At 38.1% G+C, this 144,179-nt stretch overlaps 7 protein-coding genes across 18 annotated transcripts in view; 5 read left to right on the top strand and 2 right to left on the bottom strand.

The window, feature by feature from the left end:
- slit1a (slit homolog 1a (Drosophila)) overlaps positions 1 to 22,684 on the top strand; it is a 106,389-nt gene extending 83,705 nt beyond the window's left edge. The window contains exons 22-37 of one of the 3 annotated variants that reach the window (XM_053618854.1): positions 803 to 871; positions 1,013 to 1,084; positions 1,276 to 1,347; positions 5,897 to 5,968; positions 7,173 to 7,336; positions 9,095 to 9,219; positions 12,581 to 12,675; positions 13,502 to 13,641; positions 14,464 to 14,557; positions 14,890 to 15,027; positions 15,851 to 16,079; positions 17,275 to 17,405; positions 18,071 to 18,261; positions 19,598 to 19,889; positions 20,676 to 20,887; positions 22,250 to 22,684. In XM_053618854.1, the coding sequence (XP_053474829.1) occupies positions 803 to 871; positions 1,013 to 1,084; positions 1,276 to 1,347; positions 5,897 to 5,968; positions 7,173 to 7,336; positions 9,095 to 9,219; positions 12,581 to 12,675; positions 13,502 to 13,641; positions 14,464 to 14,557; positions 14,890 to 15,027; positions 15,851 to 16,079; positions 17,275 to 17,405; positions 18,071 to 18,261; positions 19,598 to 19,889; positions 20,676 to 20,887; positions 22,250 to 22,488 (2,335 nt within the window). In that variant the 3' untranslated portion in view covers positions 22,489 to 22,684. Of the gene's footprint in view, positions 1 to 802; positions 872 to 1,012; positions 1,085 to 1,275; positions 1,348 to 5,896; positions 5,969 to 7,172; positions 7,337 to 9,094; positions 9,220 to 12,580; positions 12,676 to 13,501; positions 13,642 to 14,463; positions 14,558 to 14,889; positions 15,028 to 15,850; positions 16,080 to 17,274; positions 17,406 to 18,070; positions 18,262 to 18,686; positions 18,722 to 19,597; positions 19,890 to 20,675; positions 20,888 to 22,249 lie in introns of those variants that run through there. The other 2 variants (XM_053618855.1, XM_053618856.1) reach the window with 2 other exon arrangements.
- Positions 22,685 to 27,442: 4,758 nt separating this feature from the next.
- si:ch211-63p21.8 (kelch-like protein 33) lies at positions 27,443 to 34,375 on the top strand. The gene is made up of 4 exons (XM_053619679.1): positions 27,443 to 28,830; positions 30,396 to 31,344; positions 32,302 to 32,472; positions 32,873 to 34,375. The coding sequence occupies exons 1-4, from the start codon at positions 28,083 to 28,085 to the stop codon at positions 33,411 to 33,413; spliced, it is 2,409 nt and encodes an 802-aa protein (XP_053475654.1). The 5' UTR covers positions 27,443 to 28,082; the 3' UTR covers positions 33,414 to 34,375.
- Positions 34,376 to 36,683: 2,308 nt separating this feature from the next.
- On the bottom strand, positions 36,684 to 44,358 carry LOC128604493 (kelch-like protein 33). Its single transcript, XM_053619661.1, has 4 exons — positions 43,829 to 44,358; positions 37,754 to 38,693; positions 37,500 to 37,670; positions 36,684 to 37,393 (listed from the first exon to the last, which is right to left on the bottom strand). Exons 1-4 carry the CDS (start codon positions 44,304 to 44,306, stop codon positions 36,874 to 36,876), a joined length of 2,109 nt encoding a protein of 702 aa, XP_053475636.1. The 5' UTR covers positions 44,307 to 44,358; the 3' UTR covers positions 36,684 to 36,873.
- A 6,070-nt stretch (positions 44,359 to 50,428) lies between these two features.
- On the bottom strand, positions 50,429 to 60,846 carry si:ch211-63p21.1 (uncharacterized). Of its 2 annotated transcripts, none has more exons than XM_053619467.1 (6): positions 60,573 to 60,846; positions 59,906 to 59,998; positions 57,650 to 57,727; positions 57,488 to 57,558; positions 54,146 to 54,317; positions 50,429 to 51,633 (listed from the first exon to the last, which is right to left on the bottom strand). In XM_053619467.1, exons 2-6 carry the CDS (start codon positions 59,969 to 59,971, stop codon positions 51,415 to 51,417), a joined length of 606 nt encoding a protein of 201 aa, XP_053475442.1. In that variant the 5' UTR covers positions 59,972 to 59,998; positions 60,573 to 60,846; the 3' UTR covers positions 50,429 to 51,414. The 2 variants fall into 2 exon arrangements, with proteins under 2 accessions (XP_053475442.1, XP_053475443.1); XM_053619468.1 differs by having other exon boundaries at positions 59,898 to 59,998; positions 60,573 to 60,845.
- A 5,934-nt stretch (positions 60,847 to 66,780) lies between these two features.
- On the top strand, positions 66,781 to 77,539 carry si:ch211-63p21.2 (FH1/FH2 domain-containing protein 1). 3 transcript variants are annotated; one of them, XM_053619532.1, is made up of 9 exons: positions 66,781 to 68,103; positions 68,307 to 68,450; positions 69,222 to 69,404; positions 71,416 to 71,535; positions 73,562 to 73,723; positions 74,158 to 74,396; positions 74,945 to 75,179; positions 77,104 to 77,212; positions 77,308 to 77,539. In XM_053619532.1, the coding sequence occupies exons 1-9, from the start codon at positions 67,636 to 67,638 to the stop codon at positions 77,421 to 77,423; spliced, it is 1,776 nt and encodes a 591-aa protein (XP_053475507.1). In that variant the 5' UTR covers positions 66,781 to 67,635; the 3' UTR covers positions 77,424 to 77,539. The 3 variants fall into 3 exon arrangements, with proteins under 3 accessions (XP_053475507.1, XP_053475509.1, XP_053475508.1); XM_053619534.1 differs by having other exon boundaries at positions 66,782 to 68,103; positions 77,321 to 77,538; XM_053619533.1 differs by having other exon boundaries at positions 66,782 to 68,103; positions 68,310 to 68,450; positions 77,308 to 77,538.
- Positions 77,540 to 81,181: 3,642 nt separating this feature from the next.
- Positions 81,182 to 99,631, top strand: LOC128604254 (heterogeneous nuclear ribonucleoprotein C). Of its 6 annotated transcripts, none has more exons than XM_053619245.1 (10): positions 81,182 to 81,589; positions 85,372 to 85,393; positions 89,843 to 89,885; positions 94,644 to 94,909; positions 95,412 to 95,484; positions 95,589 to 95,636; positions 97,048 to 97,199; positions 97,376 to 97,489; positions 98,710 to 98,825; positions 98,943 to 99,631. In XM_053619245.1, exons 3-10 carry the CDS (start codon positions 89,881 to 89,883, stop codon positions 99,039 to 99,041), a joined length of 873 nt encoding a protein of 290 aa, XP_053475220.1. In that variant the 5' UTR covers positions 81,182 to 81,589; positions 85,372 to 85,393; positions 89,843 to 89,880; the 3' UTR covers positions 99,042 to 99,631. The 6 variants fall into 6 exon arrangements, with proteins under 6 accessions (XP_053475220.1, XP_053475221.1, XP_053475217.1 ...); XM_053619243.1 differs by having other exon boundaries at positions 81,190 to 81,295; XM_053619246.1 differs by lacking the exon at positions 85,372 to 85,393.
- A 9,745-nt stretch (positions 99,632 to 109,376) lies between these two features.
- ndrg2 (NDRG family member 2) overlaps positions 109,377 to 144,179 on the top strand; it is a 43,656-nt gene continuing 8,853 nt past the window's right edge. Inside the window, exons 1-15 of one of the 2 annotated variants that reach the window (XM_053618969.1) lie at positions 109,377 to 109,505; positions 136,569 to 136,662; positions 138,002 to 138,043; positions 138,224 to 138,329; positions 138,886 to 139,006; positions 139,817 to 139,879; positions 140,854 to 140,914; positions 141,777 to 141,863; positions 142,004 to 142,060; positions 142,174 to 142,277; positions 142,356 to 142,394; positions 142,503 to 142,554; positions 143,758 to 143,805; positions 143,961 to 143,996; positions 144,091 to 144,142. In XM_053618969.1, the coding sequence (XP_053474944.1) occupies positions 136,588 to 136,662; positions 138,002 to 138,043; positions 138,224 to 138,329; positions 138,886 to 139,006; positions 139,817 to 139,879; positions 140,854 to 140,914; positions 141,777 to 141,863; positions 142,004 to 142,060; positions 142,174 to 142,277; positions 142,356 to 142,394; positions 142,503 to 142,554; positions 143,758 to 143,805; positions 143,961 to 143,996; positions 144,091 to 144,142 (943 nt within the window). In that variant the 5' untranslated portion in view covers positions 109,377 to 109,505; positions 136,569 to 136,587. Of the gene's footprint in view, positions 109,506 to 113,096; positions 113,874 to 136,568; positions 136,663 to 138,001; positions 138,044 to 138,223; positions 138,330 to 138,885; positions 139,007 to 139,816; positions 139,880 to 140,853; positions 140,915 to 141,776; positions 141,864 to 142,003; positions 142,061 to 142,173; positions 142,278 to 142,355; positions 142,395 to 142,502; positions 142,555 to 143,757; positions 143,806 to 143,960; positions 143,997 to 144,090; positions 144,143 to 144,179 lie in introns of those variants that run through there. The other variant, XM_053618968.1, reaches the window with a different exon arrangement.

The following is a 144,179-nucleotide window of genomic DNA, read 5'->3' on the forward strand; positions in this document are numbered from 1 at the left end:
AGAAAGCAGTATATTACGTAAGAGACACTTTTCAGACAAAAAAAACATCAGGAAGGCTGCTGGGATTAGCTGCAAAAGTAAGAAGCACATGCGACAGTCAAAGTCTCCAGAAGAACCGTGGCAGCTTCTGCAAGATGCTCAATAAAACTTTCATCTCATTACCTTATAAAACTACACTAATTGTACTGCAGACTACTATTTTTATTTTTGTTTTGTTTTTTGTCACACCAAATATTAACTTCGTTTCATTTACTACTAGTTCCTGCTCTTTACTGTTTTTTTTTTGTTTTGTTTTTTTTAAATGTAGAAACATTTAATCTCATTATTTTTGAAGGTATCTTTGTTCTATGGCATTTCTGCATGTGCCTAAAACTTTTGCACAGTGCGTGTGTGTGAATATATATATATATATATATATATATATATATATATATATATATATATATATATATATATATTACACATGCACCATATATGCCAAATATGTATGAAAAAAATGAAATATGAAAATCTCCCAATTAAAAAAAAAAAAATTAGTACTCAACCCACTTTAAATAGTAATTTTAATATACAAAATGTTCTATGTAAATAAAGTTATTATTGTCATTATAATTATTAATACACACCCCTACTGTATCTCTTCGGCACAGGCCAAGCACCAGTTGCCAAAAAGGCGGCCTATTATAACACACCGCGGGTGACAGACTTTCTGAGAGTCTTTTGTTCTGGAAGAGAGAGATATTTTCTCGCTGACGATATGGGAAGAGAAATAGCATTTAACCGTGACTGCCTCTCTCCGCAGGTACCTGGACGGCAACCAGTTTAGTGTTGTGCCAAAAGACCTTGCCACCTTCAAGTATCTGCAGCTAGTGTAAGTGTTTCGCATGCCTCATTCTCCCCTCATTTCTTCCTTCATTTGAAATTAAATGACAAAAGTAGTGCCATCTAGGAAGTGTGTGATATTTGGAACTAATGGTCAGTTATGTTGTGGTCTTATTTGTTCTCCTCTTAGTGATCTGAGCAACAATAAAATCAACGCCTTGACAAACTCCTCCTTTGCAAACATGAGCCAGCTCACCACCTTGTACGTTTTCATCATTCACAAGAAATCGCTTCATTACTCAAAAGAACAGTTTGTGTATAGAAGCTAGCAGTACCATTCTGATTAATGTTAAAAATTATTCCATATCTACTTTTTCATTTGTGAGACCTCCTAATACCAGACATACAACAAATCCAAAGCCTAATTTGACACTGTCTCTTCTATCTAAACAGGATCCTGAGTTACAACGCACTCCGCTGCATTCCGACACTTGCTTTTGCAGGTCTTCGGTCTCTCCGTCTGCTGTACGTCTCCTTTCTTTTCCTCACACAAGCACTCATTTTAGCTTTGATTGATTAGCGTCAACCTATTGCCAGTTTCCATGCAACTTCATTAGGATACAGAAGTCCTGACAAGGGCCCCAGCGAGGAAATGGTTTTATCTGATCTATTATGAAATCTTTCTCAAGCTACGTTGTATCACTTTACAGTAATTTAAATTCAATTCAATTAATTGAACAATAATTATAACATAAGAAAAGATATAACTTTATTAATCCCCTGTAGTTGAAATTTAGGTCAACATAGCAGCACAAAGGAATATAAAAGAACAGAACATATGCCGTATTGTATAAGTATTCACACACTATTTACACTATACAATCAATAATAATTATTTACAACCAGATAATGTCTCAGATATAATCAGGCTTAAATCTATCTATTCAGCTTTAATAAAAAACAGCAAAAATAAGTAGACAATGATAATAATAATAACAACAACCTAGTCTAGATCATCATTTAACACTATATAGTGTGCTAATCTGGAAGTTTTACTATTTTGGAGACCAGAAGCATAGGGGTGAATATGCAGTGCTATGATAAAATCTCACAATGGACAGAAATAACTTAGTGACTGCACAAAGTACCATAAAACAGGGTTCTCAGACTTCTTGTATCCAAGAACTATTTTAACTGTAACTTTAACTGAATCAATTCTCCGGTCCTCCTCAGTACAAAATTATTTCATGAACATTATTTAAATGTGTACAATGGTATTTATTAGTGCAATGGAGCTTTTCGTTCCTGAACACATTACATCAAAGATGACATTACTTTACATTACTTGTTTACCACTCAAATAGGTTAATAACTACAGTGCTCTCCACTAATATTGGCACCCTTAGTAAATGAGAGTTTGGCCTATGTGTTACCTCATATTTATACCATTGTGAAACAGGAATTCATGGTTGAACAATTTCCTGTTCCTAGTCATCCAGGTGCATTAAAAACATGTAAAATATCAATGTGAATATACTTCAAATATATTTTTCACATATGAGTTCATAGGACTGCCAATAATTGTTGCACACATGGTTAACAAATATTTTTTTGATAAACCTGTGTTGTTTGCAATTGTTTGATATCCATTAGCGCAGAGTATTTTTGTGAATTTTTTTTAACAAAAGATTAAACAGTAAAGACAATTTTTCACAGCCTTCTTTGCTCATATTTACCAAGGGTGCCAATATTAGTGGAGGTCACTGCATAACAACTTAGCAATACATGTAATAACTTTGATAACAGTGAGGTGTGATTTCCGCCACTCTAACTAGATCACAGACTTGCTTCATGGACCGCAGGGCTTCTCAGATCCCACTTTGAGAGCCAATTATCTAAAGCATACAAAATATCCTTAACACGCTTTAATATTTGTATGGAATTTAGAGAGTACATTGTAATTTCAGATAGGTGCATCCGTGTGCAAAATAGAATTTTTGCAGCAGTTTAAAACAAAATGAAGCCAATTTATTTAAATTATCATTCAAATAGAGTTGTTTTCTCTCCGTTTTTAAATAGGGTGTTCTTGAATAATAGATGCTACCCAAGTAAACTTTTTTTGAGGCCAAAATCTACATAGTAGCCCGTTATAGGCCTAAACTGAATTCATCCTGACCATTCACCAGCAGGAAGGTGGCAGAACCTGTAAAGAAGTTTTAACAGCACAGTTTGTATTCCAGAGCATTTGCAAAGTAAAAATGCAGATGTGGGATCCTTTCTTTCCTTTTATAGCCTACTGGGTACAGTTACACTGCCTGAAAGGATCTGATCCTAGATCAGTGTTCCTACTGAAGTGTGTGACAGGGTGTCAGGAGAATTGAAATCAGTCATGGCCCACTTTTTTTGACTGCCAGGGGCATGATTTCCACTTTCAGAAGGTGGCCTGCATATGATCTTATATGCATTTCAAGCAGACCCGAGAGTTATGGAAAGGAAACTAAGCAGAGATTGTGCCAAATTGTGTTTTGAAGACTCCCTTTACTCAGGAGGGGAAAAAGCAAAAAGCCATCTGTGTGTGGGGACTGGGAGAAAGCGAGGGCACTTTGACAGATGGAAGTGTGTGTGTGTGTGTGTGTGTCTGTGGGTGTGTGTGGCGCTAGAGGGGCATGTTTCTAGAATCTTTATATCTCAGCTCCTGATGCTTGTGTGTGGTGGGAAAGGGGGGAGGTTGCGTTAGCAGCAGATTTGTGACATGTGGCCCTCCAGACATGCAGTTTACGGCCCGCAACAAAGCCATGAACATCCCCCCGCTCTTTAACAGCTAAATGATGCCAAAATCCGATGATCATTAGCAAATACGGTCTTTTGCTGCCCTGCCCCGGTTTCTTTGATGTTTATAAATCTGGATCGGCGGTTGCCCTGTCTGCTGTTCTTTAACGTCGGCCTCATTTGCAGCGTATCCCTACAAAGATCTCTTAAAACTGCATCCCCCCTCACAGCCGCCGTAGTCTGGACCACCCTATTGTCTCAATCACCGTTTAGCTCTAGCAGAAGCAATCACAGTCACGGCAGAACTTTTGATCTCTTTATTGCTAGTCTGATTCTTCAAAGACTTTCCATAAAATATGAATTGCCAACCCCCCCCCCCCCCCCCCCCCCCAAGTTATTTTGCTTAAATAACTTGTCGCGACATAGCTGTTTAACAGTTCGCTTACAGACTCGAAAGGGCTCAGTGGTTCAAAGCCGCCAGGCATGAAAGACCGAGGTAGCCATCACAAAACCAGCACGTAGGTGCTAAAGTGATCATAAAGCATCACCTTTAACTTGTTTTTACTGGGATTGGGAAGAGAGCAAAAATAATTGTGCAGGCCTGCAGGTTCTTGGATCTGGCTTGAATGTGGTTTTGATTTGGTATTAACTGGCTGTTAATTGGCTTTTCGGGGAAGTGAAGATGAGGTTTGTGCTGGGTCCAGAGAAAGAAATGAGACGTGGATGTGAGGCAGTGAAGAAAAAAAGAGAAAGGGACAGAAACGAATGAGACCCAGCCAAGGACAGTCATGGGTCTTTTTAGCAGCACATGGTAATGACCTGATGGATTAAGATCTCCATATTGTTTTACAACCATTAAGCCCTTTATCGTCTTGTCACCTAATCGCCCTGCTGAGAGACGAGGAACTCTCGCTCTCACTCACTCTCACTCCAGCCAGACGAGTGCGGTCCATCCATCGTAACCCAACACCCAGCACCACTAAATTCCATACAAGCTTGCTGCCAATACCGCAGCGCCAAAATATAGCTCCGGCTTCCGCCATAGCACCAGCGACAGGTGTCAAAAAAGTAACAGAGGGAAAAGAAAAACAAACTTGCAAGAATGGTCAAGGCTGTGGCTGCAGTCAGGGCTTACAGTAACTACACTTGATTTGACCACTGGGAAAGCTACAGTATATGTACAGACAAAATGAGGATTTTCATGATAAAGAACTAGTCTGAAGGGGAAAAAAGGCAATCTTTTGCATTATTCATTCCATGAAATAGAAGCTGTCAGTTCAAACCTCAAGGCCAAAGAAGTAGAACGCACATTTTACACACTCAGCAACACATTTTAAAGATAACAGGAAAAGAAAATCACTTCTTTTTGTAATGTGAAGCATAAAACGGGATAATTGGACAGGAAATAAAGTCTCTCTAGTAATCCATTTGATTATATATGATTTTATTATAAACACTGGGATTTAAAGTGAACATAATGTTAGGTTCAGATGATAAGACCTGACAATATGGGAGTGGGAGGGGAAATACAGTATGACATGGCAATATTGGTTAATATTAATTCTCCCTGCCGTCTGTCAATGGTGGTGTGGTTAAAAAACACAAGACATTTAGAGGAGACAAAAATCAGTGCAGGTGGCATTCATTGCTGCCTCACAGCTCCTAGATCACCGGTTCAATCCTGAGCGCTGTTTACTGCCTGTGTGGAGTTTTGCATGTCCTCACCGTGTTTGCATAGGTTTCCATCAGGTTCTCCAGTTTCCTCACACCTCCCGAAAACATGCTGGTAAGTGGATTGGCAACACCAAATTGTCCCAATGTGTGAATGAGAGTGTGTTATGGGTGATCTACTGTGACCCCAGACCAGGATAAAGTGGTTACTGAAGATGAATGAAAAATCAGTACATTGCAAAAGAAGAATTTTTTTTAACTGATTAATACAAATAAACCGTGCACAATATGACTAAGGACATGATTTCAGGTTGTCATATTATATTCTTTTAAAAACATAAGAATGCTCCCAAATGAGTTTGCACCGGTGCATTCGTACTGACCATTTAAGTCAGAATCAATAACTCTTTAATCTCCCAATATACAGGGTCCAAACCAGTGCGAGAATTTTATTTTTTTTTTTTGCATGCTACAGTACAAATAATGTCACATATACTGTATGTCACATACATATTATAGTAAATGTATAATAGTCTAACTTAATGATGGTTCAGTGCTGAACAGGAGAGATCTGGCTTTTGTGAAAGTGCACAATGTACTGTAGTGTGATCGTGTTTCATTTCCCTTCTCTCAGGTCCCTGCACGGTAATGACATCTCCCAGTTTCCTGATGGGATCTTCAGTGACGCAGTGTCTCTGTCTCACTTGTAAGTATTGCTACAGTGTAAAGATCACAGAAACACATACACACAAACTGGGCAAAGCTCTCATATGAGCTATAGCCTTCAGTTGGTCTGCTTTGTGTTAATCTGAGAATACACACACACACACACACTCTCACACACTCTCACACACTCATACACACAGAGCACTTTAACTGTCAGTTGATCATAGCCGCTTCACATGGTGCAGGCATTCTGTGGTCTGCGGCTTCTGTACACAGCTCGGGCCGCAGTGTGTCCTGCCTGTAACAACTCCCACACGCTGCTAGCATGTGTTTTTGTCAATTCTGAAAGTGTAGTCTGCACTGGCTGTGTGCATGTGGCCCTGCACATCTGCATGTTTGTCTATGCACCCAAAGTTTGTGCTTTTTAATCTACTGTTATTATTATTATTATTATTATTATTATTATTATTATTATTATTATTATACACTGGCATTTTTTTACAGGAAATTATTAATACACATAGATATTTTATAGTATATTATGACACTCTTACTTGTTTGTAGACTCATAAAGCTATTTAATTGAAAAAGAAGTAAATCCAGAGGGAGAAATTAATTGCCGATACTGGTGCTGAAATCAAATGTAGTAGGATATTTTTTTTTATAGAAATGGAACTAGTTAGTCTTTAGATAGTTAGTCAAATTAGATTTTGTGGCATTTTATTAGCTGTTTAACAATAGTAGTTATTTTTTTAATATTTTATTATTTTATCAACACCTTCATCTATCTATCTATCTGTCTATCTATCTATCCATTTATCTATCTATCTATCTATCTGAGAGAGAGATAGACCAGACCTGACTCTCGTATTAAAACAGTCAGCCCATTTATCAATTTTTTTTTAATTGGCCTTCATTGTTTAATGGTTTTACTTTTTCAGACAGTCTGCTGTCATTTTTTATTATTTTTTTTACACCACAAGACTTTCAATGCAAATTTGATTAAGTATCATGAACAGTCCTAGAGCGCCATCTACTGCAACCTACAAAAGTGCATGTATTTAACTTGGCTACTTTTTCTCCCCCTTTTGATTGATGGCTGGAATATGAGATAAAAATCATACAGACCCTCGTTCAGTGCATGGAGAATGTCTGTTTATAAGAACCAGCTGGAAAGGCAATTACATTTTTTAAAATATATATTCTTGGAAAGTCATTTTTAAGTGAAAGGTGTCATTTTTCAGGGCCATCGGTGCGAACCCGCTGTACTGTGACTGCCGCTTGCGCTGGCTCTCAGACTGGGTAAAGACGGGCTATAAGGAGCCAGGCATTGCTCGCTGCACTGGGCCACCTGAAATGGAGGGCAAGCTGCTTCTCACCACACCAGCCAAGAAGTTTGAGTGCCATGGTATGTTTTGCTTTAATATTATGTCCCTTAAGCTATACAACTTTTTTTTTTTTTTTTTTTTTTTAACAAAGTAGCCGGCCTTTATTTATTGCTTTGATACACTACTGTTACTCAATAATTTGGGACATAAGAGACATGATCTGGGACACAATTCTCCAGTATCACTGTATCACATTTCACCATTGTTAATGTATATGGGTATTACTGTATATGTACAGTACTGTGCAAAAGTCTTAGACACCCTCATTTTTTAGTACAAACTTTATTATAGATTTCTATTTTATGACTTCTACATTACTGAGTCAGTACAAAAACATATATTTCCAATCATTTGTTTTCCAGCACAAAATTAAATGTTACAGAATTTTTTTTTATTATTTCAGTTAAAAAAAAGCAGCATATTATATAAGAGACACTTTTCAGACAAAAAAAAAAAAATTCTTAATGAAGGCTGCTGGGTTTTGCTGAAAAAATAAGAAGCAAGTGCGACAGTCAACGTCTAGAGATGAACTGTGGCTGGTTCTACAAGATGCTCATTAAAATTTACAGCTCATTTGTTTATAAAACTGCAAAAAGTGTACCTGAGATTACTCTTCTTCTTTTTTTGTTTTTTTAACCAAATGGTCGTCAAACTAAATAGTGACTTTGTTTCATTTATTTCTGTTTATCACTGCACTTTATACTATTTTTTTTTTTATGTAGAAACATTTCATTTCTTTATTTTTGAAGGCATCTTTGCTGTACAGCATTTCTTTACATGTGCCTAAGACTTTTCACAGTACTGTACACAAATGTATTTTCTATCCAGAGACTCAATGGCTTTCTTTTCTGAAAATATGTAACTTCAAGGCAAGGTTTATGCTTAAAGAGGTCCAAAGCTCAGATATGACTCAAGCAGAAGAATAACTGAACAGATCAAAGTACATTATACCACAGCATTGTTGTGTGTATTGATTAATTTTTTATCACATCAGCTCTGACAGTAGTACTGACTGGAAGGCAAATCACAGGTTTATATTAATGTGCTTGTTCTAATACATACCTCACATGATCTAAGACTAACAATATAACAACAGATTAAAAAACGTATTGCTATTTAACAAAAACTTTTTGATATTATGAAACTGTAAGGAGACGGTTATTTTACATTTATAGAAGGAGTCTCCAGTGTCAGCATGTTGTAAAGGTCAGTTTGTAAAGTTTTCCACCACAATCATGCCATGAATCACGTCATTCATCAATAAATAAAAAATTGTAATTATTGACAAGTTGATGTGGTATAAGAGGAATAAAACACTTTGGGACATGCTGTTGTAATTAATGAACTTTAGGTTGGTACAGGTAACTTTGCTTTGCATCAAGTTGCCTCACACCTCTCCATTGTTGATCATTTTCCTATAACAGCACAGCCTTAAAACCTGAGAAATCCAACTATTAGGGAATAATTGGATTAGGGAAATTAGGGAAACCCAAATACAAGCAACAGTTAGAATAACAGACTAGTAAACATAAATATACAGGCATGACTTGCAGAGTGATGGCAATATACACTGACTTCGGGTATATCCTCTGATCCTGAGTTAAAACACTGGGATTGTTAGTTCATCATCATTGTTATTGTTCAGTATTCAGATGACTGTGACCTCTGGTGGTGTGGCATGGAATTTTGTATAGGAATTTTCTTGGAAGTTACCTTTATGTGCTGTTCTATTACTAATGAAGGGTGTATTTGTGTGTTCATGTGTATGTGTATTGCAGGTGAAGCTGACCCATCTGTCCTGGCTAAGTGTAACCCGTGTCTGTCCAATCCCTGTATGAACCACGGCACATGCCAGACAGATTCACCAGATCTGTATAAGTGCACATGTGTAGAAGGCTTCAAGGTGAGAGGCACAGATAATGTGGTTATAGTTCTGCATTGTGTAACCAGGAAAATTCATTATAGTTTTTACATGAAGTCTGTTCTGTTGAACTTATCCACTGTTCACTGATGGAGACTTGAGTGCAAAACTCTTTGTGTTCATTGCAGTCCTAAAACTATCAGAGCAATTGTAGTCCTAGCCATCATAGCATAACTGTTCATATGAATTAAGGTCCAAAACCATCTTGTAGTTTTTAAGTAGTACCATCCTCAGTAATGTCAATGATCTTTAGACTGCACCATGTAGGACCATCCTCAGCAGCAGCATGTGATTTCTAGTTGATGAGAACTCCAACCAAAAGTAGGGCATCAGGATGGATCAGGCAGGTCCGGAGAGCAGAAGGGGTCAGTATCCCTGTTATTTCAGGAGTATCATGTGTAGCTCGACAGAAATTGACAGGGAGAGAGTATTAGGTATGCTTAATGGCCTGTTAAGGATGAGTACAAGCAGGGACTCTGGCAAAACTAGCTATGACTTAGCTATAAAAGTGAGAACCAGAAGGTAACAGGCATGAGGGTGCCCTGGGACATAAGGTGGCCAGCCACTTCACCATCAACAGACCTGGGAGTACGCGTGAAAAGGAGTGGGTGCGCGGGCATGCGGGGGTGGACAGTTGACAACATCCAAACATCCCAGTTCACCACAACACTCTATGCCTGTGAGCCCTCTAGATCTGCTCCTTTACCTAAGAAAAAAAAACTATTCACAAAAAGCTTGAGTAAAAACAATATGTTTTCAGCCTGGACTTAAACACTGTGTCTGTGGGGCTTTGTAAGAGAAAGCTTTCTCCCTGCTGTTGCCTTCACTATTTGAGGTACCAACAAATAGCCTGCACCTTTTGATTGAAGTAGGTGTGGCAGATCATAAAAGACCAAAAGTTTGCTCAGGTACTGTGGCGCGAGAACATTTAGTGTTTTATTGGTCAATAGTAGTATTTTATAATCAATGCGAGATTTCACTGCGAGTCAATGCAGTGTGGATAAGATCGGGGTGATGTGGTCATATTTTCTGGTTTTAGTAAGGACTCTTGCAGCTGCATTCTGGACTAACTGGAGTTTGTTTATGCTCCTACTGGAACTTCCAGACAGTGAGGCATTACAATAATCCAACCTAGATGTGACAAAAGCATGAACTAATATTTCTGCATCATGTAGTGATGTTATGTATCTCATCTTAGCAATCTTTGCTGAAACATATAGCTGTGTATCATCAGCATAACAATGGAAGCTAATTCCATGTTTACATTTAAATTTTCGAGTGGTCTGTTTTAAAGTGTGTGTGTGATCATTATACCAGGGTGCTAGCTTTTTCTCTCTAATTATTTTTCTTTTAAGTGGAGCTACCTTATCAACCATGTAGCCTTAACTCTAAGCTTTCAGTTCACTGATCAAGTTCTTTGAGATCAGGCAGTGATCCAATCATAGTTGATATCTCTGGGAGGTTATTGATAAAACTCTGTGTTGTAGCTGACACGAATGTATGTTTGACGCCTTAATGTGGCAAGGTGCAAATATTATTATCAATGCGAATTTTAAAGGAGTTAATGTTCTGAGATAGCTTCAGACTGCGGAAATATGACTATATTTCCTATATTTAATCGGTATGTTAGTATAAGGTCGTGTGTGACTTATGAGTGGGTCCTATTACATTCTTATTGGCCCCTCACTGAATCTAGAATGGACACAACCACTGTTCTCAGAGGGTCTTCCGGGTTATCAAAATGAATATTAAAGTCACCAACAATTAATGCTTTGTTTACAGAAACAACCAGGTTTGAGATAAAATGATTGTGCCAAAATCATTCTTTGAAAATCTTCTTTCATAAAACATTATAAATAATCAAAAGCTAATTTGTTAAAAAAAAAAAAAAAAAAAAAAAAAAACAATGAAAGGAAACATTTTTATTTAGCATTTTAAATGAATTCAGAAATATATTTTATTATATCAAGCGATTGCATATCAACCGCTCACCTTCCGACATTAAGTCTGTCACGGACATAGTCACATGACCAAAATGGATCAAGGAGGGAAGCGTTCTGGGGCGCAGAACAGAAAATGAAAAAGCAAAAATGAAAAACAGTGCACTAAAATGAGGACAGCAATGTCCAAGTGGATAAACAGAGATTGGTAAGCTTAACCTATAATTTTTATCAAGGTCTATCTTGAAGTTAATCAAAATTTAACGTTGTTGCCTGAGAGGGAAAAGTGGTTAACGTTAATATCAATTCATTTCCGAGTATCTCTGTCAATCAAAAAATAAAAAGTCACGTTATGTTTGTGAATGGGCATTCGATTTACATTCGAGAGAAACTGAGGAGATTTAAATATGTTAAATTTGAGCCTCTCCACCAAACACAACCTAGTTTTGGGCTTTTCGCCTCATCCACGTTATGTCTTGCAGTGCACAGTCAAACACCCTATCAGAAACCATTGTTAAATTATCTCATCCGGATGTAATTTAATAATTCCAGAGGCTAATTCATTGACTTGCTTGTGATGGAGAGGTTGCTTAGAACACATTTGGAATAATTAAGCATTTTTTTCAGCTTCTGTTTCTATTGAAAATAATGGTAAATATTAAAAAAGATAAAATTAAAATATAATTTACTGTTTTAGCAAGTAAAACACATTTATTGCTTTGCACATGCCTGTTCATAAAAAAAAAGTGTCTTAAAGACCTGATCTACCATATCTTTTAATTTTTAATACTTTTTAGCACTTAAAAAAATTGGTAGTTTTTAACCACTCTTTCATAATATATTTGAAAGTAGCTTCATACTGAAAGTTAACATATAGTTAGTATGTACAACATACAGCATTATCTTAGTGTTGTACATACAGTTAGTATGTACAACACTAAGATAATGGTCCGTTTACTCAGCCATGAAGATGGAGAGGTCAACGAAGAGATGATAGAAAATGACACAAAGCAGGTGAAGAGAAAAGGTAGGAACGGGCCACACAGGATAGCCTTAGGGGATAGAATATACAGTGGCAAGAAAAAGCATGTGAACCATTTGGAATCAACTGGTTTTCTACATTAATTGGTCATCATTCATTTCATTTCATCACAAGTATAGACAAACACAATGTCCTTAAGATAACAACACACAAACAATTATAATCTTTCATGCTTTTACTGAACACATCCCATTAAACATTCACAGTGCTGTGGAAAAAGTCAGTGGAAAGTTTACACCCCCCCCCCCTTGATGCATCATGTTGCCTTCAGCATTGACCTTGCAGTACAGTTACGCCCCTGGTTTTAGCCATGTTTGAGTTGGAATTTTTCCCGTAAAAGCTCATTTGTTTTACTACACAGGGAAAGAACTGCGAGACTGCCATCAATGCCTGCATCAGTAACCCTTGTGCTAATGGTGGAACATGCCAAGTGACCGAAGAAGAAGATAGCTACATGTATGTGTTTGTGTTTTTATACACACACACACACACACACACACACACACACACATATATATATATATATATATATAAAACACCTCACAAAGTGGTTTATTGCCTTATACCACAGCTATTTGCAACACTGTTTTTTATATTTATTATTAATTGTAATTTAATTTGATAATTTTTATCCATTTATAGTTATATTTAATGTTGTGGAACATCTAGGAAACGAGTTAACTCTTGTTATTATTTACATTATAACAGTTTTCCTCACCAGTCTCTCTTTTTTTCTCTCTCCTGAAGTTAATAAGACAAAGAGATATACAGTCATGAGAAGCTGTCCCACCAGAAAGCATAAATTTACCTTTACCTCTAACTGTTTCAAAGTGCTGACACTGGAGACTCTTCTGCAAAAATGCTGAATAAATGTCTCATTACAGAAAATGTCACCATCAGCAATTACCTATAGATTTTTTACAATCTCTTTCTGTGTAGTGTCCATCGCACAAGTGTCGCAAGTATATACTATAGAAACTATGATGTGTTGGAAGCCAAAATACTATCTGAGCCATGCTTGTATAGAAAATTAATCAACACCACCTGACCAATCAGAGTCAAGAAACTGGTATAAGCTGCAGTATAAAATACTACAGTGCATTGCACCGAGTGTTGCAATTTTTTTTTTAATCTTGGATCCTATTCACCCATCAAAGATAGTGTGAACAATTTGAAAGATAAGACACATTCATATCATGTCTAGCAGCCCACATTGCCCAAAATAAGTATATAAAATGCTCTAATTGTAGCTTCAATCACTAATTCATGTTTCCTCCCTTAGTTGTTCATGTCCTCTGGGATTCGAAGGCCAAAGATGTGAACTCAACACTGATGACTGTGAGGACAATGACTGCGAGAATGGAGCAACCTGCAAAGACGGTGTGAACAACTACACATGCTTGTGTCCACCTTATTACACAGGTACCCAATTTTCATCCCCAACTTTTCTGGTCAACATTAAACTGAATTAAGATAAAGGTTTTCTTGTATATTGAGTTGTGTTGCACCATTTAATTGTGACCAAGTAAATCAAATAAAACCTTAATCTCTGATTAAAATCTTTAATTTTGGATTAATTCTGAGTGTCCACCATTATGGATTCATGAGTCTACATAAGTTAATAGCAACAATGTTAGTCATGAATTCAGTCTCTTGCTACATTTCTTTAAGTATAAACACTGTCCTTTAAGGAACGCTGCTGTTTTCCACAATCTCTGTAACATACTCTAGTTTAAATTTCAAATATTTAAACCACCTAAATTTCAATATTAAAATCGATTGCTATCCAAAATTTAAAGTGGAGCTAGAGGGTTAAAAATAATCAGAATTTTATGTAAAAACTCCAACAAGGATACAATTTAGGTTTTAAGTGTAATTTTTTTTTAAACATTGTTTAAAATTGTCAGAACTAGATTCATGTATAGATATACATTTATCTATACATTTAATACAGGTTAAAAATTTTGTTGGTCCTTGTCACCTTTTTTAAAAAAAAAAAATTATTATTTATTTTTTGCATACTTCTAAAATCAACAATAAAAATCGGAATGGAAACCAAAAAATGTTAAAAGGCTTTATTAAAATGTGTATGTCTGTCAGATGTGGAAATGTTGGCATATGAATAAAGGAAGGGTGCAATAATATTATTAGAAACAGACTGTTCAAACAGATTGTGTGTGTGTGAGTTTGTGTGTGGTCTCTGCATAACTTTCCGTGTGTGTGTGTGTGTGTGTGTGTGTGTAGGAGAGATGTGTGAAGAGCTGGAAGACTTGTGCTCTCCTGAACGCAGCCCCTGCAAGCACCAATCAACCTGTCTTATTACAGCAGCTGGCCCAAAGTAATGACATTTCATATAAAATGTCCTAAAGCAGAAGCCTATTACTAAAGTTATATTACATAGTCACCTGTAAATATTCTGATGGGTGACAAATTTGTGTATTTTGGTTATAAATTGCTTAATTATAACACCAGTACACCTGTTCAGATGCATCTGCACTCTTTCTCCATTCATGTATTTGGTTCTGTATGTAATACGCATTATAAAATAAATACAATATAATATAAATACAGGACACATTTACAAGTATAAAGGAACATATTTCAAGTTATGGATTTAATATTTTCCATTGTTTTTCATTGCGAAACGCTTTGTATGTGTGTTTCTGATAGGTGTGTGTGTATGCCTGGGTATGTGGGAGATGACTGCAGTGTGGACTATGACGACTGTCAGGAACACAAGTGCCAGAACAATGCAGAATGTCTGGATGAGATCAACGGTTACTCCTGTGCTTGCACCCGAGGCTACAGGTCAGTCCCAGTTCTTTTTCATATTACATAAATCCTTCATACAAACAACATGTGCCTTCTTACACTCAGTAGGTGTAGAAATGATTTCTTCACCTGTGTGTTCTAGCAAGCCATGTTAAAATAATTCAACTGTATTACCTCAAACTGCTGGTTGAAAATGCCTGGTGCATTGAATATTAAGAGTTAAGAACAAGTCCATTAAAAAAATTTTTAGCAGCTTCCTCTAAACAAATATTTGAATACATAGCTGCTGTATTATTAAATGTGAGTAAATGTTATCCTGTCCAAAAATCTGAACTAGGGATGCGTCGATACTCATACTGGTATCAGTCCGATATCATGCTTGTGTTCACATATGCTGTGTGACGTTGTCTTGTGATTGAACAGACAAAACGAAATGACAGGTCGCCACTGCAACCCTGCTCAATCCAAGTTATAGCCAATTAATGCACTTCATGTAAAGTCAACTAGCTAATGTTATAAAGAACAGGTCTAGTAGCATAAATGCAGGAACAGGCATTTTCAGATCTGCTATTTAAACTGGGGAATAAAGATAAATAACACGTTTTCCATAATGTCCCTGATTAATTAATACTTAATACTAATATTAATACTTATTTCAGTATCAGCATTGGTGAATACCAAAAAAAAAAAAAAAAACACTCGTACATGTACTCTTTCTGAAACAAATGTAATCAATGCATCCCTACTCTAAACTATAATATGGTTATAAATGGTTTGTCTGGTTATAATGCCAGGAATTTTCTATACCATATTTAGAATTCTGAATCCACAGGTAATAAATAAAATCTCTCATTTTTAGTGGGCAGCTGTGCGAGGTGCTGCCTGTAACACGTTCCCCCTGCCAGCTGGCTGACTGCCAAAACGATGCCCCGTGCGTGGAGCGAGCAGGCCGGGCACTGTGCCAGTGTCTGCCCGGCTTCGGCGGCCCACGCTGTGAGAAGCTGGTCAGTGTCAATTTTGTGGACCGGGACTCATATCTGCTGCTGAGCGACTTGAAGAACTGGCCTCAGGCCAACATCACCTTGCAGGTAAAGCTGGTCTGATAGCTTGATTGCGTGTTTCTCAGTTTGTATGAATTCCACAAGTCCTCAGAAAGTCCATAGTAAAAGCAACACTGTGTTTCATTGTAAGGTGTTGTACTACGCACTGATTCGTAACAACCTCAAATATAATAAAGATATATGGACTCAAATACATACCCTCAAAAGTTTCTCAGTAGGTTCGGTGCACCAAAGTAGTTTTATAATTGCAATCCAAGAGGGATGGGTTACTATTGGCTAAAACCTAAAGCCAGCTAGGTAGCATTAGCAATAAGGATTAAGAATCTCATTAAAATCTTAGCTAGCTTCTATTAGCAGTGAAGATTAGTAATATTTTTTTTAATATGACTCAAAATCCTCACAGGTCAGGTTACTTCTCATGTTAGCAAGCTAGGTAGTATTAGCAGTAAAGTATATGAACATTTATGAATATGACTTCAAATCCTCCCAGAATACTGTCACATTAACTCCTTTTAGCTAATTTGCTTGTAATATCGGCCAAGATTCTAAAAACATATTGATATGTCTTAGTCATATTCAGTGAGATTATCTCATGTTAGTTACTGTAGCTAGCTTATAATATCAGAGATGGTTAAGAACATGAATGGATATGAGTTAAAAATAAAATCCATAATAGGCATGCCACACCCAGGGGTGTAATAGTACAAGCTATCCTCTTGTTAAGTGTGACATCACATGTGACATAAAGCCATTTCCAGGTCCAAATGCTCATTCAGATCCCAAACGCGAATAGCAACAGTTGACATCTAAAGATGGTATGCCATGTTTTGGCTGATATATTTCTAAAAAACAAATGTACAGGACTGCTATAACTTGGGATGAAACAAAGATGAAAAACTAAACATATACCACCCAGGTTTTGGAGGGATAGTGAAGTTAGGCTAGTTGAGATATAATGATCTGCCACACCCAGGCTAGCTATAGACGTACCGTTGGGCTAACATCAACACAGCACTGGCGATGTCTTTTAGAAATGTTAGGGTGAAATTTAAATTGTTTTGACTATAGGTGCATGTTGATGGTCAGTCAGTGAGGTACAGCATTTTTTATTAAAATTGTTTTAACTCATAAATGCTAGGCAAGTAGTCATTTTAAATACCAAATATAAAACTGAAGAGAAATCTGCTTTGTCACATACTAATGTGGTTTGTGTCTCCTTAAGGTGTCCACTGCAGAGGACAATGGCATCCTCCTGTATAATGGAGACAATGACCACATTGCTGTGGAACTTTTCGAAGGTCACGTCAAGGTCAGCTATGACCCTGGCAGTCAACCCAGCCATGCCATTTACAGGTATGCCAGAAGATACACCTATAGAGCCCAGGGTTATGACATGCAATATATGATTTTGCCATTTTTGCTGTCTTTGTAAAGACGAGCTGCTCAGAGATCGCTTTTAACCAATTACTTATAACCAATTACTGCTGTTTTTTTTCCTTTAATCTGTCTCTCATCTGTATATAAACAATAATACTTCCTATACCCAATGCTTCATACCACCTGTAAAGGTATCATTATTATTCAGTGAAATCTTCATCATCATAAATACTGTGTGAGGGGAAATGTGTGTGTGTGTGTGTGTATGTATATATATATATATATATATATATATATATATATATATATATATATATATATATATATATATATACATATATATATACATATATATATATATATATATATATATATATATATATATATATATATATATATATATATATATGTGTGTGTGTGTGTGTGTGTGTGTGTGTGTGTGTGTGTACATAAAAATGTATTTCATTCTCAGATCCTGATTCATTCAGCTACTGATACCTAAAAGGGGAAGGGGAAAAAAACCATAAATGAGTGAATCAGTCTTATGAGTCAAGCTGTCTTATGTAACTTGAAAAGCCAAAAATATCTAGACTCTAATGTTGCCTTTGTCATCTCTCATTTGCTTTCCATCTCTCCATCAGCACGGAGACCATTAATGATGGTCAGTTCCACACAGTGGAATTGGTGACCTTTGACCAGATGGTGAACCTCTCGATTGATGGCGGTGTGCCCACCACCATGGGCAGCGTGGGAACAGTGAGGCCCCTCAATGGAGACGCTCCGCTATACGTGGGGGGTAGGGGCCCAGCGCAGATACCTCGCTCCACTGCAGGCACTCGCAATTAACACTACTGTTAATCATCCCTACCCTAAACACCCCTCTTACCATTTCCCTAGACTGTGTTTGCTATGGTCCACTTTGAACTGGTTCTGTGTCATTAGATGCACATAGATCTTAACTAGCTCATTAGACAACTTTTGTTCTTATTTTAAGTCCCTATCAGATACAGTCTACACTTTCCAAAAAAAAAAAAAAAGAACAAACGACAAAAGTGACGTGTGTGTTTTTCATTGTTGTACTTGGAACCATTTTTCACTTTCATGGCTACTCTTGAGACCATAACATTGCAGTCGAAGTACTGAAACTATTGGAAAACAATGGATGCTAATTGCAAGGTGATGATCTCAAGGATAGCTACTTGTGTTCTTATGTGTGCCTTTTATATTGTGCTTTGCTGTTTATTGTTGCTTGCCTAGGCTGCAGGAATGATTTTGCACATCCCCCTATCTTGGTACTACTATAAAGATGCCGAGTCCCACATAACTTAATCCAGCTTGATCACATCCCATATTTATTTAATAGAAAATCTAATACACTTTGAATGAAGTTGTTGTTTCAAAATTGATTTTATCTTAAATGAATTACAGTCAAAATAGCTGTAGGGCCTCAGACTCACAATTGAGAAGCAAGATAAACTATGGTAGCACTTCCAATGAATAAATATTATTTCATAAGTTCACAAGTATTTACAGTTAAAGCCAGAAAACATGAAAAATATAGCATCCTTAATACCTTATGGTGCCTGGTATATGTCTGTAGAAATGTTAGACATATCATCAGAAGTTGTTATAGTTCATGCATAACTGTTTATAAAGCATGAGTATATGATTTCACGTAATAGTCTGTAAAGTGATTTTATCGTGCTTTGTAGAGTAATGAAATCCAATATACATTTTGAAAGATGTGTAATAAAGATCACTTCTTTAAAGCCTATAAACCTAACATGCATAACACTCTAACTATAACTATGTTATATGATGTATGTTGTAATGCATTATAACTTGCAGTACCGATGAAATACCAGATTCTGTGTTAGGTGCATTACAACATTTGTGATTACAATGTTTTCAATTAACATATGTTGCAAAATATTATGTAACTTAACATTATGAAGTCATATACCCATACTGTATAACCTGTGTGCTTATTATCATAAGGATCTTTATAAGGTGAAAGTTCAGGTGTGGAACACGGCTCTTTAAAATATTCCTCCCCCACTTTGCCACGCTCCATCTTTCATTTATTAAATGTGTAATTTTCCCACCTTGCTACCTCTCCACCCAGCACTTAATCATTCTCCCCTGTTTCCTTCCTTTTTGAATGCTAGGCATGCCCGTTGATGTGCACTCATCTATAGCTCCACGCGCATGGCACATTCAGAATGGTTCCAGTTTCCATGGCTGCATCCAGAACCTGTACATCAACAACGAGCTGCAGGATTTCACCAAGACCCAGATGAAGCCTGGCGTGGTGCCCGGCTGTGAGCCATGTCGAAAGATTTACTGTCTGCATGGAATCTGTGAACCAGATGCCGCTCTTGGCCCCATTTGCCATTGTCAGCCTGGCTGGAGCGGCCAGCACTGCGATCAGCCCTCTTCCAACCCATGCCAGGGCAACAAGTAAGTACACTTCTCAAAAAAAAAAAAACACAATTGTGTTTGATCCTGAGGTAATGGTATCATAGTATAAGTCTAACAATTATTTGGCTGTGCCTAGAAGTTTTATACTTCCCATAAACAAGGTTATGTCCAAGACTCACCCTTGCATTGGAGGATAATCTCACCTGGACACTGATCTGCTGATGTAATCATAAAGACTTTCCTGTGCTTATTCTGGGACTATTCACAATATGCTCAGACTGAACACATGTTTTCAATGCATTTAGTACTGTTTTACTTCATAGTAGAGGTCCCTCTCAAGGTTTTTTTCCTCGTGTTGTCTCGGGGAGATTGTCCCTGACACTTGCCACTCGCACTGGTTTGCTTATTAGGGATCTAAATCTACATCCCCAAGCTGTTTTGTGACCATGTCTATTGTTAAAGGTGCTGTACAAATAAACTTGAATTAATTCTAATTGAATAGTTCCATAATCCCTGATCTCTATGCTACTGGTCAGAAGATCAAGCTCCAGTACCTCTAAGCCAAGGCCTTTAACCCCTTCTGTTCTAGGGATATCTACCATGACCCTGCATTCTAACTCAGGCTTCATAACAAGAATTCTATAGAATTGCACTGTACTGTATGTGTTTCCTGCCATTGCCAATAATTCCATGGTACATTAATAGCCACTTATTTTATCACCCAAATTCTATATCAATTGGACCCTAATGCACCGACCATTCTTACAGTTACACATATTTCCTGAATCACTGTTGCTCACTGAAGACCTTTTCATCTTCCTGCAGGTGTGTGCATGGAAAATGCATCCCGCTGGACATGCAGTCCTACCGCTGTGAATGCCAAGAAGGTTACCGCGGTGCTCTGTGTAACCAGCAGGGAGAACTCTTTAACCCATGCAGAAGGTTACAGTGCAAACATGGCCGGTGCCAGATTTCAGACACGGGTGATGCATACTGCCACTGCGAGAATGGATACACTGGGGAATTGTGTGATCAAGGTGAGAAATGAATGTTGGGGACATCATTAATCAAGAAAACTGAACCCAGTAATCCTGAACGTTGTTTCACATATTATTGTGTTACATGCCGCAAAAAATTGAGAATAGTGCATATTAGTGTGCAAGTGTGCTCCTATGCACTATTCCCTAAAGTCATAGTAGTACATCATATTCTATAATGACATGATTCCAAATGTCAGGGTACCATGGATGTGTCATAAACCACACACTATACACCAATGGTCACCAACCCTGTTCCTGGTGATCTACCTTCCTGCAGTTTTCATCTTCAACCAAAATCTAACACCTGGTTTAGTTTATCAAGAACTTCTCAAGGCAATAATTAGATGGTCAGGTGGGCACAATTATGGTTGGAGCGAAAGTCTTCAGGAAGGTAGATCTCCAGGAACAGGCTTGGTGACCACTACTATACACTATATAGTCGGCTATATGTTAGGGAGTTAGGAAACCAAATTAATACCTCACATCCAGAAGGAAAAGGTAAAAGAAAAAGGCAGTAAGGAGAAGCTCGGATTCAATTTTGACTCCGGTGGATTGCTATTTACAAGATGACAAGCATGATGGCATTGGCGGCTGTGTTAATATTAAAGTTGAAGCTTTGGAAGCTGATCTAAGTGCATAGATGAGAAGTTGAGAGCGGTATATAGACTACATCAGCTACATCAGTCTCTTTAAAAGGATAGTTCACCCAAAAATGAAAATTCTGTCATCAGTTACTCACCCTCATGTCGTTCCAAACCCATAACACTTTTGTTCATCTTCGGAACACAAATGAAGACATTTTAATGAAACCTGGGAAATTTCTGTCCCTCCGTTTACAGTCCAAGTAACTAAAACTTTCAAGCTCCAAAAAAGTTCATAAAGGCATTGTAAAAGTAAGCCATGTGACTCCAGTGGTTTAATCCCAATTTTATAAAGCAATACAAATGCTTTTTGTGTGGAAAAATAAAAACTCAAATTAAGTCGTTATTCACAAAATATCTTCACTTCCGCGTAGATCTCCGACACGCGTTCACAAGAGAACCGCAATGCATAAGTGTTGTGTTAACATGAGACTGTACAAAAAATTACTTCCGAAGATAAACAAAAGTGTTATGGGTTTAGAACAACATGAGGGTGAGTAATTGATGACAGATAGCCCAAAAATGAAAATTGTATTACTTTAAGTAGAGATGAAGTAATTGAATGTTATTGAAAATGACATATTAATTATAAAGATTGAGATGGAAGTTGTTCACGGTGGATTTTTCCTTTTAAGTTTAAAGCACATGCAGCATTAACACATAAATCTATGTTGTATCTATCTACATATCTGTTCTATTCTCATGTATATCTGTTTAGAGTCGGAGTGTCGTGGTGAACCGGTGCGGGACTTCTACCAGGTGCAGCGTGGCTATGCAATCTGCCAGACGACGCGCATGCTCTCGTGGGTGGAATGCAGTGGAGCATGCCAGCCAGGAGCCTGCTGTGCCAGCCAGAGGACCAAGCGCCGCAAATACACATTTGAGTGCAGCGATGGCACCTCATTCAGCGAAGAGGTGGAGAAGAGCATCAAGTGCGGCTGTGTGGGCTGCATGTAGTGCAGAGAAGGGAGGCAGAGAGAGAAAGAGAGAGAGAGAAAGAGAGATGTCACGAGTCAGAGAGTATACAGAAATATATAATAAAACTATATATTATGGACAACGACGTTTGTAAAATAGAGGACTTTTTTTCTCCCTCCGTGAACTCCCAAAGGATGTACGGCATAGGACAGAGCCAAAAAAAAAAAAAAACAAACATAAAAACAAACAAAAAATATGTTGTATCTGTGAAACGTTGTCAGAAAAACAAACAAAAAAAAACGGTTGCTGAGAAGTCATGAGGTGTCGCACGATTTCCATTTGATTCCTTCTTTCCATCCATTCGCTAGCCTCAGACAGCCTCAGAGCAACTAGCAGAGAGGTTAAGGCTTTCTCTTGTAGAGCGCTAGAGGAGCAGTGGACGAAGAAACAAGGCTTTTTTTCTGCAGAAGCAGCACAGGGGCTGTCCTCTTTGTAAATGAGTGTGTCAGTAACACCAATGACGTACAGTCCCACCACTGTCAATAACACTGAACTTTTCTATTAAGTACCTCTACATCTATACACACACCTACAGACATAATCTATATTATAGACGATGTATACTGACTAACCGACCTTACCGGACCATGTCCAAGCAAGTACTGTACAGCATTAGCTATAATGCTACAGGCATGTTGGGCTTACAAGTGAGCAGCTTTGAGAAGCTAGCAAAATCATCCAGTGAGTGCAGGACAAGAGATAATATGTTAGAAAATGTCACAAGGGACATGTGTGTGTGCTCCTAACTTACAAGCTAAACAAAGCTAGCTACCTGTTGTGCTTAGTCTCCCATTAACGGTATTGAGAGCACAAGCTTCTGGTGCCATTACCTTGTACATCAACTTACAGAGAGAGGGTTTACCAACATTCAGAAACTTCCACAGAATGTCTTGTGAAGCTTTGGGCCCTTGACCTCTTTATTTGTCCACGCTCGTACGTGGATGATAGTTTTCTTGTCTATTTTTTGTCAGTTTCTTTCTTGCACTGTCATTTGTATTGCAGTTTAAATGGAGCATATATTCAGATGATAGTGCTGAATTTTGAAGTTTTCATTTCTTTCTTTTTTTTCTATTTTATTTGATAAATTGTGTTGTCCAAAACACATCACATGAGGACTGTAGTTATTAAGACCCCAGTATAGCCAGTTGCATTGCCTTTTTAGTTCATATCAATGAATTCTGGTAGGTGTGTTTAATAAAGAGCCCCTTTTCTCAGTTTTGCAGGATTATATTTGTCTCCCTATGCGACACTGTATTTGTAGAGCTGAGTGGTGTTACCATCTCGCACACTATACACACCAGCCAATAGTGTCCCGTGGCACCGTTCACCCAGCATGCATTGCGTTTCCCATTCCCTCAATGTGAGCAGGAGGAATCTTATTTTCTCCTCTCGATGCCTGCAGTATTACTTGTGCAAATTTTCTGCATGTTTGAAAGACTTGCAATTTGATATCTAAGCATCGTTATTACTCGTTTTTGTGTCCTAATTTCAATGCTTTTTTTGCATTGCTTTCTTTGACATTTTGTTTCCCGATGTAACCTAACTCATTTAGCCCTCTCTTTATACAGAAATGCCTAACAGATTCTAATATATATTTGTATTTCATTTTTTTGGTATAGTATTTTTATATGTTAAAGAGTTAATCTGTGATTTTTCGGAGGTTACTATTGGATAAAGGCAGAATGACATTTGGTGGACTTCATTGGAATATAATTGTTTCAATTTTAACCCAACTACTCATAGCATGCTAAAAACTAAACTAGTATGTAATTGGCCAAAATTTATAAAGGAAACAAAAAAAACAAAAACCAAACCCAATGGCCTCGTTCTAATAGGAGCCAGTATTAATTTAGGGGAAATTTTAATATTGTATATGTTGTCTTCCATGTGTATATTACATCTAATACAGTGTGCTTTTTTTTTCTTCATTTTATTTATTTTTATCTAAAGGCTTCCTGATCTAGAAGTGGCAGAATAATGTTACAGATTTTAAATAACAAAATTTCTTTCTTTTTTTTCCCAAATGAAAATAAAAGTAAAAATCCAAAACTTTCTTTAAAATCTGTATGGTATTTATGATATCATTGTTAAAGCTAGAAAGGGCTGCCTAACACATTCCGGTTTTTCCCAAGCCAGAGAGTTGAGAGGCCTAAACACAACTGCGAGCAGAAAAGATTGTACCTCTAATTTTATTTTGTTTGTTCATTTTTTATTTTTTATATATTTTAACTGGTGTTATTACTTTAATTTCAGAAAAAAATGCCTACACCGAATGCATATATAGGGTTACTCCTCACTAATTGCTTGCTCTGTCAGCATCACCCAAGCATAGGTGCCAACATCATAGACTTTTTGATAGATATTTAAAAAGTCATACTCTTTAGTAAAGTGGTATCTTTTAGGAGTAACTTAATGTGTCTAATGTTCACTCTGCTATCTGAAAGTCATTCCTTTTTTTTGTGAATGGCAACAAACTTCATCCTGTATTTTTCTGCTGCTGTGGATGCTAAAGCACTCATTTTTATAACCCCGTTCAAGCCTTGTCTTCTTATAGTTCTTCTTCGTCACTGAACAGCACAGCTGTTAGATGGAGGTGAAATGTTAATCCATGAAGGTGTGTTGCATGGTTCCAATGCATTTTCCATGCTTTCCGTGTCGCTCTCCAGTCATTTTCCCCTCAAGACTTTAAGATCTCAAACTGTTCCTGTCATAAACCCTCTATTTTTCCTAAGCTATTCTCCTGAACATGTATTGTGAACAATGCAGTGTCTCTGTTGTATTGATTTTTTTTAAGTGCTGCAAGAGCTCTTAAATGTTTGCTAACTATCAAATGTGCTTCTGTTGCTTTTTGTGCATCTCTGGGATTCGATGGTTAAAATTGATCATTGCAGTAAATCTGAATGTAAGTAGTGCCACCGACAAAATGTTTACTGAAAACTCCACCCTTTTCATTCATTAAAATGTGTGTGCTTTTATTATGTAATACCGTGTGTGCTGCTTCTTTTCAATATTACTGTAGGCATATAATAATGATTCTTTCTTTATCACATATACCTATGCACAGTGAAATTCTTTTTTTCACATTCCCCAGCATGTCAGGAAGCTGGGGTCAGAGCACAGGGTCAGCCATGATAGAGTGCCTGTGGTGCAGAGAGGGTTAAGGGCCTTGCTCAAGAGCCCAACAGTGGCAGCTTAGCAGTGCTGGTGCTTGAACCCCCAACCTTCCGATCAGTAACCCAGAGCCTTAACCGCCAAGCCACCACTGCATCGTTTGAGATATATACTATGATGTCAATTTTGAGCAAAGCAACAAAACAAAACAGGCAACCTTATACATTAAATTATTTCTTGAGAGCAGAAACCTCTTGTTACCTATTTTATTATGATGTTATGAAAAAAAATCAGAGTTTTAAGCTGAAGAATTTATAGATCAGAAAAAATGGTCAGAATTGTTTGTCTGAAAAAGTCAAATGGAACACAAAATTTAAGTGATTTTTTTGATAAAGATAAAAAATACAACATAATGAGGTTCATATTTACAAAGGTTCAATCTAGAACCTAAAGTGTTTTAAACTTTGTCCCCCTTAAATCTGCCGTTCTTAAACTGGGGTTCACGTGAAAATTCTCAAAAGTTACATTTCTACTTTGTCATTCTTTATTTATTTTGTGAGTGTATTAAGTCTGATTTAGCCAAATCTAAAAGAGTGGTATGTGTGTCAATATAGTAGACATTATTAAGCATTATTAAAATATAATGTATGTCAATCACAATTCACTGCCATTATGTGGCCTTAATGAGATTGCTATATTGATATTACAACTACACCATGATTCATGTATGTACAGGCTAAGGATATGGAGAGGGGCCTGGGCGGTGTTCGGGTTGTGAGGTGGGGTGGGGGGTACTAGAACTATTTGTAATCGTACTAGTGCAGTATGTCAGCAGAGTGAAAAAATCTAAAAGAGCATCTATTCACTCTTAATTTTAATATGGCTTGTTTGAATGTGAATCCCAGAAACATTTAAAAAATAATAGCAAACAGCGATTTTCATTATATTGATTTATAAAATAAATGAATAAAACAAAAGAGGAGATTGTGAGAATCTATTACAACCCATTTTTAAATCAAGTGGCCCCACATGGAGTCAGGACCCCTAGTTTGGGAACCCCTCTGCCTTAAAGCTTTTCTGTAATGTTCTATACCATATTATAACCACTTTAGCAGTTAAGAAGTAATTGTAAAAAAGTATGGTACCAAAATACATTTCAGCTGCATTACAAGCACTGTCAGAGCCTGTGGTGAGGGGACAGACACAGTCCATAAGGTCAAAATCAAGGCAGATATGATCAAAAGCAACTACAAACTGACCTAGAAGGACAATGAAAACTGAAATTAAGAGGTTTAGAATCACAGTATGTACAGTGCACAGATACGCCCCCAAACAAATTAGTTTTTATACAGCAATGCCCTGATTTACTAAGATTCCAAATAACAAGTTCTGATTATAATTATTAATTCCAGACTCAGTTAGCTGGTGTGTTGGGCGTGATTTACAAAGAAGAACCGCATGAATGGTCTCGTGGAAAGCAAGAGGACGAAACAGTATATAAAGTCAATGGCCACTAATTAAAGGCAAACAGTCAACAAACTGTTCAAACTTATGCTATGAACATAAATTAAAATAAAAGAGCATAGACATGAGTGTGTGTGTTCTGTTTATGAGGAAGCCTTTTCAAGGGCCGTTTTAAATGCAGTTGGCAACAGACATGAGAGCCTGTGGAGAATAAATAATATGAAACTTTACCACAGTAATAAGTCATCTTCACATCAAGAGAATTTCTAATTATTTTATTAAGGCATGATTTAGGTAAACTCGGTCATCATTAAGGCTTAGTAAATGGTTTTATTTTGTCTTCAAGTGGTGTAAAGGGGCTTCTGCAAATTTAACACCTGCCTTTCAGTCATATTAATTTGCATATGTAATTGCCATTTTCAACTGAATTTTAGTTAGTTATAGTTATAGGTAGTTGTGCGTGCATAATTGTATATGTTGTGCATGCATAATTAATCACTTTGCAGTGGCACCACCCTGTATTTTGTATATTTAGGTAGAAACTATCCAAATTCTATATTCATTAAGGGAAACATGCAAAATAAATAAATAAATAAATCACACATCCTCTGTAGACCCTGTTTGTATCATGACAGCATGACCCTGTCAGCTTACATGTTTTTGCTGGTGTTATCAATTTGTCAAGAAGACACTAGGGAGAGAAAGTTTTGTGATTGTGGGTCACTGTTTAATATTACTGAAGAATGATCTAATCTTGCCTGAAAATGTTCTTGGTAGTGGACTTTTGGCCCCTACTGTCTCCCACTTGCTAAGACTGCAAAGGCTCAACAAGGTCTAAGGACATTCGATCTACTGAAGCAAAGTCTAAAATTAGAATGCTGTTTACCTCAGGAATTAATCATGGTGGCACTGTATAAACAGATTGCTGAAAACAGAGAGGAAAACTAACAATACAGACCTGCATTTGCTCACTGTCGTGCAGCAGTTCATCAACAAGCATGGAGTTCACAAGGCGCTATCTGCCTATGGAATGGGAGGAGCGGTGGAGAAGAGAGAAAGAGCAAAGGAAAAAGGCGATGGAGGAAGGAGGGGAAGAGTTTGAAAGGGAGAGCAGGAGGTTGACATGGATTAGGACCTACAATGACAGCAGAATGGGGATGAATGAAAGGGATGACATAAAAAATGAGAGAACAATTCAGGGGATGATGAACAAGTGGAATGACAAACAAGAAACACAGAAGTACACTAAAGCCACGTACCCAACTGAGATCCTCCAAGCAATGGAGGAGCTGAGGTGTTGCTCTGTCCTTACTGACCTGACTCTTAGTGTTGAACATGGACTTACTGTCCATGCCCACTCTTTGGTCCTGGCTGCTGTAAGTTCCCTCATCCATCAGATGCTCCAACAGCGGAATGGAAAGAACAAGAACGAGATATTATTAAGTGTTGGTCCAGAAGTATCTGATTTGGGGTTATCTGCAGTGTTGGAATTTGCCTACTCTGGAAACATAGCTGGTCTGAACAGCCAATCTTTAGCTCAGATTCAGTCTGCTGCCCTCTATCTGGGAGTTCCCAGAGTTCTGGAACTGTGCCAAGAAGAAGAGGAGAGGGAAAATGCTGAGAAGAATATGAGAAAAATCGTTGGTGAAGAGCACGGACAGGACAATCTTCAGTCCATCAGGCACCTGTGGGAAGAGAGAGTGGGCTGTGATGTGGAGCTGGAGGCTGAAGGAAGAATATTTCATGGTAAAGATATGCCACACTATTAATCATATGCTATAGATTTGTTCAATTTATATTCATTAGAGGTGTTGAACCAGGTACATCAAGAACATTAATGTATAGGAAAAATGGTAGCTGAAGGGGATAAAAGCACAATTCAGGGGTTCCAAATGCATTTGAAGTAACAGGCCACATTATAACTAGTTCCAAGTTAGGTGCAAAGAACAACAAAATAAATAAATATCAGTTTATTAGACCTCTAACACACATATAATTCCTCTTAAATGTGTTAATTTCTCACTTTATCTGAATTGTATATGCTCAGTGCACAGATGGATTGAACATAAGTACAGTCTGGTCCGAAAGCAAATCCAATTCTTTTGTTTTTGCTATATACCAAAGACATTTGGGTTTGAGATCAAAAGATGAATATGAGACAATAGATCAGAATGTCAGCTTCAAATTCCTGAAGACATATCTAGATTTCCATCTAGATATGTTATACAACTTAGGCACCTTTACTGGCAGACCATCCAATCTTTCAGTGAGCAAAAGTAAATTAAAGTAAATAACATTTAATATTTGGTTGCATATCCCTTGGGTGCAATAACTGCATCAAGACTGTGACCCACTGACATCACCAAACTGTTGCATTCTTTTTTTGTGATGCTTTTCATTTCTAAAGTGATCAAAAATATTGGAACATGTGACATAGACCAGGAAATATCAAGAAATGAAAGCTGAAATTCAGATCTAATGTCTCATATTCATCTTTTAATCTCAAACCCAAATGTCTTCGGTGTACAGCAAAAACAAAAGAATTAGCCTCGCCCTTCCAATATTTTTGGAGGTGACTGTATATCTTCCACACAACTGATGTGCAGACTGCAGTTCATTACCAAAAATGAATTGAATGAATGAAAATTGTGATTGCATAAGTGTTTGCCCTTGTTGCTGTGAAAGCCCCACATGAGTTATTTTGGAAAGAGACATGGTTGCAGAGTCAAATTATTAGCTTAGCTAATGAAGAATTACATTTTATTAACACTTTTTGTCAGTAGCTGAGTTCACTTCAATTTATTCTATTTTGCCACCTAGTGGAATAACAGAGATTAGCTCTTTTTAATATTTAAATTTGGTTATGGTCCACAAGACATACAGTATATTTGATACCCCTGACATACACTCTTAAAATGTAATGTGAACGTAATGATCTAGAACCCTTGTTTGGTTTGTCCTTTTGGGGTAGTGTGAAGGTCAGTAGTAGCTCAGTGGTTAGGCTGTTGGGCTCCTGCTCATATGGTCATGAGTTCAAATCCCACTACTGCTGGGCTTTTAACTCTCAACTGCTCCACTGTATTAATAAGATAAATGTACATTGCTCTTTATATGGGCATCTGCCAAATGCTGTAAAGGATATACTACAACAGGGTGTTTTGCTATCAGGGCAGGTTTCAAGTCTAACCCAGCTAGGAAGCTGTCATTTTTAAAAGAATACCAAAACAAATTTTAAAAAAAAACACACTAAGTATAGCATACAGGATACTGCTATTACAATGACCTTGATTTACTTTTTTTTCCATTTCTAGCACATAGGGTCATCCTGAGTGCCAGCAGTGACTACTTTCGTGCAATGTTTAGCAGCGGTATGAAGGAGACCCACCAGAACTCAGTCTCCCTGCTGTTGATGGGGGCACCTGAGCTAGAAGCCCTTCTTCACTGCTGCTACAGTGGAGATCTTTTTCTTGATTGGGGTTGCATTTTCGAGCTCACCTCCACTGCTCTTCAGTTCCAATTCCAACCTGCTCTCTCACTCTGCCTCAACTACCTGAAAGAACAAATGGATGTCCACAGCTGTCTGGATGTGGCTTCTTTTGCTGAGGCTTATATGCTTAGTGACTTGTTTGAAACAGCTGAAGACTTCATCCTCGTGCACTTCCAGGAAGTTATGGCTACCCCAAAGTTCCTGGAGCTGCCAGCTGAAAAGCTGTTGGACCTTCTGAGACATGATGCCTTGTGCGTTCCATCTGAGCTGGCCGTTTTCCGAGCGGTGGTGGCATGGATCGAAGCAGATCCATCCCAAAGGTTGTCTCAAGCCCAGGAAGTAATGACAGGAGTGCGCTTTCCACTAATGACCTTCCGTGAGTTTCGTGAGGTCCGAGCCGTTAACCTGCAGATGGAGTGTAGTGGTGATGATGATGTGTATCTGTATGGCACAGCACTAAAAGAATTTGGATTCGGAGACTGCAGACCAGTAGTTCAGCATCGCATACGTTACCCCAGAGATGTTATTGTAGTTGTTGGAGGAGATCAACTAAATCCAGATGAAGGTCAACGGCTTCCAAGCAAGCAGCTGTGGTTTGTTAACTCCCTGCGTAGTGGTACAGGATTGGTCAAGGATATAGAGTGGAGGATTTTGGGTGAAATGCCAGAGCGGGCCAGGTTCAGGCATGGAATCAGTATACTCAACAAAAAGCTCTATGTGGCAGGAGGCTGCTATTACTATTCTAAGGCAGACACAATGAAATCTGCATACAGGTATTATATAGTTAAAATATGATTATAATCTTATGTTTCTTATCATGACTTCCAAAACTTACAGATTTACCAAAAAAATGTTCATAGACTATTTTTACACAAATAGTGCATGTTTTTTTTTTTCCATTTGTCACACCATTTATTTTTCATATAATTAACAATTCATTTTTTTTATATTAATTTTTCCACATGTAGTTAAATTTTTCAGATGTAATTTTCCCACTAGTAATTATTTTGTCACACGCAGTTTTATCACATGATGAATTCATTTTTGCATATTTTTCACATGTATGGTATGTGGTTACATTTTTCAGATGTGATAAAAAAAAATTTCACATGATTCATTTACTGTATTTTCACTTTTTTTTTTTTTTTGGCCAAAATGCTTAATATATTTTCATGTGATTTTTCACACGATTCATTAACTTTATAATTTGTGGTAAATTTTTGATTTGACATGATTTTGATATGATTGATTTGGGTGTCACAGTGGCTTAGTGGTTAGCATGTTTGCCTCACACCTCCAGGGTTAGGTGTTCAATTCCTGCCTCTCTGCCCTGTGTCTGTGGAATTGGTCAAGTTCTCCCTGTCCTTCTGGGGTGTCCTCCCCCAGTCCAAAGACATGCTTTGTAGGCTGATTGGTATTTCCAAATTGTCCATAGTGTGTGATTGTGCCCTGTGACGGGTTGGCACCCTGTCCATGATTGATGAGCAATGTCAGAAAGTCACATTAAATATTAATGTGTTTTCACATGTGCTCAGTCACACATCCTTCACATAATCACAAACTGATCATCACATGTGATTTTTCTGCAATGCACTCTTTTGTTTTGTATTTGTTTCTGTTCTGTCCTAATCTCCTTTTCTCTTACATTATGCACACACACCCACACCCACACACCCACACCCACACACACACATACACACACACACACACACATACACACACTGGCACAGGTATGACCCTTTAAATAACTCATGGGAAAGACTGTCAGATATGCAGGAGCATAGGAGTAACTTTACCATGGTGGTGAGGGGGGACAGTCTGTATGCTGTTGGAGGAGACAGGGACATCAGCACTAATTTGGACAGTGTGGAAAAATACTGTGTAGAAACGAACACATGGAGGTAAGAGACTGTAAGAAGCTTTGCTTAACATATGTAAGAGTACACAAGTTCCATTTTTAAACATAATAAAATCATCATGGCAACCAACTGACAGCAAGAGAAATGTGCTATGTTATAAAAGTATAGGTGCATATGTTACATAAGTATAGAATATGCAATACGTCCTGCCATTCCATATATGTAGCTCACATATACGGTATATGTAAAACCACCAATGTTTAAAATATGCTTACACTGAATGAATTGAATGAAGCAACACTAGTGGCTACAGGCTAAACTTCTTAAATTTAGGAATCAAGACTTGATTTGAAGAAAAATTATTTAAACAGATCATAGTGTAGGTAATATATTGCTAAATTGTATATAGTGAACAACAAATAGCTTGTCTGTTTCATTTTAGCTCCACACATTCGCTGGACCAGCCTCTGAGTGGCCATGCAGCTGTTGTCTGGGAAGGAGAGATTTTTATCGCAGGAGGTTTTAATTTAAAGTACCAGTGCCTGGTGTCCACATTCCTCTATCATCCGGAACAAGGTACGACATATCTGGCAGACATGGCCCACGACCGAGCTCAGCACTGCATGGAAAGCTTGGCCAAGCGCTTCTACGTAGCTGGAGGAGTGTGTAACTTGCGAGAGTTCTACACTGATCAGTTATCCTGTGAAAGCTATGACCCTATAAGTGATGCGTGGACCGCATTCACACCTCTTCCTCTCTGCCATGTTGGAGCTGCCTCAGCTGTCCTGGAGGGGAAGTTGTATGTGCTGGGTGGTTATTCTCAAGAAGATTACAGTGAGGCTAGATTGGTGCATCGCTATGACCCTGGAACTCAGAGATGGGAGAATATGGGCAAGATGGCCGGCCCTGTCACAGACATTCGGGCTTGTTTACTCAATTTACCTGCTCATCTGAGAAGGTCAGAGGGACAGAAAGATCTGTAAAATCCATATTCCATCCCATTGATTTTAAAGCAATACAGTTTTTACAATTATTGTGAATTACAGAACATACACCAATCAGCCATAACATTAAAACCACCTACCTAATGGTATCCCCCTTGTGCTGCCAAAACAGCTCTGAAACATCGAGGCATGGACTCCACAAGACCTCTGAAGGTGTGCTGTGGTATCTGGCACCAAGACTTTAGCAGCAGATCCGTTAAGTCCTTTAATCAATGTTATTCACTTCACCTGTCAGTGGTTTTAATATTATGGCTTATATATTTTCTTTTTGTAAGCTATCATTAATATAAAACAACAGCTTCCCCAGCACATGGAAGTTGTGACATGTTACAGAGACTAAAATGAGTTTAAGATAAATATAAAAATAAAAATAAAAACATTTCATTAAATGCACTGAAGCATGCGCATGATTAATGTTGGAAATATTTTTGTAAGGTCTCACTTTTAAAATGTAAAGTGATAATTTTGTGATTTTTGAGCTTTGAACATGAAACTGAAAAAAACATTAAGTGGAATCGGAAAAAAGCATGACACATTTTGCGTTATTGATAATAAACACTGCATTGCAATTCAATAGATCGAAATTATATTTCACTTACAGTATAGTGTAGACTCAATGAAGAATGAATGTTTCCCTATATCATAGAATGTTGCATTGTAAAGTGTATTTTAATTTATTAAATTATTTTTTTTATCACCATATTTTTAGTCCAGTATGATGATTCATGTTTACTGTATTAAATGTTTAGAACATAAGACAGTACGATCAGTGGAACTGCTGTAAAACTGCCTGATATAACTGTTCTGTAAATCTATTATACGAAGTGAGTTATGAATTGCTTAATGAGTTAAAATGCAAATAAATGTTTTAAATGTCTTTTTTATAATTGTTGGCCTTGCTTGTTAAACCTTTATGCTGATATCTAATATTCAGAAGCTGCAGACCAACAGAAGATGAACACTAAATACAAATTAATCCCTGTTTTTCCTGCTTCAACACACCTGATCTAAGATCTAGGCTTAGCATAACAAATTTTGGTGTAGTACATAATTACATAAAAACAAAGACATTAGAGTAAAAAGAATTCACACAATATGCTGTATTATATTGCACATGGTATTCTTCTATTATGAATGATTGCTTATTTAATCTATTATATTGCAGTATACTACAGAGATACTTAAACCTGTGTGTAACTAGAAATTTATACTTTACTCTTATTCAGTTTACTTATGATATTTATCCTTTGACCATTCCTTACTCATTACAAAACCAAAGCTCATAACCAATAAGATCATTGGTAGTCATAACAGACTACCAATTCAGTTAATCATGTTTCTGTGCATTTTAACTTCATTTATTAACTTTATTTATATCACATGCCTTAATATTTAGGACACAGTGTTTGAATAAATCAGTATTTGAAATAGATCTAAACATTCAATCGAAACTGAGACATTGCTGAAACATTGCTGAGGCATATCAGTTGCACTGACTCATTCAGTCCTGTACACCATATGTTTTCCTATATTTCTGGCCCTTGAATTACTTTGAACTAATTATCCATCATACTTTACAGATGAATAAGCAACAGTTGGTCATGTCCAGTGTTGGGTAAGTTACTCAAAAAAAGTAATCCACTACAGATGACTAATTACTACTTTAAAATTGCAATTTGATTACATTAATGATTACTACATGTAAAAAGTATCTTCAAGTTACTTCCAAAACCTATGAAACTTACAAAAATTCACTACAAAAAAGTTGGATTTTTCATAAAACGTGCCTTGGGTGTTGTCACTGTTTGTAGAACTACCAGGCCAATGGAATATAAAACTTTTTTTAACTAGTTTGGTTTTTTTAACTAGCTTTTTTGGCTAGTTTGGTGTCGCTAGCCAAGGGGAGGCACAAGTAAGCTATGGGTTTAGCTGCTACAGTGCCGTGCAAAGTACATTATCTTTCCTTACGCTCTGCTCATATCATGTTCACATAAACTGGAACTCATATAGACATTTACACACCTTGTTTTCCTGCTCAGCATGAGAGGATGTTACTATTTCAGTTACAACCCCTTTGCTGGTTTTAAAAAAAAAATCTACGTATATCCATTTCTCTTCACATAGACTATATGAGCTAGCATTTGGCAGAATTGAGATCTGTCAGCCAATACGACATGAGTGTTTCCATGTATTTTTCTGTAAACCCTGTCTGATTGGACTCGCCTCCGTTCACTGAAGATATAAAATTATTACACAGCTGTCTTCTTTTACTGATGTTCAGACAAACCGTAGTGTGGAGAATTATTCAGGGCTAAAGAAAAAAATTTGGGGGGGCTACAACATTTTACTTAATATTGTTTTCTTTACAATAAATTTGTAATGCAAATAATGTAATTTTATTGACATCAGTAACTGTAATCAAATTGTAGAAATTTAAAATGTAATGAGTTACATTGCTGTGTTATCAAAAAAAGTCATTAGAATACAGTAACGTGTTACTTTGAAACGTGTTACACCCAACTCATGACATCATTGTCATTATATTTTAAAAAATGCAACAAACATTTTCTGTGGTTAAAAAAAATGTTTCCAGAAATAGTAATGGGAATAATAAGACAGTTTCACAGGTGGTTTGATCTTGAACTTAGGTGACTGTTTGGTGTAGATTTTTGCATATTCTCCCTGTCTTCATGTGGCTTTCCGCTGGGTTCTGTGGTTTCCTCTCACTGTCCAAAAACATGACAGTAGGTAGACTGGCTATACTAAATTGCAAATGAATGTCCCATCCAGAATGTATTTCCACCACATACCCAGTGTTCCCAGCATAGACTCGAGATCCACTACAACCCTAAACAGGATTAAGCAGTTACTGAAGATGGAAAAAAAAAAAAGAAGAATTAAGTTTTACTGGTTTTCCATGTAACGGTGCTCAACGAAGACTTGTGTGATATATTAAGGCTCCGCTAATAAGACACGAAAGGTTAAAACATGTCCAGTGGCCTACACTGAACACTGTGTATGCTCTGTACACAGGGGTGCCAGCATCTCACACCAGTCCACAATATGTGACAAACAGCTTAGTCACTCAACATCACAACACAGTATTTGTGTAAATGAACCACAATTAGTCACCATACATCTTCAGAACTCTTAAAATATGCAGTTAGAAGACCAAAAGAGATGTGTCATGAAGTATATAACTTTATTGTGAAAAGAAAATATGAAAGCAGTTGTTGTCTGACTAAAGCACTGTTAATTTTTTTATATTTTGTGGTGTTTAACATATTTAATTATATAAAGTGTATTTACAGGTATGGTAATGCATCAGAAAATATTACATTAAAGAAATTATACTCAAGTGTGTGATTGGAGATTATATGACAGTTTACAATTAGCTTTATTTCTAACTAAATTTTAGAGCTGGATAAACCAAAAGTCTTTATTGTCTAAGGTGATGAGGTAAAGCCAGTACACAAGCAGCAATATATGTGTTAGAGCCAGGGGTTCCACACAAGTTCTCCCAGTGCTGTGTTGCAGGATCAAACCTATGGACCACTTTTGTGTCGCTGTAATCTTCATGGCAATAGCCACCAATGATATAAATCTTTCCTTCCAACATTGCAGATGCTGCACTGACATGAGGCAAAGACATGGGCATAATGGTATACCAGTAACCATTAATTGGATCAAAGAACTCACAGGCTAGCTGGTCAAATAACTGTCCATCCACACCTGAGACTCCACCAGCTACGTATATGCAGTCTTTCAAGCTCTCCATGCAGTGCAGAGCCCGGCTCTGGGACATATCTACAAGGTTTGTGGTGCCTTTCTCTGGGTGGTAGAGCAGCATGGATGCCAGGCACTGGTATCTACTGTCAAAGCCTCCTGAGATGAAAATCTCTCCATTCAATACACTGGCAGCATGACCACTTAAGGATTGATCCAAAGGGTGAACAAAGCTGGAGAAGTTAACAAAAAAACTTGAGTTATAGTAAAGTGTCTGTTGTCAAAATTCTTGATAAAATCACAAATTGAGTTCACTGTTTCAGTGTTCATCATGCTTACCTCCAATAATCTGTAATAGGACTGTAGACCTCTACACTTCCTATGCTGACCTCTGAATCGTTGTCTCCACCTATGGCAAACATTTTTCCATCCAAAACTACAAGAGCAAAGTTGCACCTTCTCTCATTCATATCAGCCAACTTTTGCCAACTGTTTTGGATTGGATTATACCTGTAGAAGAGGGTGAATATCACAAATGGACCGGAAACTTTAAAAGATCTAGCCGCAATTTGAGTATAGTCTTGGTACTTTACCTATAGGTGCATTTCATAGTGTCCTCCTTTCCGTAATAATGTCGACCACCAACTACATATAGTTCCCCGCTTATTACTCCAACACTATGACAGAATCTTGGTTTCTCTGGTAATTCGCCCAGTTTTCTCCATTCAACTCTTTTCATTCGGCCAACATAGTTACGGAAGGAGTTGCTGAACCATATTTCCCTACAGGGTATGCGTTTATCAAGGTTTTCAGTGATCCTTTCACCACCAACTAGGACCAAAGTTTCTTTAGGAAGGTAGGTCCTAAAGCCTAAATGGGAATTAAAGGTACTGGTACAGAACTCTTCAAACAGAGACTCATAAAGGTCCCTATTGCTGACTTGTGGCCATGACATTATAACCTTCACTTCTCTGAATTCTGTAAAGGTCATGAGAGGAAATAGGACAGCTCTCATTAGATCACTGGCTTCTTTCACCCTAGTCTTTGGATCAGCTTCAATCCAAGATACGACTGCTCTGAACACAGACAGCTCTGATGTTACACAGAGGCAGTTGCTACTCAGATATTTCTTCAGCTTCTCCACTGGCAGGTCCTGAAACTTCAGAGTGGCTGCTACATCCTCAAAATGCCTAAGCATAAAGTCTTCTGCCATTTCTTGCAAGTCACCCATTTCATAAGCCTCGGCAAAAGCAACTACATCCAGACATCTATGAGCATCCATTTCCTGCTGCATGAAATTGAGGCAAAGTGACAGAGCCGGTTGGAATTGGAACTGAAGAGCAGTGGAGGTGAGCTTGAAAATGCAGCCCCAATCAAGAAACAGATGTCCGCTGTAGCAGCAGTGAAGAAGGGATTCTAGTTCAGGTGCCCCCATCAACAGCAGGGACACTGAGGTCTGGTGGGTCTCCTTCATACCGCTGCTGAACATTGCACGAAAGTAGTCACTGCTGGCACTCAGAATGACCCTGTGTGCTGTAAATGACCAAAAAAAAACACACAAAAAATCTGTTTGGTCTTGATTGGTTTCGCTGAAATGTTCACGTGTAATTTTCAGTACACTTCACTATAACGTCCACAAATAAGCATCTATTACTATACTGTATGTACTACTGCTTTCATAATGATTTCATATCAGGAAATAATGAAGCATATGCATTAACACTCACTTAGTCAAATATACAGTACTGTGAAAAAGTATCTTGATTTCTTCTGTTTTTGTGTATATCTCATACTAAATTCTTTCAGAAATTTAACCAAAATCTAACATAAAACAAAAGCAACCTGAGTAAACACAAAATACAGTTTTTAAATGATAATGTTATTTATTGAAGCAAAAGATGTATCCAATATCAGCTAGGCCTGTGTGAAAATTTATTTGTCCCTGTAGTTACTAATTCTCCAAATCTATGTAACTGCATTCATAATGGGGTTCAGATGGACTAGACACAACCAGGCCTGATTACTGCAAACCCTGTTCAATCAAATCAACACTTAAATAGAACTTTTTCAACAGCATGAAGTAGGTTAAAAGGTCTTACCCAGAAACACACTATGCCAAAGTTGAATGAAATTCCAGAAATTATGAGGAAGAAGGGTTGGAGGTCTGAGAAGGGTTACAAAGGTATAACAAAGGCTCTGGAACTTCAAAGGACCACAGTGAGAGCCATTATCCCCAAATGGAAAAACTCGGCACAGTAGTGAACCTTCCCAGAAGTGGCTGACCTTCCAAAATTCCTCCAAGAGCACAGCAACGAATCCAGGAAGACACAAAGAGCCAAGGACAACATCAAAGGAACTACAGGACTCTCTTGCATCAGTAGTCACTGTTTATGAGTTCACTATCAGAAAGACACTTGGCAAAATGGCATCCATGGAAGAGTGGTGAGGCAAAAACCACTGCTTACCCAGAAGAACATTAAGGGTCATCTGAATTTTGCTAAAACAGACCTTGATGATCCTCAAACCTTTTGGGAGAATGTTCTGTGGATTGATGGTCAAAAGTGGAACTGTTTGTCAGAGAGAGGTCCTGTTACATCTGGCATAAAGTAAACACAAAATGGGGATGCTTTGCTGCTTCAGGGCCTGGGCAACTTGCAATAATTGAGGGAAACATGAACTCTGCTCTCTACCAGAAAATCCTAATGGAGAACGTCCAGTCTTTAGTCCGTAAGTTGAAACTCAAGCGCAACTGGATTATGCAGCAAGACAATGATCCACAGCATAGGAGTAACTCCTACTCCTAGAAGTAAGTGAAAGACTGATCTCCAGTTATCAGAAGTGTTTGGTTGCAGTTACTGCTGCTAAAGGTGGCACAACCAGATTTTAAGTTTAAGGAGGCAATTCGTTTTTCACATGGGTGATAGATGTTGGATAAGATCACTTTTTTGCTTGATTAAAAAAAAAAAAACTGTATTGTGTGTTTACTCAGGTTGCCTTTGATTTATGTTGTATTTCGTTTGAAGATCTAAAACTATTTGATATGTGATATACATAAAACCAGAAGAAATCAGGATGGGGCAATTTGTCACAGCACTGTAAATAATCACTGGTGGAAAAAGTACAAAACACATATACTTGAGTAGTAATACTGTAGTAATAATTGAATTTAATTATCTACAATTGGGGGGCATGGTGGCTTAGTGGTTTGCGCGTTTGGCTCACACCTCCAGGGTTCAGCTCTCGATTCCCACCACAGCCCTGCATGTGCAGAGCTTGCATGTTGTTCCCGTGCTTTGGGGGTTTCCTCCGGGTACTCTGGTTTCCTCCCGCAGTCTAAAGACATGCATTGTAGGCATGTCCAAAATTTTCCATAGTGTATGAATGTGTGTGTGATTGTGCCCTGCGATGGAGTGACACCCCGTCCAGGGTGTACCCCACCTTGTGCCCCGTGCCCCCTGGGATATGCACCAGGTTCCCCACAACATAGTAAAGATAGGTACAGAAAAATGGATGGATGCCTACAATTAACACAAGAAATTAAAAAGTTCTGTACCTCAGAAATGCATTTTTAAACAATTCTGTAAACTAATCAAGTGCTAAAGTAAACACCACCTCCATTATCAACAGTATGCAATGAGGTGATGCAGGATGCAAATGCAGTTAAGCTCTTTATTAAGAGGCAGGCAGACAAAACCAAAATGTGTATCACAAGTATCATCGTAGTGAAAACAAGCAAAAGGTCAGGCAAACAGCAAACAGGATAGACTAGGCAAAACCAGAATCAATAAACAGGAGGACAACAACAGGATCAAAAACCATGAAACAAGAAATGAGGTTTAAAAGCTTAGTACGGGTCTGGCGGAAATCACAGAAACACACAATACTTGAACCAAGCACTGAACCAAGACACATGAGGGGTTTAAATAATTAACATAATCAAAGGTAAAACATAAACTACTGTGAATAATGATGTCATGTGAGGGAGACAACCAATAACATAACAAGGGCGGAGACAGGACAGAAACCAAAACAAAACACATGTCAAAAGTAAACGGTGTCACTGACAACCCGGAAGTACGTGCTGTTATGCTTCGGGCAGTTCATGCATGCTGAATGCTTCGGCACACAGCGCAAGAGGAAAGGCACCAGGCTCCCCCCAAGGGCACTTCTGCCGTGGGCACTTCTGCCGTGGTGGTCTGGAAGCAGATGGTGGGTCAGCGGCAAATTTGCTGGAGTCAGATGGCTGGGCTAGGACATGATTGCTAGGGTTCTTCTTAGGCAGAAACCAGGCTTCAGAGGCTGCATCTCCGGACTCTGACGTGAGCATGTTGTGGGAAGCTGTGACTGCATTCTCTGGTGTGAGCATGTCGTGGGAAGCTGTGACGGTAGTCTCTGGTGTGAGGAGGACATGCGAGGCCATGCCATTGGCCTCAGGTGTGAGCAGAGCTTGGTGGGCTGTCTTGTCGGCCTTAGGCATGTACAGCGCTTGGTTGGCCATCTCGTTGGCCTCTGACTGGAACTGAACCTGGGAGATCTTGTTGTCGGCCTCAGGCATGAGCTACACTTGGTAGGCCATGTAGTCAGCCTCAGGCGTGAGCAGAGCATGGTGGGCCAATTCATCAGCCTCAGGTGTGAGCAGTGTAGTTGGCCGTCTCGTTGGCCTCCGACTGGAATATGGCTTGGTAGGCCGTCTTGATGGCCTCCGACTGGAACATGACTTGGTTTGCCATTCCGTTTCAATCTAGCAGGAACACGGCTGGATAGACCACTTCATAGGTCTCACACTGGGGCTCAGGAGATGAGCCCGCCACGTTGACCTCAGCCTGGAGCTCGGCAGGGGAGACAACCTTGTTGGTCTCAGCATGGAACTCTGGGGATGAGGTCACCACGTTGACCTCCAGCTGGAACTTGGCAGAGGAGACCACCTTGTAGGTCTCAGGCCAGAGCTCTGGAGATGAGGTCGCCACGTTAACCTCTGGCTGGAGCTCTACAGGCGAGACCACCTCGTGGGTCTCTGGCTGGAGTTCTGGAGTTGAGGTTGCCATGTTGACCTCTGGTTGGAGCTCTTCCCACCTCGTGGATCTCTGGCTGGAGTTGGGCTGCGGAGGTCACCCTGTCAGCATCCTCAACTCCATCCCTCTTCTCCTCGTAGAAGATGCTGAATGGTCGACTGGGTTTGTCTGACAGGCTGGCCATCCCCAAAAAAATTTCCAGGTTGAATTTAAAGTCTGCTTTATCATAAATCGCCCTCATTAGGCAAATGAACTTAGGCCAAGGTTACCTGTGGTGATTAAGAGCTGAGTGAGAGAGCCAGGACAGCAGGAATATGAGCCATTGTCTCTCTTCAGTTTTGGGGTTTATAAAATAGATTTGGCTTTGAAGAAAGAATCCTTTCCAGAGGATCCTCAGAGCCATTGAAGGTGTTTGGTGGATACATGAAGGTCCACTGTGGGAAGTGAACAGAATCAAACACTGGCATGGTGATCCTGGTGTAGCTCCCCTCTTGCTTCCCTGCTGCATCCATAGTATAGGCGAAGTATTCTGTCAGGTATGCAAGGAGGTGATGCAGGATGCAAATGCAGTTAAGATCTTTATTAAGAGGCAGACAGACAAATCCAAAATATGTATCACAATCTTAGTCAAAACAAGCAAAAGGTCAGGCAAATGGCAAACAGGATAGACTAGGCCAATCCAGAATCAATAAACAGGAGAATGAAAACAGGATCAAAAACCATGAAACGAGAAATGAGGTTTAAAGGTTTAGTACGGGTCTGGTGGAAAACACAGAAACACACAATACTTCACACCAAACCAAGACAAATGCAGGATTTAACAAATTAACGTAATCAAAGGTAAAACATAAACAGCTGTGAATAATGATGGCGCGTGAGGGAGACAACCAATAACAGAACAAGTGTGGAGACAGGACAGAAACCAAAACAAAACACGTGTCAAAAGTAAACACTGAGTCACTGACAACATGAAAGTGCGCGCTGTTGCGCTTCGGGCAGTTCATGCATGCTTCGACACACAGCGCGAGGGGAAATCATTGGCAGATATATAGTACGTGATATAAATTAAATATGCATATTGTTTCAAATTCCACCTGTGTTATGAAACACAAGTTTATAATGCTGTGGATCTTACTGTGTGCTTGAACTGATCAAATTCCTGCAAGATCATCAACCATTTTTATAACCTCATACCAATACAGCTGGCTGGTTTGAGTTGGTTTGTTATATTTCACATATTGTTGATCTCAGGGTTTTCCTGTACAAGAGTTTATACAAAATAATGTGTCAAATAAAAAAAACATCCAGCAAGCACCTTGTTGATGAGAGAGGTCAGAGGAGAATGCTTCAAGCTGACAGGAAGGCGATGGCAACTCATATAAGCACACTTTACAACCATGGTGAGCAGAAAAGCATCTCAGAATGTACATCACATCAATGGACTACAACAGCAGAAGACGACATAGGGTTCTGCTCCAGTCAGCTAAGAACAGGGCTTGCAGTTGAAGAAACATTGCCTGGTCTTTGTCCAATCTTCAACTGTTCAATTTCAAAGCATATACTGTATATAATATGCTTATTTGTGGACGTTATAGTAATTTTCTTTACTATAGACCATAAATCTCCAAATAAAAATTTTTTTTTATTTCTCCATACCACAAAATATTCTTCCATCAGCCTCCACCTCCACATCACAGCCCACTCTTTCATCCCACAGCTGCCTGATGGACTGCAAGCTGACCGTCTTCTGTTCTGCAGCAGTGATTCTACTATTTTTCTCCTCCATCTTCTTATCACCATCATTCTTTCCCTCTCTTTCTTCTTCTTCTTTGCAGAGCTTCAAAACCCTGGGAACTCCCAGATAGAGAGCTGCAGCCTGAATTTCAGCTAAAGATCCTCTGTTCAAATCAGAAATGGTTCCAGTGTAGGCGAACTCCAACACTGTAGATATGCCCAAATCAGATACTTCTGGACCAACACACAAAAAAATATCTCTCTCATTCTTTTCATTCACTTGTTGGAGCATCTCCTGGACAAGGGAGCTCATGGCAGCCAGAACCAAAGAGTGAGCATGGAAATGAACATCACTTTGAGTTCTTAGGGTGAGATCAGTGAGGAAAGACAATCGTTTCATTTCTTCCAAAGCTTGAAAAACTCTGTTTGGGTAGGCTGGGTAGTAGTATAGCTTTTCTGGATATTCTTCATATTCCTCACTGGTTTCACTGTCAGTAGCATCTTCATCATTATCATTATCAAAGGATGTCTTGTCAAACTGTCGCTTGTCGTCATCATCATCATTATCACTAGTAGGAAAAAGCACATTATGACTGTCACTATTTTCCATTTGCTTCTCACTTCCCTGTAATAGCTTCAACTGTCTTGCCACCTTGTTGTCTTCTTCAGGGTTTTTGTCTTCCATGGTGTCATTCATGTCTGTTCAGCCGCTTTCTTGAATTTTTTTTTTTGCTTATGTCTCTTTTTCCTTCCTTGTCTTCTCTCTCTGTTTTCAAGGATGCTGGTAAGTCACATAAAGGACAAAGCTGAGACAAAGCCATGACTAGCCTTCACCTCTTTTTGGAACTCACTTTCTCCTCATTCTGTATTCCTCCAGTAAAAACTGTTGTATAACCGATACCTGTCAAGTACTTGGTAAAAAATTAACCCACTCCAGTCAGTATGTTCACAGTGTTTCTGTTCTCTTCTGCCTACTTTTCTAATACTACACAAGTCTCTGTGACTGGAGCTCTTATGTAGCCCCTCACACACCAAGCAGTATGCTATTTTTACCTTATCTCAGAGGAGTCTTCATATTATAGCCAGCTTTTGAGCTACATTCTAAAGTCATCTTAAGTCATCGGATGTGTTTTACTTTTTCATTTGCTGCTGATCAACACGAGATTTAACATCATGGTGATTTATGCACAAATTGAGCCCTGAACACTCATCAGCCCCATTTTCCTTAGTCATTTCCTTAGTAGTGCTCCAGACATTACTAATAATACTTAATGTTGCTAAAGCTTTAGCAATTCCCTAGTCTCCACTCAAAACTTTCATATTTTGAGGATGAACTTTGAAACTGGTTGCAGCTCAGTGTAAATGTTGTTTACTGTAACAGTAACTGTTTCCTCATCTTGACCTTGGCTGTATAAGAAAGCTTGGGCACAAGGCTGAGGGAGCATGTGACAGCCTGAGGGATTAAATCAGAGGCATAAAATTCTTACTTAGGCCGTTGGAATCAAGTTGCTCCTCCACAGCCAGAGAATGATATCTGGGTCAAGTCGTAGGAGGCAAGGTAGCCACAAGCCTTTAGTAAATAAACAGCCAGAAGTCATTCTTGCTCGATATCTGAATTAAGTACCAACTAATCTGGTTTCAATGGCACTGCTTTCTATTATTGTTGTAAAGAATACTCATAACAATTTATTTAAGAACTCAGAGATTTATTTCTATTTAGTAGTGTATTTAACAGGGACAATGAGCGGTCCATGACTGCCCCAGAATTAACTACAAAGCTAAATTTAATCTCTAGTCCCTTAGATAAACTTTAAGGGGAACATGGAAATTAATGCCCCTATATGAATGCAGTCAAATCCAGACTTAATGCCCAACAGCAAAATATCTAATGAATAACCCATGCATTAAGTGACACATAACACACTGTGTATCCACTTCTTTCTGCAAAATGCTGTGTTCAAAATAACCTGCACCCCACAATTAATATTTGATGAAGCCCAGCAGTGAACCTCTCCATCTAATGTCTAATTTTCAAAACTGTTTTTTTATTTTTTATTTACTTACACCACAGGTTTCCCATAGGCTTCAATTCCAGAGACTGATATGGGCTTTGCGAAACAATTTTTGGTTCTGCAGTCATTTCTGTGTTGATTTGGATTTATGTTTGGGATCATCTTCCATCCATCCATTTTCCATACCACATATCTTACATAAGGTCATGGGGGAGCCTGGAGGCTATCCCAGGGAACTCAGGACACCAGACGGGGGACAACCTGGACGGAGTGCCAACCCATCACAGGCCACAATCACACACCCATTCACACACTATGGATAATTTGGAATGCCAATCAGCCTACAATGCATGTCATTGGATTGGGAAGGAAACTGGAGTACCCAGAGGAAACCCCAGATGCACAGAGAGAACATGCAAACTCTGCACACACAGGGCAGAGCAGGGATTCAAACCTCTGAGGTGTGAGGCAAATGTGTTAACCACTAAGGCCCTGTTTACACTAGTGCATTTTTATTTTTAAAACGGTGTTTTAAAATGAAAATGATCCTCGTCCAAACTGGCGTTTCTGCTGTGTTTCAGAAACGATCTCTGTCCACACTACATGACCGAAGATGCATGTCACATGACCATTCATGGACACTGGGCAAGCGCATACAAGTGTAAACAGGAAGTTGGTTGCTAGTCCAAACCGGCATTCCATGTAGGGCTGACGCCGCTTGAAATGAGATTTTTTGGCCGATTGCTCTAATCATAGCTTGCCTCTTGCGCATGTAGGCAGCTGCAGTATTATAAAATACAGAATTTAATTGCACAATGGCTGCTAAGAATGACAGCAAAACTAGCAAAACTTGTGGTTCAGTCTCCGTGTTGTTGTGTATACGATCAAGGTAGTGTAACGGTCATATGGTAGGGGCTTGACGAATCAGGGCAGGATACACAATGATCCAGAAGACCCAATTATGGGGTGAATGTGGGCGAAACCATGCCTTCGTTTTCAAAAGTCTTCATTTTGGTCTGTTTACACTGAAACGCGAGCCCGGAGTTTTCAAACTAGGGTCTTCATCGTTTCCAAAAGTCTCCGTTTTCGACGGTCGAAAACTCCGGAGTAGTGTAGACGACAGGCGTAACTGTAGCAAAAATGATACATTTTAAAACAAAAACGCACTAGTGTAAACAGGGCCTAAGTCACTGTGCCCATCAACATCTTGTAAAATAGTATTATTAAACCTAAAAAAAATCCAGATATGCCAATTCTTAACCTCCTAGCAGAAGTAACCATAGGATTAGGTTATTTACAAAGCCTCTTCGGTACATGCAATTTCTTTGGTCCTTTTGCTGAGTTATTTCATATTAGGTAGTAAACATAACATAACAATAGGGTTGCTATTAGAACCCAGCATTTGCTTTAATTCTTCTGCTGCAACTCAGCCTTTGAGTCGGTTTTACAGCTGGATAGAACATCACTGGACAGAACATAAAGCTGTTATGAATTCTTAACTGATAGGCTAGAGGCAACGTGAAGGGCTGAGAGAAAATCACTAAGTACCTTGTTTCTCACTTTATCCACAGATTTAATGTGTGGCATAACTTGGTCCTGAAAATAGGTAAGCTTAGCTGACCAAATCAGCTAACTAATGTAAGCCTTTTTTCGGGTTAGGACTGTTAGTCAGGTTACTTGTTTTCTGACTCCATATAGCAATGAGTATTGATTTTGTAATTTATTGTCAGGTTTGTCTCCCCATGCTTTGGGGGTTTCCTCCGGGTACTCCGGTTTCCTCCCCCAGTCCAAAGATATGCATTGTAGACTGATTGGTATTTCCAAGTTGTCTGTTGTGTGTGCATGTATGTGCAGTTGTGACCTGTGATGGGTTGGCACCCTGTCCAGGGTGTTCCCCGCCTTGTGCACCAAGTCCCCTGGATAAACTCCAGGCTTCCCTGTGACCCTGTGTAGGATAAGCAGTATGGAAAATGGATAGAAGGATGTTAGGTTTGTTGATGGTGGAATGGCTGGCCACTTTATGTCCCACGGTGCCCTCATGTCTGCAGGGCCGGCGCTACCTATAGGCAGAGTAGGCAATTGCCTAGGGCCTCGGGCTTGGAAGTGGGGTCTCCATAACCATAGCATCCCTATACACTAGTTGACCAATCGAGACGGGCAGCAAAAGACTAGGCTCTTTGTCCATTGGATGTAGATGAATTGTCACTCACCTGTAGTGAAGCCAATTAATATTACCATTTCAAAGTGGGTCCAAACAAAGGCATGCAAACAAAGTGCAGCTCATGATGCAGGTATGTGATTTGTCATCATCTATTTTGGAGTGATTGGAGTGTATTCTCAAAATAATCTGGGCCTTGTTCTGTCAATCAGCGTCATTTCGGGATAGATAATTTGCTGGTTTATTCTGAGTTCAAAAGAGCGTGAGAGCTGTTGACGCATGGAGACTGTCAGACACTTTACATTCACGCATACAATGAAAGTATCAAAATACTAAAGTAAAAGTAAAGAAGCTTGTAATCAAAGTCAAAGAGCAAACACACTAGAGTATTTTTAATGTTTCAAAAAAAGTACCTCACCTGTGTGTATATCTTCTAAATTCTGCAGATGTTTACATTACTGCTCCAACATAAAACTTCATTTTAATTTTCAAATCATAAATACTGTTGTTATATTCATTGACAAATAAGCATACAATTTTATGAAGAAATTAACTATTCTTTCTGCTTAGTAGTTTGTCTATTTGAAGTCAAGTGGCTTTTATTATCATTTCAACCATATACTGCTGGTACAGTACACAGTCAAACGATACAGTGTTCCTCCAGAACCATGTTGCTACATAAAACAACACACTACCTACGTGAGACGACACATTCTACATAAAGTGCATGTGTAAACATGTGCAAACAACACAAGACAATACAGTACTACTAAGACAGGACAATAGTCACAGTAAGTGACAATGTAGCACTGACCAGTACACAGTTCAAGTATGGAAGTGTCAGATATAACAGGTGGTGCAAAAAGATAGGGTTAGAATAACAATATAATAATAAAAAAAATCACTTCCACTAGCAGTTGATTTGTGTAAAGAGTGCATATATAAGGTATTGCACTGCAATACATAATATGACTATATCTATAGTCTATATTTGTTCAGTGCGAGGGGGAAACCCTGTCCAGAAGAGTGCCTCTGTAGGTGGCCATGGCCATGATAACGTCCTTTACAAAGGAATAAGAGATGGTCCAGATGACCTTTCATTCTTTAATACTTTTTTTTTTAGTGTTTACTTTAGTTAAAGTTTAATTAATATTGACATATAAGTAAAAATATACAAATATAAATACAGATGTTGTATAAATAAAAAGGTTAAGAATCATATTTGTTTCAAGTGCTTTTAATTTATTCTGAAAGGAGGAGGGGAGGAGGGGTGCAGGAGGCCTCCAACATAAATTGTGCTTAGGGCCTCCAAATGTCAAGAACCAGCCCTGCATGTCTGTTACTTTCTAGTTCCCCCTTTTAGGTATGCTGTCATAGCTAATCTTGCTGGAGTCCCTGCTTACACTTTGCACACAGTGTACATTGTCTTTAACCATTACAGGACAAGAGCATACCTAATAATGTGTTCTCTCTCTCGTCCCCCCCTCTCTCTCTTTTTCTCCTCTCATCCCCCCAGACCGAAAAAATCTAAATTGAATTATTTTGCAATACAAATTATTATCTTAATTCAGTATTTCACCAACAGTGCAGATGTTTATGAATTGAATTAGCCAAAATTAGAGATTATGCCCAAATATGCCATCACTATTATTAAATGCTATCAACAAAAAATGTAGTTGGGTAGTTTTACAGGGTAGCCAAACGAAGCTACATAGAAAGGTACACAGAAAGGTAGATTGCAATCTACCTTTAGATAGGTTAATAGTAGATGGTAATCTACTACTGAAATATTTTCACATATTTGTATTGCATTCATATACCAATTTTCATGTGAATTGTCACATTTCATAGCAGTTATTCTCATAAACCTCTCAACTTAAGTAGATATGTTTTAGTCATACTCTGTAACACGATACTGATAATCTCAAAAGATGAGCAATCCTTTATCAGCAGATGGTTATTATGGAAATTAGCTTCATGAAAGGGAACATAGCACTCCAAATAGAGCAGCACGAACTCCTCTTCCCTTAAATGCTGTTTTTACAATCATTTTCATCAGCTGATAGGGCTGGCATTCTACTTCAATCCCAGAGTGTCTGCGTCAACTTGTTTCCACCTCATCCAGAATTTGTCCTGGGTCATGACTATGTCACAGCATTGTTAGGTAAGTGGCACTTAGACATTTGCTATGCTAGAAAACGCATCTCTTCACATGCTAAAATGTTGTGTTCAACAAAAACCTTCGTAAAAATTAAAAAGTAAACAGGTAACACGAATATTTTCTTCTACTTTTAAATGAAAGTGAATATACTTTGAGTGCTGAGATCTTTTCATATAACACAATAAGCCATCTGTTTTCAAACCAATTTTTTTTATTTATGTTCAAATGGACCCAAAATGTTCACAAACATACACCTCATTTTCATTTTAAAGCTTAAGAGGAAAAGCATGAGACTGTGACAAGGACAGAAATGTGCTGGAGCTGGTGGAGCTATAAAAGCACAAAATTAATAGCATTAAACATAATACTGAATAAGAATTCCAGAGCAATCGCATCAGGGCTGTTATTAAGATGTAACTTTAAAAAAAAAAAAAAAACAGTATAGAGGAAAAGAAAATGACATTAAATATACTTCTCACTTAAACATAACTAGCACTTAAATCTTTAATGCTAACACTGATGTGAAACTTAATCGAACTAAGTAATAAGCTCTGCCACTTATCATAGATTTGATGCATCAGTTGAGGTTTGCTTAATATCACTTCAGCCATGCATTCACAAAATAAAAAAAAGTGTATTTTCTATCATAAACAAATCCTAAAAGACTTGTCTGTACATTGCATAGTAATTCGTTTCCGTTTTCAATCTTTCTACGCACGCATCGTTACATACACAGACACACACTGGTGGAGTAAGAAATAACATCTGAGCTCAAAACGATCATGGTGACATTTAAGAACAAGTTGTAATAAATAGCAAATTAATCATCTAATTAAGGTTTTTGCTTTTTTTAAAAAAAATAACTATTAATAAATGCAATACGATGGATTATTGTGGGTGATTAAACACTGACAATTAAGTCAAGATAAGAGAAAGGAATAAGGATTGAATTACAGCATTCTGTCTGACAAAGAAACCTATTCGTGATTTTCAAGGATTTACTAAAATTGCAGACATTTTAAACTCTTACATAAGGATTCAAATAATTAATGCGACTAATATCCTCTAGCTAACATGTATCAGACATTACACTTTCATTTCAAGGCCAATTTTGTGCTTCTCATAGTACACATATCAACAAAAACATGATTCCTTGAGGTATCTGTTGCAGGGGGTGTCAGGTATTAGTAAGTGGGTATAGGAATGAAAAGAACACAATTATGATGGAAATGAAGAGGGGGAGAAGAAAGAGGAAGAAGAAAAGAGGTAAAGAGAGAGAGAAAGGCCATATGTTCATCGACCATTTTCCTTTTTCGGGTTGGTTGGCTGAAGCAGCCGGGGTATCTGCTGGATTACAGTGACAAATCACCAGTGGCCTGACCTGAGAAACACTTTCCTGTAGGACAGAGTAGAACAGAGAAAGGGAGGAAGAGAGAAAGTACATGAAGGAGGAAAAATATACAGCTTATGTATGTTGTAAACCATTAAAAGCCATGTAGGTCTGCCTCAACCAATCAACAAAATCAATCAAATATTTTATAATAAAAATCCTTGGAAAAGAATTTCATTATTAATTGGCTAGTACGTTATAAAGCATGCTGTGGCATGCACTGTCATTTCACTTCAATGATTTGAATCAATTTGTAAATATTAAAGTACGTTTTTGTCCGTTTAATGTTGATCAATACTGTATATTTTAGATAAACAATATGTTTTGTCAAGTCATCATCAAGTCGCATCAAAGTTGCTGGGAGTCAATCCCAAAAACCAGTTGATTCCCTGATTCCAGGTATTGAAAACTAAGAATAAACCCCAAAGCTTGGGGGTCGATTGCACACAGAAAAGGATTCGTCCCACACAAACAAAATTAGTTCAGCTTCTGAGTGTTTCAGTTAGTGAGACAGTCGGTGGATACTGGGCTTTATTTTGAATTTGACTTGTCAGAATTGAACAAATAGGAACTTGGATTGCAAAGATTGAATGCACTGGTCCATTGCTAACATATACAGTGGATATAAAAAGTCTACACACCCCTGTTAAAATTGCAGGCTTTTGTGAAGTAAAAAAAATGACACCAAGATAAATCATGTCAGAACTTTACCCACCTATAATGTGAAATTGCAGAGTATACAAGTGAAAACCAATCTTCAAAAGATCTTCAATCTTTAAAAAAAAAATGTAGGGGAAAAAAGAAAAAAAAACTGATAATAACCGTTATCCTTAAGTGTGCACACCCCTAAACTAATACTTTTTGGGTAAGAGTCTATCAACTGGGAACATTTTGACTTGGCAATACTTTCTCACTCTTCCTTGCAAAAATATTCTAGATCCATCAATTTTAGAGGGCATCTCCTGTGCACAGCCCGCATCAGGTCACCCCACAGATTTTTGGTTGGCTTCAGGTCTGGGCTCTGGCTAGGTCATTCAAAAACATTTATCTTCTTTTGGTTCCTTTGCCGTTCCGTTGTTGATTTGGATGTCTGCTTTGGGTCATTGTCATGCTGAAAGGTGAAATTCCTTTTTATCTTCAGCTCATTAGCACACATTTAAAGGTTTTGTACTAAAATTGACTGGTATTTGTAGCTATTCATGATTCCTTCCATCTTGACAAAAGCCCCCAGTGCTGGCTGAAAAAAGGCAGCCCTAAAGCATGATGCTGCCACAATCATGCTTCACAGTGGGCATGGTGTTCTTTTGGTGATGTGCTTTTTTTGCACCAAACATACCTTTTGGAATTATGGAATTATTATATTTTTGGAATTGGTCTTATCAGACCATAACACATTTAACACATAGTTTGTGGGTGATTTAATTCAGCTTGGATGTTTTTTGTGAGAAAGAGCTTCTGTCTAGCCACCCTACATCACAGCCCAGACATGTGAAGCATATGAGAGATTGTTGTCACATGCAGAGAGTAATCAGTACTTAGTCAGATATTCCTGCAGCTACTTTAATCTTGCAGTAAATTTCTTGGCAGCCTCCCTGATAAGTTTTTGTAATTTTGGAGGGACGTCTTGTTCTTCGTGATGTCACTGTGGTGCACCATTTTGTTGATGATGGTGTTCCATGGTACATCAAATGTTTTGGAAATTTTTTATATGCCTCTCCTGATAGATACAGAACTTATCGACAAGTGAGATACTGTACATGCTTTCTAAGCTATTTGAAAACCATGGCTTCAGCAGTCGGATGAAACCAGGAAGACTTTAAGAAAATCATACAGAAACAGCTGGTCTTTATTTGGGGATATTATCAGATAATATTTATATTATCCGAATAATTTCATTGATGACAGCTGTATAATAATTACATTTGAACATGAGATTGATTGTGATTGGTTCATTCTGAACATAGCTACATCCCAAATTATAAAAGGGTGTGTAACTTATGCAACCAGGTTATTGTAACTTTTTTTTATTTTTCCTATTAAAATGTTTCTGATTGTTTTTCACTTAATGTTTATATGTTGTAGTTTCATCATTCTGAAGATTTATCTTAATTACATTTTTTACATCATAAAAACCTGCCATTTTAACAGGGTTGTGTAAACTTTTTATATTCATTGTATTCCAGATGAAATTATAGTTGCAAAATGTGTACAGAATCAATAAAGAAAATGTAAGGAATGGGAAGGCGTATGATTTGAAAAAAGTGGTCAACATAAAGCACTTCATAATATTCTCATCAGTTGTAAATAATTTCTTTATCATTACAGATTATCTGATAAATGTCAGTAATATTGTATTGTAGTCAGTTACCCTGTATTTAATTAATCCTACTGACAAGGTAGGTGATGATTATTATTCCCAAAATAATCATTAGTGCTGCCCTAATTACAGTAATATATGATTATAGAGTTGTGATGATAGAGTTTTATAATAACAATAATAATAACAATAATAATAAACCTCTAGTATGGTTCTATTAGGTGAGCGATGGGGACTCAATCTCAGACTCCAGCGGTGGTTCCTGTGGCTTTGCCCCCCATCATCCTCGCTCTCCGTGGTGTCTTGCCGGGTTACTCGCTGACGCCTTCGCTTCCGAGAGCTGATTCGCTGGAGAGAGCCCACGACCTGTAGTCTGGCCCAATAGGAATATAATAAATTAATAGTACATGGTTATGTATGCTCAACATCAATGGTGCATTCAGTCGTGTTGATATTAAATACTGGTTCTGCAAACTCTTCAGTACTGTTTTAACAGCTAACTTTGTGAAATGGAAATCATAAATGACATATTATATGAATAAAACACAAAGGTACATGCTGTTATATTAAAATAATCAATGACCCGGCCATGACATGAAGCAAAGTTAAGTTGATTATTTTTCAATAACAGCACATCCTGAACTGTTCTATTCTTATAGCAGAGCAATTTGCCAATGAAATTATATGTATTTATATATATATTTTTTAAACACTGTACATTTTAGCGATTTATTATATTTACATTTAATGTCTGTAAGACAACTGAGTTCTTGTTATCACTTATGTTTAGCAGGGTTATTTTGTCTCACTTAATAAGTGAATTTAATAAAATTGAAATCACAGCTTTTCATGTTACAAAACCCAGAAAGTTCTCTAACCTGAAGACTTTCCCATAGAAAACTTACTGTTAACAACTGCTGACACCTTGGCACTGAAATTGATAATGTTTAAATCTGATGTGCTGATAAATACCTGCCTCTGCTTTCAGTACCAGTTCTTCCTCATGCACATTTTCACTCCTTGCTGTTTTTCCAAACTTGGCTTAAAGGGGCAATAATCGATATTTTTTTTTAAATGAAAAGAACATGCGAAAATGCGAGTTTTCCTGGAAAATGCGAGTAATTTTTAAAAATAATGGTTTAACCCATGGACAAGTGTATTATGTGACTGAAAAAAAAAACAAATTCACGTCACATGACATGTCAGTCATTTTGTAGACACTCCCTATGGGCCCTTCACTCCGCCCCCCACCACAACTTGCTGGGAGAAAAAAATATGGCTGAAGCCTGTAAGCTCCTACTGATAGTTTTAGCTGAAAATCGCTGAGAACTTGTTATAAATTAATGATATGGCAGCAGAGGCACTGCAAACCATCCTCATAAATCAGTATGAGTCAAATGTCACTTATTTCTAGTGTTATAACTTGTCTGGCTGAATGGCAGAGTAGGCAAATGCTAACATCAGACAGCTTTTAAACAGAGCTCCACTGCAACAAGCACAGCTCTTCAATAATAAATGAGCAAAATAAAACTGTGATAAATTATGATGAGCTGAATTTAGTGTGTTTTAGTGCTGTGACTTGGATTTCAAGCACTTGAATGTCTGAATGGGCAAAAGCTAAATGCTAAAATGTTAGCCACGGAGGAACAGAGCTAGCTATTATAACAAGCAGAATACCTGGATAATATTGTCACTCAGGATAAGAAAAATATAATTATCATTAATCATAATAACCTGTATATATCTGTATTTGTGTGCTTCAGTGATATAATTTTTAAGTTATATATGAAGCGTGTTTTCGGAACAGAAGTAACATAGTGAGTAAATGTGTCCTGTGTTGTGTGCAGACCAACTAATAGATAATGAGTTTCATTGACAACGATTTTCATAATCAATTATTATCGATTTTATTGATTAGTTGTTGCAACTGTAGAAGCAAGATAACAGTATAAGGTCAATCAGGATAAATCACTCCACTCAGGGGTCACTCCTTATGCTTGCCCATTTTTCCAACTTCCAACACTTCAACTTTGAGAACTGACTGTTCACTTGCTGGCTAATATATCCTACTCCTTGACAGGCATCATCGTAACGAGTTAATTAATGTTATTCACTTCACATATCTTTGGTTTTAATGTTATGGCTGATCGGTGTATATAAATGTATATGTTAATTATAAATATTCAGTTAAAGTTCTCTGTTGTTTAGAGAGAGCTCCACAGCTCCTTATTATTGTGTCTAATCATTATAATACTAATCCTTATGATTGGTAATTGGTTACTCTAGCTGAACTACATTCTACCAGCCACCATAGGTCCTGGGGGTGGAGCTTTGTAAACATGGGCAGGAATTTGGGCGGACTCAATGAGTGAAAACATAATAATAATTCAAATGTTGAACCCACCCACTTAACTATCAACTAACTTAATTTTGGAGAAAAAAAAAGACAAATCTTTCCTAGTGCACCTTTAAAAGCACGTACATCTAACAAGGCCAATTTTGTTTGCTTGGTGCAAACCACTCATCAGCAGTAAGAACTGGAAGGCCAGATTGGAATTGGAACCAGCAAAGAAATACAGAGATGAGCCACAAAAGTTCTGGAACCAAGATTAACCTCTACCAAAGTCATGGAAAGGCCAAAGTGTGGGGAAAGAAAGGATCTGCTCATGAGCCAAAACATACAAGCTCATCTGTGAATCATGGTGGTGGTAGTGTCACGGCTTGGGTTTGCATCCTCACTAATCTTTATTGATGATATAACTCATGATGCAGCAGCAGGATGAATTCAGAGATTACAGGAACATTTTGTCTGCCAGTTTACAGAGAAATGCATCCAAATAAATCAGCAGGAACTTCATCATGAAACAAGACAATGATCCAAAACACACAGCCAACTCAACAAAGCACTTGCTCAGGGGGAAATCACCAGCCCTTAACTCAATTGAGCAGTATTTCACCTCCTGAAGAGGAGACTAAGTGAGTGTCAGTGAGCCACAGGCTTGATGAAGTTATTGCAAGCAAGGGATATGGAACCAAATATTAAGTGTTATTAACATTAATTTACATAAAAATTTAACTGTTCCTATACTTTTGCTAACCTAAAAATTGGGTGGTCTGATACAAATGTTTCTGTGTTTGATGTTGTTTAACCCATCTAGATGTAAATACCAGGAAATAAAAGCTGAAATCCTAAACTCTCGTTTCATATTCATCTTTTGATCTCAAATACAAATATCTTTGCTGTGTAGCACAAATAATTGTACTGGCCTTGTCGTTCCAATAGTTTCGGAGGGGACTGTATAGTCCAACATGATCAGGACTATAGCGTGAACAACAAGATTTTATTGATCTTTTCTTTAATAATCAGCTGGTTATAACAAAATTGCCAACAGATACCTATTCAAGCTATAAAAGCTTGAAAGACTGATATCATTTATGGTTAGTGTGGGAGAAAATAACTACCTGCAGAAGAGACTTTTTAATAACTTTGGTATTCTGAGTCCATGGAGAGCATATTTAATGACTAGAGTGTGAGTCATTTACCTAGTGTCTGCATCCTCTATGTCTGCATCTGCATCGCTCTCTCGCTGAGGATCGGACTGGACGCACTCCTCCTGCAACATGAGTCATAGGCATGAGCAAACACATCACTTCTACAACTCCACTCAAAATATCACTCTTTCTCACAAACACACACCTACCTACCTCAGTGCCATAGCCCTCTGAGTATCTGGCCATTATTGCCCTGTTTTTCCCACATTCGTTACACTTCGTGCTGCTTTCCTAGAACAATGAGAGAACATTGTTGTGACGCCATTTACTGCATGCTCCTTAAACACAGTGTTAATTATGGCCTCTTTAAGAAAATGTCCACCCTGAAACTAATTAAATAGGTTCATATATTGGTGTGTGCAAATTTGTTGGTCAGTGCTGTATTTTCATTATTCCTGGGAGAAGTTAGTGGTTGTGTGACACTATGACATCACAGGGGGACATTTCTAGCTCAGTTACAATGGCATTTCATAAGACCAGCAACCATCTCGCCTCAGCTTGATAGCAATCTATGGCATGGCATTGATGGAGGTATTAACATCAAAAGTGAATATTTAGACCCCGAACTGTTGAGCAGAGTGTACAGATGAGGAGATGAGAGAGTTGGACAGACTAAAGGACTAAAGCACTGCTGGATCAATCTCTTTAGGTAGAGATGAAGCAAGGACTACATCCGACTGGAGCCACCAGCAGGTAGGCAAATGTGGCATGGTGGGTAACGTAGGACCCATTAAACAAAGTGAAAATAGACCCACGTAATAAAAATAATTAATTATAAAACATTATTAATTATAAATATCAATGAGTCAGGGTAAAGGTTATAACCCATACCAAAACTGACCCAAATAAATTTAATATTGACTCAGTAAACCCTTCCAGTAATGCTGGATTCAGGTCAGTTGGGAATTACCACAGTTTACAATGCCAAACTTAGAGTGGTGATTCCTAGTGGGAAATTTGGGAACACTGAAATTTTTCTGACAGCACCAAATGGTTCTTAGGGAACCATCTTTCAGAGATGCCATTTTACACAGCTATCAACATGCAATCACAGGTTTCACGTACCACTGACATACTCTGCCCTCCCTCATCTCAAACCCCATTATCCCATACCTTTCACTCCACAGCCCTTCAAGCCATGACCTCTTGTCCCATACCTCCCCGTTCTGTGTTCCTCTTCTGTCGTCCCTTCATCCCATGAGCCTTCATTCCATGTACCCTCATCCCCCTCATCCAACATCACTTCATTCCAAGGCCCCCTATACCCATGTCACATCATTCTATGCCCCCTCATTCCATCACCTTATTCCACACCTCCTCATCCAACAACCCCTTATCCCATGTACCATCATCCCATCACCTCATTCCACACCTCATCATCCAACTTCACCTCATCCAACACCCCCTTATCCCATGTACCATCATCCCACATCCCCTCATCCAGCAACCACTCATCCCATGCTCCCTCATCCAACGTCACATATTCCCAGACCTCCTCATCCAGCGTCACATCATTCCATGCCCCCTCACCCAAGGTCACCTCATGCTCATTCCACATCACATCATCCCACGCCACCTCATATTATGTTCCCTCATCCCATGTCCCCTCATCCCATATTCTTTTATTCCACTCCTGCTAATCCCATGTCCCATCATTCCATGCCACATCATTCTACACCCCCCATAGCACAGCATCTCAATCTTGTTGCCTCATTATATGACCCACAGCCTTTCAACCAACGGCTACGTCCTCTCATCCCACACCTCCCATCCAATGTGACCTCATCCCACAACCCCTTATCCCATGTACCATTATCCCACGACCCCTCATCAAACAACCACTCATCCCACGCCCTCTCATCCAACATCACCTAATCACACACCCCCTCATCCAAGGTCACCTCATCCAACATCCCCTCATCCTCATTCCACACCACATCATCCCAAGCCACCTCATATTATGTTCCCTCACCCCATGTTCTATTATTCCTTTAGTGCTAATTCCATATTCCATGCCACATCATTTTATACCACCCATTCAACCTACATCCTCTCATCCCACACCCCCTCATTCCACGCCTTCTCATCCCATGCCCCCGCATCCCTTCCACACCACATACCACAGTTCCACACCATCTCATTTTTGTCGCCTCATTCTATGACCTATTATTCCATGCCTCTTCAACCCACGTCAGCTCATCCCATGTCCCTTAATCCCACCCCCGATTCCAAGCCGCATCATTCAACAAACCCCTCTTTCTCAGCATTCTATTACCCTGACCCCTGACTAATTTCTGACTGCAGTTTGTATGCATTCATCAAGTGGCCATCACTGGTGGAAAAAGTATGTGTCAATCACACACACACACCCCACCCCAGACACACAGCCACAAACACACACCTCTGTACCTCACAGTCATGGTCCGAGTTGTCAGAGAACTGGCCACTGGAGTCTCTTCGCCTTGTCACCTCCATTTCTGTCTTCGTCGCTCTAACATAGACCTAAATATGATGCAGCCACATTAAAAGAGTCATTATTATTTGTTAATAATAGGTTTATTACTGTTTAAAGAGCCACACAGCTTCTTATAACATGTTTCAGCATGCCATGGCAACCTGGCTAAAGTAACTATGAACACCAACCCTTAGTGGAGAACCTCAACTTTTTGTTTAGCACTAAATAAACCCAGATGTGTTTACATGTTTACTTCTTCAGTGATGAATTCAGCAGCTGGGCTGCGTTCCAAACCGCACACTACCGTACTAAGTAGTATGTATATATATAATACGCCAGAGCTAGTGGCGTCTGTACTAGTTAGTAAGGTAGTATGCGGTTTGATACGTAGCCCTGGTCATTACGTAATCCAGCCGCTTCGAGACAGATTCATTCTAGCGGCAGATACAGCCTTCAAACTAAACAGTGTAATAATTATACATAAATAAAACGAGCTAAACTTACACAAAGGAGAAATATATAGCGAGAAATGTCTCGTAACTCGACGCTACTCTCTCAGCAGCGACTGAACGCACAGTACGCTGTTTATGTAAACTTCAACGTTAGGTTGTTTGCTCATACCTTAGCTTGGTTTATTGTGAAGACATCATCACTTTAACGCACAAATATCACTTCAGGTGGAGTCAGTTCGGGTAAAAAAAAAAACAAACGAATAAATAAACAAATAAATCACGACGGATCTTCTGTCCTTGGGGTGAAAACGGAAGCTCGCGAGACTCCTAAAAGGCTTGACATTGTAGTCGGTGACAGCGTTATAGAGCCAGGGAGCACGTCGAGAGCGCGCGTGCCATAAATAAAATTCCCAAAACAGGGAACATAATCGCGCGAGGCTGTGTGGGCGGAGACAGACTGCGGACACACTGAGCCGCCAATCAGCATCGATTTAGCGCGGGGACACGCAATGCGCATGCGCAGTTAAAGCCTACTAGTGTGCTAAATAGTATGTCACAAAATAGTATGTGTACTATTGTGTACCTGGTATTTAGTAGAGTAGTATGAGGTACGAAAGGAAATCAGTTTCTAAGAAGGGGTTGTTGATGGGTTTATGATGTTTCTTTCTTGTGAAAGGATGTACTTTTTGTTTTTTGTTTTTTGACGACGACCAGTCCAAAGAAAAACCTAAATAATAATAATAACAATAATAATAATAATAATAATAATAATAATAATAATAATAATTCCACAAGTGAAATCTCACCAAATCTAAACTAGTGGTTCTCAAGCCTGTGGAACCTATAGGGTCTGACCAAAGTTTCCATCCATCTATTTTCTATACCTCACATCCTACACAGGGATCCTGGAGCCTATCTCAGGGAACTCAGGGCACAAAGTGGGAGACAACCCATTGCAGGGCACAACTGCACACACATTCACAGAATACTGACAGTTTGGAAATACAAATACAGCCTACAACGTATGTCTTTGGACTGGGGAGGAAACTGGAGTACTGGAGGAAACCCCCGAAATACAGGGAGAACATACAAATTTTTCACACACAGGGCGGAGGCAGGATTCGAACCTCCAAGGCAAGGCAAACGTGCTAACCACTAAACCACCATGATATGTACTTCAGTTTGGAAAAGCACCTAAACCTCTTAAGAGCATGATGGTGCATGTTCTAGGCAGGTGCGAGGAAGGAAAATCAGCTTGGGAAATTGCTTTAAATCGTCATGAAACACTAAACTACATTTTCTGAGATTTTAACAGAGGTGTTCTTATCACACATCATAAAAGACAATCTTAGCATCTGTTAATTTTAATTGTAGGAGAAAACTGGTTAATTTTGAGCTTTTTTCCGCTATTTTTGTCTTCCTGGTTTAAAATCTTGGTCACAGGCAGTGACGTGGCAATGTACTATAGTACTTCGATGACTTGTCAGGGTCTCATAATTATTCATGAGCCTGCGTGTTCTTATCCTATGAGAAGATGCTGTCTCTTAATTATTCATGACAGCACGTGGTGCTTTCCTACAGATGTAGTAGATGAGAGAGGCGTTCAAAAGGCAAGTGTTTGTTTCAGTGGTGTAAGAGTTCGAGTGTGTTTATTCGGGAGAGCTATGAGAATTGGAGCAAGGTGGACTTCAGACTTGCTCATGAAAACAGTTTGCGTCTACACAGTGATGTGGTACTCAGTCGTGAGGACTTTTCTATCCCTTCAAATGAGGTATGTGTCTAATTTTAACCATGACCATTTTACTTGCTTTTTGAGCTAAGTAAAGCTCTGCAGGCCATCGCGTGCCAAACTATACAACGAGAGACTGTGTTGAAGGGAAGATCTTTTGCATTTTTATTCGTGAAAAGCTCTAGCCTATTAGCTAACTACCATTCAGACACTGCCTCCGGCTGGAGGAAAACAATATAATAAAATATATTATAAAAACTGTACATACAATATATAATATAATATTATATATAATATTAAAGCTCCACGGGCCATCGCATGCAAAAGTATACAACGAGGGTCTGTGTTGAAGGGAATAACCTTCGCCTTTTATTCGTGAAAAGCTCAAGTCTATTAACTAACTAGCATTCCAACACTCCCTCCGAGCAGGCACTGCCTCCGGTTTTATTTGATGTTTTCCTCCATAGTCATGCCAGGGGCTAATGGTTCAAATAGATAGGGCAGAGGACCTGCACTGCTATCTATTCTGTCTCCATGTAGCCCTGGGGATTCAAGAGGAGAGTCCTCTGACTCATCAGCAAACTTTTTCTCACTATCCATCTTTTTTTTGAGTGTTCTGAAGGCCCCCCACCCGTCCCTGCCACGCCCACTCCCACTCCCTTCTTCAATCAGCCATTCACGCCCATTCAAGCTGCATTTTTCAAAAACATTGAGAGGTAGACTTGAGCTGAAAGAGGGAGGTTTCATGACCCTTTAAATTTGACCTCTACATTTGAACAAAATGACATAAATGAAAGTGCATAGTGTTGTTTGAAAAGCTTACTCGTTTACTAAGAAACTAAAGCAATGCTAAAATTGTTTTTTTTTTTTTTTTTTAAATCTATTCAGCTCATTTTAGTATATTTCTGTCGTTTCTTTACTAAAGCATTGATCTTGCTTGGTAAACCATTTTTGCTGCTAAATTATTTTAATGCAAAATTTGGATTCTGGCACGTAGCACTGGTGCTCCCATTTCTTTAAGCTAGAAGCAGTAGCACTAACATAAATTCAGCACCCATCAAATTGTTTGGAGCACCAATATACAGTAAATTAGTGTTGTCGGCCACACGTAACAGAATGAAACCATGGGGGTGAAATGTTACCTAGCTCGCTAATATTAAGCTTGGTTGTTCACTGTAGTATCAAAGGACAATCACACAGAGACTAATTTCACTAGCAAGCCATCTCTCACCAGCCAACATTACACTTTAAGTTGTTAAGTACATTTTCTGAGAGACTGCAGGATTCTAGCACAATACAAAGTAGTTCTAAATGAAGGCTGCTTATCATTGCTTAGCTTTATTTAGCTTGCTAGACTATGCCTCTGTAGTACCTGCTTTCTCAGAGACACTCTCATCATTTCAGTCACTAGCAGCCAGTGTTTATTTTTGAACAGTTTGCTACTTTTGACAGTACAGCTTCTATTTTCTCATGCTTTCTCTCCACTGATGTGTAGTGTATATCCATCCACAAATACAGGAAATTCATAATCAAAACGTAAAGGACTGAACCAATCACAAATAGGGTTTTTGAGTGGTAGCTAGAATCCACACAGAGGAAAATGGATCGACTCACCAGGAAAATTCCTGACCTTCAGTCAGTGGAGTTGGAGGTACTGGGTATTGTGGCATTGTAGAGTTTGATGGCTGATGGCATGAAAGAGCCCCCACAGTTTTTTCAGTTTTGAGGCATGTGGCTGGATGAGTCTGTGGCTGAACATGCTCCTGAGCATCCTCAGCTTAGCATAGAGAGGATGAGAAGGATTGTCCATGATTACTTTCAGCCTTCCTCTCATCCTCTTCTCTGTCACTGCCTTAACACTGTCCAGTTCCATCCCCACCACAGAGCTGGCCTTCCTCACCAGCTTGCTCAGTTTGTTGGCACATGCCACCTCCCCAGTACACCACAGTAAAGAGGATAACACTGGCCACCACAGACTGGTAAAACTACCATAAAATAACATTAACAGCCCATATGACCTGCCTTTAGTCACTGTTGTGAGCCTGTTGATACGAAGCCTGTCTAAACACCGGTCTAAACCATCTAATTTGGTCATCTTATAGAAACCTGAAGATTGGAAAAATGTCACTAGATCTTTGTCCAGTCTTCAACTGTCCAGTTTTGGTGAACCTGTGCCTACTGTAGCCTCAGATTCCTGTTCTTGGTTGACAGGATTGGAACCTGAGTTGACCTTCTGTTGTGCATCCTGATATGTTTTTCCACTCACCACAGTTGTAAAAAGTAGTTATTTCAGGGAGTTGGGGGACATTTCTTGTCCTGTCTATCAGAGGGCATGGTTTAGAGACCTGATCAGAGATCTTGTTTCCATTTGACCTCCTGCTCTAGACGCTGACGTTGGTGCCACTGGATAATTATGCATCATTATGTGCAATTATGGGGCAGAGCTGTATGAGTGATTTCTATCACCTCCCATGGGTTTTCAAGCAAACTTGAATGTCTTTGACAGCTACATGAAAAAGGAGTTGCAGTGACTAAGTGGCTAAAATAGAATATATATATATATATATATCTGTGTGTGTGTGTGTGTGTGTGTGTGTGTGTAAAATATGTATAAAAAAAAAGATCAGAATCAGAAATACATTAATTAATCACTGGACAACTAGAAATTTAGCAAATTCAACAGAATAACTTTCAATATCTATACCAGCACATCCAACATATGACCTACACACTTATATACTGTATCATATGCTTACATTTATGCTGAACGAAGAGTGCAATCTAACAGTAGCACTAAAGTTTATATCACATGGTATACCATGGCTGGATTTGAGTGGGCATAACAACATTTGTATATAATAAAGGACAAAAGTCTATTTCTGTGTATCAATGATATATCACTATATCCATCTCAATATATTAATTCCATCCACATTTGAGATTAACTTGATAAATTTGTGAACACTAAATTTTTGTTTATAATACTGGATGGTTGCCTTAATGTCTGACTGTACTATGTTGCATTTGTTATGTTATTACATTGTTATGCTGGCTAGCTGACCAACTAGATATCTAACTTTTTAATGTGGATTTTGCTGCATATAATTGTTGAGAAATTGGTTTTATATTTATATTTTATTTAAAAAAAAAAACATAAGTTAATGTAAAAATGAACACTGCATTTTCTGAATTGTTTAGTGGAAGGTAGACTACTGTAATGAAATAAATTTAAAAATAAATAAATTACAAAAATGAAAAAGTACAGGAAAAATAAAGTGCTTAGAATTAATTCTATATGAACAAAATGACAAAATTGATAAATGTAAAACAACAACAACAACAACAACAACAACTATGAAACAATAAACATATAAAACCCATAAGCCAAGGTGAAAATATTATAAACCAACCACTGGCTAAAACTACACAAGTCAGTCACTTGGATGTGGCTATGTGTTAAACTTTTCTAATATGTATGGCTTGAATGAGCAGCATCTAGCTGAATGAATTGCATTTACATTCTGGTCTCAAATGTATTTTCCAACTGAGTGAGATTTGCAGATTGTAAGCCTATTAGACCCAGTTAATTGATTACACAGTGTCTCCATGAAATACTCCTGCGTCACACAAACTACTCTAATACACGAATATCTTTAAAGAAGGAATTAGTGAAATGTTTTTGTTGCACTTCATTTGGATGAAATAGTACGTGAAGGTGAAAAGATTTGGAATGTAAAATGAAATACAGTATATGAATGAATAGTAGTGGTGTTGGACAAGCAAGCATTGTAGGCCATAATAAATAATCTGTGTTTCTAACAGCCCCCATTTCCTCCTATGTTATTACTTGCTCCTCTTTACTTTTCTTTTTTTTTCCAAATTAGACACCCCCCCCCCCCCCCCACACACACACACACACTGCAACGTCACTAGTTTTCCTCAATTGGTCTCATGTTTTATTTGGTGCCTGATATAATGTTGGGTTTCAAATAAATAAAGTCATGTATAAATAGTTGAGGACACCCCCATGTATTTAAAGATTACTTTATGTCGAGCAATCTGTGAAAGCACTGAATCACGACTCTCTTCAGTGTTGACTTCCAGTCAGAAGGTGTTGATTAAGTAGTGCCTGGGTGGGCTTATATTAATGCACTCATTCTTAAATATTATCATTTCTATAGTAACAGCTGATTAACTTTTTTTTCTTATTAAATTCAAGTGACGTTAATTCGAGAGGCTGGTGAGGGACTGATTGATTATAGCTGCTATAATGTACAGTAAGTGATAACAGGAACTAGCAATGTAACAAGGTGTCATTCATTGATCAATTAAACTTGCAATCATTGGAAAATTACTGTGGTATAAGAAGAATGGAACACTACAGGTTTGCAGAACATGAAGGAATAGGAATATTATTATTTAGTGGTCAGATTATTTTCCATTATAGGAAAACAGTCTTACCACCAAATTCAGGGTGTTAACAGTACCTCCATTCTACATGTGTCAGGCCACATCATACCACCCCATCATGGAATATTTTCCTACAACAGCAGTGTTTTATTCCTTATTTAATGTATTGCCAATATTTGAGTGTAATTAAATCATGACAGTTTGATTGGGTTTTTAGTTTAGGCCAGTGTAGTCTGATGAAAAAATAACCTGATTTATAATTAAATGTCCAAATTATGCTCTCACTCCAAAAGAGAAGGCTTGTACTGTACCAGCTCAGAGGCTTGTGTTATTAATGTTGTGGAATACAAAACCAAATGTATTATTGGAGTTATAGTACATGACCAGAGAGAGAAAGGACACAGAGGATCTTGGTTAGGGTGAGAAAGAGGGTGGAGATGTACAGAAAACGATAGCACAGTTGTGTATACTCATGGAGCAATATAAACAGGAGATGCTGGTGTGATAAGGAAATTAAGGAAAAGGGCGCAACTCAAATAAACACAGACTGATGCCCACATAGACTGTTGGCTTAGAAAGCTACTCAAACACAGCTACTGAAGAGTGGAGGACACACATGCTGGTGACTAGGGTTAGCTAAGAGGTTCAAAGCTATGCAACAGTCTGGAGAACATTTAAGAAAAGACTTAAAACAAGAAGATCATCCTTGCTACTATAAACAGCCTGGACTGGACATCTGATTAAGCAGATCTGATTTACAGAACATTGTGTTTGGATCAAGATTTCTCCAAAAACGGCCAGAAGTGGGTCAGGGTTTAAGGTTTGGATGGACACTTTAAAGTGATTTTTGGATTTTGTCTAGAAAAATTAAGCTAATGTGTGAAACTCAGTTTGAAGATGTCTCAAGATCAAGTGTCACAAATTGAAGGCATAATTACAGCATAGTTCAAAGTAGCTTTTGAAAACTTCAACAATGGAATTTGAGAAAATAAATGTTTACACCTCTGGAATCTGAATTAATTTAAACATAAGCCTGAAAGCAACGCTGGCTTCTATTGAATCTAGATGATTTAAACCTTGCCAAAACATACCAATGAAACAGTTCAAATACTCCAATTCTGAGCAATCCTGGCCTTCTTTTGTTAATCAAACCCCTCGACTACAGCTCAACACTTTAGATTTTTCTGACTTGTGGGATGAAGAAGATCTAGACTTGGGCATTGCTGATGATGACCCTTTCCAAAGTAATGTACTGCCCAGGCTAAATCCAGGACACCGTTTGAATCCTCCAGCACCTCCACCAGCTCCACCATTGGCTCCCCCTCCTCCACCTTCTCCTCAGGTTAATCCGGTGGCTTTGGGATCAGGCCGTCGAACTCTGAAGCTCCACTGGAAGGAATTGTTGAGTTTGCAGCCCCTGCCGAGAGTCAGCCGTTTTGGGTCGCAGTGCATTTGGGCTGCTTTGGAACCGGTCCATCTGGACACCAACAGACTAGAATATCTGTTTGAAAGCAAGAGTAGCAGTAATAAGGCTCTTTCTGCTCTGAAGGGTGGAACACAGGTGAGCAATTCTAGTTAGAGAATATGAAAATAAGAAAAAAATGTATATGCATATTACAATTACATTTTATACAAACAAGAAGATGGGCTTTTGATCATGCATTGCTAAGTAGTGAGCAGCACATTAGGATTAAATACACTATTGTCTACTAAATTACAACTGAATAAATCTCTCTATCTATGTGTTCCATTCCGTATGTCTAGCAGAATCCGCTATGTGTGTCTGTATTGGGTGTGAAGCGGAGTAACATCATTACTATAGCCCTGAGCAGCCTGCCTCCTCCCCACTTGCTCCCTCCAGCTATCTACAACATGGACTCCAGTGTTCTGGACAGGGAGGATGTACAGGTAGGATCCCCAATGCTTCACAATCTGCAATCATTCACAAGACCCAAAATATCCATAAGCTATACCCAGATTACAGCTCCACCATTTCACCAAGGGCAAGAAATGGTTCTTTGACGACCAGCATCACACTTCTTCACACAGAGATATTTGAAAATTCTTCACTAATTGGTACCTAAATTCCATGGTGGTGCCTCGTAATAACATTATGAATGATGACGGAAGGTGTCATTTTCCTTGTACCTCAACATTGAATCCTATACTTCTGTCCAAATTCCATATCTAATCCATATCTGCATATCTGCAAATAAGGTTTTCAGAGATACACATTTTTAATCCAAAGATGGGTAGGGGTTTTTGTGATCATCTGAATTATCTGAAATACATTGCTGATTTTAGTGACCTTTCATGGTATTTCAATGTAGAATAACTCATAGGAAAGACAAAAAACTATTGGCTAATTAATAGACCGACATTTTTCAGTTGTATTAAGCTAAACCAGGCTTCTGTATTGTACAATGATAATGTGTTTAAAGCACATAATGAAAGATATTGACATTTTCTGTATATCTCAATGAAGAAACTATGCCCTTTACACAAATTCTACCTTAAATCTTTCAGTAGATGCACACTTTACTTTAACTTCTATTATTATACGAAGAAAGCTTAAATAGTAATGATAGTAATGATGTTTTAAAGCACAAAGATAGTGACATTTTCTCTGTATCCCAATTATTGACAATTTCATATAGACATTAATAATTTTTTATGCAGAGGCTTCAGTCTCTGGTCCCATCTGAGGAAGAGTTGAAATTGATTAAGGAGGCAAAAGCCCAGGCACCACGTTGTCCTCTAGCCCTTGCTGAGCAATGTCTCCTCACCCTGGGCAGCATCACACACCTGAGCTCCAGGCTTCAACTCTGGGCTTTTGCACTAGACTACGATACACTAGAGAAGGTAAGATTTCAATTTATGTTTATTCTTTTAGTAGATACTTTTATCCAAAGCACTTTACAGTAAGCAAGAACACAGTCCAAGTATATGGTTGTGTAGTTGAGTGTTGTGGACTGAAAAGTAGGCACCCTTATAAGTCCCTATTCTCATATCTCAATTAAAACCATCTTTTGATTTTAACAAATTCTTAACTGCTATCAATTACAAAAAAGACTGGGCAAAACTGTGTTATTTACCATTTGATATCGCTATCAAATATTGGTAATTCAGTCACAGAATGGAAGATTTATGATGCAATCTACGAGTTCTCTTTCTCCTCTATTGCATAACATATTGAGATATGTGTTATGGCACATTATGTAGTATTCATTATTTTTATTCTACATGATTTTGTGAGCATTATTTTAAAATGCTATTGGATACCTTAGCAACCACTAGCCTTTAGTTGTTTTTTTTATCATAAGAGGTAGAGGTGTCCAATTTGGGGGTTTTGTTGTTTCAGTCATACCTAGACCACTGCCTTAAATACAAGCACTTGCCTTAAATCAGAAGATTTTTTGTTGTTGTTGTAATTTTCTCATAACCATCTGAATAGTGTATGCATCTGTAGTCTGTAGAAGGTCTGAATACTGATTTGAACAATTTTGGTATTAAATCTCCAAGTATGCATGCTTAACTCAACTCTGAATGCACTTTTTATTGCACAGCTTACTAAATGGTAGCGGATTAGCTGATGACGAAATTCGGTATCCCCACCAATGTCGCTCATGACTGCTAGATTTGGCCCTCAGACTGAATCGTCAACTGAAGACTGTGATCTAGCAAACACCTCTGAATACAAGAGGCCATAGTACATAGGCCATGTATGCCTTTAAGAGGAAATTGTTCTAAAAAATATATTCATCTTATTCGCTAGACCCTTTGCATTGTCCATCTTCTATTATATTGACCTTTCTTCAGGGATCGCTGAACAACAGCAAATTTCCATCTACCCTGAAGGTTTATTTGGCAGCTATCACAGCAACACAACAACATGTTTTAATAATAATTAAGACAACAAAAAGCCAGAAATCTTGAGTGTGCATAAGTATTCACCTAATGATGGGATGATGGGAAGTGTTGGGTTTGTGCCACATAGCACTCCCCAAAATGGCCAAAAAGTTCTCATCTGACCAGAGAACCTTCTTCTACGTTCTTGGGAAGTTTGCCACATGCTGTTTGGCGAACTCCAAATGTGTTTTCTTTTTTTGTTTAACAATGCCTTTTTCACTCTTCCATAAAGCCCTGCTCTGTGGAGTGGTTTAAAGTGGTCGTATGGACAGACACTTCCATCTCTGCTGTGGATCTCTGCAGCTCATTTAGTGCTATCTTTGGTGTCTTTGTTAAATCTCTGATTAATGCCCTCCTTGCCCGGTCTATGAGTCTTGGTGTTCAGCCTTTTCTTGTCAGGTAATGGAATATAATGGAATTAATTTGATTGCAATTATATTGTTCAGGCTTGGAGGTATGATGAACAATTTAAAATTTAGGGTTACCCTGCATCATAAAACATATCCATGTCTGAAGATATATCTTGTCACGTCTGAACATATCCATACTGAAGATGTAATTTGCTATCGAATTTTAACACTTTATTTGAATGTTGAATTGAATTGGCCCTTTGTGAAACATTCTATAAAGGCATTGTATACAAATTTCATAACCCAATGCTGGTTTATTTATGAATGTCTTAATTAATATGTATCATTAACTAGTATGTGTGTGCTCTGGTGTTGTATGCTGTGTAAAAAAATAAAAAATAAAAAATAAAAAAATGACATTTGTACAAAATAGGATCTCTAATTACAGCTTCTACAGTGCTCAGTTTAAAGCTTACATGTCTAAAATAAAAAAGTTTTTTTTTTTTTTAAATGGTTTTCCTACTTGCTTTTCTTGTTTATAAAGTGTGGCTGCTATCAGGGTTTGTTTTTATGCCAAATTGTTTCATGCTTTACTTGAATGTTCTTGTAAACAGGAAATTGCAGAGCCTCTCTTTCATCTCAAGCTTGCAATGGAGCAGCTGGCAACCAATCAGACATTCCACTATATACTTGCAACTGTACTCGCCATTGGTAACTGTCTGAATGGCTGCAAGGTGAGATATTATTATATTTTACATTTTTATATTTCCAGTCAAAGGTTTCTTATTACAGTTTAATCTATATTATTGCCACAGACAATTGAAGTGATGCAGAATAGCAATTAAATATGGAAACCTAAATCATACATTTACATTTTCAGCATTTGGCAGATGTGCTTGTCTAGTCCTGTGTAGTGTCCATCAAAAACATATCCTCATACTAGTACACTTTTGGAACTGTGTGGAACTGTATCATTAACTGTGGAACATGTGGTTAGATGAGGCAGGAGGCAGTCTGGGTGTCCCATGTGTGTTTTATTAAGGGCAAACCAAGAAACTTTATCAAATTCCATTGCCGAGTTCAAACCACAGGCAGACAGGGTCAAAATCTATCATCATAAACAGTAACTCAGGAAAGGTAACCATGGAAAACCAGAAGACAAGGCTTGGACCGAATTATTCTGTCATGGCCCACAGGGACAATTCCAACTTTGGCCACTAGAGGGCACCCTGATTGCCTTTGCCTGTTGTCTCATTCCATTTCTTGTCTTAACCATTCTCGTGTTTTCATTTTCCTGATTGATTGGCGCTCTATTTAAGTTGCCCGCTTTTCCTCCTCAGTTGCTAGAGCATTGATTCAAGTCAGGTCATGTTTATGTTGGGCTGCTCATGGTTAAGTGTGTTTTTATGCACTATATTTTGATTATTTATCACTTTTTCTTAGGGTTTATTTTTTTGTAGTTTTCCAATAACGCTGGTTCCTAGTGTGTCTTCCCTCATGTTTGCTTTCTTGAGCCTGTTTCATTGAGTCCATTCCCAGTGTCTGTTAATAAATCAAGAAGTTCTGCAGTTGCATCTACCTCCATGGACTCGCATCATGACCAATACAAAAAGCAACATATGACTGCAACAAAACAAAGTAACAGCAGGGTACAAACTAATCAGGGGCTAACCTAAAACAGGTCAACACAATGATTAACAGATCAATCAGGGGCAGGGCCAAGACCATAAAATAAATCAAAACAAAATGGGTACTGCCTTGTGAAGGGAGAATCCATTGCTGCATCTCAATTTGCCTACTTATATTGTGCACTAAAAGTATGTAGTCTTTTTGTGAACAGAAATTATATACTTTTCAGTATGTTGCAAAAGAGAATGCAAGTACTGGAACATAATACAACAGAAGAGAACGTTGTTGCCTAGTTACACACACTGTCACCATAAACAAACTCCTTGTTGTGTTTCAGCATTTCTTCATTCATTATTCCTTATATAATTTAATGTACAATTCTACCGATTTATTTTTCCAGATTACTCTCTAAATGCGCTCTGGAATTCAGCAAGCAAACCACCACAAAACTCCTCCTCCCTTGTGTAAAGAGTTGTGGGCAATATTAGCTGAAAAAGTGTCCATGGATCCACACTTTAAAAATCTACCAGAAGTAGTAGATCATGTGGGTACCTTTGGAATACTCATTTCAATATATTACGATTTGTGACAGACTAATTCTAGTCTCAGATACTGTTTAGGATGGATAGTAGGCGAATTGAGATGCAGCACATGACACAGTGCTCGCTCTTAGATCCTAATGAGACTCATAATTAGTGCTTTATTAAAGGCGGGTGCACTTGGAGGGTAAACCTGTTAAGCCTATAGATAAAACACTGCTAGTGTTAAGTGTACAGTAAAATATAAATATGTGGTTTGCGTAATTGTGCGTACTTTAGGGGGTTCAACTTTTTCCAATATAGATTAGCTTTACATTTTTCCCCAATAAAATAGTCATTTATAACATTACTCAGTTCACTAAACATTTATTGATCCATTTTTACATTTACATTGATTATTTAAAAGTATATCATTTAAGCAAAACATTCAAATGTAAGGTATTCCAAAACCATTGAAGTGTATGTTAAATTACACACACACACACACACACACACACACATACACACACACACACACACACACACACACATTCAGGATACACTATGGGATTATACTATGCGCTTGTGTCATTTGCATATTCTGCTTTTTCAGGCTCGAGGGTTTGAATTGAGCTACCTGGGGAAGCTCTCACAAGTAAGGGACACACATAGCCGGCAGCCCCTGCTACATCATGTATGCGTGTTACTCCTCCAACTTTACCCACAATCCTCGGACTTGTACTCTAACATCACTGCTGTCACCCGGGCCAGTAAGGTAGATGTGTGTGCATAGAGAATAAGTGTGTGCGTTTCGATTCCATGTCACACAACTTTATACTGTACAGAAATAGAAAACTGGCAAATGTGTTCATAATTTTTTTTAATTATTCTATGCTATGCACATTTATATGCATATATCTGTATCTATGTATAATTATACACTCTGAGATTGCAAAAAGTCTATAATTATATATGTCTTTTTTTAAGAAATTAGATGCTTTGGATAGAAGTCCTTCAGCTGTTTCACTTTCCTTTTTTTATTATGTATATACAGGAAGCATTAAGACACAAATTGAATAAATATACATAATAGATATAACAGAAATAGAGGACACTTTATGCATGTTATACCTACAGTAAGCACCTAATGACTATTATACCTATTTACCATCATTACTATTAAATAATTAGCATACTATGGTCTGTTAGTGTGATTACTTGCAAGTTCAGTCCAGTCTCTCTGCACTGGAGTCCCTTTGCAAAGCATCATGGGAGCAGCTGCATATGCTGAATAAAGAAGGCACGAAGAAGGGAGCAGGACGAGGAGAAGGGGATGAGCAGAGAGGCATTAGCGAGGCATGCCTCTACCAGAGACTGCCACAATTCCTGAAGGAGTGCAATGAAAGGCTGAAAGTGCTTAGAGCTGTCCATCGTCGAGTCGTCAACAGGTAGACCTAAAGATACAAAAAATATATTTGACACATGATTTAAAAAAAAATTGGCTCAATTTCTCTAGATAATTTAAGGAATGTTTATTTATTTATTTATTTTTTAAAAAAATCATATTTATTAAAATATGTCATCCCATCTGCTATGAAGAAATCCTCATCTACACATTGTGTATGTTTTCATAATCTTATATTTAAAGGAGTCATGACATGTTTTTTTAATTATCTTCCCTGAGGTGTAATTATATTTGTAAAGTTTTTTGCACAAAAAACATACAATGTATGTAACCACCCATTGCTATGATTGGCTAACATATTTGCCTATGAATTTATTATCATTTATTAGCTTTATATTTATTAGCTATGAAACTTGCAGGACGTTTTAATGGTACCTGTTATATGTCAAAAGATTAAGGAAATTTGATTTCTCATTAAGATGAAGATACATTGGGTATTTTGAAATAAATCAGTTGTACAACTCTAATGGATAAGATCAAAATAAACCTACCTGGGTCTATTGCTAAAATCATTCTCTCTCTCCCTGTCAGATTTCACTCATTCCTCTTGTACCTGGGCTACTCACGCTCCATGGTGAGGGAGACAAATGCAGATGCGTTCTGCAAAACCGTCAGTGACTTTGCTCTGGAGTATAGAACTGCTCATCATGCCATTCTACAGCAGAGAGAGAGGGATCGAGAACGGGAGGAAAGAGAGAAAGAAGAAAAAATGCGAAAAACATCCGCTTCCACAGCCAAAGCTAAGGCTATTGAAAGCCCGGCTCCAGTGAGAAGGAGTTCTGTTTTATCCCTCCTTACAACTAGAGGCAATGAGAATACCTTCTTGTCCTTGTGTGCCAGCAACCTTTCAGCAAAGTCACATAGTGACATATGATGCAGTAGCAACACTGCGCTCATACAAGTTTTGTAATATTTGTGTACTTTTTACATGTCATGAATTCTGTGTTCGAGGTGAAGTTACATCTTGTAATTCTTCGCCTACAAATGGCAAACGTCACCGAAAACACTGCCTCGACTTACAGTTTCAACTCATCAGCTTGCCATAGTGTCTTCTCAACAACCACGCACATAGTCTTCTCCTTCCCTGTTTATGGAGTGACTTCAAATCAACATGGCTTTGCACACTGTGAACTGTGAAAAGTTCCCCTTCTCTACTTTTAAATTAGTTTATAGCAGCATTGGCTTTATGTCAGTTCATATACAGATGCAGTACTTGGTTAAATCTATAACACTAACCATATTAATAGCTGTTTTGAAAAGCTACAAGCTTGTTGCTAAGCTACTTGCTATTGTATGCTGTTGTTGCTGTGCTGCAATTTCAGTCCAAAATGTTGCATGAACTCAGGCCTGTATGTGTAAGAGTGCAGTTAAAGAAGCTTACTATGAGCTTTATGTGCTCTTACAGAGCAAACAAAAGACATGCTTTCGGGGAGGAATCAAAGTTCCACTTCCACTTTGCATGTTGAATGTGCTGAGGTAGGAAATGATGTTATAATTAAAATTTGCAAGGCACCATGAATTCAATCATCCTCCTCGCTCATTATTGCACGTGTCCAAGCATGCTATGACTACTGATGGGTCCAGAAGATACTTCCAAGCTGATACTGATCTAGTAGTAGTGCTCAATTCTGAAATTTGGTCTGGGTCAGTCCCTGCTAGCTCACCGGTGCCACTAATAGGTTGTAAATTAGCTTTGGTGGCCACTCTTAAAACGGTGGTGGGTCGAGTTAGGTGGTGCTAGGCAACCCACAGCACTTTTGCACTATTGCCATAGTGTCTAGAAGTAAAGACAAGTATTTTATTGTGAGGTTTAAAGGTGGATTTGGACAGACAGCTTACCTGCCCCTGAAATACATGGTTTGTGTTCTAGTTAACATGATGGATCATGAGCATGTTGATCTACACCACTTGCTTGCTGATTAAGTTTCAGCCTCACAAAACCAGCATGGCCAAGTGGCTCACTATGCAGTTCAACCCAACCCAGTTCTGTGTCAAAGGTGACTAGGAGGGTTAAAAACTAGAACTCTAGTTACGGCTGTATGAACCACAGATAACCACCAGGGTTTCTTGTCATTTAGAACCGGCACTGACCTGGAAAGAATGTTTCAGGGAAAACGGCTGGTATAATAGCGGTATTATTGGAAACAATGCGTTACTACGTGACTTTACTGGATGGCCAGAGCATGCATGTCAACATGCACAAGAAGGTACCCTGATGAAAAAACAAAACAATAGAAACTCTTATAGAATTTGTAATGATTTTAATGGTTATAATGGTAATTGAATTGGTTGTAATGGAACCTGTAATGGTCCCTGTGGGTCTCTACTAGTAATTTGTTGCTTTCTATTGGTGAGATGTTATGTCTAGTGGATAACATTAAGGTAATAATGGTAATGGTTTTAATGGTTAGCTGATGGTTTATAATAGTTTTTGTAGTGGAAAGCATTAGAATTTCTGTGATGGTTTCTTTTGTTTTTGTTTTTCAGCAGGGTGTCCTGTTTATTCTCACTGTCTCTTGTGGTAACAAGTGGAATTTAAGTTCCTAATTTGATTTAATTTCAAACATTCAAAGTTACTGTAGTCTACTTTCAAACTGTTAGGCATTTATAGTATTTAAAACTAAACTATTGATGGAAACTTGAAACTGAAGTCTTTCTTATAGGCAACAACTAACACTCTCTCTTTTTAGAATTGCATGGAGCAGTCAATGCTAGAGGAGGTGCTGAACACACCCACATCACCCTCATGTTTTGACCTTAGTCTCCCACGTCACCGCAGCAGGACACCAAACACCAGAGGTATTACCTACACACACTTACACACAGAGACAAAGACAGTCACTCATTTCTGTGTATCCAGTGGAATCGGAAAAAAAAGTCAGTAACATTTACAGGTCTTTTTTGCAGGTTGCTTTCCACGAAGATTGAAGTTGTAAAAGAAATTGTTCAACATGCTACTGATAACACACAGCCAATGTCTATGTTGTCTAATGAACTTCAGACTAGTTAAAACAAACCTGCTGAGAAATACTTGAAATTCATGCATTTGTTCATTCACAGTTAAGCTACGTATTTTTGTTCCATTTGTATGTATCTGCTCAAATATAAATAAATGTTTTCATCAGTGAACTGTCCATCTTCCATCTTCAGTTTGATCAGAATCAGAATTAAACACAGATACTTGCGAAGTGCAAAGTGTATGGGGAACTTCTGTTAGAGCCGGTGTCAACATATTGCATTCAAAATTCAAATGAAAATATAATATTTCTAGATTTGAAATTACATTTCCAATGCATAAATATCTCACAAAAGTGAGTACACCCCTCACATTTTTGTAAATATTTGATTATATCTTTTCATGTGACAACACTGAAGAAATGATACTTTGCTACAATGTAAAGTAGTGAGTGTACAGCTTGTGTAACAGTGTAAATTTGCTGTCCCTTCAAAATAACTCAACACACAGCCATTAATGTCTAAACCGCTGGCAACAAAAGTGAGTACACCCCTAAGTGAAAATGTCCAAATTGGGCCCAAAGTGTCAATATTTTGTGTGGCCACCATTATTTTCCAGCACTGTCTTAACCCTCTTGGGCATGGAGTTCACCAGAGCTTCACAGGTTGCCACTGGAGTCCTCTTCCACTCCTCCATAACGACATCACGGAGCTGGTGGATGTTAGAGACCTTGTGCTCCTCCACCTTCCGTTTGAGGATTCCACACAGATGCTCAATAGGGTTTAGGTCTGGAGACATGCTTGGCCAGTCCATCACCTTCACCCTCAGCTTCTTTAGCAAGGCAGTGGTCATCTTGGAGGTGTGTTTGGGGTCGTTATCATGCTGGAATACTGCATACTGATCATGCTCTGCTTCAGTATGTCACAGTACATGTTGGCATTCGTGGTTCCCTCAATGAACTGTAGCTCCCCAGTGCCGGCAGCACTCATGCAGCCCCAGACCATGACACTCCCACCACCATGCTTGACTGTAGGCAAGACACACTTGTCTTTGTACTCCTCACCTGGTTGCCACCACACACGCTTGACACCATCTGAACCAAATAAGTTTATCTTGGTCTCATCAGACCACAGGACATGGTTCCAGTAATCCATGTCCTTAGTCTGCTTGTCTTCAGGAAACTGTTTGCGGGCTTTCTTGTGCATCATCTTTAGAAGAGGCTTCCTTCTGGGATGACAGCCATGCAGACCAATTTGATGCAGTGTGCGGCGTATGGTCTGAGCACTGACAGGCTGACCCCCCACCCCTTCAACCTCTGCAGCAATGCTGGCAGCACTCATATGTCTATTTCCCAAAGACAACCTCTGGATATGAAGCTGAGCACGTGCACTCAACTTCTTTGGTCGACCATGGCGAGGCCTGTTCTGAGTGGAACCTGTCCTGTTAAACCGCTGTATGGTCTTGGCCACCGTGCTGTAGCTCAGTGTCAGGGTCTTGGCAATCTTCTTATAGCCTAGGCCATCTTTATGTAGAGCAACAATTCTTTTTTTCAGATCCTCAGAGAGTTCTTTGCCATGAGGTGCCATGTTGAACTTCCAGTGACCAGTATGAGGGAGTGTGACACCAAATTTAACACACCTGCTCCCCATTCACACCTGAGACCTTGTAACACTAACAAGTCACATGACACCGGGGAGGGAAAATGGCTAATTGGGCCCAATTTGGACATTTTCACTTAGGGGTGTACTCACTTTTGTTGTCAGCGGTTTAGACATTAATGGCTGTGTGTTGAGTTATTTTGAGGGGACAGCAAATTTACAATGTTACACAAGCTGTACACTCACTACTTTACATTGTAGCAAAGTATTATTTCTTCAGTGTTGTCACATGAAAAGATATAATCCAATATTTACAAAAATGTGAGGGGTGTACTCACTTTTGTGAGATACTGTATGTGACTCACAATAAACTTTCAACACAATAATGACATTTGCATTTATGATTTTGTACACCATAACTGGCATTTCATTTACACATGACCTTGAATGTTGACAAATAGATTTATTTAAAATTACAGAGTATAGGGCTTTTGGTTAAACAAAACAAAACAAAAACATGATTATTGAATCAGGGGACAATAAATACTCTATAATATGATGTACGTGAGTGCTGTGAGTTGCCCTGTAAATCCTGTAATGGTGATTTACAGTCATCACTGTGTCAGTGGGGTTGAGGTGAAATTTGCAGGAAACTCATACGCCTACATCATACGCCAGCTCAGTAAATGAGTAAAATGTCATCACACCCCAATATTAGCAGAGGTGTTAAAATTCTAGCAGGGAGAAGGGGAAAAAAAACAGAACTTTACCACAAAAACCCATAGTGTGTGTCAGTGGATGGAACGGCTCAATGCTAACAGCAATGATAAAATATGTACGTTGTTTTACTGATATTAACCTGCAAACTGCTGATCAAAAATGTAAAGTTCTGATTCATAAGCATCCAAGCGCACACTGGTGTACAGACCTTAGACACAACTAAAGACTTATGTGCTATTCAGGTTGTCTGAGAGTTATACACATGAGGTGGCGTTTAAGTAATACAGATGCGTGTCACAGTTGATACACGCCGATGTTTTTTTCAATTCTTGAAACAGCAAGTCAGAGTAACAGCATATTGAAAATGCTGGACTCATTTGCACAATAACCAATAAAGTTTGAGTTACACCACTATCTAAACAATCTTGACAGTAGCTAGTGAACTAGATAAATATGAAGAGTTTAGTGAGAGCCTTTTTTCAGCTGTGTAGGATTATTACCCCTGATAACAATTTTTGAAAGATTTTCCTAGATATACTATGGTATTAGTGTGCATAACAATAAGGAGCAAGTACAAAATGCTATGAAACATTCATTTTGACTTCACAGGCACCCAGTGTCTTTGCACAATATCGGCTCAAGAAAGAAGCCATATTAAATTCAACACCACTGGCTGACAGTTTGATATGTCACACTGAAATGTATGTTTTAGGATGTAAATACACTGAAAATACTATGAAATGCCAATTGAGGCCAATAGTAGATGCAGACGTTCACACATACAGTGACTTGCAGCGACAAAGCGACTAGAGACCATTCAGTTTCAATGAGAGGTGGATGGATGGACTTCCGGCAACATGAGCGACACCATCCTTTGGCGGCTAGATATGGGCGTGTCTAGTGACGCAACAAAATTGAGAAAAGTTTAACTTTATGCAAATTTGGAGCGACTTGGTGCAACGACTACCAGTGAGCACAGAGTAGTAGCACGTGATCTGTGATCCGCCATGCTGCCTGCAAGTCCAAATTGTTTTGTTGTCCCAGATAGAAGGCCGAAATGGCAAAGAGGACACCCTGCTTCTCCTTCGTGTTGTAGCATACAATGCATATTTACACATGCTCTCCCTCGAGAATGTTTAGTTTTAGCGACAGGAAAACTGTTTTGTTGTCAAAAGTGAAATACTAGTTGCTCCACCCACTGATAAATGTTACTATGGCAGCGCCTACTGGCAACTTACTACAGGCACTGGAGCAATAAAATCGCTTTATGTGTGAGTGTGGCTTGATATGTCACACTGAAAGTTATGTTTTGGTATGTAAATACACTGAAAAATATTATGACATGCCAACTGAAGCATTTGGGATGTATAAATATGACACAATTAATTAACAGTACCGTTCTGCGCTAGAGATTGGGTAATATTTGGTAATATTCTAACGCACTGCGCCCCCTGGAGGCTGCACAATCTAAATGCGCTTCGTGTTTGCGCATGCGCACGGCGCCATTTCGTGCCCTGGTGTGTTGTTGCAGTGTGAGCGAGCAGACACCCACTCTGTCTTCAAACAATACTGCGTCGAATTTTAATCATTTTTAATCTTAAGCTCCCGGTGAGTATTTTGATTCGAGAGATTTTTGTGACTTTTTTATTTTTTTTGCCTGACTATGAACTTATCTTTGGAGCATATTTTTATTTTTATTTTTTAGCATTTTTCTGGCTGGTTTGGTGGCGTACATTTTGTGATGCAGAGGTAGAACAGCCTGCGAAAGAATTGCTTTGACATGGCGACTTTTTTTTTTTTTTTTTGGTTTTGTTTTTCGATATTTTTTCACAGAGTAACTTTTTCGCAAGACTACTTCCCCATAGCTCAGATGTGTTTGTGACGGATCGGGTATTTTTGAAGGTGAATGTAGGCTAAGCATGAACGGGCTCGGTTGTGTTTTCCAAGATGGTCGTTTTCCTCCTCCATGTCTGGAATTAAGAGTCTTAAAAGCGATTTTTTTTAAAAGCTCGAACTTTAAATATTTTTCACCCCTGACATAGCCTACGTAGTTTGTTTTTAATTTGGACATGTCCCGGTGCGATTTGTTTTTATTATATTGCTAATTTTTGGAGGCTCATTGGTGCACTTCTATCCGTTTGGATTTACGTTACTGTGCAATTAAGTCTTTTTTTTTTTTTGAGTCACTGATTTTTGAAGAGATATTTGTGGGACGAATGATTTTTAAAATGGACTTCAGGAGAATAACTTTGTGTTTGCACGGACATGTTAAATTCAGTGATCACGCGTTTCTCCATTGTTGAAATCAATACCTGCTGCGTTGATAATTAAAACCAAATAAACGAGAATTGTCTGAATATCGAGGGAGGTTTCTTATTGCTTTCAGTCAATGAAAATATTGAGGGGTTAAAATGACGCTTGTCTTCATGGATTCTTGCACATTTTGCTATTCAGTGAGTTTTATAGCCTATAATTAGTCCTGTGTTCAATGCTGTTTTAAAACACTCCCATTGAATTCCCTCACTGTTTTGAAGTGGCCACCGATGACGTCACGACTGAGCGCCTCCAAAATGGCGAAGGATGGCGTACAGCTGGCTAACAAGCCATGGGGGGGGGCACTTTCTAGTAGAACTATGGTTATCATTAACTATTAGAATAATTAGATGTAAATTGGAAAAATTGCTAATGGAAACTATTAAGCCAAATAGGAAGCCCCCTCAGTGGGATTAGTTAAAAACAGCATTTGAGCACAGTCGAGATTTCACAAATCATAATAAAGTCGACACCACAAAATGAAATGTCATTTGATGTATTTAAGGTGTTTAGAGTCCCAGGTTTTCAGACTTAACAGGTTTTTTCCCGCAATATTTCCAAAAACAGTTTCGTTTTTCTCAGCACAGGAAACTACTTCACTCTGGTGTGCACACATTTGTTTTGCCTTTTAATCATCCCATTTCCCCCCTCTCTCAATCTTTGCAGTATATCTCACAACAGAAATACACTCCTGGGCAAAATATTAAGCTTTTAATTGTCTTAACTAAGCATTGGTCAGTAAATCAGAATAAGTAGATAAAGTAAGTTAGTATGGAATTACTTGTCCCTTTTAGGTCATCAAATATTTAAGCCTTGTGGGTAAACTTGCAGACCGCTTCTTTTTAAATAATATTTTTTTTACTTTGTTTAAATTTTCTAAGCCGAGACACGTTAGTTTTACATTAAACGTTTTAATCATTATCATGATTTTACCTTTGCGTACAAGAAGACTATTATATAAGTGACTAGCATTTCTAGCTTTTTCCCCACACAGGTCACTGCAGCAAAAGTAAATGAGCTAATGGTGGCACAGGAAGTCTCAGAAGTGCGTTTGCTTAATTCTTGCTAATTTTCTGACCAATGATTTGTTGTTAAGAACACTAAAAGATTAATGTTGTACCATTTGGGACTTGGCCCATTTTATTTGGCCCAGGAATGTATGTCTGTAAATTGTAGCCACGCAGCTTTCACTTACTTTCTTTGTTTCCCATGGCCTATGGTTGAGGGATTATAGCCTAGTCAAATGAATTAGGAATTATAGATTTAATTGTGAATATTTGGATAAAACAAGATCTAGCTACAGACAAATTTTTAAACTAGCCAAAAAAAATGTCAAAAAAGTAAAGGATTCACATTGGGCACATCACGTCAAAAGTCACATGAATGTAGTAGTAAATTGTTTAACGTTTAATAATTAAATAAATAAGCCTAATTCGAGAGATCCACGCCCCTCTCTCGTCCTAGCTGATCAAACTGTCCCATTTACTAATTACTCGCCTGTGGCTCATTACCTTCACAGTTTCCTGTAAATGTTCCTCCTGTTTGTAATTCATACTGCTGCACGGGATTATATAATAGATTATAAAAACATGACAAGGAAATCTGCTCCATACGCCGCCATAGTAGGTGCACAGCTATTTAAACATATTTGCCAAACTCATGAGGGCATTAATAATACGGGCTGGATGTAAAGTGGCCAAAAAGCAAAAGAATGTGACCTTGCATTGCTTCGTCTTTTTTGTGCTCGAGGCTTCACTACTAAAGCTGTTTGGTCCGTAGTGATCTGCCAGCTGTAATTACAAACCTGTGATTTGAAATAAAGTTCACAGCGTACAGAAAATGTAGTTTTGTGATTCGGGTGGATTTTTATGGAGTCTATGCTTCATGTATGCGAGCAAGAGGGGGTAAAATAGACACAATGTAAAACAAGGGCAGGCGTGAGTTTGACACACCTCTGACACACCTTTAATGCCTGTGAATTAGCTGGTCTGTTGTGAATGAGCCTTTACTCATCCTACAGCTCTTGTCAATCCAGTTCTATAACTAGTTTCTTACTAATAGTTGTAGCTTTTGTGGCAAATTTGCTATAGACTACAAGCGAATATTGGACTTCTGAATTTCTCTTTTTCTGCCATTTTATTCTGAATGGTTTGAGTCTGGCTGGTCAATATTTGAAATAGTTGATGTTGGGACAGCCTTGGTACCAGTTTGAATTTGGTTACATAAAGGTTACTCTCCTAACCTTTACCCAAACTGCTTAGCCTGTTTTCCAAATTAGCATTTTATATACACCGTTGTAGTGTAGTAGTCTATCGTTGGTGAATAGTTCTACCTCACTTTTTTGTTAAATTTCAAATAATGATGATTGTAGAGTGGCTGCACAACTAATGGTTGTACTTACCATACCAATTGTAACTTTTTTTTTTTTCTTATTTTTGTCTTTACAGTTATAGTGGTTTGAAGCTCTTTTATGAAAAAATGTATTACAAATTACCCATACTCAAATGCAACATGACAGCGCAAAATACTAAACACTGAAATAAAGTAGAGAATGTGATTATTATTGTGGTATCCCAATCAATTCCTCCAGGAGTTTGTAATTTTTCGATTGTGGAAATCAACACAAAATTAAGGAAAATCCACAGTATTCGGAGGAGCTTCAAATTTTTCAAAATTACAGCAGATTTGGGCCAAGACGCGTTGTGTGACATCATCACAGAGCACATTTTACCAAAGCCCTTTTCAAATCACATGCATTGAACATGAGTACAGTGAAAAGGTCTCATTTACCAACAAACATCACTGTGAAAGACTGTGCACAACAATTTTGTGCAGTTGCGATTTTGTCAATTCAAGTAGTTTTCCGCAAAACTCGCCGCAAATTGCATCAAAAAATTTGAAAAAAGCCGCAGCAAAATCTAGTATTTTTGGCTGCAACAACCACAACAAAAAACTCAGCTAAATTTTGTATGGATTGCCCAATTACCCCATAGTGTAATGCTACTTATAATCATAGGCTCATAATATTGAAATACTGACTTTTTACACATCGCATGTTAAACACCACAAATACATCACAACAAAGTAGTTGTTAACTTCTTCAAAATTTAGTTCTTCAGCATTTAGTACTTGGCAATAAAATGAACGCTCCAACACAGAGCTGTCATATCAAACTAATGAATGTCTAGATTTTCTTCATTAACCATGAACTATCAATTAATAATTAGACTGAATCAGAGGATTAGGATGAACAGAATTTACCCCATGTATATTCATACTCAGACCTTCAGAGCATCCAATTATGACCTATAGTCAATTGTCCCCCATCTGATTCTCTTGTGTTTTGTTTCTCCCCCTTATCACTGATGCAGGTCTCTTACACAGCTTCAGTTTGTAAGTTTTTATTTCTGTTCACCTTATGCAATTACAAATTACTACTTGTTTCCTCTTGTTTGTCTGTGAGCTTCTTCCTGTCGTACATTTCAATAGGCTGTGCTGTGATCCTAAACACCCATAGTCCCCACCTTCCCATTAATGAACCCAAGGTTGTAGAAAAATAGTTATTTGAAAACAATTAATGCCACATAATATTGAATCTTAGAGATGTTAAAATTAGAAAAATTATTCAACATTCAAGCAAAAAAAATTAATGATTCAAATATTTAACTTGTTGAGCTTTGTATCAACTATTAACAATGTTTTTATTTTAAAATTTTTTATTGAACTTTTTTACATGATGCACAGTAAGCCAGATTAAAGTAATAGCTTTTTTTTCCATGTATAATGTCATTTTTTGAAGTAAATATAAGAACTGAACAAGGTAGGCTATGTGTCCTGAAAGTAACGTAAGTAGATTCCAGTTTGCAGTAACTACTTTTCCCCCATGTGGCTAAATTTCGAATAATGTTATTGGGTGCGCATTGCATCTATGTAGTTAATACAACGCCATTATTCCTTATGTAGTGATTAGGAAGCCTAATGTTGTTCCCAGACAGCATAACAAATGACATTTAGGTATCCTATCAGCAACAGGAAAACATTACTTTGAGTAAATGAATAAAAAACATCTGAAACATTGATATTTTTTTCTCTCTCCGTATAGCAGTAAGTGTTCTGGTTAAATTTTATCACAGTATATTTTAAAATGATCATGGAATGATGTCCCTTCAGTTTCACAAGAACCATATTTACAGTGGTGCTTGAAAGTTTGCGAACCCTTTAGAATTTTCTGTAGTGCTAAAAGTAGACAAAGAGAACCCAATTAAAAAGGTGTGAAAAAATATTATACTTGGGCATTTATTTATTGAGGAAAATGAGCCAATATCACATATCTGTGAGAGGTGGAAGAATGTGAACCTCTAGGTTTAGCAGTTAATTTAAAGGTGAATTTAGAGTCAGGGATGACAGTTGGGTGAGAGTGAGCGTCCTGTTTTATTTAAAGAACAGGGATCTATCAAAGTCTGATCTTCACAACACGTGTTTGTGGAAGTTTATCATGGTATGAGAAAAGGAGCTTTCTGAGAACCTCTGAAAAAGAGTTGTTGATGCTCATCAGGCTGGAAAAGATTACAAAACCATCTCCAAAATGTTTGACTTCACCAATTCACAGTCAGACATGTTGTTTACAACTGGAGGAAATTCAAGACCATTATTACCCTCTCCAGGAGTAATCTGCAAATAAATATCACTCCAAGAGCGAGATTTGTGAAACATGGTGGTGGTAGTGTCATGGTTTGGGTCTGTTTTGTTGCATCTGGGCCAGGACTGCTTACCATCATTTATGGAACAATGAATTCTGAATTATACCAGTGAATTTTAACAAACTGTCAGGACATCTGTCTATGTACTGAATCTCAAAAGAAAGTGGGTCATGCTGCAAGACAATAACCCTAAGCACAGAAGTCATTCTACCAAAGAATGGTTAAAAAAGAATAAAGTTAATGTTTTGGAATGGCCAAGTCAAAGTCCTGACCTTAATCCAGTAGAAATGTTCTGGAAGGACTTGACGCAAGCAGTTCATGTGAGGAAACCCACCAACATCCCAGAGTTGAAGCTGTTCTGTACTGAGGAATGGGCTAAAAGTAATCCAAGCCGATGTGCAGCACTGATCAACAGTTACCGGAAAAGTTTAGTTGCAGTTAGGCTTGCTGCAATGGTGTTTCCACTAGTGTTTCGGTGTTCCCAGTGTTACATGGTGTTCGGTCACACACCGATTGCATCACTTAACCACCGCAGCAATGCCCCTACTGTCGCTTTGCTTTTTTATAGTAATAAAAATAATTTAGTTCAGGTAGAGAACGGATGCTACAATTTAAAAGTGAACGTGTCTGTTCAATTCAGCTTGAGCTGAATGAGTTAGTCGCAGCACAGATCACATTTCATTTATCATATTACAAGAGTGAGGCGAGCTGACTGACAAGACGATGGTGGAAAATTTGGTTTTTAAAGTTCTATGTTTAATATAAGCGAGTTTGTCTTTGTACTGTTTTGTTGTTGTGTTTTTCATTAAGAATAATAATTAACCCACCATTCAAACAACTGATTGAACCCGAATTGCCGCTAATTTGAAAGCGAAAGTAAGGGGATTCATAAGCGATTTTAAGGCCAGGGGGAAAAGAGGGGAACGACAGTGCCCCACACCCCCGTGATACCAGTATTACCAGTGTTGTCACATGTCGGTTAACTGGTGGGAAAATGTCGTCACAGTCATATCCCTAGTTACAGTTATTGCTGCACAAGGGGGTCACACCAGATACTGAAAGCAAAGTTTCACATACTTTTGCCACTCACAGATGTGTAATATTGGATCAGTTTCCTCAATAAATACCAGTGACCAATTATATTTTTTTCTCTCATTTGTTTAATTGGGTTCTCTTTATCTACTTTTAGCTAAATCTGATTGTTTTAGGTCGGAGTTATGTAGGATATAGAAAATTCTATAGGGTTCACAAACTTTCAAGCACCACTGTATTGGCAGACGAAAATAAATAGGTACATTTCTGAACACTGCATTTTAAAAATTAGACTGACTGTATACTATAATATTCAATATTATAAAAATATAGCTTTTAAAAAATAGTTCAAAAAATATAAATGTATAAAATTAGTGTGTTGCATTTTTTTCCAACAAACAATAACACGACAACTAAAAACACAAAAGTCAAAAACAAAAGTTAAATAAAATTCCTTTTTAAAAAAACAAAACTATGTATTAATTTTTTGCAAAGATCCGGATAAGCAACTAGCATGACTTTGTGGCAACAAGTTACATTTTAATGCTTAACCATAGTGGTGATAATTTGTGTTGTATTTGCACACAAATACACATTACCACTATTGGCATAGTTCTCTGTCCAAGCAGCTTTAAACATTGCTTTTGTAGTCAACTTTTTTTTTTTTAAACATGAGATGGTAAATAAAATAAAAATGTATGAAAGTGTGAAAACTCTCCCTGTTCTGACCTGACGTCTCTAGTCCTGTAGCTAGTCTCTCAATCGATGAGCTACGTTTAGCTAAACGATTTACATAAGTGTGCATGATTGAAGCCAAAACAGAGGATCTGCTACAGAAGCCAATCTGGTTTGTGTTTAGAAATTAGAGTCGTTGAAATGTGGCCAGTTTAAAAAATAATAATAATTTTAAGTTAATTGGCCTTGCTACAGTGTTTTGTAAGTGCTTGTTACTTTGCTGGGCCTGCATATAGACTGCGGTCTGCTAGTTGATGACGACAACTCATTTCTTTGTTGGATATTTAAATGTTTTATATATTTTTTGCAATACAAATGCATAGTGCATCACCACGCAATGTTTTTTTTTTTTTTTTTTTGGTCTATTGTAGTATATCATTCTAGACTTACAGTAAGTCTTATGTAATTACAACTCAAATGCCAGTATACATGGAGATGGCCTGTAATTTCTGTTTTTCATCAGAGATGTTTGCTTCTATGCTTTTTATTTATTAAAAAATGTCTAAGCATATGTAAAAGTCTGAATGTTTTGTCCATTGATGGGGAATCTTTGAAGAGACAACCGTGATGCGTCTAAGAATAGATTATTTTTCCCATCTTTGATATTTAGTGTGTGGTTGCATCATATATTGTGTTGCTTTTATCCCAGCTGATCAACTGCTATAATTATCAGCACATGACTATTTACAAAATAGTCTAAAGCATTTGGCCTAAAATTTCAGACCGCTTGACAGTGAAGAAACAGTGCCAGTGAATATCTAAAGGCAGGTAGCTGTTTTGGAGAAACAGCACCATATATGATGCACCGTGTGTACTACAATTGGGTGACTTGGCTGTTCTGTTTTAATTTGACTCCGATTATATTTAGGATGTTCACACTGTGTTCCAGTGTTGCTTTTAATATACCCTCGATGATGTTGCTTTATGACTGTTATGCATCACCATACATCACGTAGAGGAGGCAGAATGCACTTTGTCTTGAGCAAGCACAATGGCTTCAGAGAATTCTTTGCCAATTTATAGTATTTTTAATATAGTTGTATCTCTAACCAGCTAGCGTTTACATAGCGAGGGCATGTCAAAAGCACTGTTGGTACACAGCCAGAGAAGATCTACAGTAGCCTAAACTCATCAATTTTCTGTCTCTTTTTCATTTATACAACAGTAGTCATTGCTTCATTCTGCCACTGGGTGGTGGTAGTGCTTCCTGTGTCTGGGTTGTTGGTGTGACCTTGCAAAGGGGGAGGGGGGTGGTGTTAACATGTCACTGCCACTCAATGCGTGAAGGTGAACACACACCTCCCTTTTACCCTGAATGCACTGCTGAGCAACAGCTCACCAGTGGACCAATAATGACCCCTCTTTTCTCCAACAGAATCAGGCAGACAGACGACTCGACCCGAGTAACACAGAATGGAGTGAGTGACTATTCCCCCCTCCCCCTCTGTATACTGAATTGCATACAAATATTGTATATAAAACCCTAAATGCATTCTAATGTATAGAACATCCCACACACTCCCTGTAGATCATTTAAGGATCATTTACAATTTATTCACACACACAAAGAACTGCAATGCTTGTATTCTAATGCTGTTCATTCACAATGTAAAGTGTATTGACCGGGAAGAAAAAAAAAAACAAAAAAAACTGGCCATGCTGTTATATGAAAATAATCATCAGCCAGGTGATGAGGCCCAACATGATTTGTGGTATTTTCCAATAACCAATAAAGCGTGTCCCAAAGTGTTTTATTTCTCTTATACCACAGCATTTCTGCCAACATTTAAATAATTACATCTTACATTTAATCTGTTTATGATTATAATCATGTTGTGAAAACAAGTTACTAGGTAATTTACTGTTGTCACATTTTAACAGCTATAAACGAAAGTAATAAGAAAACGAAAGTTTTCTCTTAAAAGTAATAAGACAAAAACAAAGCGTGTTGCCGAGTACGCATTGTTCTCTATCCCTACTATCCTGCAAGAGGAAATGTTACAGAGCTGACACTGGAGACTCCTTCCGATAATGTTCAATAAACATCTCCTCACAGAAAACCTCACCATATCAATGTTTATATGTTTTTCTTTGTTAAATACCTTCGCAATTTTAATTAATTTACTGTTAGACATAGATGGTTCAGCCCAACCCTGTGAGATATTGTTAAGTATTGAGTCAATGACGTATTAGAACGAGCATGTTGATGTAAAGCTGTGGTTCTGAATTACAGCCAGCACTACTGTCAGAGCTGCTGTTGTAGAAAATTAACCAACACTTTCTGATCAATCATATTTGAGAATTCAGCTGCACTGTGGTATAAGCAAAAATATTTACACTGGCTTATATAAATATATAAAGATAAAATATACTTTTCTGACTGGTTCAATTGTTGACAATTGGTGACAAGGAACTAATCTTAGTATTTAAAAAATATATATATATTTCTACCGAATGTCATAGAAATTCAATAAAAGTTGTCATTAATCTCTATAGTGTTTCACTGTTTTAGTTGCCATGTGGCATTTTTTGCTGGTGCTTTATTAGCAACCCTAAACACGGTCCCTCCAGGATTTTGCAATCGCAGAACTTAACCCAAAATCAAGAAAACTCTGCAATATTCGCAAGAGCTTGCGATTTATTTATTTATTTTTTCAAAATTACTGCAGATTTTCCGTGGATTTGGGCCAAGACACCATGCCATGTGACATCACAATATGCATTCAGCCAAAGCCCCCTCCGATTCAAGTGTGTCGAACATGAATACAGCTAAAAGGTCTCATTTTCTAACAAACATCACTGCAAAAGACAATTCAAAACAGTTTCATGCAATTGCAATTTTGCCAATTCAGGTAGTTTTCCCACAAAAAAGGCACAAAAAACTTTTGGAAAAATTGCATCACAAATTTTGACAAAAGCTGCAGCAAAATCAAGCATTTTTGACTGCAACAGTCACAAAAAACTCTTAAACTGTTAAATCCTGTACAGACTGCATAAATACTGTTATTAAAGGGGTATACATTTTTTTTTTTGTTTCATATTTCCTTTCCCTTATACAAAGACATTGGTTGCTTTAAAACATGCCTGATGTGATGAAGTGCTTCCAAGTACCAAACAAATCACTAAAATTCAATAAAATGTGTCCATTATTTAAATTTGAAATTATTAAAAAGTTTACTCTTCACACACATCTCAGGCCTGATTTTACCAAATGTTTATGTGTAAAAACTTGTTTAAAAAAAAAATGTTTATATGTAAACTTGTAATTACCAACCAAAAATGTCCAAGCTCACTTACCAGCAGGGTCTACAGAGGATTGTATCTTTTAAGGAGTTACCCAAATAACTTACAGTCCCCTCTGAAACTATTGGAACAGTAAGGCCAATTCATTTGTTTGCGCTACACACCAAAGACATTCAGATTTGAGATCAAAAGATGGATATGAGATGAGAGTTTAGGATTTTGGCTTTTATTTCCTGGTATTTACATCTATTCTGTTAAACAATATAAAACATAGAACCTTTTGTACCAGACCACCCAATTATTAGGTGAGCAAAAGTATAGGAACATAAATCTTTAATTAAAGTAAATAACACGTAATATTTTGTTGCATATCCCTTGCTTGCAATAACTGCCAAATCACCAAAGTCCTTTGTTGAGTTGGTTGTGTGTTTTGGATTGTTGTCTTGCTGTATGATGAAGTTCCTCCTGATTATTTTGGATGCATTTCTCTGTAAACTGGCAGACAAAATGTTCCTGTAAACTTCTGAGTTCATTCTGCTGCTGCATCATGAGTTACAACATCAATAAAGATTAGTGAGTCTGTTCCAGAAGCAGCCATGCAAGCCCAAGCCATGACGCTACCTCCACCATGTTTCACAGATGAACTTCTATGTTTTGGTTCATGAGCAGATCCTTTCTTTCTCCATTTTGGCTTTTCCATCACTTTAGTAGAGGTTAATCTTGATTCCAGAACTTTTGTGACTCATCTCTGTATTTCTTTGTGAATTCCAATCTAGCCATACTGATTCTCACTGCTGATGAATGGTTTGAGTGGTGAAACTGAAGGCTAAAATCAGGAGTAGATGTTTAGAGCCATTTATTGTTTAAAAACAATCAATCTAACAGGACACACCTTAGTAAAAAGAAACACATGTCCGTAACATGTTTGCCTACAAATTGGGTGGTCTGATACAAAATGTGCTATGTTCTATGCTGTTTAACACATCTACAAATAAATACCAGGAAATAAAAGCTGAAATTCTAAACTCTCTTTTCATATTCATCTTTTGATCTTCAGCTTGCAGCAAAAACAAATGAATTGGCCTTGCAGTTCCAACAGGATGATTTGTGTCATTTGCAGTCACAGTGTGTGTGAATCCGAGAGAGGCTATAGTGTGTGCAAATCAATGCAACTGAAGGGGGGGACATTGCATTTGCGGTAGCCCATTTTCCACCATTTGGAGGGGGGAAAGAAAGGATTTATCAGTGACAGCATTAGGATTACCATGATGGTCATTGACATGCAATCACTTACGCACTTATTCTTCATATCAACAACAAAACATCCACTCACAAATTAGTACTCTATTTGAGATAAGTAAATGAGAGCCTCAGAATTGTAAATCTGTGTTGATGTTTTATGTAAAATGTTTACTTCTGACAGGATTTACAGGATTCTACAATGCATAAAGCAAGAGAGGAATCATGCTACATTAGTACATTGTTCCCCAACTGTTGTGCTATTCTTACCATTTTATAATACTATCCGATGAAGGAAATGTAATCTTATAATTGCCTCAGCTTTGTTTTACTGTGCTGTGCACATGTTAATGCTATGTATTAATGCTATTGAGGGCATTTTGGCTCAAAACTAATTGCAGCACATTTTAAGCCCAAACACACACACAAGCAAACAAAAAAAAAAAACAACAAATTCAGAAATGCAACTGCAGAGTCAGCAACAAGTTCAATAACACAACAAAACCAAGTGTACATGAAAGTCAAAAAGCAAAACACAACAGCAAATTCAACATTAATGCAAACTAGAACACGTAGGTAGTTCGTGAACATCACACGCTCGTAACTAAGTGCGATTGCCGTATGTATGTAGTATCACAAGGAAAAACAACTGCTTAAGTTATAACAAGTTAAATTATTAAGTTAGCCCAGAAAGCAAGTTTAATGTGAAGTTACCCATGTTATATGTTGTTAACCTGGCTTCCTTTTGGTTTGTTTTCAGCGTTAATGTACTCTAATTAATCCCATGCAAAGTCGACGGTGTATAAATTATCATACAAATAAAAACATCTATAGATTCTTTTAAGCTTGTATGTCCTCCATTTACCACCACCTCTCAGTCTGATGTGAGATTGGCACAATCAGCAATGAGCATGTGATGTTCAATAAGGACCTGCGTTCTCCATTTTGTGTTAATGTTACTGAATTACATAAATTGCATAACTACGAGCTAAATCACCATTCTATCTGTACACAGTTTTAATGTCTGGGGGAAAAAACAAACAAACTAACTTCATTTTGGTGTTTTGCGGGGGATATTGTTTTACTACACTTTTTTAATTCTTCACATGTAAGACTAAAAGATGATTTGTGTTAACGTGTAAATCTCAAAATATATAGTTCACAATTTATGTAGTCTTAAATACAATTTAAATCACGTGTGTGTGTGAGAGATTTAGAACACTTCCCATTGAAAATTATTTATGTAGTTTCAAAGGGAAAATGTGTGTTGTATTATTTATTTATTTTTTACAGTTGCATAAAAGAGATAGGAGTTATCCGAATCTGGGAGAAATAGCGTTCAAATACCTGAAGCGTGTGCAAAACCCAGTAATGATGCTCTGTGGTGTCTTTTATGTGCTAATTATTGCTCATGGCTATTTTAACCTGTCATAAAACTTCGTTGCTTTGTTAGTGTCCCCATATGAGGTAGGTTCTTTATCTGTAAATATGTACTTTTAACATAATTCTTTTACCTTCAAGCTCACAGTAGCTCATACTACAGTAGCTCGACCAGTGAGTGGACCCGGAGGAATTGCTTTTTAGCACTTTTGCTAGCCTCGTTATATCCACCCCAAATAGTCATTCTGGCATCTATTTTCTTTCCCATACCCTCCTCCGTGTCCCCTTCCTTGCCTCCCTCCACTCCTACGTAGTCTCTCGCCAACTACAAGCAGCCTGATGGCGAGTAATGTGACCAACAAGACGGACCCACGCTCTCTCAACTCGCGCGTCTTCATCGGCAACCTGAACACCATGCTGGTGACCAAGGCAGACGTGGAGGCCATCTTCAGCAAGTACGGCAAGATTGTGGGCTGTTCAGTGCACAAGGGCTACGCCTTTGTCCAGTACTCGAATGAGCGGAATGCACGTGCTGCCGTGGACGGGGAGGATGGACGAATGGTCGTTGGACAAGTCCTGGGTAAGGACGGCCCTGATTTGGTTTGCTCCCAACACCTGTTTTGTTTTAAGAAAATAAAACAATGTAGACTGCTCTTCAGAGCCAAGGTCCAAAGCCAATGGGTGTTGGGCATCTTTGCTATAGAGACGATAGACTTGTACCCAAGAACTGGTGCTGTAATCAAAGACTGTTCATCCCAGGACTCATAATAACATCCATACATATGGAACCAATGTATGTGCTGTAAAACGCAAGCAGTGTTGTAGTTCAATGCTACAAACCCCCATTGTCATCCCTGTGATTAGCAGCAAGCTGAAGATGGAAGTCACTTTCCCTTATTTCTCTCATTACTCTAACACAAAGGCATTTGTGCAGCTCCTGGACCATTACTGTTGATTATGCAGCATTCAGGCTTTAATGGATTCTATCTCATTTTTCTTTATAGATTATGGACCCTGGAAAATTGTTTCAATTTCTAAATTACATTTGAATCTGTAAACATAATGAGCTCATTCTTTTGCAGATATTAACCTGGCCGGTGAACCAAAACCTCACAGATCTAAGACTATCAAGCGCTCAGCAGGAGATATGTACAGGTTTGCATCATTTCAGGGTTTTTTAAATTTTTTTTATTATTATTTTTTTATTATAATGCTGTTGCATATAGTTAACCCCTTCCCTTTCAACTTTTTTTCTGCAGCCCTTCGATTGAGCTCGACTATGACTTCCAGCGAGATTACTATGACAGGTGAGCACTTTTCCGCCCTCATCTTTCTGAATCTTGTTTGTATTTAATAATTTATGGATGGTGAATATGGTTCCTTTTTTCACATGTTTACTGTCTATCTAGTTCACCCAGAAAGTGTTGCTAAAGCTTTTTCTTTTTAGTGTTGTCTGACTTTAGCACTGTCTGACCAAACATACACTTTTATTTGAACCAAAACTGCAGTCAAAATCCTAGCCCATTTAAATTATCCATTCACACTTTTTGTATGTTGTGAGCTATATAGATGGATGACAAAATTACAAGAAAAACAAGTGTCTTTGTAAGGTGTTGGGCCACCACAATAGGTGTTCAGTTGCAATGAGATCTGGTGACTGTGAAGGCCATAGCATATGATTTACATTATTTTCATTCTCATCAAACCATTCAGTGAATCCTCGTGACCTGTGGATGGGGCAGGGTTATTTTGGAAGACTCCCCATCAGGAGAGATGAATGTCTCAAGATTGGATATAGGGGATCAGTTAGATTTAGGTTAACTTCATATTGAGTTGGAGTGACTCTTCTGTTTAAGGCACAGGTTCTCACCCTGAGATGTGGATTGGAATGCAGTTTTTACCATTCGTTATTTATAATGTAGTTCTTCTGCATATAAACTTGATTTAACTGGTATAGATTTTAATTAAACGAACAAATTTTTATTATTAAAATATAATTATCCTTAATTCAGTTTGGAGCTTCTCTTAAGTGCATTTTACACCAAATAATAGCTCCACCATAGCCAACAATAACAACTTGTGAATAAAAGCCTTAATTTTTTTTTTTTTTTAAACCAAGATTAATTTTGTCATTGAGTCTAACTAGATTCACTACATTAAACAATATACACTATATTGTCAACATTTTGTGGGCACCTGACCATCACGCCCATATGTGGGTCTTCCCCAAACTGTTTCCACGATGTTGGAAGCTCACAATTGTATAGAATGTCTTTATATGCCGTAGCATTACAATTTCCCTTCATTGGAACTGAGCAGCCCAGACCTGTTCCAGGATGATAATGGCAAAGACATGGTTTGCCAGAGTTGGTGTAGAAGAACTCGAGTGGGCTGAACAGAGCCTTGACCTCAACCCCACTGAACACATTCAGGATGAGCAGAATGTGACCCCATCATCGGGAACCAGAATAAACACAGATGCGCTGTTTATTGACTGTTCCTGTTTTGTTGTGTTTTAAACTGTGTGAACTGGCTGAACTCTAACCGTCACCACTGTGCACTATTGATTATGTTTGATGGGCACTGAGTTCCTTGATAAAATCGAAGCGCACTGTTGTTCTCTGACAAGTCAGACAAGTGATTATGCTACACTGACATGATGCTTCTGAAATTCATTTGGTGAGTTGTAAGTTAAACATTGTGTGTTTGTGGTGTTAGGGTGTATTCGTACCCCTCACGGGTGCCTCCTCCCCCTCCTCCGCTCTCCCGCGCAGTCATTCCCTCCAAGCGGCCACGGGTCAGTGTGAGTGGTAGCCGCCGTGCCAAGAGCAGCTTCTCCACCAAGAGCAGCCAGAGAACCTCCCGCACCAGTTAGTACTTCGTCACACACACACACACACATACAGTACATACACGTGTATACGCACAGCCACAGTGTCTGCATATAGGAAAACTGCCATGGCTTTGTCCACTACTCCCAAGTTTTCTATTAAGACATGTTGTTTGTGTCTGTGTGCATGGGTTTTGGTTGTGTGTGTGTGTGTAGTGAGAGCTGATGACCTGCAAACAATCAAGAAGGAGCTGACTCAAATCAAACACAAAGTGGACTACCTGCTGGAAAGCCTGGAGAGGATGGAAAGAGAACACAGCAAGAAATCAGGTACTACACACACACACACACACACACACACACACACGTCTCGTCTCTGTGTGATACAGTTACACAACACACATACACACTGTTCTTGTTTTTTTTTTTGTCTGTGTCTCTTATGTCTCTCTCTGCCCTGCCACACTTATTTTGACATGCTTACAAAGTTACAATTAAGTGCAAACATGTGTATGCCTGCAGGAGAAATTAAGACAAAGAATGTATTTTATAGCAACAACAAAAAACCTTTAAACTGTGTTCAGTTTTGTAGATATTTTACTTATAGAGTCAATAGGTATCAATTCAGAAGATTGGATTCCTTTCCTGAATGTGATATAAAAGTTCTTCGAACTGTTCTTATAAATACTTTTCTAACTCCACACATTTCATGTTATAATACATTTCTTTTAGCAAATCAGTTAGGGGATCTACTTTATTCACATCAGAGCACCATCCCAACTATGAAGCATGGTGTTGGGAGCATCATGATGTTGGGCTAGGGGTACCCAACCCCAATGTGTCATAGGTTTCCTGTAAAAGGGACTGGTGCACTTCAGAAAATATATGGAATCATGAGAAAGGAGGATTATCTAGATATACTGAAGCAAAACCTCAAGACATCAGCGAGAAAGTTATCATTTGGTCATAGCTGGGTCTTCCAGCAGGTCCGTTACCCTAAGCACACCTCTAAAGATGGCTTGAAGATAACAAAATGAAAGCGTTGGAGTGGCCGTCACAAAGCCCTGACCTGAATCTAGAACTGAAAAAGTGTGTCTGAGCAAGGAGGCCCAGAAACCTAACACAGTTACACCAGTTCTGTCAGGAGGAATGAGCTAAAATTCTGGCAAAGTATTGTGGAAGGCCCCAAGCATTTGTTTCAAGTTCAAGCTATTAAAAGGCAGTGCTACCAACTAATAACAGTGTATGTAAACATGTATAGTAATATATGATATATTAATGATAGTATACATATAGTAATATATTACTGATATAGTAAATAAAAGCTGGAATAATTAGAGTAATTAATTAATTACTCAATATTATTTTTGAAATGATCTCTTATGGAAATTCAATATACACCATAATTGCCTTACACATGAAATGTGTGGGGTTTTGAAAAAGTAAGTTTGAATGTATGTAAATGTTTGGCATCAACTGTGTGTACCGGGTATTGTTTGTTTGTGTGTGTGTGTTATGTTCTGATGTCCCCATCATATTCTTGTGTTTAGATGGGAAGAGCATTAAAGCAGAGGAGACATCCCCCCAGCATCCCAGCATGAAAAAGGATCGAGAGAATGCGGAAATCAACGACTACGAAGAAGAGGGTGATTTGGAGGAAGAGGAGGTGTGTAGTGGAGAGATGAAGTGGGGATAGAAAAAAGAAATTGGTGTAGAAGGGTGGCGTTTAAGAGGTACAATTTTGGTGTGTATGTGTGACTTGTATGTGTGTGTGCCCATAAAGATCAAGAGTCAGGGAAGGGAGGAAGATGAAGAGGACGATGATGGAGAACAGGAGGAAGGAGAGGACGACGGAGACAGCACTAACGGAGAGCACTCTTAAACCGCTCGTTCTTATGCAAACACAGACTTTACGCTGAAATATGTGGGTGTCTAAAATTACGCCACACAGCATGCATGCATTCTGTTAAATCCACACATCTCGGGTGAATAAGTAAACAAATAATCGTACAAACGAAAAATCAGATCCTCTTCAGAACACAGCTACATTCTCATTTTTTCCACCATTCCACAGTTTTCCTAATACATTTTTTTTTCTCCTCCTTCCATCAGCAGGCTTTAAAGATTACCTATCGATTGTCGCACTTCCATTCCTAACCAGTTAGTGGCAGTGGCAGTGTCACTCACTATTTCAGTTGTAAAGTTCAACTGGATTTGATTCTAAACTGATTTTATGGGGTGAGTAGGTCTGAGGTTTCACATCACCCATCAACAAGAAAAAGTTTAGCTTGTACAATATATACTTTTACTTTTAAATTTTTTTTTGTCTTGGGTTTTTCGTTGTGAGTCTAGTGACATTAAGTGGAGGGCTGATTTTCAGAGACATGTTTGTTGCTGTTTCATTCTACTTAACTTGTTTTCTTTATGTCCTGTAATAAATTTAAATAAAAGTTATAGATGTTTTGTGAAACATTCCTCAGCTCTTCAGAATGTTTGTTTGACTGGTTTAATGCCAAATGGATCCCTACTCTGTGTGAAATTTCACTACGTCACATAGGGTATGAAATATAAGTTCCAGTCTAATCCACTGTAGATACATGATGCTTCATCCATCCATCCATTTTCCGTACCACTTATCTTACACAAGGCAGGGGACACCCTGGACAGTATGCCAACCCATCACAGGGCACAATCACACACCCATTCACACACTACAGACAATTTGAAAATGCCAATCAGCCTACAACTCATGTCTCTAGACTGAGAGAGGAAACCAGAGTACCATGAGGAAACCCCCTAAGCACGAGGAAAACACTGAGCCCCCAAACATTGATCCCCCAACCCACTGTGGTCCACTACATGATGCTTTATGATATTTGCTAATCTTTAGCTGAAGTGTTGGTCAAATTATCCATCCATCCATCTTCTATACCACTTATCCTTTTCAGGGTCATGGGGAACCTGGAGCCTATCCCAGGGAGCATCGGGCACAAGGCGGGGTACACCCTGGACAGGGTGCCAATCCATTGCAGGGCACAATCACATACACATTCACATACACATTCACACACCCATACTCTACGGACACTTTAGACATGCCAATCATCCTACCATGCATGTCTTTGTACTGGGGGAGGAAACCAGAGTACCCGGAGGAAACCCCCGCAGCACGGGGAAAGCATTGAGCCCCCAACCCACTGAAGTGTTGGTCCACTTTAGCTGAAGTGTTGGTCAAATTATACTAAATGCACTAATCTTAAATAGTAGAAATTTGGAATGTACAAAAATGTGTCTGAGAGAAGAGAAATATAAAGTGGCCAAGAGCATGTTTTCTGTTATCAACTATCCATCCATCCATCTTCTACTGCTTACTCCTTTTCAGGGTCACGGGGAACCTGGAGCCTATCCCAGGGAGCATCAGGCACAAGGCGGGGTACACCCTGGACAGGGTACCAGTTGTTATCAACTATTCAGCTAGCTATTGAGGTGGTTAAAATGGGTTGCTCGAGGGTTTTTATATAGTTCTACCCATTCTTAATCAGTTCTACTTGGAACCTTTTCTGAAATGTAAACCTCTCTGTGGGGTTCTGATTTAATCTTTGTGTTTCCCGACGCCACAAGTTCCCAAGCCTAGTCCTGGAGTAATGCTTGTCCTGCACATTTTAAAATTTTCTTCAAGAAAATAGGTTTCTGAGTGAGCTAATCTAATCATTGTACCCCTTGTAAAGGCATTTTGCTTGAAATCTTTAAGCATTTCCCCACAGCACAGGTTCCGAACCCTAGACCTGGAGTACCTGCACATTTTGTTGTTTCCCAAGCTCTAGCACACCCAGTTCAACCCAGGAATGGCTTCTGATGAGGACTGTTGATACCAATTTTAATTTAAAATCCTAACATCTGTTCGTCCGAGCTTGATGTAGACACCAAGGTACTCATTTATCATGCCTACATTCACACCCCATCTTCATTATTTGAATGTTGCTGTGGTTTAAACCCTGACACCATGCTACAAGCTCACAAATGACACTGTTTGATTACTACTCTGTAGAGGTTTCTCTTATATGGAATACAGTGCTGGACCTATCAAGACCATGACACTGTATTTTCTCAAGCAGTTTACGATCAGAACATTCCATCAGTCACAAGTTAAGGTTCGCTTGGCTGTACTGGCTGCCACAAATTGCACACCATCCCAGATATTTTATAGCAAACAAAACAATGATTAAACCAGCCAGCTTAGCCTACTGGATATGCTAAAAACAAAGGACAATTTCACTGTGATATAACAGAACCTTATTCAACCAAGATTATGTAGGAGGTTTTTTTTTTTTTTTTCAAATAGTACACCTAAAACCTCAAAATAAATGTATGTATGGAGTACAAAATCAGTAACTTAATGACACAGTTCGTGTCTAAACAAAACAACTTTACTAAATGCAGGGAGGGTTCTGTTTGTGGATGTAAATTCTCCTAAAACAGAAGGAAATTAACATTGAAAAATGCCCATGTGGCTAGTGAGTAATGACGGGTGAGGCCAGTGATCAGCAACTTTCAGCTTTCTGAAGGAAAACAAAGACACAGCTTGTACTATAAGAACTCTGCCTCTTTCCTTGCCCTTTCTGTTTAGAGAGAGCTGTATTTTTACAAGAACTTGGACTGCCTCCAACTCACTTGGAGGATAGGTGTGGCATTGAGCTGTGTTAAAAACATGATGGTAGCATGAAGAAATATCTGAAAAGAATATTGTTTGCCTGATGGTAGTTATGTTGTTTGGAATGAGAGTCAAGCCGCCATACCAGAATGTAAGCAAGCTCAACTTATTTATTTATTTTTATTATTTGTACAAAAAATTCTATTTATATACAAAGAGTTAAAAGTTAGGCACACCTAGTTTGTACCTACATACATTAGCCCACGGCAAATTCATTTGTTTTGTAGACTACTTATTTGTCTAATAAAGACCACACTCAAGAATTCACCAACATCACTATCTATATGCAGAGCCAAACAGAGTGTTAATCCTATTACATTTCTAATTCACCCAAGGTAGCCAAGTCCAAAAAACACCTTAGAAAATGGTTCAGAAATTTTCAATTGGTGGCACTGCTTGTTCAGCAGGTAGCATTCCCACTTCACACAGTTTTGCATGTTCTCCATGTGTCTGTGATAGTTTCTTCCAGGCTCTCCAGTTTCCTCCCAAAAACATGCCAGTAGATGGATTGGCAACTCTAAATTACTGTACACATGAATGAGGATTGGCTCTGGATCCAACACAGCCCTGACCAGGATAAAGCAGTTAACTCTGAATCAATGTTTAGCAGCAAACTAAAATTGAAGCAGGGGTCGCAAAAAATACTGAGAAATTATACTGTACTTAAGTGGAAGTATAAAAATTGTTACTCAATTAAAAGTAGAAGTATTCAGCCAAAAGCAAAAGTACTAAAGTGAATGTAAGAATGACATGCACATCAATATTCTGATATTAATCAGAATTTGGCAACATTTCTAATTAGTACTGAGTCATGTAAATGCTGCAATCCGATTCCCAGATTCAGATTAAGACAATATTCTGAGTCCCCAAATTCTGATTCCCACCCATCGAATAAAGCTGTTTTAATCAGAAATTTGTTGCATGTAAACACTTTATTCAGAAATCCACTGAAAGGAGATATATGCGCCTGCTCAGTCCACAAGGAATTGTGGGTGCTAACAGATGCTTAGTTGTAGACTAGGTATTTAGGAATGGCAACTCAGGCATACTTACAAGAACCGTGTATACAGGAAAATTCAGATGACTGTACGCATATAAACATCGTATTCGGAATATGGTTTTCCACTCCTGAAGTTACCATTTACAAGTACAGATGATTTGCCTAACTATAAAACCTAGATGGATGTATTACTGAGAGAGTATTTCATTGCTACAGGTGGCACAGATCGCACATGTTCCATGTCTGCACTGAGGCTCCATTATTTAAGCACTAAATATGTGTGTGAATGCTGACTGAGCAGAAAAGGTGCTGCAGGCTGATTTCAAGCATGCATGACAGAATGACAGTTGGCAGGGAAAAATGGGAGAGAATGATTAAATTGAAGAGACAGTGAAAGAAAAAAAGGAATAGATGCTAGTGGAAAGGAGGAATAAGGAGGGATTGTGGCTGTTGAAAGAGATGAAGATTTGCTGTCTGACACAGTGTGAGCACATTCAGGGCATGGAAAATGATGAAACAGTGAAACAGAAGATGGATCACTTTTTCATACAAACACTCAACTCACACACATTGAAAACAGAACTCTAATGCTATATTGAATTGTGTGTAATGGATTAGAATGAGGAAGGCATGGCGGCTTAGTGGTTAGCACGTTTGCCTCATATCTCCAGGGTTAGGGGCTCGAATCCCGCCTATACCCTTTCATGTACTCCCTGTGCTTCGGGGGCTTCCTCTCGGTACTCCAGGTTCTTCCCCCAGTCCAAAGACATATGTTGTAGGCTGATTGGCATTGTCCGTATTGTGTGAATGTGTGTGTGATTGTACCCTACATTGAGTTGGCATCCTGCCATGTGCCCTGAGCTCCCTGGGATAGGCTCCAGGCTCCCCAGCGACCCTGTGTAGGATAAGCAGATTGAAAAATAGATATATGGATTAAAATGTAACTACTGAGCACATGCACTTGCTGGTGTGAGTCATAGTGAGAATCTTCTGGAAAGTGAAGAGGGGGAAAAAACAGAAAATGACACAAACCGAGCCAGATAGAGAAAGAAGAACTGAGAGTGAGAGACTGAGAAAGCAAGCAAACAAGTACTGAAACACCCTAGAGGCGATTTATCGCTCCTGGCTCCTGCTGAGAATCTGGCTCTTTCTGAGTTGAGAGTGTGTGTGTGTAATTGCGTAAGTTGAAATACCGGAATCACTTTCCTTTTGATCATGTGTTTGTTCAGGAGGCTGCTCTTGAAAGATCGTTTTTTTAAATGGACAATAGTTCCCAACAGGACATGTGTGTGGTGTGTTAGAGGCAGAGTGTGCTCTTTATATCGCTATTGCTCCATGAATGGCTCTGTGGAATATAGATGAGAGAGAACAAAATGAGGAGGAGAGAGAGAGAGAGAGACAGAGAGCAGCTTGCTTCTTGGCCTGCTGTCCTTGCAGTTTACAGTCCAGGCTGAGGTGCAGAAAAGGTGGAGAGAAAGAAGTGACCCAAGCAGCCAGAGGGAGCAACAGAGAAAAAGGAAGGGAGGAAAACGAGAGGAGGGATTACAATTCCCCTGAGGAGAAACAGGATCTCTCATTCCAGACCTCTGCTCTGTTTTTCCTCTTCTTCCTATGTATATCGCACTGATATCTCTCTCTCTCTATGTGTCACTATATTACTTCTGCCATTGCAGAGGTCAGATAATGCTGGTGTTTTCCACAAATAACATTTCAAAGGCTGTGTAATCACCTGTGAATATTCCACCAATGGAATAAGATCATTCTCAATTCATAAATATACAGAATAAGAAATTATATACTATAATATACTTCACATGCAATCATGTTCAACATACTGTTCATTCATGTTCACAGTTGTTAATGAAACAAATTCTGGCACAATTAGTCAGCTATGTATTCTCTATAACCTTTCACTATCATCCTACTAATATAAATCCAATAATGAAATTAATTATTGAACACATTGTCCTGTTTAACATTAAAAAGTCATCAAACCAGGGTTAGAAATAAGTCTTTGTTAAATGGATTTTCCTTCAGGTCAGTGTTGTATGGTAAACTCATCAGAACCTGAGCCAAGCTATTAAATCACCAGTTTGGTGAGATTTTGCAACTTTACATGCAAGCTGATCCTCAGTTGTTGCTCAGTTTTTGTCTGTATTTCCATGTGAGCCACAATATATCCAGAAGGTCCTTAAAAAGAGTGGTACAAAATGGTATGTTTGGTATGGTAATATTATATTCCTATATTCCCCCATTAAAATCGTGTGCAATATAACAGAAAACTATACAGACAGAGCAATTTAACAAGTACCAAAACTAATGTCATAGTGTGACTGGATTAATGAAACACATTTATATAAATTGAGGTGGCTCCAGAGTCTATCGCAGGAACACTGGGTGTGAGGTGGGAATCCACCCTTTATGGGTGCCAGTGAACACACAGATTCACACACTCCTTAACTTTAGAGTAGTCAGTACTGGCATGTTTTTAGGAGGGCAGAGTAAACCAGAGAAGCTGGAGGAAACCCACAAGAACATATTGTACACTATATGGACAAAAATATGTGGACACCTTGCCATCAGACCCATATGTGTAAGCACACACTAGTCTAGAATGTCGCTGTATTGTGTAACATTAACATTTCCCTTCACCGAAACCACAGGGCCCAAACTTCATCATGACAGCGTTCCTGTGCACAAAAGTGAGGTCCATAAAGATATGGTTTGCCAAGGTGGATATGCCTGTGCTTTGGGATTAATTGGAACGCCAAATGTGCACCAGAGATTCTCACTTGACAGCAATTAAAATAAGCCTGTTTAATATATCATTTTCTCACTGTGTTTGTATTGGTTTCCTTCCCAAAAATGTTTGGTGTTTTCCATGTATTATGTTATAACCTGGATTTTTAACTAACTGGCTGACATCAACTGGCTAGCTCATGCCTACTGGTTCTGTTATCACAACATGACCTATTTCTGCCTAATTGAACCTGACAGATGTGACTGTGAATACAGGCCACTGCAGCTTTAAATGCTATAACACGAAATAATACAACATCTACATAGATTATGCCATTATTAAATGGTGGTATATCAATATTAACCACTTCAGTATGAAATTATGTCCAATATTAATTGACAGAGACATCAACTGTCATTTTGCACTTTGCCATCAAGGACTGTCATTGTCAGTAAATCTCAGGTGCCTTCCAGAGCAGAGACAGTGCTTTGGAAAGGAAACTGATTCAGAATTTTTTTTCAGAATATCCTGGGTCACGTGTTAGAGTGTTTTTCACGAACAGGTGCAGTGATCCATTACGATTTATCCAGAGTTCTGATAAAAGATTATTAAAAGGTAATGGCAGTGCATGTGGGTGTGGGTGTGAAAGAGAGAGAAAAAGAGAGAGAGAGAGAGAGAGAGAGAGAGTCTGTGAGGCATGATAAAGACAATGCTGATGTCATGGATGCTGCTCCACTAAACTAGGTCACCAATGTGATGTAAATCCCAGCAGCCAATCACAGGTCATCAGAGGAAAAGAGTCATGCTCCCCACCCAGAGCACTGCAGCTGTCTGCACACACACACACGCACACACACACACACACACAATAATGGAACATTCTGAAAAACACTCACTGTTCACTTTTTTGCATTAGTACTAGCAAGCAGAAATCGTTTGTCAGTGGAGGTTCAGTGGTTAAAGCGTTAGGCTTAACCTTCATCTGCTCAGCTCACTTCTCGGTCATTTAAAAAAAAAAAGCATGAATCATGATCATACCACAGTTTTGGCCTGAGAATTGCTGCTGGAATACATAGATTCCATGTATGAAATAGTATGAAATATTAATGGCACAGTATGAAATATTAATGGCACAATAACCATACAGGACTGGCACCCTGTCCAGGGTGTACCCCGCCTTGTGCGCGATGCTACCTGGGATAGGCCCCAGGTTCCCTGTGACCCTGAAAAGGAGTAAGCGGTAGAAGAACCCAACACAACTAATACATCAGGTATATCACGGTTTCTGGCTGCAGCTTCATATTTTAAAAGGGATGCCATAAAATTACATAAAGCACTGAAAAGTATTCAATAATAAAACAGGCCAAAGATGAAAGGACAGACCAAGATATAGTGTCCTAGTAAGGTGTTAGGCCACCACAGTTTATCAGAACAGTCTTAATGCGTCTTCTGTGAATATTAGGAACTGTCCTGGAGATATGAAGCACCATTCATTGAAATGATATTCCCGCATTGGTATTTTGTAGTGGTGGAGAGTGAGAGTGCTGTCTAATACGTCACTCCAAAATCTTCCACTAGTGTTCAGTTGAGTTGAGATCTGGTGCCTATGAACATAATTTTCATCCTTATCAACATCTACCATTCAGTGAGCCCTCATGCGCTGTGGAGGAGGCAGAATCATGCTGAAAGCGACCACTCCCTTCAAGAGAGAAATGTTTTATCAAAGGTTAAGGCAATCTGTCAGAAGAGCTTTGTTACTGATTTGCACAGACTCTGCAGTTACTAAGAGGAAGCATACCAGGCCAACAAAATGCCCTGGCCACTTTTTGAAAACAATGGTGAAGGATGATTCATCTGACTGTATCACATTTTTCTTTTTTGAGTTCATTCTCAGACATTTTGGCATTTGTACTTGGACTTGTCTCAGTGACTTGGCCTCAACCCACTTAAGACTCAGACCTGACTTGATCTTGCCAGTCTTTGACTACATCCCTAGACCACAGCTTTTGACAAGTCTGATCACAGTAAATAACTAATGGAAGACATCCATGTATGATTTAACTAGTTGTTCCTCTGGTTGAAGAAGATTCAATTCAGGGTTTGTCACAGTACAAAGACATTGTCAAACAACAATTTTGTGTTTTAAGTTTGTAGTTGCCTAAACCAATATTAGCATTGGCATTAGCAATGTAGCTTCCAGTGAGTTCATTGCCACTAGGGTTTTGGTTCATAGTGTTTATAATATTTAATATTATACACATGAAGTGTATACTGTGTGATATATTCTGTTAAAGTTTTTTTTAAACGATACTGCAGGGTATCATCAAGTTCATACATTTTAATAATTTTTGTGGTAATTTAAATGTATTTTAAAACCAAATTTGCAGTGATAACTCTGAAAATGGGGTCTAGGTCAGTCCCTCCTAGCTTGTAGGTGCTGCTCACAGGCTCTAAACTAACTGTGGCAGTACTCTGAAAACATGGATTGGATGGTGCTAACCACCCCACAGCACTGGATAAGGGTCTTTTGCACAATTACGGATGCAGCAGAAGTTACCATGGCACAATGCAAGGATATTCTTGAAAGCTTTAACGGGGGACTTGGACGAACAGCTCACACCTGTCCTAACTCTTGTTAATATGGTGGATCACAAACAGGTTGGTACTTAGGTACTTAGTCACATGCCTGATGTTGATGTCTGCATCGTATTGGTATAGTCTCACTAGACAAAGCTCTATGTCCAGATGTGCGCTATTGAATGCTAATACATTGATGCCTTTCTAGTGAGAATTTACAATACAGCTAGTGAAAATATCTTGAATATAGGCAAATGTATCTAACATTTTTATTATATTATTAGAAATCACATATAAGATATATGTATATATTCAAGATATGTTCACTTGTTAAGATCTCACTTTTTGTGGTATGGTTTATGCACAGTGTCAGATTAGGTTAATACTACCTGGCTGTACAAATCAACTCTGTGTATTCTGCCTTGTGTATCTGTGATATCTCTTTTGACCCATTGCCAAAGAAACCCCAAGCCCTAAAGAGGGATAACCACACCTTCAGGCTCCTAACACATGGCTGAGTGCCCCCTGCCCATCTTGTGGGACAAGCCCCAAACAGCAACCCTCAACAATTAAAGATTCCCCGGAAAGACTAGGAAAATAAGATTAAGTCAGGTCATCATATGTGGTACCGCCCTCTGCTGAGGATCATAGGACTCATCATGGCAGCTGCAGAGCATTCCCTGCTGTGCCTGGTCCACCTATGGTACTACATAACCCAAAAGGCAGCCATCATATTGTTAGACCAACTGTCTAACAGGGACCACAGGGAGGTGGGCGTCATCACCCTGGCCTTTGGATGGGCAGGACGCCCAGCTCCTATTTAGACATGCCACTTTTTTCTCACTGGGATTATTTCGAAGCGTGCTGCTTGAGAAGATCTGTGTGGTTCCTATCCAGGCCTCACCATGCACTGGCTTTTATTCAGGGTTTATAAAACCACATATATAACCATAATCTTAACAGTATTTGGGTATACCTTTTCCTGATGTTATACTGCATCAGTGCATGACCTTGTGATTTGTTAAAAAATATATAACTTTGTGAAGGTTGTACATTTTATTTAAAATGTACTTGAAAAATGAACAATGTTTAATTGGATACACTGGCAACATGTTCATGATGTCAATATATTGATTTTTTAAGGCCCCACCTCACAGCTTACAGGACTTAAAGGATCTGCTGTTAACATCTTGGTGCCAGATACCACAGCACACCTTCAGAGTTCTTGTGGAGTCCGTGCCCCGACGGGTCAGAGTTGTTTTACAAGGGGAACCTACACAATGTTATGCAGCTGGTTTTACTGTTATGGCTGATCAGTGTAAGTGATACAGTAAGTGCAACAACTAACAATCTAGGTGATAAGTACTGTAAATGACTAAACATGTGAGACTTGGAACTTGTGAACTTATAGCATATAATTTGAGATAATGCAGATTCAATTTTAAGACAATTTATTACTTATTAAGGTGAATTATGTTTCGACAGAAAAAAATTTAAATGATAAATGAATGCAAAACAACAAAAAATGATTACATTAGGTAATTTTTAGAGAATTCTGTAGATTATACTTGCTCATATTGATCACATGGATATGGGTTTATGAGTTTAGGCATTGTCATGTAGCAGACACATGGATGCAAGTGCATGATTTCAGGTATTATTAGAATCAAAACCAACAAAAGGGCTAGGCAGTACTCAGAGACCACAGAGACCTAAGGTTATTTAAAGGAAGTGAACACATCCAGTGTTTACCACATAGGTGATTAGGTGTAAAAAATAAATAAATAAATAAATAAAAATTCAATTGATTATGTCAGTGAGGAATAAATTCTACCTTTTAATTAATACAGTACATTTATGCCTGGTGCAATGGTCCCTTTTGGAAAATATTGCCTCAGGTAACTGATAAACTGGACCTTGATTTTTATTTGCTTTTCTTTCATAGTCCTGTTATCTTTGGTTTTACCCTGTAACCTCGAACCTGAACACAAACACTTTAGAGCAAACAGAAGATATTAGGAACAGACAAACAGTTGGGATTTAGGTGCTAAGGCAATAAGTTTCCTAAAAACAATAAATCACCCAAGATCAGTTACGATGAAGAATTTTTTTTGTTTGTGTGAGCAGAGGTGGCTCTATATTGACACTTGAGGGTGTTTTCATTTTGCTCCTCTGCTTTATCAGTTTTGACACAAACAACATTAATGGCAGTTCTGGGGGGTGTTGACTTCCATGACTTAATCAAGAACAGCAGTAACCCCTGAGCCAAGCACTGTTACTGATAAGTGGGGCTCATTAGATGAAAAGCTGTATTTTCCTTGTTTGTTGTTGTTTTTTTTTTCTTAATAAAAGAGCTTGATGTACTATTTAAATAAGGCTATATGCTGTATGCTTTATTTCATACAGGTGTTGGATATAGTAATAAGGACGTGACATGCAATACATTTAATCATATAAAAATGTTTTTCTAGCATTAACACAAACAATACATTTGCAAACATTTGGCATACGGCATGCACCTTCAATGCATCTTCACGCAGGAATATTTTAAAAATGTATGGCCTGACAACAAAAAAGAGAGTATCACGTCATCACGTCATGTTCACTACTTCTGCACTCATGCCTAGGGTATAACATAATCACCTTGTACGCCCAATGTAGTGCATTATACTGTATATAAGGGACATTATTTGAGATTCTACAGGTACAGTTGCATTAAAAACAGCTGAATATAACATCGTAAACATTGTAAAATTATTTCTCTTTACATATTTACTTAACTAGGTAACTAATTTTTAAAAAGTAATCACGACTAAAACTGCTCTTAGAAAGAAGTACAGTTTGTTTTAAAAGCCACTTAACCGTGTTAAAACAGAATGAGACGGTTGTCTTGTTTAAAACTGAAAAGCTTCCACTTTTCATGACCGATACTTCCTCACTTTTATTCCTGCCCCTTGCTGTTTATTCTGCACTTGGCCTGACCACACTCATCTTTTTCACTCTAATACCTAGCAGTAGCAGTGCGTTCGGCTATTCACATGCATGTTTATACTCTGCGGTTGTACGCTAATGATATTATCTGCAGGTGGACACATTTACTCAAACAAGAACAAGAATCACATTACTGCTGTTTGCAATTTCAATGCTTATAGTGGAAACTCACATTCTGATAACGATAAAACTATGATTAATCATGCAGCCCTACGCTTAAACATACATTTATACAGAAAACTAAGCTCCAAGGACAACCTTGTTTAAATTCCTAATAGGTGTGATGTCACTACCATTATCATATTTGCATATTACTGCATAAATTGACATAAGACAGCCCACTCAGCTTGGCCAAAGAAATGATAGGAATACTGTTAGTGCAGTCTGTAGTGAGATATTGGGACAGAAGAGCAGAAATGCCCAATAGGGTGTCATTTGCTAGCTCATGGGTCATTTTTTAAAATGTTACATTCAAATTTCAGCACTGCTTCTTACAGCTTCTGACAGAAGGCATATCAGCGTGATTGACATTAAATTTGTGGCACCCTCTTGCTGCTCAGAACTTTCCTATTTGTGTTTCCATAGCTACCCAACAGCCTGCTGTAGGTTACTTATGTATCCAAGACAAGAAGTACAGTGACGTGTGTGTGTTATAGTAAGTGCTCACAGTTGTGTCTGTTTGATGTGAACATGAGGAAACATCTCCAAGCTATGCACAGTTACAATGATTTCGCCGCCAAAAGTGGAACGTGACGGATCTGAAATCACAATTAACTGTGCAACATTTGTTTTATTATTAACCGCTTATAGCATGGTTCCAGGTGAGTCATGCGTTTTACAGGGCACAAAAAGAAGTGTATAGTTGACACTCTGAATAATCTAAGTCTAATAATAATTAGGGGTTAAAAAGGGTTGTTATTTAAGAAGGAAAAATTTACCCTTGTTTATATGGTGAAGCTTTCTTTAAGGAGATTTATTTAACATTTACAGAAGGAGTCTCCAGTGTCAGCGCTTACTGTTTACTGTTTTTCTCAGTAACATGACAAGCTGTTGTATTTTTTTTAACTTATTAACTTCAACAGAGAGAAAAAAAGAGACTCTGGAAAGGGACTGACTGTTTATAGCTGTTCTAACACAAGTGATAACAGGAACTAAGTTGTTTATCAGACATTCCACAACATTAAATGTACCTATAAACTGATAAAAAAAAAAAGAGGATGAGATGTAGTTCGTTTAATGTTATCTTGGCAAATTGCTGTGGTATAAGAGGGACAAAACACTTATAAGAAAATACCCCTGTTGTTGATTATTTTCCTACAACAGCACACCCCGTCGTGTTTTATTCATTACACAACTTTCTGATATTCATACTATGGCATACTGCAGTATATCATCACACCTCTACATTCTTGAATATGGACATCGTATCCTGGAGAGGCATGTGTTCAGTCTGAAGTACTTACTTCTGAACCTAAAGGTGATGTGTGTCGGTTCATGCATTTCTTTTGATTAAAAAAAGGGTTTGATTCTGGCTGTCTATAAGTGAGACATCAGTGACATTTCTGAGTTTGATGGCCGGAGCTGAAAAACAAACAAACAAACAAAAACAACCAATAGTAACCCTCATAGAATTTGTAATGGTTCTAATGGGAATTGTATTGGTTTTAATGGAAACTGTAATGGGCCCCTGTGGGTCTCTACTGGTAATTTGTTGCCAATAGGACCAATAATGGCAATGGTAATGGTTTTAATGGTTAGCTCATTGTTTGTAATGGTATTTGTAGTGAATTTCTGTGGTAGTTTCGATTGTTGTTTTTTTTTCAGTCAGGTTTGAGGGCTTAGCCCCAAACCATATACTAGGCTACAAAATATATGGTACACCATGCTTTCTTTCTTTCCATCACGGGTACTTTTGACAGGAGCAAGTTCTCTATTTTCTTTTGTGTATTGTGTATTTCTTCTCATGTCCTAGGACGTTCATATGCTGACTGCCACAATGTGTGTTTTGGGGAATTTCCTATTACTGACAACTAAACCTCTTTCACTCTTAAGGGAATGTTTTGACAAGTTTGGGCAGCCTAAGGGTATGAAGCGTATGTGTGTGTGTATAGATATATATCATTCGGCAGTAACAGCTTTCACTCCTCACAGTTGTAACCAGAACCTTGGAATGTGAGCGTGGTTTGTTCCACTTGCTACTTGAACACCCGAACCGTACCATTTGAGGAAAAACGTGGGGGGAGGAGTATTATATATATAACCTTATCAGACCGGTATTTAGCGACGCATTGATAAATACCAAACATTACATTAAATACTACAATTCCGTATCATTTCTCTGTCGATTTCCTTTCGAATTTTTTTATCCTCACCAGATTTAGAGATTGCAACACAATGTAAATACCCCTACCTTTACTGAAACTAACTTCGTCCCTCTGTTTGATTGACGGGTCCATATTTTGTGCAGGATTTTTTTTTGCATGCTACTTGAGAAAGAGGAAAACAACAGAGTGAATCTGCGAGAGGCAAGGCAAAAATAACAAAGACTGAAGAAAAGTGAGAGATAAAGAGAATATTGGGGACGTGACAAAGGACGAGAGTGGAAAATTAAACCTTGGCAAAGGGAAGGAGAGCAGAGTTGGTGTGATTTGCACATTTAGTCAACTCTCAAATATCGTTTTAGTTGTTGTGTAGGGTAAGTGTGCAATATATTTAACTCTTTCTTTCCAAATGCATTTATTTTTAAGTTGAGTGCCTTGTTTAAAAAAAATAAATAAAATAAAATTAACAAACCCCACATGGTTAAAATAAATGATTAATTATTAATAAATTAATATTATTTATGTTTACATTTACGACGATTAACGACAAAATATGGCATTTTGCAGCAGCGGTTCATTATGCTCTTGTGAATCCGGTCTCTTATACACATTAAACACGCTGCTCTTTGTAAACAACATCCTTTAGCTCACTCACGTGTCTTTACTTACATGCTAACAATAACCGACACTGAAAAATATGACGAAAAGATGCGGATTTAAGAGCTTGATCAGTGAATATGCCATAGGAGCGTGTACAGAGCTCTTTGTTGACATGCTCACTCACATGTGGTGCTGTATTACTACTGCTTTCTTCACTAGCTGCTCCTTTGTTGCATCTCTTCTGGGTTTTTTTTTTTTTTTTTTTAAATATATATATTAATTATTCAAGCCCTCTCTTTTGAGAAAAAAAAATCCACATTACTTTCATAGGAATATATGACGTGATAATGTGTGTAGAGTTGGTATATTTTGCTCTTAAACTTGAAGGAGAGACAAGACACCCTGAGGGCTTTGCGTTTCCCCCTTGCACACTCCCTCTGGCAGTTCGCTCTTACACACAAAGGAGGTTTTTTTAAAAAAAAAATAAAAATAATAATAAATAAATAAAAATCAAACGGATTTTAAGAAGGATTTTTTTTCGTTCATATAAGTGTATTGTGCTAGATATGTCTCTCATGGTTTCTTAAAATGCTGCGGTTAGTTTTTCATGCTGTTAAAAATGGACCAAGCCCACCAAACAAGCTGGTTTCAACCGCATACTAATGTACTTAATAGTATGCAATGCTACTACCAGTAGTGCACTATTATCACGTACTGTTTAGTGCGGTAGTATGCAGTTTGGGATTGGTACTGTTTAGGTCTATGCGTTGTGTTTTTGTTGTTGTTTTTATTTTTTGTGTGCTAATGAGACAGACTAGTCTCGTTTTTCGAGTGTGTCTAGACTGTGTGTGTGTGTGTGTGTGTGTGTGTGTGAGTGTGTGTGTGAGAGAGAGAGAGAGAGCGCGAGAGAGACAGAGGTGTATTTCTAAGCTTAGCTCTAGAGAAAGTCCAATGCGCAAGTTAAGACAAGATCAAGTTACCTGTTTAAAATGTGCCTAAACGAGTTATAATTTTCTCTCTCTCTCTCTCTCTCTCTCTCTCTCTCTCACACACACACACACACACACAGACTGTGTAAGGTAAGGAGCTGTGACTGAAACTGCATTGAGTCATGCAGCGGTTAAATGCAAAATGTTTTTGTTTTTTGTTTTTTTGTCTTGCAACATAATTTTTTTGCACAGTGTCACTCTGGTTGAACTCCAGAGATCATATGTGGAGATGGGAGAAACTTGCAGAAGGTCAACCATCACTGCAACACTCCACCCTTCTGGTCTTTTTGGCAGTGTGTCCAGACTGAAGCCTCTCCTCAGCGCAAGACACGGCTTGGACTTGGAATAATTTTTTGTTTGCAAATATTCCAAGCTGGCTTTCATTTAAAAAGGTGTTGCTGGACAACCTTAACAAGCTACGCTGCATGGTAGCGAAGGTCTTACAATTGGTAGTAAATTCTTATGAAAGTTAGCTATTATTAGCTGCCGTCTGTAGTGTGTACTGTTGTTCCCTGTGATGGGCTGGTCCCCTGTCCAGGGTATCCCCTGCCTTGTGCCCCGAGTTCCCTGGGATAGGCTCGAGGCCCCCTACGACCCTGTGTCGGATAAGCGGTACAGAAAATGGATGGATGTATGGATTGATAGCTGCCTTGGGTTATGCTATCACTTTTCTCACGTTGGTTTGTTGGTTATAATTAAAGCTGCAACAACTAATCGATAAAATTGATAATCAATGATTATTGTTGTCAACGAATCTCATTATCGATTAGTTGGGTTGCGCACAGCATGCTTTCCGTTTTCTCACTGCGTTACTTCTGTTCCGAAAACACGCTTCGGAGAGTAAATACTAAAGTTGTGTCCCAAATGAAGTACTACACACTTACACTATGCACTATGTACTCTACCGTCTAGTGTGTGGATTTTAGAATGGTAATATCATCTCAAATGGAACACTAGCGGGCTTTTTTAGTAACCAGAAGTATAAGCTGCTTCCTAGTTGATGGCGCATGATGTCACACGCACGTAATGTGACACCGCTAGCTTTAGCAGATACCCAGAGTCAACGGAAATGACTTTCTTCAATTTACGGTTTATGTCAGCGGTACCTTTTATTCCCAACATGACCTCAGTCACAATCAGTCAGGAAGCCTAATCGACAATTGACTGAGGAAGAAAGTGTGCGACCTCCAAGTCCTCTAATGCAGGGAAGCATTTTATATTAAACACCGCGGAGAAGATCGAACTTTATAAGAATCTACGCAGAGATTGCGTAGCATGGAAGCATGACAGTGATGCATGAGCACAAACTTATGTTTATATCCAAAATAATATGTCTAAAGGCAGTGAGTATCAGAAACCACAAGGTGTGGTGGAAGTGAGTTGTTGTTATTATTAGTATTATTATTATTATTATTATTATTAATTTACGACTGTAGTTTAATTCAGTGCTTTTTGTGCATCCATAACAAATGATGCATAAATACTTGTATAATTTTATACATGGATGCACAAAAAGCACTGAATTAAACTACAGTCCTAAATTATTAATATATATTCTGGTGTGTGTCTGTGTGTATTGGGTTCTTTTCAGTCTTATATAATTGAACAAACAGTTGTGTAAAGTTTTAGTCTGAAGTTTATATTTGTAACGCTCAGTTTGTGGATTTTATTTTAAATAAACAAAAATAACAGAATGGTACTGAAAGTTTGCCTCAATCCAATTCATTGATTAATCGAAAAAATAATCGGCCAACTAATTGATTATGAAAATCATCGTTAGTTGCAGCCCTAATCTCATGCAGTAACATAGACTTGTACCTAAGAACTTATGCTGTACTCATAAAAACTCCAGTTTCCTCCCCAATCCAAAGTCATGCGCTGTAGGCTGATTGGCATCTCTAAATTATCTGTAGTGTGTGAATGGGTGGGAGTGTGTGCACGATTGCTCCCTGAGGCTGGTTGGCAGCCTGTCCAGGGTGTTTCCTGCCTTGTGCCTTAAGTCCCTTTGAGATACAGTCTCCATACTCCCTGCGACACTGTGTAGGATAAGCGGTACAGAAAATGGTTGGTAGATGGATGAATTTATAATCCCACTATCACCTACCCTCTGAAGGTTTCTTCCTCATGTTCTTTGTCCCCATCCCCTCTGTTTTGCTCATTAGGGATCTAAATCTACTTACAGATTTCTTTAAAGCTCCTTTGCAACAATGATAAAAGTACTACTTTAAATAAAACTGAATGAAGGAATGATAAAGGTTGTTTAGCTTTAAGCCTGTGTATCAGGCCAGCAGTGTTAAAAAGGTTAGTTGATCATGATTTACAGTTTTCATATCAGAACATACTAATAATTCGTGAAGAAACTGCTACATCCTGATGTACATGCGTCTGTCTTTTTCCACTTTTATTATGTTACTCTGTAACTACTTCATATCTTATCAGTATCAACATCCCAGAGTCAACACTTCTAACATAATAATATTCTTGGTCATGTTTGTACTTTTGATAACACCGTGAACATCTGCTGCACAAACCAAGTGCACAAAAATACCAAAGTCTCTGTTTAGAATTCTGCAGTATAACAAAAAAAACATATTTAAAATTTTCAGGGTTTTTCTTTTGTTGTCACCCTTTTTGAAATGTGTCTTAAAGCTAGCAAATATTGATTTAGATTGAATGAGGTTTGAGTGCAAATATGCATTACAGTAATAGATAATATTATCGTCCAGTAATGGCGAGATGTTTTTTCCTGGTAAATCCAACTCTGACCCTGCCCTCAGTGTGAAATATGATATACCCTGCATGACTCAGCCGACAATAAATCACAGACACAGTGGCAATGATGTGAGGTGCTACTTGCAGCACCTCCACTGACACCCTTTCGCCATCTTCATAATAATCCATAGCAGGGTAATGAGTGTTAATATTCCCCCTTGTGGACTATCTTCTACTTGTTAAAGACTAGTGCTTAAGAGTAGATTAAACGCTTCCATCTACGAAGCTGGTGCATGCACAAACCTTTACATAGGTGTCTGCCAACATAACGTAAATGTATGTTTGCACTAGGAGAGGACACATCACACCTGACCTTGGTCCAGATGCAGACCTAGCGAAATATTTCACTGGATTTAATCAAGCACTCGTAAAATACTGAAGCAGAACTAATCAATCAACGTAGCCTATGAAAAAGTGTCCAGCGACTCCAGTTGTTTTTTCTTTTTAACATAAACAAACTCTGATTCTATAGCAGGTCCTCTGCTGCAGTTTAACCAAACCACATGCATTTATGTAAATGATTTGACTAAAGGATAATAATAAGTAAAGTCATATGCATTTATTGCCCTTGCTTCAAATTCAGAAATTCAGAGTAAAGGTGTGTCGAAGGACATATTCATTAACATGGAAATGTACCAGCTGTTTATGGATCTAACAAACCAATTTTGTTAAAAAAAAAAAAAATGCAAACAATTATAATCAAAAGTAATAACTATGTGAGTGGGGAAGTCTGATCAAACTGTTTGTAGGCTTGGGAGCCTGTGGTGCTAGTAAAAAGTAAAATATAACCACTTTTAAAATGTCATTTATAGCTGTGAACTAATAACTACATTTAGATTTATTCATTTAGCAGACGCTTTTATCCAAAGCGTCTTACAGATGAGTTAATACAAGCAAAGCTTTATAATTTTTAGATTTATAATTGAGCTCTAGATAAACAAAGTGTGCAGAGTAGAGGTGTAAGAACCTGAGTTATTTATTTATTTATTTATTTATTTATTTAAATAAAGATAATGTGGGTTTTAAGGGTTAGTTACGTGCTCATGGAAGAAGTTAGTCTTTAGCTGTTTTTTGAAGGTAGTGACCGATTCTGCTGTCCGGATTGAGTTTGGAAGTTCATTCCACCACTGAGGGACAGTTATGGAAGGAACTTCAATCCGGACAGCAGAATCAGTCACTATATAATGGTTAAACATTTAAAAGCAACTATTGTCACCATTCAGTCATGTTAGTAGCTTATCCAGTCCTTTGTAGTCAAAGATATTTTCTTACTGGACTGTCACACATTTTAGCTGAATACCCCTGCACTAGAAGGCAGTGTCACATGTACTCAACCAGGGAAAAAAAGGATATTATTTCAATTTAGTAGGAAAATGGATGGAGTTTTCTCAAGTAAATGCAACAAATTAAAATTTAACCGTTTATGTAGCACTAGGGATAATACAAGATGAAACTACAGTTATAAGAGTTTTAGTTTTTGCATGTCAAACAATAAATGCGAACTATCTACAGGTAGGAATCAATGACTGTATATACGAGTGGATGTTGTAACAAGGATTTAAAAGTGAAGCCAAAATGCCTCTGAGGCGCTGTAGTGGCTGGCTGCAGTACGATTTTTAACCCCGCCCATTCACAAGTTAGTGAATGGGAAAGCCAAACTTGCATTACTCAAGTTACAGCTCTACAAATTATTACTAAAAGTTAAGTTATTTGAAGGTAAATAAAAGGGAATAGTTTTTGAGGTGATTGACATTTGGGGGTGGGCTAGAAATGACATCTCATGAACATACACGCACTTTGCAAAAACTGGATGTTTTGCTAACTTTACTGAATACTAATATTATAACTAGGGCTGTAACTAACGATTATTAGAAGTTACACCGCAAGCGTGCAAATACAGCATATAATGACAGTAAACTTAAATTTTAAACTAAACTTAAACTAATCTAACCTAGGAAAGTTGGTCAGACAGGACTGGCCTGAAACACCTACATAAATGTGAATATACAGTGCCGTCGACTAATATTGGCACCCTTGGTAAATATGAGCAAAGAAGCTTGTGAAAAATTGTCTTTATTGTTTAACCTTTTGGTCTTTTATTAAAAGATATAGGAGAAGACTCTGAGTTGTTATCTTGGCAAAGGGAGGCATCACGAAGTATTGACTAAAAGGGTGCCAATAATTGTTGCACACCTATATTTAACCAAGATGTTTTTTTTTCAGTAAACCTGTGTTTTCTTTGCAATTGTTTGATATCCATGAGAGCAGGATATTTTTGTGAATTCTTTTAACAATCAGAAGGTTAAACAATAAAGATAATTTTCCACAGCCTTCTTTCTCATATTTACCAAGGGTGCCAATATTAGTGGAGGGCACTGTATATAATCACAATCACAATAATTATCTAGCTTTTTAGCACTACAAATTTAAACACAACTATAAACCCCAATAACATAACCAAAACACAAATATATCAGTGGTTTCCAGACTAGGGGTCGTGACCCCACATGGGTGGTTTGCATGGTTTGCAAATGTGATCGCTAGAGAAACTCACAAGCTCCTCTTTTCTTTTATTTATTTATTTTACAAATTACTATTAAAATATCAGTCTACCTACCGAGAAAGATTTTATGTGCCACTATCTTTCGAAGTGTTACTGAGAGTCCCAACCAAATTCCACATTTAAACCAAGAGTATATGTCTTGGTCTTTTCACTATCCTGACGCACTGCAGTAGTGTAGGTATTCAACAATAAAAACATCTATCTCTGCAAATCAGGCTACTGCTTTATGCATGCTTGAGTACTATTCTAGACCATTTATTGTTTGAATTAAAAAAAATAAAATAAAATAAAACCTCTTCTGACCTTCAAACCCACTTAAAGTCTGTTTTGTGTACAAATCTGGATTTTTCTAGATTAGGAAATAGATTAGGTATGGTTATTTCTATTGAGACAATTGAAGCTCAGGACAACAGTCATGACGACAGTGGTAACTCTGCAGTGTGTAAATTTTTTAAAAGTTGCTTTACATTGCTTGATATTGCTAAACATTTTACAGTTCCACATGGAAACCTGACAGACAGGGATGTTTTGGCTCTGATAGCCATCTAGTGAATGTCTTATGTAATCCTCCAGATGCGAGATAGACAGGCGAGTATATGAACAATGCTTCTACAGCTGCTGCTTCTGCACATGCACGCAAGTCACATGTTAAGTACTATATAAACCTCTTCTTCATGCTGGGCCATACCACACTTTATCACTGTTATCTTTTGCTTGTTTTGTATCATTTGAAGCTGGATGTGACTGCTGAAGGAAGTTCACCCTTTCACACACACCTCCTGATTCATTGAAAAAGTTGTGGCATGGAATGTACGTTCACCCTTCCCACTGGACTGGGACTATTGTAGCTGGTTTAGCTTTTTTAATCCTAGTAGTAGTCAGCTGAAGAGACAACATCATTATACAATACCATGACTGTGATATTTGTTGTCACGGAATAATCTAATTCTGTAATTGCCTTTGCCACAGTTGCCAGCAAAAATGAAACATTTTTGAAGTGTTTCGATACTGTATTTAACACAGCCTTGTCCAGTTTGTTTTTCCTTGTGGTTTTTTTACCATCACCTTAAGCTTTGCTCAAATACTTTTTGTTTGTTTGTTTTGATCAAGTAAATTTCATTGGAAATCTTCCTGCAGAAATATTTAACAGAAGTGTGCGGATATTCAGGTGCGGATATTGCCTCAGATATTGCATCACCTGATGCAATTTCCTCATCAAGGCAGTAACAATGGTGCATAATGCTGTTTGTTTTAACATAAACCTCAATAAATTGCTTTTGTTTAATGTATCAGTTTCCTGTAGTCAGCAAAGATAATTTGTAGACTACAAATCCACCACCTGTTGTTCCTGTATCCCACCCACTTGTCCTGCAAGTGTGAGATGCCCAAGTCATGAGACAAATTTTTTTAGAATTTTAAAAGCAGTATTAAAAATGCAGAATCATTATTTCTAAAGAGAAAAATAAAATAACCGTGACCTCAGACAATGTGATGGGCTCACACAGTGACCGAGGTGACTTTTCGGACTCCTTCGTGTACTGGCTCAGGTTCAAGTGGCAGCACAGTATTTACTGTTCCCACTCCTCTATGCTATTTTTACTTGTCTGGGGCACCTCCTATTCAATTTCAATTTATTGTTGGATAGCCCCTTGAAATGCAGCATCTCGTTTTCAACGGGGAACAAAAGACAAAAATACAAGTACATGGACAAGACAAAACTAACACAAAACAAATATGAATATACGATTAGCTCACTCAGCTTCTTCAACCACCATCCAAAATAACAAATAAAACGTTAGGATGATTACAATGACCTTACAACGGAAAATAAGACATGTACAAGTTCATACATTTAGCCAATCTACAATAGAGCAATGCATGTAAGTGGGGGGGGTCAGTTCACCATACAACAGGAACCACCAACAACAGCGTACAGTTAACCACATATGGAAAGTAAAAGTGCAGTCATAACAGGATAAAATCAGACCTGTGCAGCACATAGACCAGGCAAAGTAGCTACACATGCTCACATCAATAGCACGGACATGATGTATTAAGATATTGGAATAAAGATGACTTAAAACAACACAAAGTGGTAATAGATCATAAGAAAGACGGAAGTTTATTCCAGTCACAAGGTGCTTTAAAATGAAAAGCTTTACATCCGACCTCTGTGGAAATTCACTCTCTCTCTTTCCCCATTTGTCCACCACTTGGTCAGCAATGCCACCTGCATGTGTAGGCGCTCCCCTTGGCCACAAGTGCAAGAAGTTGCACAGTTGAACAGGTCCGTTTTGGAGAAGCTTGCATGAGCAAGTGACAGTAGGCTAGTTCATTTCTATTAGTGTTCATCCATTGTTAGTACTGTAGTAATAACAGCCCTGGCAAGTGGTTAAAGACACACCAAAATATATTCAAAACACAAACTTGTTAGAAGGAACATTTTAAAATATCCTTAGAGTTGATGTGCAACTCTGACATGCAACATGTCAATCAACTATTTCAAATAAAAGAATCCTTCTCCTCGTGTTATATAAAAATATTTTGATTGTATTCTTACATGTGAATGAGTTAAACATTTTACAGGCAAACGAAGCTAAATGTTATTGTTCTGAATAAAATGTTTTTTTTAAAGTTTTTTTAAAAAATATAATATGTTGCAATTAGTAGCAATAGCATTGGTGGAAACAAGTGAATGAAATGCAACAAAATGTAGTGCTTTGTTGACATAGGAGCTTTGACAACTAGGTTGTGTATACTGCATTTAATTACTACAATCACTGTTGCCATAGGAACCATGACGAGTGTATTGTGCATTTATTAATTTGATTGCTACAATCGCTTGCTGCTTCTTAGTTTAGCTAAATACCTAATGGCTTTTATAAGTAAGGAAGAAAACATGACCATGTGTGCTTTTATTGGGAAATAGTCCATGACAGGGCGGTGTGATGGGAAATGGAGATACTGTTACAAACATAAGTGTTTTATTCCTCTTATGATATCACAGCAATTTGCCAACTCTCTCTCTCTCTCTCTCTCTCTCTCTCTCTAATATATATATATATATATATATATATATATATATAAATTATTTTTTTTACATTATCCATTTATAGTTACATTTAATCTTGTGGAACATCCGTTATCATTTATGTTATAGCAGCTATACACTGATCAGCCATAACATTAAAACCACTGACCGGTGAAGTGAATACTATTGATTATCTCGTTACAGTGGCACCTGTTAAGGGATCCTATGCTACTGTAAGTAGAAATACTGTAGCGGAAATTGCTGAAAAAGTTAATGATATATGATATCATTGATAGAAGTTCTATGATTGAAAGGTGTCAGAACAGTGCATCGCAGCTTTCTGTTCAGTCAGAGTGCACATGCTGACCTCTGGCCACCACCAAAAGTGCTTACAATGAGCACATGTGCATCAGAACTTGACCATGGAGCAGTGGGAGAAGGTGGCCTGGTCTGATGAATTGCATTTTCTCTTACATCATGTGGACGGCCGGGTGCATGCGCGTCGCTTACCTGGGGAATAGATGGCACCAGGATGCACTATGGGAAGAAGGCATTACTATAGAAAAGATAACGTATTAGAAGGAGGCCATTAATGTAACCCCATGATGTGAATTATAGCTGGCACTACTGTCAGAGCTGCTGTTACATTAAATAGGAAATTAGAAGACTAGACATAAATGTTTATTTCTATGGTATATTGTGTATGTTGGTGTAATTGTTTATTGGCGCATGCTTAAAAGCAACAAGTGAAATCTCAAACCATTTTTCTTGCAAGTTGGGCCTAGTGTAGTGTTTATGTTTTAATATTAATAAGATCGAAAGAGCTAAGAAGTGAAAGAGAGATAAAAGAGGAATGCTTGAGGGAAGAAAAATATGACTGCATTGCAGCTGATGCACTTTTTGCTCTGGTTTGAACTGCATGTTTAAAATGATGTACGTGTCTCTATTACTGTGGGAAAGATGGCAAAAATGAAACCATGAAGGAAGGTAGATGGGGGGGGACAAGGAGTATTTTGGCACCTCGCTGTGTCTCCATGGTGGCCAATGTTGCACTTCTTTTTTTTTTTTTTTTTTTCTTTTTTTTTCTTCTTTTTTTTCTTTTTTTTTTTTTCTTCTTTCTCCCCCCCCCTTCAACTAAGCTCTTCTTTTCTCTCTGAATATTGGAAACCGCCAAGTAGGCAAACAAAGAAAAAAAGCCATGTTTGTAGAGCTAAACACACTCACACAATATCTTACGACTAAATTCTCAATGTCTACTCAGTTTTAAATTCATTTTAGTCAGTACTGTCAATGTTCATATAGTATTAATATTATTAATATTAATATAGCATTAATATTCAATACAGTAGATAAATACAGCAAAATGTTTTCTTTTCAGGGGTTCTATCCAATTCAGCTGCATGAACCATAGGAAGTGTATCAGCTCAATAGATGCATAAAAACACCTAAGCATACTTTGTATTTAAGTCTATAAATAATGCAGATTTTTACCTTTATCACTCTGGCATCCACCTATCTATCTCTCTTTGTCTCTCTGACTGACACACACATACCCAGAATACATGCTACAAATCTCAGGATCACACACATATTGTGAATCTCCTCACATTAACAGTCCCCTGTGACATTCTAAACTGAATTTACTTTGCAGTAAAGGCATTTGTAGCATGCCTCACCTCTCAACACTGAACTGTCTCGTCTAACACATATCTATAATACAAGGCACTCGGTGTCTGTTCCATTTGTTCTTTTGAATCTCTAGGGATGTAAGTGAATATGAATAGATTATTAACAAATAACAGGTAGTGTATTCTAAACAGAAACAAATAGGAGGTGCGGTTTTATTTCATTTCTTTCTTTCTTTCTTTACTTTCAACTGAGCAGTGAGATATGAAGCTCATGCGACAAAGAAATTAATTTGTTTAACACGAACATGAGGTGCTGCAAGACGCATTAACAGCATTACAGAAGTTACACAGTAATGGCTCAGTCAGGATTGCAATGGTTTAAATTAGACTATTAATTTGTTTAATTTAGAAACTAGAAAATTTCATTTGTTAAATATCTCAGACACCTCTCTACCAATTATGATGTCGAGTGATGAGAGCCAGAATTCACAGACCATACTAGCATTTCTACCTCTATATTGGGATCAGTATAGTACAAATAAACTTCATGAATTCAACCTTGTTGTTGGCAGAAGAAGTTTCTACTTGGATAACCACTGGGACAATATCATCCACACCCATTGCCGAATAGGCCACACCAGGTGGTTGTGTGAATGGGAACCAATGTAAAGCGCTTTGTAGAACCCCCTGAGGTTAAATAAGTGCTATATAGGTGACCAAAATAAACATAATACAGAGATGATCATTTTGGGGACAAAGGTTAGATTGACACTATGATTCTTTGAGACTCCAATAAGCAGTGACCGAGCATTAGAAATATTTTGTCACTCACACAGGCTGTTGCCTCCTTCTTCTTTGACTTACAGCTTGTCTGATAATGTCACAGCATGGCATTCCCAAGTGTCTCGTAACAGAAGACCTAAAAATACTTGCTTAATAACCCCTAAATATGTCCCATACTGCAACCCTAAACGACACCCACATGAGCAGGCAACAGCAGAAAGTTCAGTCTTAAATATCCGGTTCAGTTCAGTTGTAGCAACAAAAAGAGAAAATGGGAAACGTGTGCTGAAGGTCACTGTACTATTATGTGTGTTGGGGATGAGTGCTAGAGAGAGACTGAGATACCGTATTCATATAAAATTTGCAGTCCAGTTAAATAAAATGTCTTTGTCCGGATATGTAACGAAGATGACTGAATGGTGATAACTAGGGCTGGGCAATAGAGCTGCAACAACTAATCGATAAAATTGATAATAATCAATTATGAAAATCTTTGTCAACGAATCTCATTATCGATTAGTTGGTCTGCGCGGCACGGGGGACATTTAGTCATTACGTTACTTCTGTTCAGAAAACACGCTTCGGAGAGTAAATACTAGTTTATACTAAGTTGTGTCCCAAATGACGTACTATACACTTACACTGTGCACGGAGTACTCTATCATCTAGTGTGTGGATTTTAGAAAGGTAATATCATCTCAAATGATGAAACCATGACTCTAACCAGGATAAAGCATTTACTGAGGATGAACAAATAAATGCAGACAATGTACCTGTACATTCTCATGCTAACAAACGTGGTTTTTCTTTTTTCCCCAAGCTTCGTATCTACAGAGACACATCGGTTCGAATTCCCGAAGCAAGGGAGATTTGTCTTTAAACATTCAGTTTTCATCATAAACTTCCAACCCATCGCTGTAGCTTTGTCTGTAGCTAATCTCTTTACATAAGTGCATTAGTGATGGGAAGATCGGATCATTTTAACGACTCGGATCTTTGAATCTCGTTCAGCAAAATGAACGAATATTTATTAAAGTCATTTTGTTCATTTGAGCAGAACTAAATGAAAAATGTTACATTTTCAATAGCCAGCGTGCATATGTGCATCCAACACAAAATGATCAAATCACTCTCTGAGACAACTCGTTATTCCAGAGTCATATAAAAGATTAATTCAAAATTAACGAATCATTCACAAACAACCCATCACTAAAGTGCATTTGATTGGCTGAACCAAGGCTCTGCTACAGAGTCTGAGCTGGTTCATGTTTTTAAAAAAACCAAACCTGTAGTTGCTGAACTACGCTACATTGATCGGCTCTGCTACACTATTTTTTGAGTGCATGGTTCAGCCTGGTGAAATATTTGCTGGGTCTGTGCTCTACCAGTTGATTACCCCTGCTTTAGAGCTTATCGCACATTTGTACTGTACACATGCGTCAATGTTTGTCTGGTTAGTGGTAGTTAATGTATCAGTGGACGAGGGACCTCTTGTATAAGTCACAGTGACCACAGGCAAGAAATTTATTTCTGAATGGGACAACACAATCAAATGGGACCGTGTAATGAAATAAAGCATAAAGCACACAGCTAAAGATCATGTATGTATTTATGAGCTTAGTTGAGTGTTATTTAATTTCATGTTATCAAATTAGTAGTCAATAGTCTTGGCTTAACGTGTTGATTCCTGTAGACTGCTGATTAGTTAGCTGTAGTTGATACTGTGCATAGGCTCAAGTATATGCACAAGTCCCAAATAGCTGTTCAAAGCAGTGTGACCTTTATCTTGTAGTGGTTGATGGGATTGCTCCTTAGCGTTTACTATGTTTCTCTATTGCTAAGCAGCGTGGATACTTTGTCTCCTGTGTTTTATGTGGTAAGATCGGACGGGTGGTTCTGCCTCAGCATCTGGCATGTGGATCAGGAAGCTGCACAGGGAGACTCTTTGGCTACGATGAGACCCACCACTGGGATGTGATCTCATATTTTTTCACTTCTACAACATACCACTGTGAATGGAACAAAATATTTTTGATGGCCCTTGATAACAAATCACAGTTAAAATACAATGAAGGAGTTTCCTGATTGACAGGAAGCTTCAAGTTTTTCCCCATTCTGTTTTTCTTACGCACAAGTTCAGAATTATTGTACAAACCAGTGGATGGAGCGGCCATATTCTCATTGTTTCCTCTCACCACACTCCTGCAGTGTGTGACCTTCTTCTCTTAGGAACATTGCTCTGATAAGTTCCTGGCTGACTAGCTCTCTTGATTTAATGTCTTTTGTGCCCTTCTCCTTGGTACAGTTGCTACAGAAACCTACAGAAATCTACAAACAGATCTCAGATTACTGTTAATCACTGCTACTTGGCTACCTTATAGCACACGTAAGACAGTGATACCTCAGTGATTAAGGTTCTGTGCTAGTGATCATGTATATTTTATTATATTATAGTATATATTATAGTGTTCTACATTAGGGCACACAATTATTTTAGTTTATTTATTTATTTATTTATTTATTTGAAACCTTGCCAGGAACGTTCACAGGGCAGGCATTAGGCATGTGCATTGCTACATAATACATTTACATAGTAACCGCCTGGTCAGAGTTGCGGTGGCTTAAATTAGATTTGTTTGTTTAGATTTTGTCAAATAGAACCAATTAAATACATTAGAGAATATCAAACGCAGGTAAAAACAAAACATTAACTACTCGAGTGGGAGTACAAAAACAGCTTCACGCACATCTCCTGGTTAAGTCCAATTTCCTCTATGATGAGTCATCGGGAACTGTCAGAGCTAGAATTCAGAAAGTGCTGCCAGTTCTACCCCTGGGGTTTTTTTTTCCCGCAAAGGGTCCCCCCCACCCTGTTTTTCAATGTTTCTATGGCAAAGTGTAAGGGTTCATTGACACTGTTGCCATTACACTATACTGCATTTGCATCACAAATTCATATACTGTAGGAAATCAATACATCAACCAAAGTCAATTCTCCACTCCAAAACAATACTCTGGCCAAAAATCCATTTAAAAGTAGATCAAAATGGGGGGAAAACAAACAGTAAGTGCTAAATTAATTCAGTTCAATTTTATAATTTTTTTTTTTTTTTAGCACTTTTAGGAAAATTCCGGAAATTCAAGAGAAATCCCATTGGCCTGGCCCGTCTTGTGGGTTTTTTAATTTTTTATTTATTTTTTAACCCCCCTGTGATGCAGCCAACTGGCTGCCAAATCCTGCAGTTCTTGGAAATTCTGTTTGGTCCATAAAGTCAAACGAGATTGGGTAATAAATAATGAACACTCTAGACTTGCAGCGTGATTGGTCAGTGTGATTGGTCAACATTTGCATCCTGTCTGTCTGGCATCTGTAAATAAAAGCTATGTGAAACAAAGCAATAGAGATGCACTGTAGAATGGCCAAGAAGCGTCCAGGTTGAGCAGAGAGGGAAAGGGCACGAGGAAAAAAATCCTCCAAGAGGATGCGCAAAATGGAACATTAACAAAATAACAGCTGAACATATTCTTACTACAATTCACTCTGAAAGTCAGTCGATATTTTTTTCAAAATCGTCTGTAGTAAACCTCATAAAAATGAAGACCTTTCATAAATAATAAGTGCTGTCACAGCCCCATTACAGTCTAAATCTAGCAGCTATAAACTGAAACATTTAGTACGTTTACATGGACAACAATAATCCAATATTAAGACGATACTCTGATTAAGAAACTACCATGTAAACAGCGATTATTGATTGCCTTAATCACACTATTATCATCGTGTAGGAGTTTTCATCACATTTTGCGATAGGACACGTACACACACAGCAGTGCTCAACCATTTTACAGCAAACAAGAGAGCACGGCTGCATCCCAACCGCGTACTTGCCTACTATATAGTAGGTGAAATACATGTATCTCAACTAATATATAGTAGGTAAGTACACGGTTTGGGACACAGCCCACGGCTTCAAGCAGCCGTCTATTTGCACGTATAGCATGACAAATAATTAACTGCACTTGAAGCTTACACTGAAAACTGTATACGGTACCATAACGAAGACCAACTATATGTTGATACGTGAAATTCTGGAGGGAACGTCGGACGGCATGACGTGGGGACGTAATGACGTGTGCCAGTAATCGATCTATGTTCTATAACATGTAAAACCTGAACATGAAAGGAGTATTCTAAAAGCGACTCATGTAAACACCTTAATCACAGTATTGTCTTATTCAGAATAAGGTCAATGATTAGATTACTGCTGTCCATGTAAACGTAGTCACTGATGGTCAGAGACTAGTTAGCGAGTTAGCAGTTACCTAGCTATTACAGAAGGCAGGCCTACACTTATCAGCCAAGAACAGGGAGTGAAATTACAGGTACAGGGCAGAGCGAGACGGGGGAAGCAAGGCACAAGGGGCAATCTCAATATTTCAATATTAATATAGTAATCTATAGAAATGCATGATTTGGTTTAGTATATAAGCTAAATAAAAGCTTCTATATAATATAAATAGTATATTAGTGTATAAGCTTAAGAGCTTATACACGTCATGGCTTCTGGCTTAAACTGCAGTATTGAAGTTATGGGTTAGATAGAACAGTAGTGCTGAGTAAAATTAAAAAGTAATGCCGCTTATGCTTTTCTTTTGAGATTCACTCAGAAACCAGATTATTAGGAACCCCATTCCAAAACTAGGTAAACTGTGTGTTCTGAGATGCTTTTCTCTTCACAGCTGTTATTTGAGTTACTGTTGCCTTTCTGTCAGTTTGAGCCAGTCTTACAAACTCTTCTGACCTTTCTCCTCACCAGTGGTCTTTCAAACCATTCTGTGTAAAACCTAGAGACTGTTATCTGTGAAAATCCTGAGAGATCAGCAGTTTTTGAAATACGCAAACTATCCTGTCTGTTATCAACAATCATTATATGGTCAAATTCACTTGGATAACTTTTTCCCCAGTTCTAATGTTTGGTCTAAACCTTAATTGAAGCTTTTGACCCATGCCTACATGATTTTATTTTTTGAGCTACTGCCTTATTGAACGAACAAGCAGATGTAGAGAGGTTTTCTAATAAATTGGTCAGTGAATGTATGCTGCAGTAGGTGGTCAGTGGTCTCAAAATTTGTTGTGGGTACATGGAGTGGCCTGGATGGATGTAAAACTCCCAGCCTAAATTTTTGTCCTGTCTGGCCCTGGTGGCAGGAGATAGTGGGATTATAAATCATTAATCTAACCTAATGAACCGAAGTAAAAGTCACAATGCGTTTCAGACAGATTTCTCACCAATTTGCTTGTGTTGGATGATTTCTGAAACATGTTTAAGCCGTGCATCTGCCGCTTAAAGCTCCTGTGATGTGCAAATTGATTAGTCTGTATTCTTAAAATGGCACCTTTGTTTGCCTATTCAAATGCAGCATTGAAAATAACTAATGTTCTAGACTGAATGTTCGACTACTGTTGTATTGCGAAAGCATGCAATGTTTGCCTTGGGCTTCTGTACCTAGCACACGGGTTCTGTAGCCAAGAGTTTCTGATTTTCACAACATCCTCCAATAATATGTGTGATATCTGTGATGAATATCTTATGCATTAAATCTCCTTATGAAAGATATTTCAAACCTAGCTGTCTATCATCTAAGTGTGAATGTCTTGCTATTTCTTCCAGAAAAGGTGGTGAGGAATGTACAGACATGTTTTTCTGTGCTTTTCTCCAAGTCTTTCTGTTTGAAGGTGTAATGAAAGTAAATTATCAGCTTCATAGATTTTGTAAGGGTGCTATATTTCTCTGGTTTTACTACTGAAAGATTATCTGCAACTTATAGTATTTTTTTATGTAAATAGTAGTTCTGTTATTAAAACATGTCCAATATGAGGACATCCTCAAATGAGGAAGAGAACTAAACATAATAAGCGGGGGCCGGTGTGGGGTATGGGGTGTGTGCCAGAAAGTGTGCCAGCTAAGTTGTTTGTCGTTTTTCAGCTAGGCTAGAGCGTGTGTGTGTGTGTGTGTGTGTGTGTGTGTGTGTGTGTGTGTGTGTGTGTGTGTGTGTGACTGTTGCTTATCATTCTCTGTGAGCAGCTGAGTGTAACCTGTTCTTGTTCCATTTGGACAGTGCCAACTGTCACCCTGTTACAAGACACTCAATCATGCGGCCTTCACCTCACAGCCATGGAGTGTCTGTGTGTGTGTGTGTGAGATTAAGTAAGTGCAGGGTGCTATAGTGCCATAGACTAATATTGGCTCCCTTGGTAAATATGAGCAAAGAAGTCTGAAAAATTGTCTTTATAGCTGCGATGTGCGGCAAAAGGTTGTTGAGTTTCACAAAATGGGAAGTTGCTGTAAGAAAACAGCACAAGCAAAATGCCCATTTCCATCATCAGGGCAATAATTAAGAAGTTCCAGTCAACTGGAAATGTTATGAACCAACCTGGAATTGGACGTGTGTCTATATCGTCTCAACAGACTGTGAAGAGGACGGTTCGAGTGGCCAAAAAATCTCCAAGGATCACAGCTGGAGAACTGCAGAAGTTAGTTGTGTCTTGGGGTCAGAAAGTCTCCAAAACTACAATCCGACCCCGACAATCCGTTTTTTTTTTAAGGGTTTCAAGAAAATAGCTTCTACTCTCATCCAACTACAAACTCGAGCGTCTTCAGTTTGCCAGACACTACTGGAACTTCAAATGGGATCGGGTTCTATGGTCAGATGAAAGCAAAATAGAGCTTTTTGGCAATAAACACCAGAGGTAGTTTTAGCGCACACAGAGAGGTAGCCATATGGAAAAGTACCTCATGCCCACAGTTAAATATGGTGGAGGCTCTTTAATGTTTTGGGGCTGTTTTTCTGCCAGAGGACATGGATATTTTTTTAGGATACATGGCTTCATGGACTCTATCAAACATCAACAGATATTAAATGAAAACCTGACTGCCTCTGCCAGAAAGCTTAAAATGGGCCGTGGTTGGATCTTCCAGCAGGTCAATGATCCAAAACATGCATCAAAATCAAAATCTTGGCTAAGGGTGGTAGCACAAAGTATTGACTAAAAGGGTGCTAATAATTGTTACACACTAATATTTAACAAAGTTTTTTTTTTTTTGATAAACCTGTGTTGTGTTTGCAATTGTTTGATATCCATGAGAGCAGAGTATTTTTGTGATTTAAAAAAAATTAACAAAAGATTAAAAGGTTAAACAATAGACAATTTTTTACAGACTACTTTGCTCATATTTACCAAGGGTGCCAATATTATTGGAGGGCACTGTATGTAGGCTGTTTTTCAAACCGGTCACATACCCACAACATGTTCTCACGTTCAACATTTTAGTTCTGCATTGAAATAAAAGAATACTTATTATACACAGGAAATGCTGCTCACCTCCAGTTGACACCCCTTATAAAACTTATACTAAGAAATGACTAAAACTTGTATTCAAATTCATCTCTATAAATGCAATATTTCAATGTAAGTCTATGGCCGGTGTCATGTCAGTGCATCAAAACTAAATTAAACTAAGGACTAGTGAGCTTGAGGGTAAAATGAGTGAATGTGAGGGAAAAACTACTGAATGTGAGAATAAATCTAGTGAATGCAAGAGTAAAACTAGTGACTGAGAGGAACAGCCAGTCAGACTGAGTCCAAGAGTAAACTACTGAATGAGAGTAAAGCTACTGAATGTGTAAGTTAATCTAAGAAATATGAGGGAAAAACAAATGAATGTGAGGCTACAACTACTGAATGTCAGAGTAAAACTAGGGAATGTGACAGTGAAACTATAGAGTCTGAAAGTAAACTATTGATTGAGTAAAACTGCTGAATGTGAGGATAAAATTACTGAAAGTGATGGTAAATTTACTGAATGTGAGTGAAACTAGGGAATATGAGTAAAACTACTGAATATGAATGATAAACCCAGTTAAAGTGTAAAACTACTGATTGTATGAGCAGAACTACTGAATGCAAAAATAAAACTACTGAATGTGAGAGTAAATCTGATTAATTTGATGGGGAGTAACTATAACTGCAGGTAAGACCATTTTGATTGTGTTAAAGTATCCTGTGTGTGTGTGTGTGTGTGTGTGTCTGTGTGTGTGTGTGTGTGTGTGTCTGTGTGTGTTCTATTTCAGGACCTGCAACAGTCGCGAGTTGTTTTGTTAGCATGCTGTGCTAGTTGTGTCTGGCTGCGTGTCGTCTGCATTGATTTGTCCTTTGTCATGTAGAGAGCAGTCAATTTCTTTATATACACATCAAATGGTGCAGTGCAGGGAACCACATTTTGTTTTTCTTTCTTTTTTTTTCTTTTTCCTTTTTTTTTTTTTTTAGAACTTGGACCTGTATGACTAAATTGCGTTCCTTTTGTTTCTCTCTGCAGTGACAGATGCTTCCTTCTGTTCAGTTTAACTGATATTACACGCTCTCAAAGACACTGTCTCAGACATGGACAGAGAGGGATAGACCGAGAAAGATTATGAAAAGAGATTGTAGTTTTGTAAAGGATTAGGTATAATGCCACTGCTTTATTGTTAGTGTGTGAGATGTTTTCAGGACTGTTACAAGCCTTTACATCTCTGCCTGCACAGACATGTACATACACGCGTTCCTCTGGCTCTGACTGTCTTTGACACTTTGTGTGTTTTGACCAGTAGGACACTGTGGTCAGTAGTCGTACATCTGCCTCTACACTATGCTGACATTTTGATCAAGCAACAACAGATGGTGTTTCAAAACAGGCCTGAGGTAATGTGAGATGCTGCTATACAGCATTTCCTAACAGTCCTGAGGAACTTTTAATAATAATAATGTACAAGTATAGCTGCATTTGGTGATTAAGGGCTCAAAGAATAGGCTGTGATGATATGGATGTTCTGATTTAATTGTATTGTGTGATGTATGGTTAATTTTTATCCCCCCCTATATTAGTTCAACCTTTAATTATAGCATCACCTAGTGGTGGATCAACACAACACTTCTTTGTGATCTGTAGGATGTGGTCTTAAATCCAGCCACCAAGTCTGGTGTCAGTATGCCAAAGAATTGCTGAGAAACGGGCTTTCATGCATAGTGTCTTTGCCTTCAACTGCATTTGTACATTACTGCCAGTTGGGCCCCATCGCAAGACCATATTTGTTCAAGGAGTAGCTGAAAGGCTGTTTTGGTTACAATTTAAGATGGCAAACATTCCAGTATGGTGTACCTTGAAATGATCACAGTTTATTTGACATGAAGCTAAGGAGTCATTTTATGATGTTGATAATGGAACAAATCATTCAAGTTGTAGGGAAAAATGTTTGGTAGCATTACAACAATGTTTTACAGACCTTTTTAACTATGAAATAAATTGCATGGACCCTCTCCAAACAAATTTTAGGCTTGTTATTAAAACATGTACAATATTAGTTTGGCTATTAATTGGAGCTATAGAGCTTTTTATTCCTGAATTTTCCACTAATAGAGAATGCTGTAGGCCCATTATGACATTATTTATAGGCCTTTTTTTTTTTTTTTTTTTTTAAAATATAAAAACCCATTCAATGCAAATTGTATAATAACTAATAGCTTTTGGAGCTCAATAATAAATACAACAGCTTTGTAAATAGTGGGGTGTGCTTTCTAACAGTGTAACAAAATATATTTAAAAAACCCCCAAAAAACTATTGTGCTAGAGGTTCTAAGGGGCACACCCTAAAACAGCTGAGAAGATTTGGGGAACCATGCGTAATTAGTGTGCCTAAGGAAAAACATGCTATACTGTAGCACTGTGGCAAAAATAGCAGCTTTAACTAATCTCTGGTTTGAATCTGATAAAGAGCCTCATGGTAATTTTTTCTTTTTTTTGTTATTCAATGTTCACCTAAGTTTTTTAAGGTCACTGTAATGTAGACTGATCTGATCCATCTGGTGGCCACTGCCTTTTGAAATTCAGTGATATTTTCTCATTCTCAGAACTATTCTATAGAGTAGAGTATTATGACATTATTTGTCATCATTGAGACAGTGAACTGTGTTGCAAGGATCATTTTCCTGCTGCATTGGCAACGGTTTTACAGCTCATATGGGAAATCACATCGTCAGAATAATCTGTATGCAACAGATGTACATGTACAAAGCCTTTTTTTTGGGGGCATTCTGTTTAGACGTAAAGCTTCAGAGCAGAAAGGAAGAGTGGAAGGTCAGAGAGAGCGAGAGATACTGTGGTAATCGGTACCATTTGTGCTGCTGAGATAGAGAGGCTCCCTGAGGCAACCACCATTGCAACACACACACACACACTTTACTAATGCCATGTCAGGCCGTTTGTGTGATGCTCTTTACTCTTCCGATCAGAACATGTCTGCTTATTTTATGGTTAAACTGCCATCAGCCTGCTTGGAAAGGTCACAGATGATAAACCAGAACATTTTATTAAGTAAAAAAAAATATTGAGGATTCTGATTAAGATTGCATAATGCCATGACTGCTGTCCTCATTTCTCTAGGCTCTCTCTGGTTGAATGCTTATTAATTCTCCCCCTAAGATCTAATTGGAAAAAAAAAAAAGAAGAAGCTGATTCAATACCAGTGAATTATGAAAGTTCCTATGAGCATTGAGGAATCAGACCGTGTGGCATGTTTTTGTATCTTGGTGGGGACCAAATGTCCCTTCACAAGAGTTTGAGTGTGGTGTTAATAAATGCTTTTCTTCTTCATTTTTTTAATAGGACAGAGAAAGGACTTATAATGACAACTGAAATGCAAGAGATTGCCATCATGGAGGACAAGCCTTTACTTACGGGTCAAACAGACAGCGTGAAGGTCATTGATATAAACACACACACACAAAAATAATGATAATGCTGACTTTCATTCACTAAATCACTACAAAGATGAATGTTTAGTGAAGGTTGTACACCCAGGTTGTATAATTAAATATTTTGGAATGTTAATTTCTACATATTTACCCCTTCCACTTTCTTTCTTTCTTTCTTTCTTTCTTTATTTATTTCAGCTAGGAGTTAAAATAAGCTTTTTAAAATGTATAAATTTTTTTTTAGATTTTGATATTACAGCGGATATTTCCATAGGCGCTTTTGTTCTGCATCAACTCTAGTCATGTGGTGGATTTCACAGGCTCAAATGATCATATTAACACCAAGTGTGGCGTCAAGAGCTCGGCTTCCATATAAGGCTCTTCCTGTGCTTTATGTGCAGTGAGAATTATATGGATTGCTGATGGAGCCACCTACTGGTAACTTGAAACACTGAAAGACTCAGTAGATATGTAGTACAGAATTACTGCAGCAGTCTTAATAATAAAATAAAAAGAACACAGCTGTGCATTGTGATATACATATGCAAAGAGTAAGATCTGATTGCAGTAATTTTGATGCAGTATTTTAATGCTGCACAGCTGTGAGCCCTGATTTGAAAAGCCTTTGCATTAGCACATATACAGTAGTGTAAACAATGCATAAACACAAATGCACAGAGAATTAAGTGTTTAATTTAACCTGTGTCACATTCACAACAGATGCTCCTGGTCGACCCGCTAGACTTTGTATTATCTATCTATCTACACTATCTTTATTCAAATTATATACTACTGTTTTTCAACCATCCTCCATCTAGTGTATTTCCTTGTCATTAACCATAAATACTGACATAATTACAGGCTGATATTCACAATGTGAAAGTTTTGCAGGTCTCTCTCAAGGGAGAAAGGATGAAAAATGACCAATTCTGGCATGATAAAAGAAAAAAGTTGATAAGAGAATATTTAAAGACTAATGGACAGAGACGTATGTGTTTATTCTCTCCATATTACAGTCAGAACAGATGTGTCTAATCTGTTCAGAGCCCGAGGCACTAGTCAAAAGTAATAATGTGAAGCTCCACTAGCTATAAACTAATCATTAATGGTTAAATTTAGATATCTGGACCATTGTAAACAAGAAACTTATATAGAATGACCTTTACAAATTTTTGTTGAATACCTTTGCTCTAAAGAGCATATGGTAGAAATAGTGCAGTAGTGTAATTGTATTTATGATGAACTGGTTATAAAATATTATAGATGTCTAAATTATTACAGGTTTACAGGTAGTTGTTGTATAGAACACTTGATAAACTTTAGTGTTCCTCTTTTTCTGTGTAGGAGGCTGAGATCGCAGCCAGACTGTTGTTGGACCGGGGTCAGGTAAGAAATTGATGAGGCTATTCATAGAGATATTGATAGGATAACAGGATAATTACAGTAAACAATTAACTTGTACTGCACATACTTAATATTACCGTGTGTGGTGTGTGTTTTTTTTTTTTTTTTTTTTTTTTTTTTTTTTTTTTTTTTAAACTTACATTTAAAAATTTTTTTTTATAGGAGTACAATATTGAGACCCCACATGGTTTGCTGCATGTGACGCTGCACGGCACAGGAAGCACCCGCCGGCCAGCTATACTGACCTTTCATGATGTGGGAATGGACAGTGAGTCTCTCTCTCTCTCTCTCTCTCTCTCTCTCTCTCTCTGTCAGCCTCTCGATTATGGCCCTGTGTTTTAAGTTAGTGAGGAGCAAAATCATGATTGTGTGGTATATTTTGACACATCTGGCTATTGTTAAACAAACTACTAAGAATAAAGCAATGCAAATCAAGACTCGTATACTGAAATCTTGCATCTACTTATGACATATGGGACATCTCCATGTTGCATAAAAATGTATATTTGTAGAGTGGTACAGGGGGAAACTGTACTAAACTGCCCCTAGGGGAGAATGTGTGCCTGCATGGTGCCTTGCGATGGACTGGCATGCCATCCAAGGTGTAATCCTGCTTTGTGCCAAGTGTTCTGGATAGGCTTCAGTTCCACCATAACCCTGACCAGGACAAATAATAATAAAAAATAATCATAGTCATAATCAAAATCATAATATGAATGAATTTCACAGAATGGACACAGAAACAGAGGTAGAGAACTGCTGAACATTTATAAAGCTGTAACCTGTAGGTATGTTTAGTCTGTCTCGCTCTGTCTTTCTTTTAGGTAAGAGCTGCTTCTCCTCTCTCTTCAAGTTTGAGGAGATGCAGGAGATTGTGAAGAACTTCACTGTGGTTCACGTAGATGCCCCAGGACAAGAGGAGGGAGCTGCGCCCTATCCTGCTGGGTAGACTGGGTGTGGGTGTTGGTGTGTGTTAGGGGTTGCATCGACAAGTCGACTAATATATTCACTAAAACAGTGAGGCAGCCTGTAAAGAAAGCAGTTTGGAATGTACTAGTCTGAATATGTCAGATTAAATTAAGCCAATTCTTCAGTTAGCTGCACATTGTTTAAGACTATACTGGGAAAAGTGTTTTCTCATTTTCTTTTGCTTTAATGGAACCTTGTCACTTTCATATCACTTTAATGGTTAAGTGTATAAACTCTCACGCCCACCTGGTCGCCAAGGAATTCTGACCAATCCCAGCCATTCCCCCAGTTAGTTTTGTTGTCCTCGATTAAAATAAAATAAAAATTTGTATACAAAAGCTACAGTAAACGCTGTTGTGACCAGCACTGCATGGGACTCATTTTTGGATGCTACCGAGGCCAAGGTAGCCCACATGGCGTGTCATTATTAGCCGTTGCTGTAGATGAGCTATAAGGAGGGCTCTGTTGATGTGTTGATGCACATGAGCTTCCATGCTGCGAGCTCTCAGTTCCAGAATCAAGGATTTCAGCTGAGTGGCTAGGTCGTCCACATGAGTAGATTTAAATGCAATTATTGGTTGCCTAGTAAAAATGAGTAGTCATGCAACTCTGCCGTGTGTGTGTGTGTGTGTGTGAGATAAGGGGTGCCTTATGACCTCGTTATTCAGTATACACTGACAAAGCATAACTTGTAGTTGTTTCAGAATTACTTACTATAATATACCACTATTACCAGTATACCATCACCCTCCTAATGACAATCAATGCATATTTTATTCTTCCTAGGTATCATTATGTCTCCATGGATCAACTTGCAGAAATGATCCCATCAGTCACACAGTTCTTCAAGTAAGTTGATCAGTCAAAAACAAAATTCTGTAACACGCATGCACGTGCACACAAATTTAGCTGCCATGACAAGTAGTCAGCTGAGCATAGTGAAATATGGCTTTATGAAGCCTCCAAGTCACTGTTATTTGCTTTGCGGATTATTTACTTTTTTAATTTGCTCTTATTTTTTTTGTTTGTTTGTTTGTTTGTTTTTAGTCACACCTAATATTTTCTCTGCTTAAAAGGCAGAAGGATCAATCCAATAAGACCTTAACAACAGAACTTGCCCAGAAGGCATTTGAGATCAAATACAATTTTCTTCTTTAAACAGTGAAAAAGTGGATTATATATGTAAGTAGGTCATTTTTAGATCACTTTGCTGTCCAGGAAGAGCAATTTCAACTGTAATTCACAATCGTTCCCTTTTCAACCAGTCACATGGCATTCTGTTAAAACTTCAAATCTGAGTTGCTTTTTAGCTAAAGGGGGCCGAACTGAGCAGCTGTACTTTGGCTGGAGCATAGCTAACTTCCAGGCCAGGCCATGTCAGCAGACATCTTAAGTAAAGAAACCTTCTATATCCTTGGATCCATCCATCCAAGGCCACCTCCTCCAGCTTCCTAATTACAAATGACTGAAATGACTATACGTAGTCGAAGCATATTACTATAAATATTAGTAATTAAATAGCTTTTTTAAAAAAAATTTCATATTAAGCTTGCTGCCAAGGATAAGTCTGCCTTAATTGAAAAGTCTACTGCTATTCCCCTCCTTCGTTGTATAGCAATGCAGCCTTATGGGCTGCAATATGGTTATTGTTTTACCTCCTTTACCTTTTTTTTATTACAAAACCGGAAAGTCTAGAGTTATATTTTTTCCCAACAGTGATTTTGTACCGTACATATTTTACTGGATTACTTATATTTCTGTCTACTGGAACCAGCTGCCTTAAATACCGCATTCAGTATTGCTAACTAGTTTTCTTTGTGTAGTTTCCGTACTGTGATTGGAATTGGAGTTGGAGCAGGGGCCTATGTCCTGTCGAAGTTCACAGTAAGTCTCTCTCTGTCTACCTATTTTCCTCCTTACTTGTGTCCTTACTAGTAAGATTTTTGCATCCAGAAGTGAGCAAACTTGGGTCAAGACCTTCAAGTACAGACGATGATAACAATATTGAGAAATCATGATAATTTCTAGAAAGCAAAAAATCACCATAAAAACAGTTTGCCCCTAAAAATTGTATTTCAGTATTTTAAACAATGTATCTATTTTAGTAACAGAGACATCACACAGTTTCACCATTATATTACAAATGTTCTCATGTTAAGTCTAATTTGAAATGAACTGTTTTACATTTTAAAAATATTATGTTTTTAGAGCAGGCGCTTGATGGCTTAGTGGTTAGCACGTTTGCCTCACACCTCCAGGGTTGGGGGTTCGATTTCCCGCCTCTGCCCTGTGTGTGCAGAGTTTGCATGTTCTCCCTGTGCTTCAGGGCTTTCCTCCAGGTACTCCGGTTTCCTCCACCAGTCCAAAGACATGTGTTATAGGCTGATTGGCATCTCTAAATTGTCTGTAATGTGTAAATGCGTGTGTGTGTAATTGTGCTCTGCGATGAGTTGGCACCCCGTCCAGGGTGTAACCCGCCTTGTGCCCCGGGTTCCCTGGGATAGGCTCCAGTCTCCCTGCTGCCCTTTGTAGGATAAGTGGTACAGAAAAAGGATGGAGGTTGTTTTTATAACTAGATAGATAGATAGGCCATTAGAGGTCAGTTTAGTCGAAGAGCTCTCGTTATGATACAATGGTGTTGCACTCATGTATGCGTTGTCTAGAGTTTATTTGAATATTCTCTCTCTCTCTCTCTCTCTTTCTCGCTCTCTCTCTCTCTCTCTCTCTCTCTCTCTCTCTCTCATAGCTTAAAAATCCAGACTCTGTGGAAGGTCTTGTTCTGATAAATATTGACCTGAACGCTCGCGGCTGGATGGACTGGGCCGCCCAAAAGGTGTGTTTTTTCCTTCTCTCATACGATTGGTACAATAAAAGTCTCTATTTGTATTTTTACATTTTTTTTAGTGTGTTGGGAGAATTTCATTTATGTTCATTTTTTTTCTTTCTTCCTCTTTCTCTATTCTTTCATTCCAGCTCATCACACTGACTTCCTCACTTGCCGAGCAGATCCTAGGTCACCTCTTCAGTCAGGTGCGTGTGCGTGCGTGTGTGCGTTTTTTTTTTTATGGTTTTGTGTAATAATCTATCCAAACCCAGAACTGTTAAATCACGCTGTTTGTGTGACTGCATGTGTGTGCATGCAGGAGGAGAATTCGTCCAACACTGAGCTTGTTCAGGCACACAGAGAGAGGATCTCAACAGCCTCCAACCTGACAAACATTGACCTCTTCTGGAAGAGCTACAACAAGTACACGCTTTGTCAATCTCTAACTATGTCTCTATTTCACTATCTCTCAGTCTTAAAAGTGGTTTTTCTGTCTTTCAGTCGCAGGGATCTGAGCATTGACCGTAGCAACACACTCAAGTGAGTTGAACAAAATAAATAATTGAATAATATAATTCATATGGTTCAGCAAAAAATGCAAATATTTGAAGTTTACCTGTCTTTTTGTCTTTCCCTCCCTCTTTTCAGATGTCCCGTCATGCTGGTGGTAGGGGACCAGGCACCATATGAAGACGCTGCAGTAAGTCCTCATACAATCAGGAACAATTTTTAAACAAGATAATATATCTTAGATTTGTACACTCTCATATCTTGCTGCTTATGTATTTTACAGTCTGAAGATGCATGTTTTATATTCAACCGTATATGTGCATGTGGATATTCTGGCGTGTTTGTTTTAATTGAATTTTTTTTTCAACCTTCTCTGTCTACCACATATGTAGAGTATATGTGATTATCACAGAGAAGAATTTTGACAAAAAAATAAGGAAAAAGAGTTTCCCTGTTCAACAAAAATGAGGGAAATCACTCTAAGCATATTTATAATTGAAGTCCAAGAACAGTCCATCAACATCTATACAAAACATGTACAATATTTTTGTAGGGAGCTTTCATGTATTCTTCTGATTCCTTGCATTAATCTGTGGATTCAACCTTCCAGGGATTCAGGCATGAATTTGTAGTTATGCATTACCTCTGTCAATGTACTCAATGTAGGTTAAAACCTTTTTTTCCCGTTTTTTTTTTTGCCAGTGCAAGTTTTACATGTAGTGATGCTTCCAAAGTTGAAAAAAAGGTTCAACTGAGTGATGTTAAAGTGCTTTTTATTTATTTATTCATTGATTTAAAAATCTCCCGACAAGTCACACGTTTGAGAGCAAGAGAAACAAACATGAAACATATTGTGCCATTGACAAATTTGTTGTTAGTAAATGAAAATAAGGATCATCCACGACATGTTGAACTGTAAATATTTTGTTGCCTGTACTCCAGTGTTCCAATATAACTAGAAATAATAACTTGGCTATTTTTTGGGGGGAAATTCCTCAGTAGGCACTGTGACTGTAGGTGCATATGATCAGGTTAGACAAACAGCTCGTCTTGTCTTGATTTTCTGCCTCCAGCGCGACCGTGAAGGCAAACAACCTTCTTATTACCAGAGTTAAGCCATGTAATTTTTATTACTACTATTAATAGCAATATATGCTAAGACTATCAAGAAAATTGCTTCTGTCAGCGCCTTTTCTGTGTTGTGAAAAAAACAACAAACAAATGCGCACACATACCACGTGTGAGAGTGGCCTTAATGAGCTATTCAAATTAAAATCCATTGGCGTGCTTAGGTTGAATCATGTAATAATATTCGAGATAACACCAACGATTATTTGTCATCTCAAAAATGTCTAGATTCAGAGTCACAGAGATTTTGTGTTTTGTCCATCAGGTGGAATGCAACAGCAAACTGGACCCAACTACAACCTCATTCCTGAAGGTGCCATTAATTTTGTATATGCTTTTTCTCCAAGTAACCTTAAGCATTTAATACTGATAAGCAATGTGCAATCTAGCAACTAAACTAATGCTTTTCCTGCTTTGTGTTCTCAAGAGTATAATATTAAATTGTTGTTTTCTCTGTGCTCTCTGCAGATGGCTGATGCTGGTGGGATGCCACAACTCACTCAAGTAAGTAATATTTTTTAAATTAAACATCATTAAACTAATGAATCAGTAGAATTATAATGATTTGATTACATCATTTTTGATTGTGTCTTTGCAGCCCAGCAAGCTGACTGAAGCATTCAAATACTTCATCCAGGGAATGGGATACAGTGAGTAGTTTACAATCAGAATGATGAGATTTGTCTG

Source organism: Ictalurus furcatus, chromosome 29 (assembly GCF_023375685.1).
Source record: "Ictalurus furcatus strain D&B chromosome 29, Billie_1.0, whole genome shotgun sequence".
Lineage (NCBI taxonomy): Eukaryota > Metazoa > Chordata > Actinopteri > Siluriformes > Ictaluridae > Ictalurus > Ictalurus furcatus.

Bases quoted from the DNA above. Each gene is read 5' to 3' on its own strand.
- si:ch211-63p21.1 (XM_053619467.1), bottom strand. From the start codon at position 59,971: ATGGAGGTGACAAGGCGAAGAGACTCCAGTGGCCAGTTCTCTGACAAC. The intron at 57,559-57,649 runs GTAGGTAGGTGT...CTCATGTTGCAG, and splicing joins CAGAGGGCTATGGCACTGAG to GAGGAGTGCGTCCAGTCCGA. The intron at 51,634-54,145 runs GTTTATTATTAT...TCTGTCCTACAG, and splicing joins CTAATAGAACCATACTAGAG to GAAAGTGTTTCTCAGGTCAG.
- LOC128604254 (XM_053619245.1), top strand. The intron at 95,485-95,588 runs GTTTGCATCATT...TTTTTTCTGCAG, and splicing joins TCAGCAGGAGATATGTACAG to CCCTTCGATTGAGCTCGACT. The intron at 97,490-98,709 runs GTACTACACACA...TCTTGTGTTTAG, and splicing joins AGAACACAGCAAGAAATCAG to ATGGGAAGAGCATTAAAGCA.
- LOC128604493 (XM_053619661.1), bottom strand. From the start codon at position 44,306: ATGAAACGATTGTCTTTCCTCACTGATCTCACCCTAAGAACTCAAAGT. The intron at 38,694-43,828 runs GTATGGAGAAAT...GGTCATTTACAG, and splicing joins TGATGGAAGAATATTTTGTG to CACACAGGGTCATTCTGAGT. The intron at 37,671-37,753 runs GTAAAGTACCAA...CCTCTTCTACAG, and splicing joins ACTATGAAATGCACCTATAG to GTATAATCCAATCCAAAACA.
- si:ch211-63p21.8 (XM_053619679.1), top strand. From the start codon at position 28,083: ATGGAGTTCACAAGGCGCTATCTGCCTATGGAATGGGAGGAGCGGTGG. The intron at 28,831-30,395 runs GTAAAGATATGC...TTCCATTTCTAG, and splicing joins TGAAGGAAGAATATTTCATG to CACATAGGGTCATCCTGAGT. The intron at 32,473-32,872 runs GTAAGAGACTGT...GTTTCATTTTAG, and splicing joins GTAGAAACGAACACATGGAG to CTCCACACATTCGCTGGACC.
- si:ch211-63p21.2 (XM_053619532.1), top strand. From the start codon at position 67,636: ATGAAACAGTTCAAATACTCCAATTCTGAGCAATCCTGGCCTTCTTTT. The intron at 73,724-74,157 runs GTAGATGTGTGT...ATGGTCTGTTAG, and splicing joins CTGTCACCCGGGCCAGTAAG to TGTGATTACTTGCAAGTTCA. The intron at 77,213-77,307 runs GTATTACCTACA...TAACATTTACAG, and splicing joins CAGGACACCAAACACCAGAG to GTCTTTTTTGCAGGTTGCTT.